The 140030-nt window shown below is 31.2% G+C and overlaps 21 protein-coding genes and 2 long non-coding RNA genes across 31 annotated transcripts in view; 12 read left to right on the forward strand and 11 right to left on the reverse strand.

Annotated features, from left to right (window-relative positions):
• LOC114168957 (respiratory burst oxidase homolog protein A-like) overlaps positions 1 to 5211 on the forward strand; it is an 8945-nt gene extending 3734 nt beyond the window's left edge. Inside the window, exons 4-14 of the mRNA XM_028053960.1 lie at positions 1 to 24; positions 1526 to 1948; positions 2032 to 2418; positions 2521 to 2616; positions 2860 to 2975; positions 3301 to 3468; positions 3576 to 3735; positions 3875 to 4072; positions 4197 to 4325; positions 4466 to 4544; positions 4620 to 5211. The exon at positions 1 to 24 is cut by the window's left edge and continues 90 nt beyond it. Of these exons, the coding sequence (XP_027909761.1) occupies positions 1 to 24; positions 1526 to 1948; positions 2032 to 2418; positions 2521 to 2616; positions 2860 to 2975; positions 3301 to 3468; positions 3576 to 3735; positions 3875 to 4072; positions 4197 to 4325; positions 4466 to 4544; positions 4620 to 4729 (1890 nt within the window). The 3' untranslated portion in view covers positions 4730 to 5211. The remainder of the gene's footprint in view (positions 25 to 1525; positions 1949 to 2031; positions 2419 to 2520; positions 2617 to 2859; positions 2976 to 3300; positions 3469 to 3575; positions 3736 to 3874; positions 4073 to 4196; positions 4326 to 4465; positions 4545 to 4619) is intronic.
• A 1839-nt stretch (positions 5212 to 7050) lies between these two features.
• On the forward strand, positions 7051 to 7885 carry LOC114174669 (late embryogenesis abundant protein At1g64065). Its single transcript, XM_028059495.1, has one exon. It carries the CDS (start codon positions 7201 to 7203, stop codon positions 7762 to 7764), a length of 564 nt encoding a protein of 187 aa, XP_027915296.1. The 5' UTR covers positions 7051 to 7200; the 3' UTR covers positions 7765 to 7885.
• Positions 7886 to 16006: 8121 nt separating this feature from the next.
• Positions 16007 to 16657, forward strand: LOC114174641 (late embryogenesis abundant protein At1g64065-like). Its single transcript, XM_028059468.1, has one exon. It carries the CDS (start codon positions 16007 to 16009, stop codon positions 16655 to 16657), a length of 651 nt encoding a protein of 216 aa, XP_027915269.1.
• Positions 16658 to 20469: 3812 nt separating this feature from the next.
• Positions 20470 to 22423, reverse strand: LOC114167097 (probable membrane-associated kinase regulator 2). The gene is made up of 2 exons (XM_028052049.1): positions 21088 to 22423; positions 20470 to 20987 (listed from the first exon to the last, which is right to left on the reverse strand). Exons 1-2 carry the CDS (start codon positions 22217 to 22219, stop codon positions 20896 to 20898), a joined length of 1224 nt encoding a protein of 407 aa, XP_027907850.1. The 5' UTR covers positions 22220 to 22423; the 3' UTR covers positions 20470 to 20895.
• A 5436-nt stretch (positions 22424 to 27859) lies between these two features.
• LOC114173237 lies at positions 27860 to 28622 on the forward strand. Its single transcript, XR_003602478.1, has 3 exons — positions 27860 to 27935; positions 28022 to 28140; positions 28353 to 28622. It is a non-coding gene; the product is annotated as an uncharacterized LOC114173237 (long non-coding RNA).
• LOC114173236 (calmodulin-interacting protein 111-like) lies at positions 27912 to 33571 on the reverse strand. Its single transcript, XM_028057502.1, has 16 exons — positions 33033 to 33571; positions 32822 to 32943; positions 32632 to 32720; positions 32511 to 32546; positions 32295 to 32388; positions 31830 to 31872; positions 31631 to 31731; positions 30978 to 31048; positions 30159 to 30655; positions 30002 to 30089; positions 29767 to 29898; positions 28913 to 29481; positions 28637 to 28775; positions 28432 to 28500; positions 28200 to 28346; positions 27912 to 28040 (listed from the first exon to the last, which is right to left on the reverse strand). Exons 1-16 carry the CDS (start codon positions 33251 to 33253, stop codon positions 27927 to 27929), a joined length of 2532 nt encoding a protein of 843 aa, XP_027913303.1. The 5' UTR covers positions 33254 to 33571; the 3' UTR covers positions 27912 to 27926.
• A 2247-nt stretch (positions 33572 to 35818) lies between these two features.
• Positions 35819 to 41500, reverse strand: LOC114173815 (calcium-dependent protein kinase 3-like). Its single transcript, XM_028058441.1, has 8 exons — positions 40681 to 41500; positions 40460 to 40603; positions 39969 to 40121; positions 38072 to 38184; positions 37740 to 37907; positions 36729 to 36856; positions 36336 to 36435; positions 35819 to 36240 (listed from the first exon to the last, which is right to left on the reverse strand). Exons 1-8 carry the CDS (start codon positions 41306 to 41308, stop codon positions 36160 to 36162), a joined length of 1515 nt encoding a protein of 504 aa, XP_027914242.1. The 5' UTR covers positions 41309 to 41500; the 3' UTR covers positions 35819 to 36159.
• A 6497-nt stretch (positions 41501 to 47997) lies between these two features.
• LOC114174642 (aluminum-activated malate transporter 9-like) lies at positions 47998 to 50869 on the forward strand. Its single transcript, XM_028059470.1, has 7 exons — positions 47998 to 48032; positions 48227 to 48557; positions 48776 to 48916; positions 49003 to 49272; positions 49624 to 49760; positions 49862 to 50008; positions 50357 to 50869. The coding sequence occupies exons 2-7, from the start codon at positions 48266 to 48268 to the stop codon at positions 50867 to 50869; spliced, it is 1500 nt and encodes a 499-aa protein (XP_027915271.1). The 5' UTR covers positions 47998 to 48032; positions 48227 to 48265.
• A 983-nt stretch (positions 50870 to 51852) lies between these two features.
• LOC114172190 lies at positions 51853 to 55922 on the reverse strand. Of its 3 annotated transcripts, none has more exons than XM_028056810.1 (2): positions 55731 to 55922; positions 51853 to 54069 (listed from the first exon to the last, which is right to left on the reverse strand). In XM_028056810.1, the coding sequence occupies exon 2, from the start codon at positions 54052 to 54054 to the stop codon at positions 52132 to 52134; it is 1923 nt and encodes a 640-aa protein (XP_027912611.1). In that variant the 5' UTR covers positions 54055 to 54069; positions 55731 to 55922; the 3' UTR covers positions 51853 to 52131. The 3 variants fall into 3 exon arrangements, with proteins under 3 accessions (XP_027912611.1, XP_027912607.1, XP_027912604.1); XM_028056806.1 differs by having other exon boundaries at positions 51853 to 54155; XM_028056803.1 differs by having other exon boundaries at positions 51853 to 54424.
• Positions 55923 to 57575: 1653 nt separating this feature from the next.
• Positions 57576 to 62465, reverse strand: LOC114170869 (protein PAM71, chloroplastic-like). The gene is made up of 10 exons (XM_028056314.1): positions 61897 to 62465; positions 61566 to 61619; positions 61428 to 61489; positions 60823 to 60891; positions 60291 to 60342; positions 60094 to 60168; positions 59798 to 59927; positions 59332 to 59402; positions 58738 to 58785; positions 57576 to 57950 (listed from the first exon to the last, which is right to left on the reverse strand). Exons 1-10 carry the CDS (start codon positions 62335 to 62337, stop codon positions 57879 to 57881), a joined length of 1074 nt encoding a protein of 357 aa, XP_027912115.1. The 5' UTR covers positions 62338 to 62465; the 3' UTR covers positions 57576 to 57878.
• A 5729-nt stretch (positions 62466 to 68194) lies between these two features.
• LOC114166917 lies at positions 68195 to 69453 on the reverse strand. Its single transcript, XM_028051806.1, has 2 exons — positions 69203 to 69453; positions 68195 to 68948 (listed from the first exon to the last, which is right to left on the reverse strand). Exons 1-2 carry the CDS (start codon positions 69433 to 69435, stop codon positions 68216 to 68218), a joined length of 966 nt encoding a protein of 321 aa, XP_027907607.1. The 5' UTR covers positions 69436 to 69453; the 3' UTR covers positions 68195 to 68215.
• A 35-nt stretch (positions 69454 to 69488) lies between these two features.
• Positions 69489 to 70646, reverse strand: LOC114174643. Its single transcript, XM_028059471.1, has 4 exons — positions 70515 to 70646; positions 70125 to 70319; positions 69867 to 70079; positions 69489 to 69746 (listed from the first exon to the last, which is right to left on the reverse strand). Exons 1-4 carry the CDS (start codon positions 70644 to 70646, stop codon positions 69489 to 69491), a joined length of 798 nt encoding a protein of 265 aa, XP_027915272.1.
• Positions 70647 to 72748: 2102 nt separating this feature from the next.
• LOC114174720 (cation/H(+) antiporter 18-like) lies at positions 72749 to 76312 on the reverse strand. The gene is made up of 3 exons (XM_028059562.1): positions 76004 to 76312; positions 74368 to 75369; positions 72749 to 74262 (listed from the first exon to the last, which is right to left on the reverse strand). The coding sequence occupies exons 1-3, from the start codon at positions 76190 to 76192 to the stop codon at positions 73048 to 73050; spliced, it is 2406 nt and encodes an 801-aa protein (XP_027915363.1). The 5' UTR covers positions 76193 to 76312; the 3' UTR covers positions 72749 to 73047.
• A 2806-nt stretch (positions 76313 to 79118) lies between these two features.
• On the reverse strand, positions 79119 to 83231 carry LOC114174337 (cation/H(+) antiporter 18-like). Its single transcript, XM_028059174.1, is given in 5 exon segments — positions 79119 to 79815; positions 79818 to 80631; positions 80737 to 81738; positions 82383 to 82620; positions 83213 to 83231. Coding segments are annotated over 4 exon segments (2415 nt in total). The 5' UTR covers positions 82584 to 82620; positions 83213 to 83231; the 3' UTR covers positions 79119 to 79417.
• Positions 83232 to 88838: 5607 nt separating this feature from the next.
• LOC114173785 (uncharacterized protein At5g41620-like) lies at positions 88839 to 92414 on the forward strand. Of its 3 annotated transcripts, XM_028058380.1 has the most exons (4): positions 89409 to 89521; positions 89988 to 90064; positions 90152 to 90283; positions 90617 to 92414. In XM_028058380.1, exons 2-4 carry the CDS (start codon positions 90014 to 90016, stop codon positions 92126 to 92128), a joined length of 1695 nt encoding a protein of 564 aa, XP_027914181.1. In that variant the 5' UTR covers positions 89409 to 89521; positions 89988 to 90013; the 3' UTR covers positions 92129 to 92414. The 3 variants fall into 3 exon arrangements, with proteins under 3 accessions (XP_027914178.1, XP_027914181.1, XP_027914179.1); XM_028058377.1 differs by lacking the exon at positions 89988 to 90064 and having other exon boundaries at positions 88839 to 89521; XM_028058378.1 differs by lacking the exon at positions 89409 to 89521 and having other exon boundaries at positions 89528 to 90064.
• Positions 92415 to 92977: 563 nt separating this feature from the next.
• Positions 92978 to 94254, forward strand: LOC114173036. 2 transcript variants are annotated; one of them, XM_028057231.1, is made up of 4 exons: positions 92978 to 93290; positions 93580 to 93715; positions 93793 to 93893; positions 94007 to 94254. In XM_028057231.1, exons 1-3 carry the CDS (start codon positions 93130 to 93132, stop codon positions 93847 to 93849), a joined length of 354 nt encoding a protein of 117 aa, XP_027913032.1. In that variant the 5' UTR covers positions 92978 to 93129; the 3' UTR covers positions 93850 to 93893; positions 94007 to 94254. The 2 variants fall into 2 exon arrangements, with proteins under 2 accessions (XP_027913032.1, XP_027913033.1); XM_028057232.1 differs by having other exon boundaries at positions 94010 to 94254.
• Positions 94255 to 96722: 2468 nt separating this feature from the next.
• Positions 96723 to 98069, reverse strand: LOC114173166. Its single transcript, XR_003602455.1, has 2 exons — positions 97895 to 98069; positions 96723 to 96984 (listed from the first exon to the last, which is right to left on the reverse strand). It is a non-coding gene; the product is annotated as an uncharacterized LOC114173166 (long non-coding RNA).
• Positions 98070 to 100569: 2500 nt separating this feature from the next.
• On the forward strand, positions 100570 to 105470 carry LOC114172705 (hydroxyproline O-galactosyltransferase HPGT1-like). Of its 3 annotated transcripts, XR_003602235.1 has the most exons (13): positions 100570 to 100902; positions 101025 to 101088; positions 101289 to 101338; positions 101420 to 101613; positions 102166 to 102229; positions 102294 to 102366; positions 102693 to 102816; positions 103155 to 103242; positions 103336 to 103386; positions 104162 to 104233; positions 104448 to 104560; positions 104756 to 104863; positions 104934 to 105467. XR_003602235.1 is itself a non-coding variant. In XM_028057038.1 (12 exons), the coding sequence occupies exons 1-12, from the start codon at positions 100790 to 100792 to the stop codon at positions 104776 to 104778; spliced, it is 1029 nt and encodes a 342-aa protein (XP_027912839.1). In that variant the 5' UTR covers positions 100570 to 100789; the 3' UTR covers positions 104779 to 105464. The 3 variants fall into 3 exon arrangements, 2 of the variants coding, with proteins under 2 accessions (XP_027912839.1, XP_027912847.1); XM_028057038.1 differs by having other exon boundaries at positions 104756 to 105464; XM_028057046.1 differs by lacking the exon at positions 104162 to 104233 and having other exon boundaries at positions 104756 to 105470.
• A 2272-nt stretch (positions 105471 to 107742) lies between these two features.
• On the forward strand, positions 107743 to 109471 carry LOC114174722 (putative glucose-6-phosphate 1-epimerase). The gene is made up of 7 exons (XM_028059564.1): positions 107743 to 107989; positions 108119 to 108175; positions 108271 to 108431; positions 108529 to 108663; positions 108883 to 108985; positions 109079 to 109178; positions 109302 to 109471. The coding sequence occupies exons 1-7, from the start codon at positions 107759 to 107761 to the stop codon at positions 109469 to 109471; spliced, it is 957 nt and encodes a 318-aa protein (XP_027915365.1). The 5' UTR covers positions 107743 to 107758.
• Positions 109472 to 111525: 2054 nt separating this feature from the next.
• On the forward strand, positions 111526 to 114175 carry LOC114171626 (probable inactive receptor kinase At4g23740). The gene is made up of 2 exons (XM_028056532.1): positions 111526 to 112977; positions 113251 to 114175. Exons 1-2 carry the CDS (start codon positions 111855 to 111857, stop codon positions 113889 to 113891), a joined length of 1764 nt encoding a protein of 587 aa, XP_027912333.1. The 5' UTR covers positions 111526 to 111854; the 3' UTR covers positions 113892 to 114175.
• A 7906-nt stretch (positions 114176 to 122081) lies between these two features.
• Positions 122082 to 124102, forward strand: LOC114172965 (ethylene-responsive transcription factor CRF2-like). Its single transcript, XM_028057135.1, has one exon. The coding sequence runs from the start codon at positions 122870 to 122872 to the stop codon at positions 123839 to 123841; it is 972 nt and encodes a 323-aa protein (XP_027912936.1). The 5' UTR covers positions 122082 to 122869; the 3' UTR covers positions 123842 to 124102.
• A 9302-nt stretch (positions 124103 to 133404) lies between these two features.
• On the reverse strand, positions 133405 to 134109 carry LOC114174036 (arabinogalactan protein 41-like). The gene is made up of 2 exons (XM_028058775.1): positions 133861 to 134109; positions 133405 to 133728 (listed from the first exon to the last, which is right to left on the reverse strand). The coding sequence occupies exons 1-2, from the start codon at positions 133988 to 133990 to the stop codon at positions 133640 to 133642; spliced, it is 219 nt and encodes a 72-aa protein (XP_027914576.1). The 5' UTR covers positions 133991 to 134109; the 3' UTR covers positions 133405 to 133639.
• A 3645-nt stretch (positions 134110 to 137754) lies between these two features.
• LOC114173250 (probable serine/threonine-protein kinase HSL1) overlaps positions 137755 to 140030 on the forward strand; it is a 3449-nt gene continuing 1173 nt past the window's right edge. Inside the window, exons 1-2 of one of the 2 annotated variants that reach the window (XM_028057519.1) lie at positions 137755 to 137884; positions 138173 to 140030. The exon at positions 138173 to 140030 is cut by the window's right edge and continues 105 nt beyond it. In XM_028057519.1, coding sequence (XP_027913320.1) covers positions 138188 to 140030 — 1843 coding nt within the window. In that variant the 5' untranslated portion in view covers positions 137755 to 137884; positions 138173 to 138187. The remainder of the gene's footprint in view (positions 137885 to 138172) is intronic. The other variant, XM_028057520.1, reaches the window with a different exon arrangement.

The raw sequence follows: 140030 nt of genomic DNA on the forward strand, positions 1-140030 counted from the left end.
CCTGAAAGACTTGGCTACATTGAGGTTTGAATTCTCTACAAACCATAACATCTGAATTTATCAAGAAAACATGCATATGTCTAATTCCACGATATATTGAGTATGTCAAAGAAGAAAATATGGGTGCGTGGTTGAGATTAACCTTAATTTAGTCCATGGTTAATTTGGTTTCATTGTTAATTTTTAATTTAATTTATTAGTTATATAAAAGTTATTATCTACTCTTTTAAGTATTTTAATGAAAACACTTCAGAATGTGTTCAATGTTGGTAATATTTTATGCCATGTGTTATAGAGAAAACGACAACTCAATTTGTTCCGTTTGTTAATTAGGTTTATTCATTCTTGTTAATCAAGTCAATGCATGACCAGCTCTGCTCCTTTATATAAAGTCCAAAGTTGGGTGAAATTAGTTAGCAAATTACACGCTATAATTAATTATAGGTGTCCTAGAGGACAAGATTACATAAGTAATTGAATTGAAGTAACGATTCAATCACAGTACGTGCATAGTGACGAACGCATTCTAGTTGACTCAATTACTTATTTATATATTGTGGTGACCATATTAATCTGTTTAACCAATATAAAACTTTTAGAATATATGCATTAGTCAGCTGAACTGTTTTTTCATGCGGTTAGAGCATAGGACACATTTTTAACTTATTTAATACGCTTTTCGGCTATTTTTCTATAAGCAGCTACCATTTATTTGTTATAAAATGAAATCGAAGATAGTATATAAAAACTATAAATTTATATTTATTTAGATTAGTCATCCAAAGTTATAGTGATGAAATAGAATATGTAATTTTTTAATAAATTGAATATTTTAAAATGTCATCATATAACTTAACGCTAGCGAGAGTTAAAATGAAAAAAAAGAAGTATATAGTCTAAAACAATTTTATGTGGACATCCAATCAAAAAGTTGGTTGAGTTTTATAATAACCATTTTAAAAGACACAGTAACAATACCTTTTATCAATTAATAATATAAAATTATTTTATTCATAAATCAATTTAATTGCAAAATTTCTTCTTACTCATAGGAAAATCATATTTGATGTCAAAAAGTAGAGCACAAATAAGAATTTAGAATGCAAATGCTTTTAAAACGTAGTTTTTAAGAGTTGTGTTGAGTGATGTTTATATATGTTCTAATGTTCATATATCCTCAGTCATAATCTGTTTTTGACATCAAATGCATTATTTCACAGTCCATTTTTAGGAGTAACTTATTAAAAAGGTAAATTTTTGTTTTTATACAAAAAAAAAATATTGCTACAATAAGATACTGAATATAACGTGGATGCAAAAATTTGTTGCCTGAAAAAGTGATAGAATCTCACTGATTTGGCAAGAGCAGCTATACCTTATACTCGTATGTGCATGTGCTGCTTTTTCGTTCTATGTGTAGGAAATAATGGAATCTTCAATAATGAAGGTCGAAAATTTGGAAAGTGTTTTAGTATAGGACTTCAAACTCTTTTGCGAGATTTTAATGGTGGTTGTGTTGGCGCAGCTATGGCAATTGGAGACGCTTCTGTTACAAAAGGATACGTATCTGAACTACAGCCAAGCACTAAGCTACACCAGTCAAGTTTTGAGTCAGAACCTACAAGGAATAAGGTCAAGAAGCCCGATACGTAGGATGAGCCGCAGGATGGTCTACTATTTGCAAGAAAATTGGAAGAGGCTTTGGGTTCTAGCATTGTGGGTTTCAGTGATGATTGGGCTGTTTACGTGGAAGTTCATCGAGTACAAGCGAAAAAATGCTTATCATGTCATGGGTTACTGTCTCCTCGCGGCCAAAGGTGCTGCTGAAACACTCAAGTTCAACATGGCACTTATACTCTTTCCCGTCTGCAGAAATACCATAACGTGGCTTAGGTCCACCAAGTTGTCTTACATTGCACCTTTCGATGATAACATCAACTTTCATAAGGTACGCCCCACACAGCACCACCAGAAAACAAGTTGAATATATTAAACTTAGTGGATGTAATGTTATGTTATGGATGTTTGCAGACAATTGCTGCAGCAGTAGTGATTGGAGTGATACTTCATGCCGGGAATCACCTTGCTTGTGATTTCCCGAAACTTGTAAATTCGTCTCATAAAACGTATGAGAAGTATTTGGACGGTGTATTTGGTGATCACAAACCCAGTTACGGAGACCTCATTAAGGGGGTTGAGGGCGTGACTGGAATTCTGATGGTGATTTTGATGGCAATAGCATTTACTCTTGCAACAAAATGGTTCAGAAGAAATCTTATTAAGCTTCCTAAACCGTTTAATAGGCTCACCGGTTTCAATGCATTCTGGTATTCACACCATCTATTTGTCATTGTCTATGTCCTGCTCATCATTCATGGTGTAAATCTTTACCTCGAGCGCAAATGGCACCTTCAAACGGTATGCACCTTTTAGTATCAAATTTCAATTGTTTAGAAGCATCATTAAAGCCTTTTTTTCCTAGCCTGCTTAGTTACTAAACGCATTGATTTCTCTTTTCAGACATGGATGTATCTTGCAGTTCCAATCGTCCTTTATGTGGGAGAAAGAACGCTAAGATACTTCCGTTCTGGCTTCTATACAGTCCGTCTTATAAAGGTGAACAGAAGAAAAGAAAATAGTTAGGCGCTTCTAAAAGAATAATCAAATTTGTTATGAGCTTGGCATTTTAGTTTTCTTTCATTGCTTACAATTGCTCTTGGCAAATCGAGCACAGCAATAATAAGCAATGTTAAAAAAACAAAACTTTAGCGACCTGAGCCATCACTGCTTTCAATAAGCCAAACAAAGAGATGCAACTCAAACTTACGGATCTTATTTTTGTGAAAAACATCATTGTAGGTTGCCATTTATACTGGAAATGTTCTGACATTGCAAATGTCGAAGCCGCCTCAATTTCGTTACAAGAGTGGACAATACATGTTTGTACAATGTCCTGCTGTTTCTCCATTTGAGTGGTAGGTTGCTATTTTCTTTTTTCTACATTACTTTGCAGTAGCTGAACTTCTCATGCTTCATGTAAATTCTAACCACAAAAATGGATAACCCCTCTAGGATGTCGAAAAAGAAAAGAATTGAAATGAGATCACCTTTCACATCTTACTGTTTCTATTTCACTTTTTTACGAATCTTTTTCATGTTAAGTTGGTTGATATCTAACAATACAATTACGCATGACAGACATCCTTTTTCTATTACCTCTTGCTGTTTCTATTTTACTTTTTAACGATTCCTTTTCATGTTAAGTTGGTTGATGTTTAACAATACACTTACGTATGATAGGCATCCATTTTCTATTACCTCTGCACCTGGCGATGACTACCTGAGTGTTCACATACGGCAACTGGGAGATTGGACACAGGAGCTCAGAAGGGTATTTTCTGCTGCCTGTGAGCCTCCCGTAGCTGGGAAGAGCGGCCTTCTCAGGGCTGATGAAACCACCAAGAAATGGTACGTGATGGACCTGCCACCTTTGTTTGCCTTGTAGCTTCGCCCTTAGAAAAAAATTCTTTATGCTCAGATTCCTGTCATCTTCTTGGTATCAATAATTGACACAGCTTACCGAAGCTAAGGATAGATGGACCTTACGGTGCGCCAGCACAAGACTACAGAAACTATGATGTACTACTACTTGTCGGTCTCGGGATTGGAGCAACACCTTTTATTAGCATTCTAAAAGATCTTCTCAACAATATTGTCAAAATGGAGGAGCTGGCGGTGAGTTTTAGTGCATTCATTAACAAAATATTTATTGATGCTTCTTCACATAAAACTGTGCAAATAAAAAAAAAATCTGACCAATTTCCGAAGGTTTTTATGTACTATGAAAGTAACGTCATGGTTGCTTACTATCCAGGACTCGGTCTCTGATTCAAGTAGAGGTTCAGACCTTAGCACTGGGAGTACAGATTCGCCGTCTTTCAATAAGATTTCTCCGAAACGGAAGAAGACACTTAAGACTACCAATTCTTATTTCTACTGGGTAACAAGAGAACAAGGTTCTTTCGATTGGTTTAAAGGGGTCATGAACGAAGTTGCTGAACTTGATCAAAGGGTATTAACTACTATAAATATTTATATTTTTAGACTTTCTCTTGAAGAGTTCTAAGTATTCATTTCCTCTGTTTCCAGCTCAGTAAGTTATATGTGTATTTAGCTTATGTTCAATGTGACTTCAGGGTGTTATTGAGATGCACAATTACTTAACTAGCGTATACGAGGAAGGCGATGCCAGATCCGCCCTCATCACTATGGTGCAAGCCCTCAACCATGCAAAAAATGGAGTTGATATTGTTTCTGGGACTAGGGTAAGCCTTTCATTTTTGCCGTTTACTGTAACTTCATAAGTTTTAGTTTAGGAAAATTAAAAGAGTCGTACAGATTTTGTTTTTGAGTCTTGACTAAGTTAATTTTAAACCTTGATTTGCTTCTCTAAATTTACTACCAGGTGAGAACTCATTTTGCTAGGCCTAACTGGAAGAAGGTTTTCTCCAAAATATGTTCCAAGCACTGCAATGGACGAATAGGTCAGGCAATCCTTATAAAGCATAAATTTATAGACATTGTTTTCATCTTGTACTGAGATCCTCAATTCGCAACAGGTGTATTCTATTGTGGCGCACCGGTTTTGGCGAAAGAATTAAGCAAGCTCTGCTTCGAGTTCAACGAAAAAGGTCAAACAAAATTTGAGTTCCATAAGGAGCATTTCTAAGGGGATTTGGACGTATCTTCGAAACTGTAACCAATCAACCCAAGTACATTTAAACACCTTCATTTTAGCAGCTTGTCGTGGCCAGATTGTAAGATTTATTCAATAAGCTAAAAACTTAAGCACAGAATATGATGAGGCATTGTATATACCGGCCAGCAAGATGGTTGGGCATTTCATCATACATGTGGTGGCTGCGCAAAGGAGATATTGCCCGTACAAGACCTCAGCAACACTTAAGTTGTCGCCACATAGAAAAACATACTACAGTTTTGAAAGTGACAAAAGGAATTAGGTAGTTCTCCGGTTAAGGAGCAAGACATAGATCGAACAGGGTGTGTGGATAATTTATTTTTGACAAAATAATAATCGTTTTGTAATATTTTAAAAATTATATTTGAAAACGATTATTTATCAAAAGTTAAATGACAACAAACATATACAGAATTTTCGTTTTCTTGGAGTGAATTCAATTACCTTTCTAGAATATGGAGGTTCAAATGATGTTTCATGCCAGCAGCTTCTGCCTTGGATTTCTTACTCAGAATAAATATTTATATACAGGAAACTGTTAATAGTGTCCTATTCTTTATCCAGTGGCCTTTTTTCTATCTTAGGTAAAATCAGTGAAAATAAAACTATAAATGAGCTTTTTTATATTGAGAGGGCAATCATATTTCCGTAACTAAATTTTTGATAAACTTTTTTTACAATTTAAAAAAAAATGAAAGAATAGGAAATTATTTAAAATATGTCACTTCATATTATAAAAAAAATTATCAAAATTTAATTACTAAAGATTCAAATTTTTTATATAAATGATCAAAATAATGTTCATGCAGTTTTTTTTTTTTACGTTTTTTGCAAACATGAGTTTAATGTGAATTAGACTTTTACATTGACATTAGTCTTCATGAGGTCACTTGTTTATAATTTCGATCTAACTTCTTATACCCGATATATTTTTAATTACCTACATTTATAAATATAACAAAATAGGTAGCATAAAAAACATCATTTACCACGTGTTACTCTAAAAAAAAAAATATATTGTCTCAGTTGGATAGAAATAGATGACAAAATTCTTTACAGAAGTATTTTTTTCAAAAAGTAAAAAATACATTATAACATTCAGAAATAAGTTAGGTACAATAAGAAACACTCACCATTTCCATAATATTTAATTTCTTTTATAACTGCACAACATTTTCAAAGTAAAATTGTTTTTAATAAATAGTTTATTTAATGTAAATAATTATACAGGAGTAATTTATCATTTTCAATTCTTTAATGGAGTTCAATATTGAGGAGTGATAAGATATGTGTCTGATTGAGAGGTTTATGGTTGAATCAGTCAGAGTTTAAGGTAAAATTAAATGCAAACAAATCATATTCTGATGGATTGATTTGACTTGAGTTTTGCAAATTCTCTTGAGTTTTGCAAATTCTCTTGAGTTGATTAATCGATCTAGGTTATTTGATTTGATTTGATGCGTTTCACCATATAATAAAAATAATATTATATTTATTTTTTTACTCGCAAATCAAGAAATTTTACCAAGATGATTTTTTTGTTACTTTTTCGTAAAAAAAAAATTAACCCAAAAAATTATTACTTATTATTTTAATTTTTTAAAACAAACACAACAACAAAATCTGTTATTTTAATTTAATCAATAAAATTTAGTTTTAACTAAATACAGAAGAAACATGTCATATGACTTCGGCCAGGGGTCAAAATAGTAATTCACGGTGCGAATAGTAGGGCCCGTATACATGGGGTGGCGTTACATCTAGGAAAAGTCATACACTTTTGTCCACGAAAAAAAAAACTTCTACCTAACATTGTTATGCTATACTGTTGTACATTAAATAGAAGGCTTCCTGGTAAAAAAACTAAAACAGAAAAAATATATTTGTTTTAAAAACTCATTTTTGTTCCAAAATTATAGTTATACTTCTATTTATATTAAATTTTACAACTAATCTAGACATACATAATTAATACTTTGTAACAGATATAATTAGATTAGTTGTAAAATTTAACTTTTAAGTAATATTAATAGAAGTATAATTATATATATTCTAATTCTTCTTTTTGTCTTGAAGGCTTTCTATTGCCGGCAAGGAACAGTAGGATTGGATAATCCTTACATTGCCATGATCACACATGGCGTTTTCAGATCTCAAATCAAACTCAGCAAGCACTCATTAATTAATAATTGACATTGCCTAATAACTTGTTCAACACAGATCAATCATTCAATACCAATAGAAAGGTAAAACATTTAGAAAATCAGATATTTGAAGCCTTCCAAGATTTTTCCTTAAGAGTTTGCTGTTCCCTGTTACTTCAAAAGCAATAAATTCTCAACACCTTCATTTCCACATAAAACTGAGAAGTAAAACACCAATTCTCTATACCTACCTATTCAGACAAACATTCTTATTCAAGACATCAAACATCGATAACCATGTACGATAAGAAGAAGGAACGAGGAAGAAGTGCTAAATGTTTCGTATGCGTTCTCGCTTCCTTCGTCATCTTATGTGCACTTCTACTGCTTTTGGCGTCTATAATGCGTGTGAGGGAGCCACGTGCCAAAATAAGATCAGCTACGTCCAACAAAATCACTCACAACGCTTCACCATCATCATCACCTTCCTTCAACGCCACCCTCATCATCTTTATGACCATCCAAAACCCTAATTTCGGTGTCTTCACTTACGACAATAGCAGCATGAGTGTGCTCTATGCGGGTGCGAAGATTGGTGATACACCCATCAACGGTGACAAAGTGAGTTTCAGAAAAACCAAACAAATCAATGTTACCGTTGATTTGAGGTCCGCTCAGGTACCCGTCACCGGAAATTTTTCCGGTGACATGAATTCAGGGACGTTGAATCTCACCAGCTACGCCAAATTTAGTGGCACGGTTCGTTTTCTGAAGATTATGAACGTCAAAAAGAGCATCGAAATGGCTTGTGCTATGAAGCTCAACTTCACCTCCCACCTACTTCAGGATATTCAATGCTAATAGTAACTTTTTTTTCCTGGTTTGTGACAGTTTTCATTTTTTTCTTTGCCTTCGTTTTCATTTCGTTGTCTTAATTAAGTGCATTTAATCTCTTGTTTTTAATTATCTTATTTGCAATGTTTTGTTATAGACTTTAATTTTATCATTGTAGTTTCTTTTTTTAGCAATGTAGAATTTTGGTCCTGTAAGTTTCAATTAAATTTCTAAATTTTGACATTATCATCGATTTAGTTATTTTTATTAAACTGTTTAATAAGGTTATTTATATTCATTGACAGAAGACATCAAATAGACATTAATTTTTTAAAGAAAAAAAATTATTCAAAATTTTAATAATATAGAGATCAAATTAAATAAATTATATAAACACAGATATTAGGGAAATAAATCAGCCTTCATCTTTATATATAGTAGTATTGTTTACATAAGCACGGTGTGAGTTTAGTTTAGTAAGTCCTCTACTCTACTGAGTTTGATAATTTTATAAATATATTTAACTTAAATTTTAGGTTAAAATACTCCGTTGGTCATCGTTTTTGTTGCAGAATCTTAATTTGGTCATCGTATTTTTATTAGTCTCAATTAGGTCCTCATTTTTGTAAATTAGTATCAATTAGGTACTTTCCGTTAGTAGAGAACTAACACCGTTAAGTAGGTGCCACGTGTCAACTCCTCGTTTGAATTTTTTATTTTTTTTTAATTTTTTTTAATTTTTAATTTTTTTTAAAATTTTTTAATTTTTTTTTAAAAAAATATTTATGCCACGTGTCACTTCTGTGATGTGCCATGTGTCAATCTAATATGGTGACACGTGTCAAATTAATGTATGAATCTCAATTTGGTCCTCATAGTTGTTAAATTGATTTGATTTGAGTCCCAACTTTTTTAAAAAAATTTCAATTTTGGGCAATCCAAATTTAGACCAAATTTTACTTTTATATAATGTTATGATTATTTTTATTAAATATTTTAATAATATTAATTATATTTAATATTAAAATTTTAAATATATTTATTTTAATTTTTTATAAAATTATTTTAAAATTTTAAATTTGAATTTATAAAATTTTTATTTTTAAGCCAACTCTAAAATATTGTTGATATTGAATATTATACAAATATTTCGAATATAAATTTATTAATTTATATATTTATAATTTTAAAATAAAATTTAAATAAAGTTTAATGTAAAATATAAATTTAAATAAATTAAATGTTGTTAAAAATATGTAATAGAAATATCACTTGTAATAAAAGTATCATCATTACATTTATAAAAAAATTAAATTTGTTCTAAATTTGGAGCATATAAAATTAAAATTATTTTAAAAAAATTTGGGACTGAAATCAAATCAAATTAACAAATATGAGGACCAAATTGAGATTCATACATTAATTTGACACATGTCACCATATTAGATTGACACGTGGCACATTACAGAAGTGACATGTGGCATAAATATTTTTAAAAAAAAAATTAAAAAAAAATTTAAAAAAAATTTAAAAAAAAATAAAAAAAATTCAAAAAAATGAGAAGCTGACACGTGGCACCTACTTAACGGTGTTAGTTCTCTACTAACGAAAATGACCTAATTGATACTAATTTACAAAAATGAGGACCTAATTGAGACCAATAAAAATACGAGGACCAAATTGAGATTTTGCTACAAAAACGAGGACCAACGGAGTATTTTAACCTAAATTTTACAATTAGATTTCACAACAAAATCCGAGTTAAAAACCATATATAAGAAAAGGTTGAAATATTATTAAAGATGCTAAGTAGCACGTACTAAAATAGCTTTACATTGTACAGAGTACGATGGAAAATCATTTACCACCTAAGGAAATAATAATAATAAAAAAATTGCTCATGGTTTGTCGTGAGGTGTATCCTCATTTATATAACATACATAATCTTAACATTGATTGATATAATATATATTAATCATTATTCGTATAAAGTATTTTAACATTTTTTTCCGCAAATCATCACTGTATATTAGAAATAGAGTAATTGTTTAAATTTATTTATTCTCTACAAGGCAAAACCAATTATAATGATATGTTGTGATATCTTAATTTAGTTTTCGTTATTTTTTTTATCTTTCTGAAACATTTTTTTACTCCTAATTTTATATAAACAAATGGTATAAGACTTGCACTGTAATTAATATTTTATTTTTTAAATTATATATATATATATATATATATATATATATATATATATATATATATGTATGGCTATGGAGGTCGATAGTTAGTTAACAGTGGTGCTGTTAAAATTATTTAGATGGTTGTTTTGATGATGTAATAATCATTTAAAAGGAGTGAATGTATTACGATTTCATTACATTAAATTATATATACGATTCAGTTTACTAGGATTTTTTTTAGGATTTCATTTTTATCAGGTGTGAAATAATTTGATATATTGAATGAGACTATTATATGATTTAGTGTAAACAAATATAGTAAGAAATGGAAAGAAATTATCTTAGTGGTGTAACTTTAGAAGAAAATTATCTGAAAAAAAAATATTTGTAAAATATACGTTGAATTTGATTTTTATTATGTACTTTAGTTATTATTAGTAAAATTATTTTAAGAAATTAATTTTGTTGACCTTAAATTTAGATTTTGTTCTAAATTTTCTCAAGCAAATAAAATTGTCTTGTAAAAAAATATATTTTATTTTATTTAAATAATTTGTTGATCGTATTTCATTATTGGTGATGATGTGAATTATTGATAATATTAATACAAATTATTGTTAAGCTTAAAATATATTATATTGTTGTGCTTAAAATACATTAAATTTGTGTGCTTAAAATACATTAAATTGTTGTGGTTAATGTATTAAATTGTTGGTTGTTGTTCATATATAATAACTTGCATTTTTAATATATATTATTGATTGTTAGTGTGTATATTATTGTAGGGATTTTCATGATGAATGATTAGACCATGCAAACTATATTGTATAAGGAGAGGATTACCCAATCTATTTCTTTATTGGTCATGATATTTATTTAGTAAGAAACAATTAGTCTTATTGCATGTGTTCATTGCCATTTAGTTAATAAGCATGTGGATATTAAGGTTTCCCAAACATACTTCTTGATAATATATATATCTATATATATAAATCATAATGGTTAATATGTATTGCGAATGAAATTTTAGGAGGTAATATGTGAAACTTTTATTATTAAAGAGAGTTCATGACTTTTATTTAGTAAGAGCATATATTATGTGCAATTTTGATTTGAGAAGTACTATGTAGAAGATTTCTCAAACCTTTTTTAGTCATATAAAAAGTATAACTGAATTTTAATATCAAAACTTACTTAAAATCTTGATTTCATAAAAAATAAAGAATTAATTAAATAAATCTATTAAATAGTTTATGCTAATTGAAAATTTTATGTAAGATGTTATATATATATATATAGTTATATTCATCGTGATTGATTTTGGACTTATCTTTATTTTAATTGTTAGTAATGATTGTAATGATCCCGTGAATAGATTATGTGGATAGTGTACTGAGGAATGAAGTTTACAATTTAAAAATATTTTTAAAATTTTGAAGAATTTTATATTGCAATACACAGTGGAATTAGTTCATAAAAACTTTATTTTATATATAATTTAAATTTAAATTTGCAAACAATATATTTTAAATTATGTTTCATAAATGATAAGATTTTATTTAGACTTTCAAATTTATTTTGAGGCATATGTGTTTTATAAAAAAAAAACTACATTAAATCTATTACATTTGATAAAGAATATAATAATTAATAAAAAATAATAGTGGTGATATCTAACATTAATTTTATTAGAATAATTAATAAAAATAACAGTTGCAAATATATTATAAAAGGGCATCTTGTTTGATTTGAATCTTTTTGAACTTACTGTATTTTTCTACTTGTTTTTTCTGCTACATCTAATATGTACACTTAGTTGAAGAGTGTGGTTGTGAGTGACGTTAATTAAGTTTCGATATCATCAATAACCATCCTCAATTATATCAAGAATGTATTATTCTTTCTAAAGTTACCTCAAAATATAAATAGTTTTAAATTGGACAAATTTTAAGTTTTGAATTAATAAAGAAAACAAATTGTCTAAACATAGACAAAAGTAATTTATATGAGAATTAACAAGTAAAAATAAATCTTTAAACATAAATAAAAAAACTAAAAAATAAAAAGCAAGGCACTCAAAATTATTTAATACATTTTATGAGTGTGCAAATTATAAACAACTTTGGAGGCAAAAACAAATATTAAATATTGTGTCTATGTCACTCAGGAATTACCTATGAAAATACAGTAGCTGAGAAACAAAATAATATAATATAATATATAAAAGATGTGCACATTCAAAAGAAAATATTTTTCTTTTGAAAAGCAATTTCCCTAATTTTAATTTTCAATTACTATTTTTAAGTAAGGGATAAAAAGGGAAATGCAAATAATTTTTATTTTTTCAAATATATTCATTTAGAAATGAGTCCTGAACAGAATCACTTAAAAAGGGAAAAAAAAGTAAAAAAATACTATTCTAAAATAGAATATTGAAATTAAAGTTCTTAAACAGTCTACTCTAAGCTCACACGTCATAGAAACAATTTATATTATACAATCGAAACTTATGGTGACGAAAATTATATCGATAAATTGTGAAACTAGAATTTACAAATGGACATAATTTATTTTATTCGGTATTCCAACGAATAAGAAATGATGAGTGTGTAAAAAAAAGTAATTAAGAATTTAAATTTAAAAAGGAAAGAAGGCATGAGTGTGAAAAGTCTCTTCTTGGTTCTATATATAACTAGACATGTATTCATCAGAAAATAAAAGGAGTTTATGTTTCAGATTTTTCCACACAGTGGCGATAATAAAAATCTGGAGTCAGGAATTGTGAAAAAAGTGTGAAAGAAGAAAAGAAATGGCAGAAATGAAAGAAAGGTCTTTGCCAAATTCACCATGCAGCAGATGTGCGAGCGGAACAACAACAGAGGAATCCATATCTGTAAGCAACAACATCGCAACAGAGGAACGGATCGCAGAGTTAAAAAGAGAAGAAGACGAAGAAAGAGAAGATAACATATGTTTCGTGTTTGGTGTGTTCGTTCTTGTGGCCATAATCATCATTATCATTGCTTCTTCATTTGTGAGGGCTAGAGCTGGAAAAATGTAACTTCATTTTATGAATTATGCATTTTGTTCAACATTTTCTACAAATCATTCATTATATCAACATCTTTTTTATAATTTACTTCCAGGTTGTAATTTTTTGGATTTTACAGGGGATTTGAAAATGATCCACGTGAATATTAGGATTAAATTTCATTTCTAATTACAACTTATTTGGATTTAATTTGCGACAAAGTTACCTGTGATTTTTTTTTATATTTTTTGTACATGTTTATGTTTTTTGAAGATAAATTAATTTCTTAACAAATTTTTATGTTAAAGAAATTTTTTTCTTTGTTTATTGTTTTTTTTTTAAAATAAGAGATGATTCGTATATTATTCTAAAATTCATTAATAGATCATTGGATACACACGCGCAAAGCGTTAACTGAAATATTAATTTATTGAGAACAAATTTAAATTGCAGACATTAACTTTAATGAATACAATGTATTACAGAAAAAATAAATCAAATTATGAGTAAACGGATTCTAAGATTGTTTTCTTGGATATATGTTTATATTCACTTGCATAAATATGATACAAGATACAATACATTGATAGAATATAACACGTTGTATACGTAGATATATTTATTCTAAAAATATTAAGATATAATATGTGATATATGAATATTGAAAAAAATGTTATAATTCTTAAAAATATAATAAATATATAATTATTATTGTGTAAATCCAAATTAAAATCATATGTATTAAAGTCTTCAACATAAAAAATATAAATTACTGTCATTATTCAAGTATCATTGCAAAAAAAATGACTAATTTTAGTAACTAAAAATATCTTAAAGATCAATTTCTTACTTAGAAACTACTTATTTTGGTAATGAAAACATTGATAACAAATGTTAATGTCCAATTTAAAAATCAATTTATAATATAAATTATTTTAGTTATCAATTTATAGACATATTATAATTTTTTAAATTATTTTAATTGTCAATAATATTTAATTTATAAATTAGTTATTATAATGACTGATTATTTTTATCAATAAAATTTGTTATTATTTAAAAATTATCTTGTAATTTACTATAATTTTATAAATTAAATATATATTTTATTAATAAATATCAATAAAGTATATTAAAGTATCAATTAAACAAGGATAGGTGACGTAATTTAAAATATCATTGCACTATAAGTTTTCATTCTCAATTGTTAAATTTTCAATCGATTCATTTGAAATATAAACAAGTAATACTCCGATGCTAGTAAAGTGATTTACCATTGCTTAGCTTACAAGAATATTTTAGGTCTGTCCAATAAAGGACCATGAATAGATTCAATGAAGAAGCTTGCCATTTTTTAATGGAATATAAAAGTTGAAGAAAAGGAGAGTTTTTAAATCTTAAAAGTTATTTTTCAGCAAACCCCTTGTGAAAGGATTTTTTTTTTTTTTTTTTTTAAGTTTGCAGTATTATCTTTTCTTTATCTCTTATTGATGGTTTTAGTCTTTCTAAACTTTTGGATTTGAAATTAGCTTTTATTTTAAATTTTAATATATTTTTATCTTCAAGCTTTAAAATATATCTTTTAATATGAGGAAGTTAAATTTTTTTACCTAATAAGTGGTATTCTAATTTGAAATTTAAGTTTGAATTTGTCTAATAGTATAAACATCATTTAACAATTAAAAAAACGTTAAAATCGTTATATTAAAAATATTTTATTAATTTAAAAAAAAATTATGCAACAAAATATTAAAGTTTCATTCAAATAAGAATTCTAATTTCATATATTAATTTAAAGACTAAAACCATAGTTAGTCTATAATTTTAAATTGGACAATTTTTAAGTTTTGAATTAGTAAAAAAAAAACCGTGTCAAAATAGATAAACATAATTTGCATCTGAGAGTTATAGTCAAAATAAATCTTTTAAACATAAATAAAAAATAAAAAAATAAAAGGCAAGACATTTTAACCTCCACACTATTTAATACATTTTATGAGTGGGCAAGTTATAAACAACTTTGGAGGCAAAAATAATAAATTGGTAGAAAATGCTAAAATTAGTGGGGTCATAGATAAATATTCACTCTGTGTAAATGACAAGAAAGCAACCCATGTATTTGAAGGAGCAAACATGGATCTTACACTTTCTGTGTCACCATGCATATATAATATAAAAGATAAAGTTGCAAACTAATTAATTTATTAGTTACTTGTGAGAAGAAATTAGAATACCTAAAGCTTTATTATTAATTAAAAACATTAATATTAGTGCATGCATTATAGTAAACAATATGTCACTCGGGAATTGCTTTCACAAATGATCACTATTAATGATGATTGATTCGCTAAAAAATATATGAACGAATTTCTTAAACATTCGACACCTGTCTAAATAAAAACAAACACATTCTAATATTTTATTCTTTGCCCGAGCAATCTTTTGAAAATGTAACTTTCCCAATTTTAATTTTCAATCATTATTTTAAGTTGTGAAAGAAGTGCAAATAATGCGAACGATTTTATTTTTTTCAGATGTATTCATTCAGAAAAGACAGTCCCTAACAGAATCACTTAAAAAAGGAAAATAAAATAATAAAATATTATTCTAAAATAGAGTATTGAAGTTGAAGTTCTTAAACAGTCTACTCGAGACTCAACAATCGAAAAATTATGGTGAGCAAAAATTATAATAATACAACAGAAGTGAATATTGTGAAGAATAATAATTATAACAGAAAAAAAAAGGGAAAAGTAGAGTACAATGATTACAGAATTTATTCGATACTCTATCGAATAATATTACAGTTATTAGACCAAGAAAGACGAGAAAAAGAAAAGGAGTAAATAAATAAAAAATCATGAGTGTGTGAAAAAAGAAATTAAGGATTTAAATTTAAGAATGAAAAAAGGCATTAGTGTGAAAAGTCTCTCCCACTCTCTCCACAACACAAAAGGAGTTTATATTTGAAGTTTCTCTCCACACTGGCGAAAACGAAATCTGGCATAGAAATATAAAGTTTGAGATTGTGAAAGAAGAAAAGAAAATGTCAGAAATGACGGGAAGGTCGTCCTCAAATCCAGGAAGCAGATATGCAAGAAATATCTCAACAGAGGAACTGATTGCAGGGTTCTCGTCGCGGAAAAGAGAAAGAAAAATCAGCAAATGTTTCGTGTACAGTCTGGTAATCTTTGTGATGATGATGTTCATTTGCCTTATTCTTGCACTTTTGATGTCGCACATGGAAGATCCCAAAATTGAATTCAAATCAGCAAGGTTGATGAACAGTACTAATAATTATCATAACGTTTCTTCAACTTCTCCCTTCAATGTCACCATAGTCGCTCGTGTCATCCTCACCAGCCCTAAATTTGTCTCCTTCGATTACCAGAAGAGCACCGTGAGTGTGAGGTATGAGAATTCCGGTGAATGTGTTGGTGTTTCCAAAATCAAAGCTGCCACAGTGGAGGCCATGGAAACCAGAGATATGGACTTGAAGGTTCACATGAGTTTCGGGACGAAGGAATTGGTAAAGCCAGATCTAACTGATTCTACCAACTCACACATGCTCAAACTCAGAAGCTACGCAAAATTGAGTGGTACACTGCACACGTTCAAGCTGCTAAAGAAGAGAAAGACCATTCAAGTGTCTTGCACCATCAACCTCGACTTCACCTCTTTTTCCAACCAAAACTTCCGATGCTAAGGTTATTTTATCATTCTTTCTTTGTATCGCTTTTTCTACACAATTGTTAAATCATTCCAGACTAAATACATTTTTACTTTTTAATTTTTGAATTTTTCTCTATAACTTTATCTTAGTAGTTATTATTACTACAATTATGCTATTTTTTCTCATGCATTCCCTTCAAGATTTTCTACTAACTATTAATTGTATGAACATTTTCTTACACATGGTAAACTTACCTCCAAATTGTAATTTTTTGGATTTCATGGATTAGAAGATTTCATCAAAATTATTCACGTGAAGATTTCACAGGTGTTAAATTTCCCTTCAGATTACAATTCCTAAATATTTGCTAGGAAAATTACCTGTGATTTTTCTTATGATTTTTTTTACATGTTTATGTTTTTGCTGGTTTTTGAAGATAAAATTATTTCCTGATAAATTTTTCTTTGTTTATTTTTTTTATTATCATGAGAGATGATTCATATATTATTCCAAGATTTATAATAAAAAATTATTTATACCAGTACATTATTTTAATCAATAACATATATAGATAATTGGATACACAAGTAGACATTAATTTTTAATGAGTGCAATGAGTTATGGGAAAAAAAAGTTAAATGTTTATGAATAAACGGATTCTAATTGCTTTATTGAGTATATTTTTGTTTCCACCATCAATTATTAAACTTGCAATTAATTCAACCGAAATATAGCAACCAATACCCGCAATACTAAAAGTCATTTACGATTTCTTAGCTCACATGAAGTTTGTAGGGTCTGTCCAAATCATGAAAGAATTCAAGGAGCAAGGTTGTCATTTTTTAATGGAATACAAAAGTTGAAGATAAAGGAGAGTCTTTAAGTTTTAAAAGTTATCTTTCAGCAAACCGCGTATAAAAGGGAATTTCTCATTTTCTTTTAGATTTGCAGTATTATCTTTTCTTAATTTCTTAATTTCTTATTCATGATTTTAGTCTTTCCATTTTTGTTAGCTATATTTAATATATTTAAAATATTTACAACTTAAATTTATATTTTTGTGTACTTTTTTTTTCTTAATTTTGTTCCGATTGAATCTGATACGTGAAATATTCATTGAAAACATAATTACAAACATATATATCTCTCCAGTTTAATGTCTATTTCATTGTAACTAAATTAAAAAAGAGGAACATGTTTTTCCAAAGCTGTGTTGAATAAAATCATACTCATATCTTGATTGAAATAAAGTCTAATATTTGTTACTTTCACTGAAAATTAAAATTAGTCTCTTTTAAAATTTTAGATTAATTTAACCTCTCATATTTAAAAATATGTAAATTAGTTATTTTAATCAATTTTTTTAATTTTATTTGATATATCAGATGTGTTTCTCAGATAATATTGAAATGAAAATGTGTCAAATACGGTAAACAACTCAAAATGCTATCATGAAATACGTTTAAAATGTTAAATTAATTTAACTAAATTTGATTAAGATGAATAAATCCACCCATCTTTAAATTTGAGAAATTAAATTAAACTAAAATTTTAAAAATAAATTAATTATAATTTTTACTAAAAATTAAAAATAAATTAAATGAAACATTTTAAGCATGAAGATGCATGTAACTCGTGTAACAACTTCACGTTGATATAACGAAACAGGGTGTAAGTGTTATAACATACGAATTTCAAGAAGTTCTTTATAAGATTAATAAAAGAGTGAGAATGCAAAGCACAATAGGAAATACGTAGTAAGTAAAGGGAATAGTTGAGGAAGCCCAATAAGTCCAACAGGCCCAGTAGTACCTATTGTATAATAATTGGATACCACATTTCAGCTGTCCAAGGAAGAAATACCATTTTCGTTGTCTTTCAAAAAGATTCGAGAGATAAAACTAGATGGCTGATGTTATATGCAAAAGACAAAAATGAAATGCTATTCATAGTAAGGAAAAAAAAAATCTCGCCACATTTAAATTTATACTCCATTGAGATTTGAAAAACTTTTTTCCATAAGAAAAATATGTTAAAATGTAATTTTCTAAAAGATTTCTTAAAAACTTTTTATGATTAAGATTTTGTAATATATAACTTTGTAAAATTATAAAATATTAAATTATATTATTTGAAATAATTTTACAGATTTTGAGAAATTTAAAAAACCTGAACATTTGTTTTAAAAAAATATAAGTTCTTTATACTCTTGTCTTTATATAGTGAAATACATTTTAAACTACATTTTTTTATTCTGTAAAATAAATGTGATGTTAATTACTGCTGATATTACCGTAAAACATTCCAGATTTTTTATTAATCACCAATTATCATTAAAAAATAAATATTTTATTAAAAATAGAAAAAATGAATAAATAAATGATCATTGTTTTAATCATTAGTGAAATATTTAAAAAAATTTGTGCCAGTAAAAATATAATAAAAATTCATAGCAATGAACACGGTTTGAAAGTTAGCGCTTTTTGCATTATTATTATTATTTTAAAAAGTATGTTAATAAAGAAAATCTTCATCGGAGCAGATTGTTTTGAAATATTAATACAGGCAGTTTCTTTGAAATAAGCTGAAAGTAAGAAAGAAAAAACAAAACTTGCCAAATATAGAAAAAAATAATTATATTAAAATTCTATATATTAAATGTTTACCAGAAACGTGAAGTCGTGGAGTGTAAAAGGAGCTATTACGAATATTATAAACAAAATAAATCATGAGGAGTTTAGTTTATGGAAAAACAGGTTAATTTAATGCAGAAATAATGTATATGATTATTTGGGTATCCATTATTTGATTAAGAATTAATGGACGAATATGACGAATCCCATGATTGATCGAGTGTGTATGGAAGCGGAAAACGTTTTTGGTGACAATAAGGAAACATTTGATGGGAAGATAGAGGAAAATACAAGAGATGTTAAATCAGGAGAAGTTATGGATCCTAGAAACGGGAGACAGAAGCAATTTAACTGTCAAAGCCAAATTATACTTGCAATCCTCTCATTTTCAAACTCTACCAAGTACCCACTCATGGATTATATTATTAACTTGTCCCCTTCTAAAACCAAAATGACGACAAAGTTTAACATCATGACGTATGCAAGCGGTGGGAAAGATTTCAGGAACTGGGTTTTCGAGTGGGTCCAAATCACGGGCCCTAGAAAGCACCATCATGAAGCTAAGTAGGGCCCATTGGGCTCGGATGGTGGAGGGGGATGACGTGGCGGGAGCCCTTGCTAGGGGTATCTTATCTTGGGCTCCAAATGTGACACAAAGAGACAAATTGAATATACGACACCATATCCCGACACACACGAATCGGTGCACCAAATTTAATAAAACACACACAGCTTCACCAATTTCGATACCTGCTGGTTAAGCCTCAGACACGTGATTCATTGCAGAGCCAAAGACCCAAACCAGTTTTATTTATTTATTTTTATGCAAACAAACGCAGCACAGAACGTGCCTCTTTCTCGCATTCACGCCCTTATTATGCTGTGTTAAATTCCATATCCACCCTCCTCACTCTCTTTTCCTCCTTCAAACACTCTTTTCCTATCTTCCCCAAAAGAAAATCGAACTTTCACTGCTCATGTCGCTCTCTTTCCCACTTCTCTGACCGCATTTTCGCTCCTCTCGAGTAACTATGATGCTTCATATTATTAAAAGTTTCAAACTTTATGAAATCAACAGCAATAATTATTAGAGGAACCCGTTCTTTCTACCCGCACCTTGACCACTACACCGGGTTTAGAAATACCCAATTGTGTCCACACTCACGAATCACCTTTTAAAGTATCGATTATTCAGCCATCAGCGAAAACAAAGGAAAACAACGAACGAAGTCAATGGTACCCACAAAGTAAAGCAAAACAATTTGTACAGGAGGAGGAGGAGTAGATTTAGGGTGGTATTTGATGTGGCCTGGCTGAAGCTACATTACATAGATACATAGAGATACGTCCAAGAGAAACATACACGGAAAAGCTCTGTTTCTTCTTTCGCTTTATCGGAAAGAGCTTTACAGTTTACACTACCAAGGAAGAAAAAAGAGAGTCACTAAGCTAATGGGTGACGAGCTTCGTTCATCTGAACAAATCATGCAGCCCCACCACTCTCCTTTTACCTTTTCTTTTCTTTTCTTTTTTCACTTCCTTGTGGTGTAAAATCTAATCTAATCTAAGTAATAACATTCTCCTTTTTACACTGACACCGCCGGTGGTGACACTCCAAAGGAACCAACATTTCTTTTATCATGTCGAAAGCCGCTTCTCACTGCCTTCATTCATGGATATCTCGTGCGATGGATGGCTCACCGAACGCGGAAGCTGAGAAGACTCGCACTCTGTTTCGACAAAGTACAAACAAACATTGCTTATAATTAATTCATTAAATGTCGCAAAAAAAAAAACATACAAAATGAATTACTATTACTGATATATTACCAGCTCTGGAGGCATTGAAGGATCTCTTGCAGTGTAAAATGGCACCCTGAATTCCATCCTGCTGCTGCAACAGCGAATCATCGCGCCGCTTCGAAGACACAAATGGCGGCGGAGCCGCCGCCACAGCCGAAGACGCCGAGCGGCTTTTCCCTAAATGTTTACACACGACGCTAAGCCCTGCAGATAGTTTTTGGGTTTGTGTTGTCTTGAGGTTACTTTCTGCGGCGGCGGTGACAACAGGTTCGGGTTCGGCCGGGGGCGTTGGAAGAGGTGATTTAGCGGCGGAGTTTAAGGTGAGCTTGTCGGCGTAGCGGCGGGAGACTCTGACGTAGAGAGGCTTAACCATTTTGAAATACTTTTGCACGACTTCTTTGGAGAAACGCTTCTCTTCGGACGGTGGTGGTTGTTCGTTGGAATTGGAAGTGTGTTTTTGGGTTTTGTTGTTTCCTTTGGAGGTGAAGAGAGAGACGATGGGGACCTCTTCCACTTTGAATTTGACGGTGAAGTGCTTCTTGTCTTTGTGGGCCTCTGGATTTGCGGAATCGGAAACGTTGTTGTTGTTGGTGGTGGTTGTGGTGTTGGTGTTGGTGTTGGAGTCCTTGTCTTTGTCAGTGGGCTTGGGCTTTTTGAGGCCCAGCATGAAGACGCGGAATTTGGTGGCGGATTTTAGCAGGGAGGCGGTGAACTGAGGCTTGGAGTTAGGTTCGGAGGAGAAGGAGGAAGGGTCCACGTGGAGCAGCTTTCCCTTGAAGAACAGATCCTCCGACGGAGACAGCGAAAGGTTGGGATCACTACGATCGTTGCTCGAAGGCGACAGAGTGAACTTAAACTCTCTCTCGCCGTCTGATTCCTCGATGTTAATATCTTCTTCTTCGTCTTCCTCGTCTTCTCGGGTGTCGTTACCGTTTGGATTTTCGTTAGCGTCTTCATCAGGAACGGTAAACTCTAAGTCGAAGAAGGGGCCATCGTCGTTGTTGTCGTTGTCTTCGTCGCTGTCGGTTGCATTTTCGTTTTCGACGGCGGTGAGGATAGTGGTGGTGGAGGCGGCGCGTGAAGAGGGAGTGTCGGAGGAAGGTGGAAGTCCGAGAGCGCCACCGCCTCTCCAGTATTTGAGCAAGGTGAAAGCTTCCATGGTTGGGAGAGCCAGTATACCCAAGTGGGCACACAGAGAGACAGAGCGAGAAGGGTAGAGAAAAGAAAAAGAGTGTTTTCTTTTTTCTTAATGGAGTTTGCGATATTGGAATAGTGAGGGAGAGAGTTAACAGAGAGAGAAAGAGAGAGAGAGGGTTTGATTTATTTATTAAATATGTGAGATTCCTTTGGTTGGTGTATGATGCAGGATTGTCATGTGAGGAGTCAGATAAAAATAAGAGTAAATTTGTGAAGTAAAAACGGTGTCTGTGAATTTAGAATGTGAGTGGGGCTGCATTTTATAGCATTAAATTCATTATCCATTATTTAATTTTGTAGTGTAGTAGTACAAACTTAGTAAGTATCTTACCTAGCCTATGCTATCATCAAATCAAAATGCTTCTGCAGTAAAGTATCACTATTTACTACTAATTTTAACACTATTTTCAAATTCAATTCAAAGTAACCATTTATATATAATTACAGATTTAATTTCTTATGTGAAGAAGTTTCATTTTATTATTTTCATGAAAAATATTAATGACTTTTTTTTCTCTATTTGATTGATGAATAGGGTGGTGAACGGTGACCCATGAACATGCCTCACAATGAGGGTCCGGATTCGACTCGGATTGTACTGTACGATTCTGCCTTTTCCCTCAAAACATTGTCTTTCTGTGCTTTTCACCACTGCCATTTTTGTTTAACCTTTTCGACAAAAAAAAAATGTCAAATACTTAACTTCTGCCTTCCCAAAAATGAAAAAAACAGAATTTTCTCACATAGCTTATCAATGATAATAAAAAATTAACTAGTCCTGAGATAGCCAACAAAAGTCAATGCAAACGGTTGCATGTGGGAAACCTATTTTTCTTATCCAATTAATTTTAATCAAGCCAAAATTTAAAAAAAAACGTTGGAAACGAATATTACTTAAATATAACACATTCTTACTGTAATATTAATTTATTTAATTTGTTACTATTCACATATTATTATGATTATTAGTCGTAAGTAGTTAATGTCATATAGTAATATTTGAATTTGTAGGCTCCGGTGGGTTGAAGGTCCGTGTGAATATTATTTATGGCGATGGGTGTGAATGTTATTTATGAAAAATAAAAGTGGGTGTAGAATGAAGAAAGTGAATTTTAAAATTGGATTAAAGGTGGGCCTCCCATAATATGAAAAACAGATTCATAACTCACGTGCCTCGCTCACTCAAGGGTGTGGGGAACAAAGCCCAACTCCTAGATTTTTTTTCTATTTTTTTTTAATTATCAATTTATGAGACTAGGAATATAGTATTAAAGTTTATGTTCCTTCTTTATCCTTTTTGTTTTACATGAGCATAGTTTGACATCTAGCCATGTAAAATGTGACGTGGAGTTAGTCTTTTTCTAAAATTTGGTAACATGCTAATAAATATCTGCCATTTAACACGTATAGTATGTTTATTAATCTTATTTATCTAAAATATGTAGTATTCTTATTTTTGTGAACTTAATCTTATTTACTTAAGTGTTTTAAATTTAAAAATAATAGCCATGTATATTTTTAAAACGAGGTTGAGTGGTGTTCTACACCATCGCAACACAATAAAGAACTACTTAATAAAAGTGTTTTTTGTAAAATTCAATTGTACTTATAATACTTTTTTCTTAAAATATTTATTTGTTAGATATGGATTAACATAAGTTTTATGTTTATTTTAGCTTACATTTTAACTATATATAAATAATTTTAATATATTATATAGTTTATTTTATCTGATTTTATTGTATTCATTCGAAATGTTCCGATCAAAATTCTCCATAAAGTAAGAGTAATAAAAATCTGGACTCAATTGAGTGCATGCTTACCCTAAAATGAATGTTCAAAATGATTACTTTAATTATTTACTATAATAAGAATAATAGCCAATTTTCTTAGAAAATAAACCCGGAAAGAAACCATATTATATATAATTAGTTAATGTGTCCGCATTTTTATTATATTTTCTTAAATTATATATATATATATATATATATATTTATATTTATTTATCATGTTTTATGGATCTTGAGTGTTTTTATGCGATAAATGAAACATGTTTTTTTCATTTATGAGGAGTTATTAAAAAGAATTGGGGCGAGAGGGAGATGATAATTAATGGATGCATTTGACATTTGATTCCTAATTCAACGCAAAAAAAGTGGAAAGAAGTTAAAAATGCATAGATGATGGCCCACAACAAGAAAAGGATTGATTGGATGGTTCTGGTTTTTGAACCAAACCCATCTAATCTTTAATTTAAACCACTTAATGCAAATCATCAAATGGGCTCACCCAACCAACTTTCATGTGATTTTAGCTTTCATTCCTGTATTATCTCATGTTTTATTTTAAAATTACGAGTTAAATATGTTTTTCATTATTTAGTTTTCAGTAAAAATTAGAATTAGTTTTTATTTAAAATTTTAATCTAATTTACTCTTTCACCTTAAAAAATGTTAAAATTTAATTATTTTAACTCAATTTATTAAATTTATTTAAGGAAGAAAATACAAAAAATGATTAATAGAAAACACATATAAATGATAGGATAAGTAGAAAAGAAACAAATATACTGAATGATTTAGTTTTAGAATTTTCATTATTACTCTGCTAGACCAATTCGCTACCACCTATAAATTACTTTTAGGGATTGCAAAAAGAAAAAAAATAACAGTACCTGCAAATATTTTTGTGAAATCTACAATGAATATTAAATAATACTTTTAATAAATATACGTGAGTTCTAAATATAAATATTTAATCCTTTTAAACCGAACAAATAGTAAATTAGTTTAAACAGGAATAAGCAAATTCTTTTAATGGAGACGAGGAGTAAACAAATTGTCATTCCTATTTATTACGTACATTATTTTGTTCTTTGTCTCTTGTTTGGCATGGCTATGATATTAATCCGAGAAAGTGGTATAATACCAAAAGTAAGAAAAAGTTGAATGCAAGTTGAGGCTGGCTGGAATAATTAGCAATTATTAATTAGAGTCATTGCATGGGGATCTGTTTCATTATCGGGATTGCATTAATCTTTTTGTATTAGTAAGTTGAATTGTGAGCATAGAAATTATGAATGTTAGGAAGATGTTGACGTTGAAATCGCTATTTAGGGACAAACCAGATTTTAAGAGCGTTTTTGTATTTAGGATCGAAGTCGCATTATAATTTGTTAAAAGTGTCTTTTCTTTCTTTTTTAATTATAGGTAAAAGAAAAATTATTAATTAATAAATTATATAATTTGATAGTATCAATTATATAATATATGAATATTAATTTTATGGATAATACGTAATTTTGAGTTTATGATTAACGGTGGGTTCGATCGTTTAGTGAACTGTTTGTGATGAACTTGAATATTTAATATGTTGAGATGTCATTAGTCTCTCTGGATAAGAATATAAAACTAATATTCATTAGTTGTTCGTTGTAGGAGACAACGTAAAACATATTTGCTAGATATGTTTTAAAATAATCTACCAAAAAAAGAGAACAATATTGTCTCTCATGCACTTGCTGACAGACGAATTCTTCATTGAGTCCGGGTGCTCTACATTTAGAAGATCAAGTACTAATCTTTCATCTACTTTTTCAATTACTAGGTACAATTCCCCATTTTGCTATTGCTATGTTAATTTAGGATTTATTACTCTTTAATAATTTCATTCTTTTTAAAAGTGGGTTAAATTGAACCCGACTCACTTAACTCATCTTAAACCGGTTAAACCGGTTTGAGTTGAGTTGAAAGTAGGTTGACCTTCAACCCACCAACAATAACACTTATTTTTTTTTAAATTTTAATTTTTTTATTATAATTATTTACTATTTCTAATTATATAGGTTCATAATATGATCATAATATGATATTTTTAAATACTAGAATATTACTCAATAATATTTAAATAGTTTGAATGTTTAATTTATTTATTTGTCAAATTATACATGTTGATACTTTAATCTTTAACTAATATCTTTATAGTAATATTTCGAGAAGTAGGTGAACACTTTGATTCTACCATTAAAAAAATAACTCGAATCAATTCAATTTCATTATAATGTAATAAATATATAAAATAAATTGCAAAAAAAATATTCATAACTGAGTCAATATACTAACCCACCAACTCGTGGTAGATCAGACCAGATTATAAAATTTTTTGTCCAACATTTTTAGCTCGATTTGTATGAACTTAATTGACTCACTTCGACACTCCTAATTGTAGATCAGACCAGATTATAAAATCTTTTGTCCAACATTTTTAGCTCGATTTGTATGAATTTGATTGACTCACTTCGACACTCTTAACATGATCTAACAAAAAAAATGAGTAAGTCTTTCTTATAAAATGACATATGAAGATTTGAGATTTTATTAACAGAAACATCTGAGGAGAGGTGAGTGTGTGTACTATTAAAAAATGGGTTAAATATGTTTTTGGTCCCTTAACTTTCATTGAATTTTGGAATTAGTCCATTTCGAAACTTTAGACTAATTTAGTCCTTCATCTTTCGAAATACATGGATTTAGTCCTTTTAATCAAATTTTATTAGGTTTATTTGATGTTTCGTACGCTTTTCAAGATTGTATTCATGTTGTTTATACTGTTTTACACATTGTTATTTTAATGTTAAGTCAAATACTATTATGAAACGTGCTTGAAATGTCAAATAAACTTAATAAAATATGATTAAAAGGACTAAATCCACATATTTCGAGAGATAAAGGACTAAATTGGTCCAAAATTTTGAAATGGACTAATTCCAAAATTCAATGAAAGATAAGGGACCAAAAACATATTTAACCCTTAAAAAATTAATATATAAAGTAACATGACGATAAAATTAGTTGTAGACTTATACGTATAGCTTTTCTTTCTATAACCCAACTCCTATTTCGTAGACTTTCATGCTCAACTCATAAGATAATGATGACGGTAATCACAATCTTTAATTTGGCATCTTTTTTGTCCACTAAGTTTATTTCGTATATAAAGTTTTCGGCCTCATCATACTTTTTTTCTTTTCTTTTCCTCAATCTTCGCTATTGTCTGGAGATGTACGCTAAATACTATTATATATTTATCGTTCAATATCACGAGTCCTCGTACTAATGTTATTCAAATGTCTGATAACAAAATTTCGATCTAAGTTCCCAAACATTTGTTTAAAATCAAAAGGTGAAGAATATCACAGCGAGACTTTGAATAGAAAACAATACAGTGTTCAAATTAATAGCAAATCTCATTGAAATTCACTATCAACGAACTATAATATTGAGTAACTGACCTGTTTTTTTATCTATTATACATAAAAGCAACTTCAACCATCGTTGTGATAATAATGACACTAAACAATGCCTCATTTCTTTCATTGACCCACAACAAAATGTGAGAGCACCATGCTATGGACCTAACATGAGCTTCCCTATCAACTACATCAATATTCACATCACGCGGGAAAATTACTAAAACATGGGCAATACTTTTGCAGTTATAAATGAAGAGACTAGATACTACTGAAAATTATACACAAGTGGAGTGTTATCATTATATATATCCCCTTCATAAAAGTTGTTCTCCCCATACTTGAGTTCATAGAACAAGAGACTTACGAGACCAACTAGAAGAAGGGATGCAACTACGATTTGTTTCTTCCCTCAAAACTTTCACAGGAAGTAAGATAATTGCTCTTTCTTCCTTGAACCTCCTTCCCCGTACATTTCATTCCACTGCTTTAACTCACTCATTCCTGCCCCCTCAGCTGCGTAGCTTGCGGAAACCTGTGTTCCAAGATGATGGTCAAATAAAGCAATCTTATCTTGTCGCTACATTCATTCAAATAAGCAACGAAGCCAGGCATATGTGACAACGAAATTCAAGGTATATGATGTTAAAATAGATTGAATAAGCAAAAGAATCCTATATGGTGAGAGTCTTACCTGACTCCTAGCCTCTTTGAAGTCTTGCATGTTCAAAGGTCTAAGGGAAATTACTCTTTCCTGTTTAACTTCCTCTTTTGCTTCCACACCATCTTGGGTATTTCCCGCATTGTTATTCTGTTCTTCAACACCTTTCTGCCTTTTCTCCTGCAGGAAACAAATGTGAAATCGGCATGATAATCATATAAGGGCAGGATTTTGCGTAGGCCTTTCAAAGATATTGCCTAGTTACCAGCATTTTTATTCTCTCTTGCTGAATTAACTCTCTAACAGGTCTGTAAGCAGCAGTTGTACACAAGTTCTACATTTAACAATTAGTGAGAGTGAAAAATGTGTTAGGCACCTTTGAGCATCAAAAGCTAAAAATAGTAAAAGCATTTTCAGGTTGTAGCACGATAGTCACATATATAGTGAAATAGTTAGAAAATTGCATAAACCTTGAGATCACTTCCGCTGTATCCTTCTGTCATAGTTGCGAGTTCCTTAAAATCAAATTTCTTGTCCACCTTTTCTTTTCGCAAAAGAGTCGTCAAAATTTTTTCCCTGTTCTCCGCGCTTGGCATCCCCACCATTATTCTGTTAACAAAAGATGAGCGTTACAGTAATTACAAATGATAAAGTATTACTGAATTTCAGAGTATTCAGATTGTCACCAACATATATATGCCATCCGTGCCCAGAACAAAAAGCAAGTCAAGAACTAGTAGACATACCTCCTTTCAAATCTCCTAATTATTGCTTCATCCAGGTCAAACGGCCTATTGGTCGCAGCAAGAACAAGGATACGCTCCGATGGATTTGTCATTAGTCCATCCCAAAGTGTCATAAACTCATTCTTTATTTTACGCATGGCTTCATGCTCTCCAACTCTGGTACGTTGCCCCAGCATACTATCAACCTCATCAACAAATATAATAGTTGGGGAGACCTTGGCTGCTAGAGTGAACAAAGCTCTAACATTCTTCTCGTCTTCACCAAACCATTTAGAGGTGACGGTAGACATGGATACATTAATGAAACTTGCTCCAGCTTCGTTTGCAATGGCCTTTGCCAGCATTGTCTTCCCTGTGCCAGGAGGTCCAAAAAGCAATATTCCTTTACAAGGCTTTAGAAGGCCTCCGCGGAAAAGGTCTGGCCTTCGAAGAGGAAGCATAACTAGTTCTTGAAGCGATTCTTTGGTCTCATCTAAGGCACCAACATCAGAGAATTTTACACCAATTTCGCTTGCTGGTATTACCTCAGGCCTTATTCGCTTCTCAAACTCATTGTCGGGGGGAACTTCCTGCATGTGAATATATCAATGGAGGTTTAAAATTGAAGGTGGGTGTCAAATGATAATTTTCCTTTAAAATTATATAATTTACAGAAACAATAAAAACGGAGAGTCAACGCAACAGAATAGAAAGGATTCATAACCTAACTGCAATTACTACCTACTCTAGCGCTCCATTTTAACATTTGGAATTATGTTATAGAGGGAGAGGTTGCTATGCTTGTATGAACTACTTTTTTGTGGACGTGATTTGTAACAACTGTATTTTTTATTAAAATAAAGGAGGAGGCTTACAACTTTTGATGCAGGAAATGCATTTTCACCGTCAGTTTTTCCCACTGAAATTGATGTATCTGCTTCAGCCTTTATTTCAGGAGCAGGTTTTTCTGACGCTGTTTCTGGCTTCACAGCAGCTTCTTCTCTCGGCTTTATGCAAATGACACAGAAAGAGAGAAAAAAATATGTCTATATTAGTACTTGTTAGGCATTATTCACAATTTAATGCACATTCATGCCATGCAGAGCAAACCTCAGTCGTAACTGCCTGGGCTTCTAATTTTAATGTATCTCTTGTACTGAATTTCCCCTCCTGGAATATACCCAATGCATGGGACAAACTGTTTCGCAAACAAGAAGTAAGCATATTAAAATTATATAGTATATGTAATTAAAGTTGCTACTCTGACCTGCTACAAGGAATAACTAGTTTGCCATTTCTGTATTCAGGATCTATGTTACTCATTAAATGATAAGAAATTGCTGAGACGACGATCTCTTCTATATGGTTACTGAAAGCTATTGTATCTGCCACACAGATGGAACCCAGGTCATCACAATAAAGATCATTGGCTGCAAGCACTTCCATAATATGGTTCTTATTATCCTGAGTCTGTATTGTCTTCATGTTCTCTTCAAATTGAGACTTCCAGCTGACATGATAAGATTCATCTTCTGGAGGACTGATTTCTATGTTGTATGGGAAGACGGAAGAAAGTCTTTCATCCACTTCTTTGGAGTCACTTCCAGAATCCAAAACTCGTGAACCAAGAATCAAAATTCGTCCATGTAGTTTATTCAACATTTTCTGGAATAGGTTATATGTCCGTTGTGATCTATACAACAACTTATCAACATCCCGCAAATATAGAACAATGGGATATGTTTTTGATACATACATTAGAACCTGCAGGTGAATTTTTACCTATCAAATCAATGATCGTATAAAGCCTCATTAAATCCATAGATTAACCTTAAAGGTAATATATATATATATATATATATATATATATATGTATGTATATATAAGAGAAAATAAATATTCTATTCTCACAACAATTTCCTACAATATTTTCTTACAACTCATTTTTTTTTATCTCTTCCTCTCCATCACGTCTCTCTTATTTCAGGCTTCGTTTCTTTTCTCTTCTTATCCCTCTTCTAACTGTAGAAAAAAGTAATAGAATACACGGGCTAGAATATAATCTGTCAATAAAAAATAACATTACCTTGTAAAGAGTTTGTACAAGAAGCTTTTCATCAAAAGGCCAGTTGGTTATGTTCTTCTGAGGGGCTGAAGCTAGATTGAGAGATAGAAGGAGTCAGTAGAGAACATGATCAAGTGAAAATGGCAATAGTATGATTAAGTATGACTTAAACTTTCATTGTATTATGGCTAAGTTTAAATAAGCTTCTTAGAAAGTACTTATAGGGAAAATAAATAATGAATATAAAAGGTAAAATGTGTCAAACTTTTTTATAAATTAAAATCATCCCATATACTTTAATATGTTTAGAACCTTACATATTTAAATTTCCCAATTACGAAAAAAATTTACTTTGTTTTTACCTTCTTAATTCGTCCTCCTTTTGTCTACAAACATTTGCTGAAAAGTGTATCCAAACTGGCTCTAGTTTTCACTATAAAGATGGATCTAACTATTGTACTAAGCCAATCCTAAAAATAAATTTTAACACTACATTAGAAAGTATCACTTTGATGTATGACATCGTATCCTTTTTTTTTTTTTGCCTCAAATTCATTCTGCTGCCATTCGTAAATCAGGTTCTCTGTACAAAATTAAACTCCAGCGGAAGGTACCAATTAATCATGTAAACCAATAGTTGTAACTAATGTATTTAAAGGTGTTCTTGAATCAACCTGAATTTGTAGGATTGCTTTGCAAAGCTAGGTTACTGATATTTGCAGAGGCAGACGCATTCCTACGCATCTTAGAAGGATTACAGAATCCTTCAGATTCCCTGCAAAGAAAGGGAGACAATTCAGATATAGGATAAATAAACTAACAGGGAAATATATATATCTTTCCATGGTCAATTGATAAACAAATTCTTCTTACATTGACCGAAGGTCCCCTCCGCTGGGTTGCCTGTGAATTTTCCCTTCAAATAAAAGCTCTTGGTTAGAAATATAGTTTTCCTTAGTTTTTTAAACAAGTGCATCAGATGGAATACTGATGTCTAGAAGTAACTGGTATCTCTTAAACTTGACAACACGTGAAAAAACCTCAACTAAAGCTACTTGTATCCTCTTCTAACTCATCTAAAAAAAGCTTGAAAAGTATCAAAGTTTACTTTTCTCCTCATAAAACGTTAAAAAACTTATTCTTGAAACCAGAAAGGCTGAAAAATAGTGCATCAAAGACTAATCAAACATTTGGCTACTATGTTGTGCGTAACCAAATTGCAACACACTTCTCTACTCTCTCTTCATCTACCAAAAGCAACAAGAAGTTAAATGTGTGTCCAAACACTCCAAAATTAAGTTCTCCACCCTAAATAAAAATATTTCCACCAGTTTATACCTTTAAGTTCTTCCTTTTGTGAAAACATTGAAAATGATTCAAATAGGTCGGATATCCGCTCCAAAGTTGTCTCTGAGGTAGACCTTTTGAAAGTCTAAAATCAGAAACAAAGGAAAATGAATTAAAGCCCAATTGCTTATTCAAAAAGAAAAAACATGGCATCTTCATCTATAATAGTTAGAAGTAAAAGCAATAAAAGATAAACCAAGATCTTACCGATCGTTTGTTGGCATAACCATATTTATTCTGAATCTGCACAGATGAGAAACCAACCAACCATTATGAGCATAATTATCTTGAGCAAGTATTAAACCACAGAAACACTTCTCATTTTAACCTTCAATGAAAAGTCAGTGAGATCTAACAGAAGCAACTTCGCCTCAAAGTAGTGGGCCAAAGCTTTGGCAAGCACTTGTTGATAAAGCTCTGTAATACATTAAGAGAGAAAGTTTTAATTGACTTGATGATGATAGTATAAACATCAAACTTATCAATCCATCATTAAGAAACAACATATTCCAACCAACCTGCTGGCCCCGAAAGCATGATAGTCCGGCTTGCAGGAGCAAGATTCCGTGTATATCTGGAAACCTCGGCATTCTTCAAATGGACATAAGCAGCACTTGTTAACATCACCCTTGTCTGTTCCCTGTCATCAAGTAAAGAAACGGAATGTAAATAAGAATACAAGAACACATACACAATTTCAAGAAGAAGGTTTGTAATGAGAAAGAATACCTAAGATAAAAAGGGAATTGATCAAATGTGACACTGCTTTCTCTGCCATCCACGACCATTCGGAGCATTTCCTGTTCGAGATTCTCCGGAGTAACGCGGTCTGAGGAAGAATTACCATTAACTCCCCATTTGGAAAGGTGTTGTCCAGAGGACAACCCAATCCCCACTCCTACACCCACCCCAACACTCAGCGCCGATAACAGAATGTTTCTATGTTCCATCTTCCTTTCTTCCTTCTACACAATTATCACCCTCAATTATTATTATTATTATCTTCTATTTCTATCGTACAATAGAATCAAGCAACCATGTTAAATGGTTTCATGCTTTTTTATTTTTTTCAATCTGTTTCGAAAAATGTAACTGCAAAACTCTGTACGCGAGTCCCCAACACGGGGAAAAAGTAGGATGAAGAAGAAACAGAAAGAGGGAAAGTTGCTTTTAAGGAAAAGAGTGTGCGTTTGTGAATGCGATGGTTTTTGTGTGGACTGCGAAATGAACGGATCGGGAAAGAGAGATGGAAAGTTTGGCTAATGGCAGATACAAGAGTTCCTGCTATTCATTCTGTTGCGTGTAACTGTTTTATCGCTTTCCCGCACTTTTCTTCCTATTTTCTTTGCCTCTCTTCTCCCTTCTATAATTCAAAATAAAGTTTTCTTTGCCGCTATTCATTCTGTTGCGTGTAACTGTTTTATCGCTTTCCCGCACTTCTCTTTCTATTTTCTTTGCCTTTCTTGTCACTTCTATATTTCGAAATAAAGTGCACTCTATTTCTGTCTTTTTACATTGCTATCGTTCAAATTAGGAATGTTAAATAATCTTTATTATTCTGCAATTTGATTTAAGTAATGAATTTTATTAGAATTTAAATAAATAAAACAAAATTTAAAACATATATAATTGTAATTTTTTAATATTTAATATTAAATAAATAAAAATACGTCCTTTTTGACATAAAATATTTCATAATTTTATATTTTCTTTAATTAATTTATATTAAAAAAATAAAAAATATAGTACCAAAGCATGTATATTGTTATCTCATAAAGATGAGGATAGACATGAGATAAAAATTTAATGTGAAAATATTTTTTTTGAAAAAATAAATGTGATATTAAAACTCGTCCGACCGTTCCACTAGTTTAAATTGATACACGGTTACAAAATGATCTTATTATATGTTGATTTTTATATTAATTTTAATTTAATATTTATCTTACAAATATCTATAACAATATATAAAAGGGATTCTCCTTTTTGTGTCCACTTTTCAAAATACCGATTTTACCCCTTTAAATATAATAATTTATCTATAACAATATATAAAAGGGATTCCTAAGGGATTCCTTTTGTGTCCACTTTTCAAAATACCGATTTTACCTCTTTAAATATAATAATTTATTAAATTTTAAAAAATTGACGCTTACTTTTACAAACTTTTTATAAAATCATATATTTCTATTTCTTCTCTTCTTCTTTATTTATTAATGGTTATTCTTTTATTTATTCTGATATATTTCACTTTATTTTGAATAAATATAATTTTAATATATATATCTATAACTATATATAAAGGGGATTCCCTCTTTTGTGTCCACATTTCATAATTCCAACTTTACCCTTTATAATTTAATTATTTATTAAATTTTTAAAAATTAATGGTTATTTGTATAAGTTTTTATAAAATTATTTACTTATCTCCTTTTTCTTTTTTTCTCTTACTATTCATCAACAGTTATTTTTCTCTTATTTTCTCCGTACATTTTATTTTATTTTTTATAAATATACTTTTATTTTATTTATTAACTTAATAACATTACAACATCATCAATTATTAATATAATTCAAAAAAATGTGTACACACAGGCGCTAGGCGCGATAGCGCCTGTGTTTACACTAGTATATATATAATATATATATATAATATATATATATATATATATAATATATATATAATATATATATATATATATATTAACTTAATAACATTATAATATTATCACCTATTAATATATCATGCATATTTAAAAATTATATACACACAGGTACAATAGCGTTTGTGTTACGCTAATAATAATAATAATAATAATAATAATACAATTACAAATTTTAATATATATATATATATATATATATATATATATATTAACTTAATAACATTATAATATTATCACCTATTAATATAATATCACGCATATTTTAAAATTGTATACACAAAAGCATAGCGCTTGTGTTACGCCAGTAAAGATAAATAGAAGTTAAAAACTGTTAAAAAAGTTAATAAGTAGAACATTTTAAGTTGAGTTTGGACTAGAAATCACGTGAAAATATACTGCTAATGACATCACTTAGCCTTTTCCTTACTGGCACAAAATTAAGTCATTTTTCTTCCTTCTACATCCCATTACCGATATAGATGAAGCACAAAGGAAAGAAAAATTGTAATAAAGTTGAGGGAAAAAACATCCTCCAAAGTGAATAAGTATAAAAGGTGTCAGATTAATAAGAAAATTAACTGTTGATAATCCAGCGTACATAAGCTAGCAATTGCTTATGAAAGTCAGGTTCTGTGCTTTTTCAGATTAATATACTTGAGTCGTGTATCCAACACAAATATTACTTTAAGCTTAAAAGTGTAGTGATTTAGATAGAAGTAAACTAAAGTAGAAAGTTGAAGAGAAATAAATAAAAAACTAAAAAAAATCTATGAATGATTTAATTGATTTAATAAATTAAAAAAAATATATAAAGTGATATATTTATAATATGATTAATAAATCTAAAAGTGAACAGAAATTATAAAATATTCCATAAAAAAAATGTGTCTGATAATAATAACACGATGAAAGAGCATTGGAAACGAAAAAAAAAAAACATTTACTAAAGAACCATGTTACTGCCCCAAGTTAAGAAAGTAGAAACAGAGTAAATTGTCCCATGAGACCCACAGAGAAGATGGTAAAAAGGTATAAATAGATCGTTAAAGCAACAGCTCTGAAAAACAACGGGTGAGTGAAGCAGTTGAATGCGACGTGTAGTCCGTATCAGAAAAACTTATAGACTCTGTAGCCTGACCTGAGCCTCCAGCGTAATCCAGTAAAAACAAGGAGTTTATGATCAAACTTAATTATTTGCGACGTTTGGTTACCAAATCTGGATTGCCTTTCCTCATCATGGCTACAAACTCCTCATAGTTAATTCTTCCATCCTGCAACAAATTAGAGAATGGATGATTCAAATACTGAAAAAAGAGTATACAAACATCTAAAATTTCACCCTAGGATGAAGAACAGAGCTGCGTACATTGTCTGTATCGACTTCGGAAATGATTTCCTTTATTGTTTTATCATCACCCATATTATATTTTTTAAGGGCAGATTCCAACTCTTCCATAGTGATGTACCTAAGAAAACAGAGGCAAGTACATTTTACGTGAAATCAATATATGATTCAACAACAAACTAAGATGCCAAGATTGGCATGGTAAAATTTATGAATGAAAAAGTATACAAGATCAGGATGCTCTTATCTCATGTTTCAAACATGGGAAGGTCATATTCCTCTAACGAGAGACACACATAACCATAGTTGATACCCATTTTGATTATTGCACGACTCACTAATTTTAATTTTAACATGACACTCTGACAACTTAGTAAATAAAATGAGATGATTTTAATAAAAAAAAGAGATTACCCGCTTCTATCCTTGTCAAAATATTCAAAAGCTTTATATAAGTGGTCCTCTCTTTCCATTCTATTCATATGCATGGTAGCTGTTATAAATTCAATGTAATCAATGGTCCCATTTCCGTCTACATCAGCCTGAGAACCAAACAATTCATTTATATCATCATTATAGTGGAAGAAAAGTCATCAATCAAATGAAGAAAATGATATACTTATTATCACAATATTAAGCGACTAAAAAGATCTGATCTTAAAGTACAAGTATTTGCCTGTCGTTGTTACACCAATATAATCATAAAATTTCACTGGACAATGTAACTGCAAAGCATATTCATGCACTAACCGTCCTCTTCATCACAATTCACAAGCCAAATCTAGGTTTGGATACAGATAATCATAAGAGGTGAAATTGCAGAGAATGATTTTATCCACATATCGTGGGTGTCATCATGCGAGCATAAAAGCAGAAAAGACATAATGTTTAGCCTAGCTTTTCTCGGGCTTCCCCTCTCCTTAAAAGGAAAGAATAAAACACACAATCTAAAATGCTCTTAAAAATTAAGTAGCTTAATTTTTATAGAAGGAACAAAAGCAACTTTTAAGGAAAAGCTGGGCGAAGGAGTTTTAGAAAAAGTTGTTCTCTCGTCTCTCCCACTCAACTCGCTTTGTCCTTGGTCATCACCTTTAACTTTGATTGACATGGTTTTAAGCCAGAAAAAAGGCAAGTAGTATCTTATAATTAAAACTATGTGGATGGCTAATGTTGGTTTTGCTTAAATTTGATCTCAAGTATTCATAATGAACAATCAGCATTCTCGTGCTAAAGGTAAAAATGTTCTCTCTCTCATTCTGTCTCATTGTATGGCAATTTTTTTTTCCAAATTTAACTTTCTTTTAAAATTAAAATTAAGAAAAGTTACAAAATGAAGAAATTTACCTGCAAGGAGTAGGTATTAAGTAAACAAACATTTACTCCAGTAAGCTAGGGTACAATCAAACAAAAAAAATAAAATCTTACCGCTTCCATTAACTGCCTTACTTCAGACTCAGAAATCTTAGTACCCAGTTTTGGCAGACCAGTTTTCATCTCTTCAAAAGTGATTATTCCATTGTTATCTGTGTCCATGGATTTAAACATTTCCTTCAAGCCAATGATTTCTTCTTCAGAAAGATTTTCAGCAATAACCTGTAATAAAATACAAAATTTCAAATATAATCTTTGGATCAAATTCCGAAATAATTCTTTCTATTTATTTACTATATTGGCATTTTGATAGATACATACCGTTTTCAGTTCTTGAGGCTTTTGATATAATGGTAACTTTAGATATTCTATTAAAAGTAGTTTACCTTCAGAGCTACTTTCTTGAGCTTGTTCATTGCCCTGAATTGCTTCATTCTGGTTAAAACAGCAATATCTAGAGGTTTATCAGATGCTCCATCTTCTCTCATCCAAGGATGATCTGGAGTATATATACAATATTTTATTATGACTAGTTGACCCAAATAAGCAAATTGCCAAGAAAGTTAAAGCTCAAATGCTCCATAACAGAACAAGAGAAAGCATCAATTTTTCGTGCTGCTTGAGCAAGCCAACTAACCAATCATGAAAATATAAATTTTGAAAAAAAAAAGCGAATGAAGCTGACAATCAAATGTTACAGGTATTGCCAAATAATATTTAAAACCAATGCATGTATTTAGTGAAAAAAAAAAAACTTCTAATATATAGGCAATATTATAACTCACTAAAATTAATACAATATTGTTTCATATTATTTTCAATTCATTCTCATCCAAAGTTTTCAACTTCTAAGATTCAAATTGACTTTGAATATAAATAAATTCTTCTATGTACAAAATAACCAATAACCAATATGAAAAGAATCTTTATTTAAATGTATGATCTTACAGCAAACATTTTTGTTAAAATATCTTTTTATAGATCATATATTTAATCGTGAAATCTAATTTCTGTAATAAATTCTCCTCATGAGATGACAATCTAAAATCCAAAATAGATGCAAAATTATTTTTCTTAATTTTTAAATAGCACTTAAGTAATTAAGTATCTTAAAATTGAATAATCTTAATAATGAAAATAATATAACAAATAGTGTATCATCGATTTACCTATCCCACCCGAACTTGCACAAGTTAAGCCTCAGTAATCAATTTTAACGTAATTATTATTCTTTGAACCATCTCTCTTCTGTTTATTATGATCCCATCTCCATATATATTTTTCATCTGCTCCAAAAAATTACTATTAATAAATTTTCAAATACTTATCATTCTTTGAACAATCTCTCCTCTGTTTACTATGGTCTGACCTCCATATATATTTTTTATCTGCTACAAAAAATTACAATTAATCATTTTACACTATTTTAGGAGTGAATTCATAAAAAGTAAAAAAAAAAAATTCTTATAAAGAATCATTATATGTTCATTTCATAAAATTTAGTAAACAAATTTTGGATAAATTCTATATATAATAATTACTCAAATTGCAGTATCAAGGAAATATGCAAATTCTATCACCTGATTATATATAGTATGAAAAATATTTAATGGAGAGCTTGAGACAACTGTCTCAATTAGTTGGGGACTAAGACTGCATTCATTTATAATATCCATACCCCCCACCCCGGTGAAATATACTCATGAACTGGGTCACCCTCCTTTAATGAGAGACAAGGTGGCAAACACTTTCAAAGCAAGAAGTTAACCACAGAACAAAATCATGTAGGCCATTTTTCTGATCAAATTGAAAATGCAAGGCGAAAAGTTATCCTGTCACAGAATTGCGATGAGAGATAAAAGAACACATCATACATGAGGCAGAGAAGATGATATAAAGTTTGATGACTTGTAGGAACAATGCTTTTGTTCAGGAAACACTTACATACCTCCCGTGATTTCTATAATGAAGAAAAAATGGCAGACAGTAGTATGTTCTAACCTACGATGTCTAAGCTCATATCCATAACAATATCATGTATATATCAAATTAGTAGTGATGGCTAGTGACAGCTTCTTCCAAATTAAGTATTGTATTCTCTACCATTGTTCTCAACCTCTCTGTCACTTAGTTATCCATCTCACATCTCACAGATTAGAACTCTCAAGCTATGGTTAGAGATCTATTTCGTAAACAAATGCTTAGCTGGTCCTCGGAGTCAACAAACACTTTAGACACACAAAATAAGAAACTAATCTATGACTATACGAATGTTGAACTTACTAAGGACTTCAACTGCCGAGAGCCTTTTTTTGGGATCAACTCGCAACATGTTCTTGACCAAATCTTTGGCACTGCTTGAAATGGAAGGCCAAGGATCTGATGCAAAATCAATATGTCCACGAAGAATAGCATTAAAGATACCCTGTTCATTTTCTTGAAACAAAGGACAGGAAGATAGTGTGAGAAAGATAGGAAAAGGCACACACACTGTTGTGTCATAAGGAAGCAGCAAATAAAGGACAAGGAAAGGAAACTTCCATAGCAAAAGCACACATGAGCTATAACCATAGCTCAGAAATCCGAACCGAAAACAAATGAACAACCATCCAACATCCAAAATCTAACGCAGACATAAAATATGAATCATTGTTCATTCAATCATAACGAAACTCAACCTAAAATTGTGAAGCAGGACAATCTGAATTACAAAATGAAAATCCTAATAAAATATGAAATTGGTTACACTTCTTACACAAGAAGAGGAGTTTTACCTGCCCAGAAAGGAGGGACACCAGAGAGCAGAATGAACAATATAACCCCAGCACTCCAAATATCAACTTCTGGTCCATAACTTCTACGAAGCACTTCAGGAGCAACATAATATGCACTCCCAACAAGGTCCTTAAACACATCGCCTGTTCTCAAAAATGGTTCAGAACCCACACCACACGCTACCACCAACTAACAACGTGAATTAACGAACGGAACTAACCGGGCTTGAAGAACACGGAGAGACCGAAGTCCGTGGCCTTAAGCGGCGAGTTTTCCTCCTTGCCGAGGAACAAGAAGTTCTCCGGCTTCAGATCCCTGTGCATCACTCCCATGGTGTGGCAGTCGTGCACCACCGTGGCGATCTGGCGGCAGAGGTCCGCAGCAGCGCGCTCGGAGTAATGGCCCTTCGCGATGATCCGGTCGAAGAGCTCGCCGCCGGCGCAGAGCTCCATGACAAGATTGACAGAATGTCGGTCCTCGTAAGCTCCCTTGAGCTCGACAATGTTGCGGTGGCCGGTGAGGTGGTGCATGATCTGCACCTCGCGACGGACGTCATCCAAGTCGTCGCGGTTGACGAGTTTGCGCGTGGCAATAGATTTGCACGCCAATTGTTCGTTGGTGTGCTTGTGAGTCACTGAGTAGGTGACGCCGAATTGCCCGCGGCCCAGTTCAGGCCCGAATATGTAGGTGGAGCGGACGTCCTCCATGGGCCGGTTCAGGACCCGGCCCACGGAAGGCTTGGAATTCGGAGGTAGAACGCTGATGCCGTTGGAAGGTTGGGGGTGATGATGCTGATGGCCGGAATATGGCTGCGTTTCGGAAGAGGCTTCGCTGTTACAGTTTCCCATTGAACCAGCGTCGTGTGGTTAGTGAGTTTTTGAGGTTTCTGCAACTCCTTCTCTTCTCCGTGGTTACTATGTCAGAACCGGGTCGTGTCTGAAACATGAAACCGTATGGACTTGGATGACGTTGAAATTGAACGTTCTTTTTGGTGCACTTTTATCCTCTGCCCCTGTACCAACTCTTCGTCACTTATCTCAACCGTAGGTTTAAAATCTGATGGTTATTTTAACTAAAAAGTATTGATCAAACAAACTAGTATGAAAGGTCAATATGTTGCTGTAGGGGCTGCTGGGTTGTAGAGAATCTCAACTCTAATGAATTGATGGATAGCGTGTCGTGTAAGATTAGTTAGTAGTTTAACGCATCTAGTTATGTTGAAGATATATTTAGAATAAGATAATTGCACATATTCAAGACAGATGTAATGGGGAATCCCTGTCTTATTTTTTAATAATAATTTTCTGCTTTTATTAAAAGGGTTAATTGCATTTCCTTAATTCGTTTGAGTTAACAACACTATATATCTGATTTTCTTCTTTTATTTTTCAAATTAATTAACAAGACTTTTAATTTTTAATATTAAACAAAATCGACTTTTTCAATGATTTTCATTTGTTTGTAATTTTATTTTATTTAACATATTAACAAATTAAAAAATTATTTTCTTAAAATGTATCTAAATTCACTTACTAAATTATAAACATTCATCTAAATATATGTCAACACGTTTATTTCTGAATCCTAAAGTCAGGCGTTATAATTTTTTATTATTGTAAACATTCTCGTTTACATTTTGAAAATTATTGTATATCTCAAGTTTATTCGTGAAATTTCAAATATCTGATTAAAAGTTAGTGATTTTAAGAATTTAAGTATTAGTAAGTAGAAAAATGGTGCACTGCAAAATGAATGTTAGAAAACAAAAAGCACAGTAAAAAGTAAAACAACTTTAGAGACTGAAATTGTAATCCTATGTAATGGAATACGTTTCAAAACATTACATACAAAATTATTTGTTTTTCTTCTGCTGAAATATTTATTTCTTACCACTAAAATATGAATCAACTAACGTAGATTATCTCTTAATTACATACATGTGATTAATAAATAAAATATCATTTGTTTTTAACCTACAATATAAAACAATTTATTAATTAATTATTATAACTTATTATATATGTATTATTTTCTCTATTAACATTATTTTTAAATACTTTATATTATATTATTGTTATTAATATTAAATCATTATTATTATGATTATTAGTTATCGTATATAACGACTGTAAATTTCGAGCAAAAAATAAGAATAATATGATAATTACATTATTATCTCTTAAAACTTCATTAGAATAGAAAATCTCACTTCCTTCCTTTAAATATTCTCTTTCGTTTATCTACAAATCTTTCTCACTAAGTACATTCATTAGTTACTGGGAATTAGCACACTCAACCTGTTTCCATGAAAGCTAAACCCCTAGCCAAACAAAAAACAAAAACAAAAAGACATTACTCTCATAATCAAACAAAAAAGAACCATTTGCCATCATTCAACAACTAAACTGTGAAAGAAAGTTACTTTCCAATAATCAAACAAAAAAATAAATTAGCATTGATCTTACAGTTACAATTCAACAAATGCATATGCTCATCAACCTATTTCCACGAAAGCCACAAACATTACTTTCCAATAATAAAGAAAAAAAAAAAAAAACTCTTTACCATCATCGACCCAACCTCTCAACAACCACATTATTTTATTTATTAATTTTTATTATTATATAAATAAAAAAGAAGCACTATACTATTCCGTGTTCTTCAGAACAACCACTTTTCCTGTTCACCATTTATTTTTCTTGAAATCCAGAGGTTATATTTAAAAGTGTATGATATAATTTATAATATATAAAATTTATATCATACACTTTATTTTTTTATTTTATAAAATGAAGTTAAATTTAAAGTTCGGTAATTATTATGATGCTAAATATATTTAAATCTAAATTGAGTAATATTTAAGAGAAAAAGAAAACATAATTATCAAACTTAAGGTGTTGAAGATGATGGCAGATCTTTTATACGAATTCATCTAAACCGTGGGTACGCATAAACCTTTTATTTTTTAATAATCACACTATGTTTGAAAGATAATATATTTGTATACATGAACACGTGTGTGTGTGTATATATATATATATATATATATATATATATATATATATATATATATATATATATATATATATATATATATATATATATATATATATATATATGTTAGATATTGTTTCGGGTGTAGGGACCAAGCACCTAATAAGAATCACTTCATTCTCCTCTAAGTCTCCTATCTTCACAGTCCGCGATAACTTCTTCACCAAGAAATCTTGCTCCTCGCTCGATCGGTTGAACAGACGATCAGAGTACCTGTCTAAAAGGCTCTGATGCTTAAATCAGTTGATGGACCGATCGGTGTATATGTATAACTGCAGTAATAAATGCGAATTAAAGATCCTCACCAACTTACCTTTGGGGCCTATTTATAGTTTTCGGTGTGGGCCTATAATTAGGGTTCCTTAATCACGACTCAATGATCCTTTAATCAAAATTACTGACTTAATTAACCCATCTGACTGGTTCAGCTTGGCCGATCGACCGATTACCGCTTAGCCAGGTGGGTTATCTTCTCTGAGTTTAATAACCTTAAGTGAATATTTAATCTATATGGTCGATCGATGATCATAGGTAAGACATTACGCGAATCACCTATGAGGTTGATCGACCGATGGATCTCCATGGGTTGACGCGTGATCAACCTGGGGACAGATCAACCGATGGTCCTTTACGAGGTAACGCATGATTCGTCTGTGGGACCGATCGACCGATGGTCCCTTATGAGGTAGCGTGTGATTCGTCTGTAGGACCGATCGACCTGTGGTCCCTTATGAGATAACGCGGGATTCGTCTGTAGGACCGATCGACCGATGGTCCTTTATGAGGTAACGTGTGATTTATCTGTGGAGCCGTTCGACCGATGGTACTTTGTAGTTCATCTGTGGGGCCGTTCGACCGATGGTACTTTCTAGTTTATCTGTGGGATCGTTCGACCGATGGTGCTGTTTCATAGACAAACCCTCCCAGCCTTGTTCGATGGTCCGATGGGACATACAATATAGATATGTTATTAAAATGGATTTTTAAATGTATACAAAAATAATTAAACATTGAAATATTACATAATGGCATTTAATGAAAAAGGTATGTTAGAATTGTTGTTTGATATTAATTTACGAAATTGAGTTATCCTTTAAGAAATTAATATAATAATTCGAGTTAACCTTCTAGTACTTTTGTAATTTTAGTTTCAAATCTTATAAAATGTTCATAATGATTCGATAGATATATTATATTTATATTTCTTTTATCCTTAATGTCAACAATAATAAAGCATGGGTGTTAAAATAGTGAGTACATTAAAAATGGTAAAATATGTCATAGAATAAGAAATTTGACCGTAGATTTGTATAAATTTTGGTTTCTTTTAGTGCATCTAATCCACTCAAACTATCATTACTGTTAAGACTAATAATTACTACAAAATATTTTATATAATAAGAGATTGTTTTATAGAAGAAAAAAATATAACACCCCCAGAATGCTAACAAGTTTCTAAGCGAGAAATTTACGATATTCTTTCACATTTTTTAATTTTTGATGTTCATCTCGAAATTCACCCAAATAAAATTCATCTCCATCACAATTACATAAAATTATTCTTCTCACTGCTCTAGAAATCTTACAACGAAGATCACTCCCACTAAAAGAACACTTACACTCACTTCTAAAAATTGATAAGATCACTCCCACTCACACTCACCACTGAAAATTGGTAAAGTGCCCAACTTTCCCTTTTTATTCTCTTCATTGTACTAAACATATAGAAGTAAGAATCGATGAATTTTTACATTACCAAACTAAGAAAATTCAGGACTTCCTCACATTTTCCTCGATTTTACAAGTAATCCAAAAAAATTACCCAAAATGGAATTTAAATTATGAGATGAAAACAGTGTGTACGTCATTTCAGAAAGTGCAATATTCTTTCACATTTTTTAACTTTTATGTGTTCTATTACTTTAAATCATTCAAAAGTGGTGGTCCGTGTGAGATAGAGTATTCTCGAACCAACAAAATAATGTTACGAACCAATAAACGTAACCTATCTTTTCATTCAATTCAACAGATAAATCCTGTTTTTTTTTTTTTTTAAATAAAATAAAATACCTAAAGTTTAGAATGAATCCCTCTGCTCTATATACATATATATTTTTTGAATTCCTAAAAGTACAAATGTATTCCATAATACCTAGTATGATTAGAATATATACCCTAGACCCAAAAGATATCTCAGAGTAAGGGACTTATGTTATATCCTATCTACCATTCAAAGACTTTTTTCCGTAGGTAGAAAAGATATCCCAAAAAATTATTTCTCCAAATGAGATTAGTTTTTACTTATCCATAACAATTAATGGATACTTATGTCATAACAATTAATATTAAGTTTGAGATAACCACGTAATAACATTCTACCTCTCAAAGTCTATACATCATTCAGTGATGATAAATGGATACTTCCTACACCTATCTTTCTATCGGTATATAATTAAAATAAAATAACTAATGACAGTAATTTCCATTTTTTATTACATTTATATGTATTATACTAACTTATTATCTATAACAATATATAAAATACCAATTGAAATACCAATTTTAAAATATCAATTTTACTCTTTAAAATATAATTATTTATTAAATTTTTGAAAATTGACCGTTATTTTTACAAATTTTTTTATAAAATCATCTATCTCTACTCTTTTTCTTTATTTCTAATTATCAATAGTTATTCTCTTATCTTTTCTTATATATTTCACTTTATTTTTAATAAATATAATTTTATTAATATTATATTATCATCACCTAGTAATATAATATCACGCATATTTAAAAAATGCGTACACACAGACACGACAATGCCTGTGTTTACGCTAGTCTCATATAATTAAAATAAAAAATCTTGTGTATCTCCATCAAATAAAATTTAAGTTAAATAGATTTTCTTAACATATTATTATGACATATATTTTTTTCAATTTTATTATACTGTTTCAAATATTTTCAATTTGATCTCATTTATTAAAAATGAGTTGATACAATCTCAAATTCAAAGTGATAACCATATTATGATATTATAATATATATATATATATATATATATATATATATATATATATAAATTTAAAGTGATAATTATATTATAATAATTATCATTTATAATTTATATCTCATGTCATTATTATAGCATTATTAAAAAATTATATTAATTTATTTTAAAAGAAAAAAAATAATCAAACTTATTTAACCTAAAACATGTATATAAAGTAAGTGAAGTGGAATGCGTTATATATTTCATTCTATTTTCAATAAATATAATTTTATTTTCTATAATAATTTAATAACGTTACATTATCTTCACCTGTTAATATAATATTATATGATTAACATGAGCGCATGTTAAAGTAAGTGAAGTGTATTGCGTGGTATCGAGATGTTCGAGAAGTGACTTAGGTTAGTGATCTGATGCGACCTGAAGAGCAGTCAGTTACTGAATAACAGTGTGGAAAGCAAAGTGACATTGTCCACACACTCATCAACACATTCCGAATCTAAATCTCATCTCTCACCTCTTCAATTTTTCTCTTCCGTTTTTCTCTCAGAATATCACACATATGCTTTCTTATCCATCCATTGCTCAAGTAAAATTGGTAATATATGCTGTGTGCATGAATATAGCAGGGACACGATCTATATTATTTTTGTAAGAATAATGGAATAATATCTTACCATAAAGGAGAAAGAAATTGAGCCATTGTTCATGTCGGAGATGAGGTAATGGTGTAAATGAAAGCAAAATGTAGTTTAAAAAAATGGTGCGTGCTTATGTTAACAACTTGGAATCTCCATTCCCTTGGGACAGAACAAATTTTAGACATATTCTCGTTGAGATGTGTTACATCAATAATTCACTCTTCAATATATTCTTTCTCGGTGTCTCTCTTCTTTAATATGATTCTACCCATCTCAATTTAAACAGAAAAGAATATTTATTTATTAATTAATTAATTTTTACGAATGGTTGATAATTAAAAAACAAAAAAAAAAATCAAATTGAGTTTTTGTTTAATTTTCTATTAACTTCTCAAAACGTCGACTCTTATACCATTATCATTGTTTCGGAAACGTTAACTTGTTCATACAAAAGCACCAAAATTCCTTTAACAAATATTTAGACACTTGATATAATGCAATGTGATCCGCTGAAAATGTGTGTGGTCATTAGTGATCTGTGTAAGCGATGGAAGTAGAAAGTTTTTTAGGATAGCCAGACAGAGACATGCAGTAATATAAATTTTCTCACTTTTTCTGTCTCTTTCAGTTTGAGCTAATCTTTGAAAAAACTTGCATGAAATTTCGATTCTAATTCTTCATCCATGCATGCATGGAGTATTGTTCAGGCTATAAGCATATTCTATATATAGATATTGTTTTCAGTTCCAATGCTTCTCTATAATTACCATGGCATCGAATCTTCTATTCGATATCTATATATATATATCATGTTCATCTATTCTGCAAAAATCATTCTTTTCTTGCCTCGCTCCATCATACGTATGTCACCACTTCATCCTTGTTACTTTGTTTTAGTCATTTTTATCAACATTATACATGATGCATCAACACTTTTCTGTTTCAAACATCTCAATAACACTTTTTATTTTTCTGTTGTTAAAATGAAACTTAAGATCGTAAGAGAAAGTTGTCAAAATTTAATAATAAAAAATTTTTTTTCTTTTCTGTTATAGGGTGTTCACCGGTCAATTCCATTGTACTGGTTGTGACGAATGGACAAACAAATGGAGTGCATTGAGATCAACATTCCAACAAGTACACATGCTAAACCTGAGCTGCATGAGACGGACACAAAATTTGGAGCCAAAGAAATTTGGGTTCAGATTCAGAGTGTGTGGGAATTTTGCAAGGAAGACACCGGCAGAGAAATATTTGCACTCAAAGTTGGGATAACCGTTCTCCTTGTGTCTTTGTTCGTATTATTTGAAGCCCCATATCAAGTCTTCGGCTCCAATATCATATGGGCTATTCTCACTGCTATCATTGTCTTTGAGGACACCGTTGGTACGTTCTACTTCATATACATCATTTTTCTCTCTTCAACTTTATGATCGTTAAGAAGAAAACTTTAAGTTTAAGTCAATCTTATAAAATCGACTTGTAAAAAGTGAACTTTAAATCTAATTCAATCTCGACTTGTAAAATATGATTCTAGCGATGGTTGCTGAAGTTGAATAATTCATTGTATGACTGAATTTTGATGCTGGTTGTGAATTTGAAAGGAGCAACGTTTAATCGAGGATTTAACCGAGCAGTAGGAACATTGGTGGCTGTAATCTTGGCCGTGGTGGTTGCTGAGACAGCACTGTCGTGTGGCCATGTCGCTGAGCCTATTATCCTTGGCCTGAGCATGTTCATGATCGGTAATTGCAATGACATGTTGTGTAAATTTTGACATAACTAAGAGGAATATGAAGGGTGAGTTTTAATGATATGATTGATTATGCAGCGGTGATAACATCATACATGAAAATGTGGGGAGCACTTGTGCAGTATGAGTACGGGTTTAGGGTGACACTGATGACGTATTGCTTGATCGTAGTTTCTGACTATAGAATTGGTAACCCAGTTAGGACTATGATCGATCGCCTCTACTCAATCGCCATTGGAGGAATGATATCAGTGTTAGTCAATGTCTCTATTTTCCCTATATGGGCTGGGGACCAACTGCATAAAGAGTTGGTCAAAAACTTCCATTTGGTGGCAGATTCTTTTGAGGGTAAGTTTCAATAAACTGGACAATCAAATCATTTAATTCTGCTTCAAACGTGGTTTAATTTCAATATACATACACTAGTTTTTGGACTGTGCAACACAAGACTAATTTATTAGAGTGTTAGTGAAAATACAATACTTATTTATCATTCATATTATATATTTCAATATATATATATATATATATATATATATATATATATATATATATATATAAAATGAAAGTTTAGAAACTCATAGTCTTAAGATTTTATATGAGTTGGATCTATATTTTATTGGTATTGTATATCCATAGTGATAGATTATCGAAATATCCATTACTAACCTTATGATGTCTTTTTCTTTCTTCGATCAGAATGCACCAAGAAATATTTGGAAGATGCATCGGAGAAATCAAAATTCACCATGTCAAGCATAGATGCATTTCATGAAGAAGGCGCTTATATGAGATGCCAAAGCACCTTGGATTCAGGATCAAGGTTTCAGACTCTGGTATAGTGTTCATTGAGATTGCACCAGTTTTTCAAGTTTCAGTTTTCATCACTATCGGTTTGAAAATAGTTTTCTTTTTTGTGTATCTTCTTGACTGAAAGGCTCAATCAGCAAAATGGGAGCCACCGCATGGTAAATTCATGCACATTTCATATCCATGGTTACAATATGTGAAAGTTGGGGCAGTTCTGCGACACTGTGCCTACGAAGTTATGGCACTCCATAGCATTGCACACGCTAAAATTCAGGTTTGTTCTTGTCAGGTGGTGATTTTATACAAGATTCAAATCTTAAAATTTAATTACTAGTTTTAAGATTTTCATTATTTCGTATTAATCTATTTGAATACTTTTATTTTAAATTTAATATATTTTTAAAATAAGTATTAAGAAAGTAGAAGAAAAAATAATATGAATTAAAATATAAAAGTATTAATTCAAAAGTTAAAAAGGGAATATTCAAGTCATTTAATGTTTTTATTTAAAGAGTGGATTTTGGTTTGAATAAATAATATGGTGTATAAAAAAATTCACTGAAATCAGTTTTAAATAAAAAGGAAGTATAAAGTTGAATGCAGTGAAAGTGTTGGTTGTCAGGTACCCTACAAATTGAGGGTTGGGCTTGAATCAGAAGTTGAAGAAGCATCAAAGGAAGCTGCAGAAGTAGTAAGAATTTTGGGAAGAGACATCAGCCACATGCAGTGGAGTGTGAAAGATTCCCACGTTAAAAGGCTTCATAACAGTATCAAGAGATTGCAGAGTTGTATGTGCTTCCAATATTCTTATATGCTGGCATCAACCTTTGATAACCCTTCAAAGTCCTTTGCAAACATTTCACACATGTTCTACCATTTACCATATCAGAGGGAGATGATGGAAGAAGAAGTTGAATGTTACCATCACATGACAGGGAAGCAATTGAGAAGGTTATATTCTTGGCCACCAAGAGAAGCAGATGCTTTTGAAGACATCAAGTTAGAAGAAAGTACAGCAATGTTGTCATTCACTAACTTTGCTTCCTCTCTCATGGAGTTTGTGGCAAGAGTTGAACATTTGGTAGAGGCTGTTCATGAGTTATCCAAGATGGCCAAATTCAAGTCTGCTTTGTAAAGTTAGGTTAAGGTTAGTAAGATTAAGTAATAATCAATATAGGAAGCCTGTTACATTACAATCATGCAATATACAACCTACTGATTTTGAAACACAAAAGACAATCTTATAACCCTATTGTAAAAATATCCATTTCATCATCTGTATTGATTTTAAACTTAATTAAGTTTTAAGCTGCTTATAAATCTAAATGTTTTTAATTAAAATTTATTAATTTCTTATTTATTAAGCATTAAAAAAATTTATATTTTTTATATTTACTCTAGTCTTTGCAATTTTTTGTTCGTTATAAATTTTTATTTTAATTCATCTGAATACTACTTTGTTTTAGTTTATAGTAATAATAAAAAAAATGTTATGATGATGATGATTTGACGGTTATAATCATAACATTATTTACTAATTTGACATTTTTATGACATTTATCGATATGATATTTAATGACTTCAGTATTTGAGTTATATTAACACTGACATCATCACTATTAGTCATATCATCCGCCAATGAAGAGTAAAAAATCTCTTTAACCTTGTAAACTTTTAAAACAACGCATTAACTAACCTTTCATAACTATTTATTTGATCGAATGTTTACGCTCTTATTCTCAATAACCATTGGATAAATCAAATGGTTAATATTAAACATTTTCCCCAAAAATATTATTAACCAAAACAACAACAAAAATCAACGATAACAAAAGACTCTTATTTCACAGAAACTAAAGTGTTATTTAAGTCAAATGAGGAGTAGAGTATTAATTACTGATCCAATAAGTCACATTATTGATTTTAATTCTTTTCCAAAATTACAACTTCAACAAAGCGTTTAAAAACAAAGACTAAAAAATAATTTAAGAATAAAACTACGCACAACTAATTACATGAAAATACAGAATATGAACAACACGTCTATTAAAAGTATGAAAACAGTTCAAATTAGCATATAGGAGCAAACACTTCCTTGTGATGCATGAGCTAAAAAAGAAGTGCTATAACAACATGTTCTATCTCATTCATTAAAGAGGCTTTCTTACAAATATTATACAAAGTCACACTCACAGACTTTACTCGTAACAACCTGCTCTCACAGACTGATAGATAATATGTACAAAAGGAGAAATGGGAAAAGAAAGAAAAACACCAACACCTTCCATACGTATTCTTTCCGTTGTGACGACTGACAACGACTCTAATCAAACTTAGAAGTAAACACGAAGATAAATTTCTAAAGTGAGTGGAAGACAACAAAAGCAATAACTAGCATCAAATTTTACTCTGGGACACCATGGAAACTTTATTTATCTCTGAGGGATCACTCAATAGACCTTTCCCAAGGCTAGAATTCCCCTTCAGCATTGCCATCAGACTTCCACCATGCACCCTGCCTTCGGGAACAGCTACCAAAATTGGTGTATGATCTTCTTCCCCCGCTGGGAGATGAGTACTGGCAACTTCATTTAGTTTAGCATCAGAACAGGCTATCACATCATCTTTCTGTGGGTTACCCATTTTGATCATATCCACATCCATATCTTGGTTAATGACTATCTGCTTCAGTTCGCCCAATTTATCATGAGTATCCTGAATAACTGGTCCTGAGGATACGCCTCCATGAACTCTCTTATCCAGCACTAGCCCACCATGAAGTGCGGACGGACCTGTCTTCCCTGTTGCCAATGAATAAGAAGGGTCACCGTGTTGATTGCTATATTTTGACCCAGGATGTCCCCAAGAGCATCTCTTCCTTCCTCCACGTGTCTCACAAAAGTTGGTGGCACCTTGTGCACCCTTTCCACACCCTTCAAGCTTGCATCTCTTGCCCCCCTCATGACGTACACAAAGATCAACTCGTCCTCTAGCTCTTTTCAAGCAATCAGGTACAGCACACCTCATTCCACCTCCATGTGCCACACAAAAGTTGGCACCTCCATTCACATTTTTGGTACAAATTCCACCACCCTGGTATGCACAGCATTTTCCTCCACCATGGCCTTTGCAAAGTGGAGGGGTCCCCCTAGCATCTTTGGTGCACGCTGGTGCTGTACAGCGTTTTCCCACACCATGCGCTCTGCAGAACATAGTGTTTCCCTGTTCCCCTTTAGTGCAACCAGAAGCTTGACATCGATGCCCTCCACCATGTGAGATGCACAGACCAGCTAAGCCTTCTGCATTCTTAGTACATTTTTCTGTTTGATGTCTCTTGCCACGTCCATGCCGAATACACAAACAAGATTTCCCTCGGACGGCTTGGATACATCCCTCATGATGACTGCATCGCTGGCTACCACCATGAGCAATACAGAAATCTGTATGTCCTACTGTGCTGTTAGTGCAACCAAGATATTCACATCGCCTGCCTCCTCCACAAGACTTGCAGTGCAACGTCCAGCCTTCAGCTCCTTTATTGCTGCCGGCTTTGTTAAGCCTCCTGCCACCACCATGAGATATACAAAGTCCAGAAGCACCTTGGTATCCCTTTCCATATCCCTCAACTTGACATGTCATAGGATTACTGTTGCAGTGTAGCGGTTGTTTTAGCTGTGTTAGTCTAGAAGTACAGGTGACAGAACTTTTCAGTTTGTTAGGTGAGAGATCCATAACCTTCTTTTCAGCCCGGTTTAACATTACACTAGCACCTGGATTAAGTGAAACAAGCCCAGGTTTCAGTCTACATGAAGTTGATCCCTCATCTACATTTGGTGTCGTGCTGTGTACTAATGGGATCTCCAGGTTCAATTGAAGAGGTGGAGACTGAGAAGGACTTAGACAAACACTGGTAATATCCGATTTGGAGGGCTGTGTTGAAAGGCTCAACTCCAAATCAATTTTTGGCTGCAACTCAAATATCTTCAAATTTGAACTAACAAGTTTTTTCGGGCTCTCTACCTTTTCACAGTCAAGATTAAGGGTAAAGTCAAGTTCAATATCCATAGGCATAGATGATTCCTCATCAATCTCTTCGACTGAAGAGATAGCAGTGCAAGAAGTAGCTGAACTCTCCTTGCTGTCAGAGGAACTTGTTGAAAGTCCAAGTCCAAGAGACAAAGAAGAGCAAGTGCTTTGACCAATACATCCATCAATTAAACCCCACTTTCTTTTCATTCCCTTTGAAATTGAAGAACTAGGGGAGTCAAATTGTAAGATATCATTTGTACTACAGTCAGCTTCCGTTACGTCAACTTGCATCGAGCTACCCAAATTCTTGAAAGCATTTGCAGACGGGTTAGCTGTGAAACTCAAGTTCTGCGACCTCACATCCATGAGACAATGACAGTATAGTTCTATACCTATCAATAAATTTCAATAGAACGTTTTCCTGATTTCCCCATTAAGAAAATTGGATATCTATAAAAGTTAGGTTAGATGCACCTACAAGACGTACTATTGGATATCTACAAGAGTAAAACGCATCCCCCACTTACAAATCCTGAAGTATCACATCGATCCATCTAATAGAATAGAAGATTAAAGTGATGCTGAGATTATCAGTTGTTGTAGGTCACCTTAATTCAGAAAGATATGAATCCTTCCAAAACCCGGCTTGGAGGTCAATCATCTTGTTCATGACATACCACGTGGTTAGCACTGGAACTTCTTCCAGAATAAAAATGATTACAGTAACACTGGCGTATTTGAGCATCACTTTTTTTTTTTAATAAAGAATAAAATAAAGAGCAACTTTTTGGTGTTTATGTCAACTACATTCATAACAACTAATAGTAATAAGCACACATTTCCATTAGTATCAAAAATCAAAAAGAACACAAATATTAAAAAAATCTGCTTGACCCAATAAGTAATAATTTAAAATTAATATTTTTTATCAATAAACAACACTCCGCAGTAAATAATAAAATTTATTGAAAAAGCTATCCAAGTCTCAATAAAAGAAAATAAGAAAACCTTGACGAAAACATGACTTAAATTATTTGTGCATGTTTCCCACGCTAATTTTGAGTATTAGAGTCGCACATAGTTATTTTAGAGAAACAGAAATTAACTTCTCAGGGAAAACATCATAATTAATTATTCTTTGAAAAGTTGAAATGTAACTTCGCCCCCTAACAAGCAAAAACATGACCAGCACATCTTTTAACTTTGATAGTGTCCCCCTAGCAAACCAATTCAACAGAACATGGACTCTTACATTCTCACTTCACACCTCTCTTAACTATAGAAAGCCCCGTCTATTGGAATCTGCCACAAGGGAAAAGCTTCAGAAAATCTCTTTAAAACGGGTTGATCGGTTAATGCTACAATGGCAGTTTTCTAAAATATTTCACAGGGTCTTGACCACATCTACCATGACATAATCATTACTGAGTCCATATTAACAAACTTACTTGACTAATGCACTGGAAAAATATATTGGCTAAATTATTCCCCCTTTTTGTGCGCTTCTGGACGACCAAATTAAATCAGGTTGTTAAAACAGATGGCAGCCAACCAAACCGAGAAAAGAGCCAAGGACAAAAGACTCTGGCTTCAATGGTATCACAACTTGACATATAAGATGGACACCATAAATCCACTAACCAAAATAGAAAGTCCTCAGGCATACCATATGATGAATAAAACAAACAAAATAAACAGAAAAAAAAAAAAAGATAAAACACGGAAACAGAGAATTTGAATTAGCTACTTTGGGCAGAGCCGAGGCAGATAAAACAGTAAATCACAGTTAACGGCTCCAAGTTCGTTTACACAATTCCAGCAAATCAAATCAGTTAAATAAAATTGAGATGGAAACGACACATAAATGATTGGCTTGAAAAGCATCACAGCATAAGCATAGTGTATTAGTGTCGCAGATGAACATGATCATAGAGAAATTAAATAGGAAGTAAAATTCAATTTAATACCTCGCGATAGTTAATAGCAATTCTTGGAGTCGATTTGATATAGTTATGTTGTTCCCGCAGAGCTTGGGGAACGATTCTAGGGTTTTGACCTTCGAAAGATTGGGATTACGATTTTCTAATAAAAAAACGGAAAGGAGGAGGGCGAAACAAGACATTGATGAACTAAAAAAATCAAGCATTTGGCTTAGGCAGAACGAGAAGGTTAAGATATAATTTTATAATCGTAAACTCTAAGTTTTAAATAAGGATTGAATTATAGAAATAAAACATTATATTTTAAATTTTGAAAAGTTAAGATGTAAACAAAAATATTAAGGTGTTAATTTTGTAACAATTTTATATTAGAGCTAACAAGAAGAAGGTGTACGCATGTTATAAGAAAATAAAATTAATAATAATTGTTTTAATTTTTTAATTATAAAATATAATTAAAAATAAAAAAGAAATATGAAGTGTTAATAATATAAGAAAAAAATAAAAAAAATAGTATTATTTATATTTAAAATAATTTATTTATTTGTTAATAATATAAGAACATTAAAAATAAGTAGCGTACAAGCGTCTGTGTATACACATTTTTTAGATATGAATGATAATATTTTAGTAGGTGATAATAAAATTAAGTTAATATATAAGATAAATTTATATTTATTAAAAATGAAGCGAAATGTTAAAAATAAAGTGAAATGAATAGAAAAGTTAATTGTTGATGAATAAAAAAAAAATAAGATAAACAATTTTATAAAAAAATAGGTAAAAATAACCATTAATTTTAAAAAATAATAAATAATTATAATATTGCTGGAGGTAGAATTAGTATTATAAGATGTGGATACAAAAGAGGGAATCCTCTTTATTATTGTTATAGATATAAGACAATAGGATTTATATAAAGTAAAAAAAAAAAATCGTAATATTTATACTAGGAATGACTTAATTTAAAAGAAATTAGTATAGTTTTTCCAAACACAAATAGTTTGTCTTAGTTACTTTTAAAGACGTATTTTAGTTGCTATAAACAATAAACAGTGACGGTTAAAGAGAATAAATAAATAATCTTTTAATTCATATGTAAATTTTTGTTGATGGAAACAAATAAATGGATTAAGTGACTTAGACCCGGTTTTTTCATGTGTCATAAAGTGGTAAAATATATTTATAAATAGTCTCGATTTTGTTTAATTTACAGTAAAGGTAATCCAAATTCAAGTAAAGTTATCCAATTCTTCCAGACCCATTAAATAATTTCTTTAATTTTGGATCATAGAAATAGTAATTAAACTAACAATTTCAATTCTAAAATTTTGGCAAGTGTTGCCACTGTAGTAACTAATTTGACAGTTAACTTCCTTATATAATCAGTGTATTTAGAATCAGCTTAAATATCTTAAGACTAAATGTCGAAAATATAAATTTCATTATTTCTATTAATCTAAAGATTAACTCAGATACGTGATCTTTAATTTTTTTTTATGTTAATGGGACAAATGCGTTGTCCCAACCCGTATTTGGTTGTCCTCCCTACAATAAAACCCTCAATAATATGGTAAGTCTTCAATGAAGTGTCATAATGAAGTATCTTTGCAATAATACACAGCTTCAGATAAAATATAACGACGTATATTTGTAACTTATTATCAAAATATTCCATCAATTAAACTCAGTTTATGTAACAAAAAAACTAATTTCATTTTTTTCAAAATTTAATGCTTAAAAATACCTGTATTTTATATTTTAATTTATAGTTTTGGTTACAAATAATAACAAATCTTTCTTTGATTAAATTTCAATTTATTTGTGTGCATCAACAAACACTGATATAATAAAGCGATCAATTATCAATAATTAAATAATAATATTTCACATAATTTATGTAATTAATTTTTTTCTTTAAAATAAAATTACAAATTCTTAATGACTAGCATGGCATAATTTATAAGCATCGCATTGAAAGGCAATGAGCTATTCCTACAAACAGGTTTTAGTATTATACATTCTTTTCAGCAAAAAAAAAAAAAATACATATTTTTCCCTTCTCGAGGCCCTAGTAATAAAACTTAATGGAGTAAAGAATCATACAACTCTAGAGATCTTTCATTACGTTACTGATCACTTTGCACTGAGATTATATCGCATTTCTTTTAACCCCTATTGCACAATTTCATATAAGGTTACTGCAGCAAAGACGAGAAAGAGAACACCTCCGATGTAGGAAATAACCTTCAAAATCATTGAAAATATTGTTTTTAGTTTACAGAAGCATAAAGGTATGAGAAGCACACCACCCACACTTTTTCTAGCACTCATTGTATTTACTATAATTTATTGAAAACTATACAAACAGAAGAAAGATTCATGCAATCAGGAATACGATTCACTCACCAAAATATGTGATTTTCAATAGTATTGATGCTAATAATAGTTAACATGTTCAAAAGTGCATATTGGAAATTGTGTTGTAGTATTTTCAAATGGAAATATTCCGAAACAGAAACACAAGTTTAGGTCCGGGCTTCAATTGAGGTGCACTACCACAATGCGTGGTTAGAAAACAAAAGCATTTTTCTTATACTTAAACAAGATGCTCATTGCTCTTTATTACCAAACCAGGAGGGGAAGACTACAGTTTGCCATATGTTATCCAGGTGAAAGAACATGTTCGTTCCCAATAAGGTTCGAGGATCGTCTAACATGTTGCTACTATTCACAGCAATCATATATTTTTATGATGGAGTGGGGGAATTCCAGGGCAGAAAATTATCAACACAGGATCTCCACGAACCAGATTCTATAACTAGTAATTTAAGTAAATCATTTTAAAGATCATTACTCATTTGGTTGGTTAATTATCTACTTCAGATGATAGCATGTGTAGAACCATTGAGTTTAGAACCAACTAAATCTGGTTCCAAGTAAATCTGGTTCTCTTGCTTAACAGGGAGAACCATGAGTTTAGAACCAACTAAATGCAGAATATCAGGAATGCAAGCTATACACAAGAAGTTACCTTCTCTGATAAATACGTTCCAAGTAAAGAGCCCCCGAGTACAGCTAGCTGCATATAAAAGAAAAATTTGAGGATATAAGAGCCTAAAGTTATTTACAATCATGTGAAACAAAAGAAAAAAACAGTCTGAAGCAATATAAATTACATGAATTAGACTCTTCCAAAATATAAGGTCTTCTCCAGATAGCATAGCCTTATTTCCGGTGCTTTCTTTACGAGCTGTTATTGTTTATTAATTTTGAGCTTGTTGTGAATATTAAATATAGATTATGAAGGAAACAAAAGTATAGCTTACTAGTGTCTTAGCTGTCTTTAAACTATGGAGTAAGATGCTTTAAAATAAATTGTCAAAAAGAGCCATCTCAAAAGTGTCTGTTTTAATTATGCTTGCATTTCCTGGCTGTCAATACATTTCCTTTTTCTTTGTTGCACTTCAGTTGGAGATTTGGGTGAATCCAGTTTTCACGCACCATTGCAGAAGCTTAAACTAAATATTTTATGTTTATGTTAAACAATGCACATTTACTGTTACAGTGAAAAAGGAAATCCCCATATTTAGCAGTTGCTTCGATTTATAACTGAAGAAGGGGTTACCAAAGTTGCAACACCATGACCCGCCAGTGCTCCAGCAATGACTCCAAAGGGAGAAGAGGCTGCTGCAAGGGCTGAAAAGTAGGGAGAAAAACAATTCAGGTTGTCTGAAGTTGAGTTCAGTGCATGACGAGATGCAAGATAACAAGTACGGGTATTTGAAACAAATGAAAATTCAACAAGAAAATTATATTAACTGAAATTGGCTGATCCAAAATAATTGACATCCAACTTCTTGCGGTCAAAGCATATAAGTTAGCTTCAAGAATTGTCAATATCAATATTTATTTATTTGTACATCAGTTTGTTTAATAGGGATTTCAGATCAAGATTTTTGTCTCCTATACTTCCAGACCAAGGAATAGCAAAATCATAAAAAGTTTGATATTAATAACGACAAAAACGTTAGTTCTAGGTATAGGTGTTCCATGTATACTTTCAAACCAATAATTCTAACGTTAGAACTCACCAATTGTGGAGAAAAATGACTTATCACCCCATTCGGCGACAAAAACTAAGAGAAAAGTACTGGCAGCTGTGCTAGCAGCAGATAGTATTCCAGCACCATTTCCAGAAAATTCAGAAACTGCTAGCTCTGCCTGGCTAACAAAAGCAAACATTAAATTGCTGGAACACAATAAAATATTGTGAACCTCGACCACTGTGAACAAGTTCAAAGTTCAAACTGAAGAACTAAAAACTGAGATAATTCATGCATCGAACCCATTGTGCTGCAATAGAAGATAAATAGATACCAAATATTACCTCCTTCTGCTCTTCATCTGATTTTTGGCCATTACTAGATGAGGCATCCAGCAGGGTAGAGACCCCAAAGTACACCTGAAGTCAATTCAGTATTACTTAAGAGAGGGTTAATTTAAAAACAGAAAAGTTTAAACATTCTGCCCTGGCTAACACTGTTACTCTGTTAGCACATAACTAAACAGGAAGGTGATATTTACCAAAAGGCAAACAGCAGCAATATCATCAATAGGTAAATCCGTTTCTCCAAACCTGCAAAAGCAACCCGTGAGGTGAAGTTTTTGAAAAGTAGTTCATAGTCAAATCATGCCTTCACGTTACATGGTTTAAGACACAAGCCCAAAAGGAAGGCACAGAAGACAAGTATAGACATTTATGTAAAACAAGGAACTTTCAACAAATTAAAGAGATGTATGCATGACAAAGTAATAATTATTTGGCAAATTATTAAAAGTATTCTAAAGAAAATAGACATTATATTATGATAAAAACCAATTCATGATTGGCAAAAGGTTCCTACAAGATGAAAAACAACAATGTGAAGTATTTTCAGACCGTAACATGTACAATGTTCATCATCAACAACATAAAACTTCGCATGCAACTATAATTTATTATTTGTAGAATGTGAAGAATGATTAGAGCTATTTTCACTATTCCAGTATGACCAAGTCATATAACTCATTTTATAGTTACAGTTCATAAATATTTCTAGGAAATAAAGAAAATAACCTGAATGGCAAGATTTCATCAACATAATGAAAAGTTCTCCCAAGGACAACAGATATCAGAGTCATTGCCCTGTCAATAGCAAATAAATACTAAATATTAATAATTTGAAGACACGTGCATGCATCATCTAGAATATTTGGCATTTATAAGTGTCACTCTGTACTTTTTTATTCGATTATTTGACTTCTAGACAGAAACATAAGCTTGAAGAATTCTGTACAAATACACCACTCTGCCTTCCCATTTCAGAAGGTATTTGAAAAACCTTTTAAAGTCATCTAATATTGTTCACAAGCCAACTCCCTCCAGGATTTTGATTGTTCTATGATGTGAAAATATTTTCATCATAGTTGTTTACGTGAACGTGTAAGCATGGTGAGTAAAACAGTTTAATTAGAATGTATTGGCGGTGAAAATCTAACCACAAATTAACCGTATGAAAAGTTCATTGACTTGTATAAAAATTACGTAACAAGTCATATTGATATTTTATTAGTTGATAAAATTATTATTATGTATAAAAATTATACTATCCAAAAAAACGCCAACAATGAAGACAAAAATAAACAAGGAAATCTAAATCACCATGAAACGATAAAACATACGCAAGTGCGCTAAACGTCCCAATAAAAACAACACCAGCTGTATTCCTAGCTGCAAGCAGGGCCTGCATACAAATTACAACATCAAATTCCCAAATCACCCGGGTCGGGTCGTATCATTGACGATTTCTGTGCACTTACTGCAATGAAGAAGGTCTTATCTCCAAGTTCAGAGAAAAATATCAGCAGAAACGCCTGTGAAAAGGCATAAAAGAATAAAAAGTACATTAGTCTTTGAGCAACATAATCCAAGTAAACTTAATCATTTTACTTAATGGTGAAAAACAAAAATAACAGAGTACAGCGTAAATCTGTAACTGGTAGCAAAAAAGCAAGTAACAATTAATGTCGAATAAGAGAAACGAAAAACTGCATGTTCCACTGTCAACAGCAACGATTTGCATTACTTCAAATTATGCTCGTTTTCTGTAAAACATTGGAATTAGAAAAGTGGCAGGGAGATTTTCCTAACTGAAGCAAAACCTGTGCTTATGTCATCAAAATCCCCAAATGCAGGAGATAAACTGAAAGCATTGAAAAAGTCGGAGGCAGCATGAGCGGGATAAGAGTGTTTAAGTGTGAAGAAGCCGAAGAGCATCATAAACTTGAGAAGCCTAACGGAGAAATTAGAATGAGCAATTGGAGCCAAGGGGAATTTCCAATTGGAGATGCGAGCGAGTGATTCAGGTGAATTCTTGGAATTCTTGGAATTCTTGCAAGAATGAGAGAGTCCCTGCGTTGGGAATTTGGTTCCATTTGGGTGAATTGGGGAAGAGGTGGCGAAGGGCGAGGATCGCAACCTCTTAGAGCTGCGAAGAGTGGAAGGAGGAAGAAGGAGAAGAAAAGAAGATGAGGTGAAGGAAGAGAGTGAATGCGAGCGTAGGAAGGGGTGTGTGTGAGAGAGAGAGTGCATTTCGAATTTCTGTGGCGGTTCGCTCAGCTTCTGGCTTCGATAACGATAAGCCCCGCGCCACCATTCACCAACCAACTGCCCCTGCTTATGATTTTTTTTTTTCCAACTTGATTCTCTTCTAAAGTAACCGTCAGTGCCCTCACCGATTTCTACACACTTTATTGGGCTCCATCGGAACCCAACTTGATTCTTATTTATACAGTTGTTTGGATGCGCCCACGTATTTTCTTACTACACCCCCTTTTTTTAAATGCCAATTTTGCCCTTTGTTATATTGAAATTCAACCTCCAAAACTGAGGGCAGTGGGGCAAGCAAGTACTGGATAAACCATCTGTAAGGCCCATTAAAAATCTTTTAGCTTTTCTGCCCTAAAGTTAGTGGGCTGCCCTTGTAAGTGGGCCTAAGGCTGGCCCAACATATATAGTCTTTAGGTCTGCCCTAAACCTAGTATTCTTTACCATTTCAGAAAAAGCTGTTGTCCTTGTCTTAGAGCCGCAGCCGCCTTTCACTTCTGCTAGGGTTCCGACGTTCTTCATATTCACGCTTGGCTTGGCCCTTGTTCTGCTCACATAAGTACCTTTAACCCTTACCGCCTCTGTTTCGTATAGCTTTCACAATAATAGTGGAGACTCTTTTATAATCTCGTTTCATCCACTGTTCCAGTTGCGAATCGGGCTCTAGGAGCTGCTGTGGTCCTTGTTTGTGCCCAAAAACCCAACTGTTAGCCTTTTTCCAGGTACGGGAAGTTAGGGTTCTAGTTTCGAGTCTTTTTGGAACTGTTATGCGTTATTTGTTGATTGTATGGCTGGATCTGTCGATTGGATGTGTGAAAGTACTTTGCATGTATTGTTTGGTCGGAAAACATGGCTGTGGCAGTGGGGGACAGTGGCGAGACCTGCTAATCTCGCCCAAGCGAGTCAATCTCGCCTAGGCGAGATGAAACAGGGAGCTAGCCTAGGGCCTCTGCACGAAAAGTCGCCCAGGCGACTCGCTCAACTTTTGAGCGAGCAGGCAACTCGCCCAGGCGAGAGGGATCTCGCTCCGCGTTGCTCATGCTCCTGCTTTTATGCTTTCGCCTAGGCGAGGGGGAGGCTCGCCTGAGCGAACACGTCTCGCCTGAGCGAGACCCTCCAGCCTAAGCAAGGTGCTGGGCGAGACAGTGTAATGTGGGAGGTTTTTCTTGGTTTTGTATGGATAATGTTGGCTTGGTTTTGAGTATCTGTGTTAAAGGCTTGGTATGTGTGAGTATGATAGAGAAATGCAAGTTGTGAATTATGTATAAAGGGTTGACATGAGTTTTGCATGAGATTGTATTGAAAGGGTTGGTATGAAAGAGGCATGATAACGATACGAATTGGAAGTCCTTGGTACATGAATGGTTCATGATGAGATGAAATGTGTTGAGCCTGGAACATGAAAGGCGTAGACTTAAAGGTCGGTACAATTAACATATACATGCGTAGTGAATATCATTTTGGTTGTGCGGTTGTGTCCTGTATGTGTCAGTGCATAAGTCCTTGGGGTCTCTAGGTGAGACTTTCGGGGTTGCGCTTCAGTGGTCGGGACGTAATCCCATGGCCCCTGTTAGTGGGTGTCCATGGTGGTGCCCCATCTGTATAACTAAGTAAGGATTCAAGGTAAGGACTGTATCCTGACACTCTAAGGGGCCAGTTAGTCTCACTTAGAGCGGACTGACTCCTGTGGTGAGAGTAGCAGGAGGCCTGAAATTCATTAAGGGCTAACCTTGTGGTGGGAGAGATTTTGATTCATCGTAACACTTGTATTACATAGCTCAGGGATCGAGCAGCTCAGGGTCGAGCAGAGATATCCACCACAAGTGCAAGCATCCGTTGAATCCGACTAAGTTATACGTATCCGGATGAGTTGAGTCGAGTCGTAGTGTATTGAATGAAGAGTCATAACATGTTTGGTTGCTATGTGGATATGAGATGATGAAAATATATTTGATTGCATGATGAATATGTTGTTGGCTCCAGCTTACCCGTTTCGTTGCATGGTTGTGTTGTATGTGGCTGTTTTTCCTTGCGATGATCATCAACTTGGTTGATGGGAGCATATGGGCGAGGTTCTCATGGTCAACAAGCGAATGGTGATTCCGCTGTTCAGCCATCTGGGTTGGAGTTTTCTTTGTGTTTTATTTAGGGCTATGGCCCATGTATCTCTTCCTGTATTTCTACGCTACACTCTATGTCGTATTCGTATTCAGCTTTCCTTTGGCATCGTGGTGTGCCCGAGTTTTGTCGGGGTTGTGTTAAAGCCTCCGGGACTACGCTACTGTACTTATATTGTGTGACGTTTTCCTTTAATTTCGCTTAATAATTAAATAGGACGTTACACCATCTCATACGGATTTTTCAATTAAAAATTTATCCTCGTACTTGTGTCTTATCAAGTGTGAAATTTTGGTCTCATTCAAGTTCTTATTCAGATATATTCCCATTGAGGTAATTTATTGTTTCGCCTATTAATTAAATAATAATTTGTTGACAAAAAGAAAAAATTGCATTGAAGAAATATATGATATTATTAAGAATTATGCGGATATATTTTTTTCCTGTATCAAATATCAATAAATAATAATAATAATAATAATAATAATAATAATAATAATAATAATAATAATAATAATAATGATAATAATAATAATAAAATGTTAAATAACAATTGAATAAAGATTAAATAATTATATAAAATAGTCAAAATAATCAGATTTATGTCTTAAAAATTACTTAATTATTAAGAACAAATGAATGAGGAGATTTCTTATCAAAATTGAAACATATTCAAAACACTACTTCATTTGTTATCTCTATTAAAAAAATTCTTTTAATGTAATGTTCTCCATCTAAGTCATCACTTTCTTTTTTTACTCTGAATATTGGGTTCGAAAAAAAAAGTGTATTTAGAGGTAAATATTTTGTAGAAATTGAAGTTAACTACTAAGCAAGTTTTTTTTTTTGCTTTTGTGTTTTGTTTTCAAATGATTCGAGCAAGATACGAGCAACATTTATTCTTTTAATCATATTTAAATTATGCAATTTAGATTTTTTAAAATTAATTAATTTGTACTAGTAATTTACATCTAACGCACGTATTGAAAATTAATTATAACATTCTATATTGCATAATTCATATTTATATACAATCTCTTCAAATAATTCAATCAAGAGTGTGAGCAACACTTATTCTTTTTAATCATGTTTAAATTATACAATTTAGATATTTTTTAAATTGAGTAATTTATAATAGTAATTTAAATATACTTCAACATTCTTCAATCTAAAAGTAAAAATATGTATTTTGGATTTGGAAATACTCTTTTTATTGTATAATGTGAAGTAATTTGAAAAATATTTTAGAGTTTCAAAACATCTTTTATTTGAAAAAGAAATAATCATGAAAATTAAATTTTAACGAAATTAAACCCTATATATAGATAATTTTAATTGAATCCGTGTGTTGTTTCTTGATGTATTTATTTTGATTATGAAAGTAAATGAATGATAAGTATTTTAAATGGATATGTAACTTATGAATCATTTCATGTGAATAATATTATTTGGTATAAGACCATGAGCGATCTCCACTTGTGTCAACACTCCGAAATCCACAGCAAACGCCAGATCCACCGAAATCTGCACAAACAGGGAACACACTCCAAATTAGAGTAACAACTATTCTTCCAAAAATGGATTATAAAACTTACCTTCGACTACGAAACACAGGCACCAAGTTCAAACAGAGCGCTTCCAGTTGAACACCAGATTGAAAACTCTACACTATTCCCCACATACGCGCTTTTTATTGTTATTGGTGTGATTCATGTAATCACTCATTCAAATTTATAATCAGTTGTTTGTCCTTTTTTTACATAAACCTATTCTTCAGGGATTCTTAGTTGATTTGTTTCTTCCGTAGAAATAGCCATGATATATTCATGGTTCATTATTATACTCTTTTTCAGTTTCTGCATTGGTCACACATAAAGGCCTGTAACCGTTTCTGAAATTGGTATCAACACTACCACACGAATCTCATACCAGCAAACGAGAGAGAAGAAGTTGAGTGAAATATTTAACTCTATTGATCAATTTTATAAACGGGATATCGAATTTTAAAATTAAAAATTATGGTATATTTATTAAATTAATTTGAAATTATAAAAGTATAATTAAATTTAATATAAATTTTATTTTATAAAATTCAATAATAATATTTTAATTGATTTTATAATAAAAATGTATTTAAGTCATTTATATATATTTTTAATAAAATGTATTATATATAACTATTTTAAATAATATATTAAGATTTAGATAATTAAAATTAAGAAATCAAATTTAATTTTGAATGAAATATTGAGTAAAAAGTGTAGAAAAATATAATAGTTGTTTCTCTAATAATAAAAATGATTGACGATATAGAAATTGTTGAGTAGACTTAATAAAGATACAAACATTAGACGATACAAAAAATGTGAAGAGTAAACGATATAAAGTTACAAATGATAGATTGTGCATATAAATGTAATGTTTAATTAGTCAGGTAATACTCACTCTCTTCATATGTGTCAGTTTGGTACTCACTTTTAAAAATGTGTCAATCAGTTTGTTCGCTTGAGAAACTCAAAATAAAATCGACTTCTGGGTTCTTACCTGTAAAAAAACGCATAAAAAAGTTAGATCTGACAAAATATAAGAAGAAAATGAGATGCTTGCTTGAGAAAGGTGGTAACACTTGCAAAAAAAAAGATACAACATCATCAGATCTGTTTAAAAAAAATGATAGGCATAAATGGTCTTTTGGTCCTAGTTTAGGACCACTTTTTTCACTTTGGTCCTACCTTTGAAAATGTTTTCAGTTTGGTCCTACTTTTCGTAATTTGTTTTCAATAAACTCCTTTTCGTTAACTCCGTCAAAATCGTTAACGGAACAGTGCCAGCGTGGTTTTTGCATTGTGACGTGGATACTGTTCAGTGAGTTGGACGTTTGCACTGTCATTGCCCAGATTTTAAATTGAATTTTAGGGTTTATGTGTTCATTGTAGTTTAGGGTTCCATTTCAGCTGAAAACCAATGTCTCGTGGGGCATCTTCGTCTTCTTGCAACAGCTGGGTTCATCGAAGTTGCAATTCCTGCCATGGTGGTTCTAGGGTTTCAGGGTCACCCCCAATTTGCGATTGCGGAGACATTGCAGTGGTGTGCACAGCTAGAACTACAAAGAATTTGGGTAAACAATTTTGGGGCTGTGCGAACTTTAAGGTTTGTTTTCCACTGTTCGAGTTTGGGTGTTTCTATCACTTTCAGTCTTTCACTTTCATCTTCATGGTTTTTTTTTGTTGCAGAGATGTGGTGAAGATGTGTTGGGATGCAACTTTTTCAAGTGGTGTTACGAAGAGGGTGCTGATGAGCGAGATGCCATTATCGCTAGGCAAAGGCAGAAGATTGCTTATATTGAAAATGCATTGACTGTTTGGAGAAAACGGATGCAACTGTCATTAGCTGTGATAGGTGTTCTTATTGTAATGATTGTAGTTAGTTTTATGGGTTGTAATTGTCGTTGACTATGTTGAATAATTACTTCAATGAATGAATGATATTCCTTTATCTCTAATTACATATTCTGAGCTGTTGAAAATAGTTTAATTTCAATGAACTGAGGAACGAACAATTCTGAAAAGTTGATAAAATTCTGAAAAGTGCAAATCATAATGCATTACTAATTAAGGCTTTTAAACATTCCATCAAAATATCAGTGATCAAAATCCAGAAATTGTTAAAGTACATCATCATTTCCAATTATCACATTGACAATACATAACAAAATATTCCCTCTCCCAAAATACATTCATTAATCTCATGATGGACGTGGTGGCCTTCTTATTTGCATTTTTGGCCTCATCTTTCTAATTCCATAAGATGGTTGGCTTGGCTGTTGTACTGCAGTGTTGGGTGGTGGTCCTGGTGCTGGTGGGGTTGGTGCTGCAATTGGTGGGGTTGATGCTGCAGGTGGAGTGGGTGTTGCAGGTGGTTGACTTGGTGGTGGTTCACTTTGTGTGGGTTGAGTTGGTTGTGGTTCACTTTGTGTAGGTTGAGTTGGTTGTGTTGCTGCAGCTTCAGTGGGACGTTCTGCACAGCCATGGACAGGAAGTGCTGGACAATTGTTCCTTTTGTGCCCAAGTGCACGACAAACTGAACATCTCTTTCTATAACCACCTGGCCTCATTTGAGTGTTATCTTTTGTAAGTTCCCAAGCTTCCAGCCTTCTCTTCTTCTTTGGTCTCCCTGGCAGCCTTCTTTTAAGTGGTGGTAGAACATCAGGGAAGGCAGTTGTTTCCCAGAAAAGTTGGCCATTGGCAGGAAGAACTATGGAGTTGTATATCTCTTCATATGTTGTACGTCTGAACCAATGTGGAATGTAATCTTTTGCCTTCAAGTTGAGGAAGTTCAGTGCAGCAATTGCATGGCAGCATGGGATCCCACTAATGAGCCATTTCCTGCAGCTGCATTCCTGGCTTTCTATGTTGACAGTGAACTTGTCTCCAATTAATGAGACATGCATAACTTCAAACAGCTTCTGACCTGACCAACTGCAGGATGATCAAAGTGAAAAATTTTAAACCTAAACTAGGACCATATTGAAAAGAACTTAACCTTAAACTAGGACCAAAGTGAAAAATTTTAAACCTAAACTAGGACCATATTGAAAAGAACTTAACCTTAAACTAGGACCAAATTGAAAATTTTTAAAACTAAACTAGGACCATATTGAAAAGAACTTAACCTTAAACTAGGACCAAATTGACAAATTTTAAACCTAAAGTAGGACCAGATTCGAAAGTACCTTGGTATCCAATACTTAGTTTGTTCAGATTCTTTGGACAATCTGGCGCGTATTTTAGGGCATATATCTCCCTCGTACTTCTGCACCTTGGATCTATTCTTGGACCACCTTTTCATAATATACAAACGGATGTCTTCCAGCATTGAGATGATTGGCTTGGACCTTGCATCCACAATTACGCTGTTGAAGGCTTCACTCATGTTGTTTACCAACGTGTCACATGTGGCTTGCATGGTAAACCTAGACCTGGACCAATATCTGCCAATACAAATTTGTTAATCCATTGTTAATGTGGAGAATCAGTGATATTGCTAACTAACCTTGGTGGTATTGCTATTAGATATTTGAATGCTTCCTCGTTCACTTCTTTAATGTTATGCATTTCTCTTTCCCATGCTCTTGGGTGCGTGCAGGTTGCAGCCTTCCACATCAAGCTTTTTAGTTGCTTGCTTCCAAACTTCTTTCTGAAATTTCTGTACAAATGGTGCATACAAAACCTTTGCTCAGCGCCAGGCAGTAGGTCTTGTATGGCAGGAAGCAAACCCTGTGTATATACTAGTCAGTTAGTTTTCATATTACAGAAATAGAAGAACAATGAACACAAAAAAATATGGAAACATATAACCTTTTGCTGGTCAGACATAAATGTGCAGAACCTACATACATCATCACCTCCCAGGTCCTCAATCAGCAACTCCAGAAACCAGGTCCATGTGTCTTTGTTCTCAACTTCAACTACTGCATAGGCTATAGGAAGCATTTGGTCATTTGCGTCACGACCTACAGCAATGAGTAGCTCACCCCCATATTGTCCTTTCAAAAAACAACCATCAAGGCCTATGATGGGTCGACAGCTGACAAAGCTGTCCTTGCATGCCTTTAGACATGTGTAAATTCACATGAAAATCTTCTCATCATTAACATTTTCCACTTTAACTTTAACTGTAGATCCGGGATTTGATCTGATTATCTCATGAGCATAATCATAAATCCTTCTATACTGATCTTTAAAAGATCCTTCAACCACCTTCGCTGCTAGTTGCTTTGCCCTATGAGCCATTGAAACTGACACCTTTGTATTCCATTTCCTTGCAGCTTTATTACGTATATCAACCAGCTTCAAATTAGGATTCTCTATTAATGTGTTGTCTAAGGTTTTACTCAACCATTTTGAATTCATCAAATTTATACTAAATTCTCTGCTGCACTTATGACGGTTTTGAACTTTCCTAAGCTTCCATGTTTGACAGGAAATCAGAAATCCACAATAAATGGACCATTCGCACTTTCCTTGCGCCCCTAAACATCTCACCCGCACTCTTTCCTTGTCATTTTTTTCAAACTTCAAGTTCCTACCAGCATGAACAGCATACGTTCGTACCCAATCAACAAATTGTTCCTTGTCCACAAAGGTTGTCCCCACCTCCCATTTGTAATCAGCCATGGACTTAGGCTTCTTAAATGTTCCGTTAACGATTTTGACGGAGTTAACGAAAAGGAGTTGATTGAAAACAAATTACGAAAAGTAGGACCAAACTGAAAACATTTTCAAAGGTAGGACCAAAGTGAAAAAAGTGGTCCTAAACTAGGACCAAAAGACTATTTAAGCCAAAATGATATATTCAGATATTCTCATTTGAAAAAGCGAAAAAGAGGAAGATGAAGAGGTGTTGTTTGCGCGTGAGAAAAGTAGGGAAAAGAGGAAGCTTGAGAAGAAGCTGAAGATGTGGTGTTCGCCATGGTGTTGTGTGTGAGTGATCCAGAAACAGAGGAAGAAGTTGATGAGGTTTAAGAAAGAGAGAGAAGAAGCTCTGAAGAGGTTTGAGAAAGAGAAGAAGACAATGAAAAGGTTTGAGGAAGACAGAGAAGAAGCCAAAGAGGTTTGAGAAAGAGAGAGAAGTTTGAAAGAGATGATATTCTGTGTGGGATACGGAGAGTGAGAACAAAATGTGTGAGATTGTTTTGTTTTTGATTTATTTATTCTGAGAAGATGATGACACGTAGTCATTTTTTCCTATTGTAGAAAGAAAAATTTGAATGCAAATGATTTAGAAAGATTAAAATATTAAAAAAGTTACCCTTTATTAGTTCAATTGTTAGTTCACAATTGTATATAGTATTAGATTTCATATAAGGAATGTAGAATCACACAACTCTATAGGTCTTTTATGACTTTATTGATCACTGAGATTATATGACATCATTTCTTTTAACTCTATTGCCCCAACAAGAAAAAGAACAATACCTGTGATGTAGGAGATAACCTTCGATATTTTTATTAAATATTTTTAATTAAAAATTAGAATTAGTTTAAAATTAAAATTAAAATAAATAACATTATAATTAAAGATTTAAGAAGTTAAAAATCAAATAAAATATTATAATATTGTAAGATAATTTTATGTAATTTTTATAAAAATTAAGTATTTTGTACTAGTTATTTTACATCTATCACACCTCGTATTGAAAATTATTATAACATTCTATACATAATTCATATTTATATATAGAATATCCACAGATGAATCGATCAAGAAGAGTGACAGCAACACTTATTCTTTATTATTCTGTTTAAATTATACAATTTAGATATCTCTTTAAATTGAGTAATTTGTAACAGCTGAGCACTTATACAATATTAAAAATTAATTATAACATTCCAGATTGGATAATTTATATTTAACACAATTGAATTTTAAATACATAATAAAAAGGAAACATTTCACTAATTTTTAGATTAGATAATCTAAATATTAAATATACTTCAACATTGATCAATTAAAAAAAATATGTATTTTAGATTTGCAAATACTTTTTTATAGTATAATTTGAAGTAATTTGAAAAATATTTTCCAGTTTCAAACAATCTTTTATTTAAAAAAATAAATAATTATCAAAATTTAAACTTCATATATAAATATATATATATATATATATATATTTATATATAAGTAAAAATATTTTTTTATATATAAAGATGATTCTATATGTTGCGTACACATTTCATAATTTTAAATTTATCTTTTATAATATTATTTATTAACCATTTAAAAGTAATCCTAGATTGATATTTTCTTAATAAATATTGTTATGAGTTTTTTTTTCTTATTTTTATTTCTTAATCATATTTATAATTTTTATGCTAATATTCAAGTATTTATTACTATTATATTCATTTTTTTAGCTTAAAAAATGCACACCTGTGTATTTATGTTAGTATAAATAATTGTAATTGAATCAGAGTGTTGTTCTTGATGTATTTATTTTGATTATGAAACTAAATGAATGATAACTATTTTAAATTGATTTGTAATTTATGAATGATTTCATGTCAATATAATATTGACACAGTAAATCTTAGTTCAGTGTTAAATTTTAAGTTAAAGAGTTTTATATTTAAGTTAATACATGCATGAAAGTTAATATATATATATATATATATATATATATATATATATATATATATATATATATATATATTCTATTGTTAGATTTGTTGTATGCGTTCCGTAATGATTTTGAGAAGTTGAAAAAGATTGAAAGGAGTGATTAAAAATAGCAGAGTAAAGCAAAAGTCTGGAAAAGTAAAAACTAAACAGGGCAACTAGATAGAGAATTGGAACTGAAGCCAGAATCCTAATTTTCCACCAGAAGTCTCTACACAACTCAGTCCAACCGTAAAATTATTAATTCTAAATCAATTCCAGTCCTAAGGAAATTAAATTCCGAACTCTTTTTTATTTGTTTGGTGGTCAAATTTTGAACTATAAACTATATACTGTTAGACAAAGCTGCATGGAGTTCAGAAAAGTTCAAACGTGCGAGCCATAACAGTAAGACAAGCGTTATACAGAACCTGAATCCTGATCGGGTAAATGTTCCTCCAATTCCGGCGTAAAATTTATTGGTGCACCATCGTTGTTATACTGTTGTAATACCAAAACAGATGCTGTTGTGGGGTAATCTTGTGATGCCAACAAACCACCCACAGGTCCTAGTTCAGGGCATTCACTGCTTTTCAGAGCACATGCAACTTCACTCACTGGCCTTGAACCCACAAGAAATAGACTGGAGCCATTAACCTCACGGATAATAGCAACTGTTTCTGCCGCATTTTTAACTATTCTCTCTTCATAGTTGATGGAGTCATCATTGGCTGTTTTCACCTTAAATTCATCGAGGAATTCTTCATCCTGTGAGATTAATTTGGTACTGGAGGAGGAGTCACCCACATCAACTCTTAAAATCTCTCCTTCTTTAGGTGGTTCAACTACAAAGCGAATAACCAACAATCTGATGCCAGGATGCTCAGCCATACGACCTCCGTATGCAAGGGCTTCACGATCATCACCACCACCAAAGAAAAGCACCGTAACACGGTAAGAAACATTACTTGCAGAGACATGGGAGGTACCACCGAGCCCGCGATCAACAAAAATTCCAACCGAGCACGGTGCATGCTCAAGTACCCTTTTGTTAACCCATCGAAAATCATTTCTAGTGATGTTTAGTGAACCATCCAAACTCTGATGCTTATGAAATGGAAGAATAATGACTGCGGCTTCCTTCCTCTCAGCAGTTGCACAAATGTCTTCATGTATGCTATTCATAGATGAGATGGCGGTCATTGGCCGGATGGACACTTGACTCAGTTGCCTGTAAGCCTCAAACGCTACAATAACATGGTTAGAATGTGAATGAGAAGCTTTGTTCCAGAATGGCAACCCATTTCTTCTTGCTTTATGTACCATTAATATAGATGAGGACCTCTCAGAGAATTCTTTAAGGTGCATTGCATACACACAAAGATCATCACGCTTCTGGATTCCTCTTGAAGCCTCAATCAAATTTATCATCGATGGAATATTTCTTGCACCATGGAAGCAGGCGAGAATCCTCAGTTGGCTATTTGCATTTTTCCTCCCAATTGTTCTATGTTTGTAGTCCGCTATTCCTCCCTTCCTTGCAGGCTTATACACGGCCATCACAAGAGGAGTGGTGACAAAGGTAGTGAAAACGGCCATGAGAACCATGATGGCGAAGGTCTGATCATTCAAAACCTGGAAATGCATATTTTTAATATTTAACGGTAATAGATAGGATAGGAAAGTGCACCTTATTAAACTGATTATATGGAACAATGAGAGTAAGAAAATTGAAATTACCTTTCTATCTTTGCCAATGTTGAGGACTATTAATTCAACTAGGCCTTTACAATTCATTAAGAACCCCAACACCAGAGCCTCGTTAAGAGGTACTTTACAGAGAAGGGAAACAACAAAAGTCCCGAGAATCTTTCCAAAAGAAGCTGTAAATATAACAAAAGCCAGAAGACCCCATGATTGCAGACCCTTTATGGTGGCTACGTTAGTCTTCAATCCACTTGACACAAAATAGAGAGGGAGAAATAGACCAGACACAAGATCCTCTACTTTCTCCACAAGAGCACTGGCAAACGGTCCATCATTTGGAAGCAAAATTCCAACAACAAAAGCACCAAACATGGCATGGATTCCAATAGCATCTGTGACAAACCCAGCAGCCAGAACAGCAGCTAATGTACCACATATGTATATCTCTTCAACTGGTTCACCTTCATGGCATCTTTGGCTCACCCATTTGAAAATTGGAGGAACAATGATTATTGCACAGATGACAAAACCACATCCCGCTAAGAAGACCCACAGTGACACAAGTGGAGATCGCTCATGGCCTGACAAGGCAACAGCCAGAGCAAGCAGAATCCAGGCAGCTATATCATTAATTGCTGCAGCTGACATAGCTGTTCTGCCAACATTTGTGGTTAGAAGTTTTAACTCAGCCAAAATACGGGCTAATACAGGGAATGCAGTAATGGACAGAGCAACACCCATAAATACAAGGAATGCGGCATTATCTGAACCTTTGGCAATAGATTGTTTCAAAACAAATGATGAACCAATTCCTATAGCAAAGGGTAGGTTTATTCCTGCCATAGCAATAGCAATGACTCGCTTTCCAGATTGACGAACAGATTTGAGATCCAACTCCAGGCCTGCTAAGAATAGAAAGAATATAAGGCCAATGTTTGCTAGAGTGTCTAATACTGTAAGACTCCTGGGTGGGAAAACTGCTTTCATATAGCTTTCATTCCGTCCAAGAGCTGATGGACCAAGAAGTATTCCTCCCTGTCAACAGCAGTCATACACATTAAAACCGTTATACATATTTTGGCACCAGTAACATCTATCCTGACTAAAACATTGTTTAAAATCATATTGCATTCTATGATAGATTTCACGTTGAATGTGAGACTTATTTAGAGAAGCGCAACACAGTGAAGTCTATAGACTATGAAATTTTATAAATATGGAACATCAGGTCTGGAAAGTAAGTCTACATGACAATTGACGCATAACCTAGTAGCAATCCAACTTGGTTAAGAAGTAACTGATGCCTGGTTCAATCCCTACAAGTCATATTGCTCACTCTTGGCCCCAGTTGCTAGGATCGCCATGTGATCACTAAAAGGAAGAAAGGAAAAACGAGAGGACCGCATCTTTCTAATAAGTAATATTTAATTTTCTTATTGAAAAAAAGTTAAATTAGGGGGAAGGCACACCACTTATAAAGTCAGGAAAGACAACAAACCGTAGCAAGGATTGACAGTAAAATTTATATACACCTACCAACAGAGAATAAATGAGTTGAACCAAATAAAATTTACATACACCCCGTTAGTTATTAATCGTAGTACGAACTACAAAATATAAACTCAGATAATTAAGATCGATTAACACTAAAGAAAATAAATGAACTTACAATAATCTCTGCAATAACTCTGGGTTGCCTTAAAGGTTTTAGAAGATATGCCAGTCCCCTTGAGACCACAAGAACAAGACATATCTGCAAAATAGCTAGGGGAAGCGCAAAATCAAGAGGGTCGTCTCCCTGAAACACCCCGTTTGATGTGACTTTCATCGGCGCTTTTCTATACACTATTCCCCACATACGCGCTTTTTATTGTTATTGGTGTGATTCATGTAATCACTCATTCAAATTTATAATCAGTTGTTTGTCCTTTTTTTACATAAACCTATTCTTCAGGGATTCTTAGTTGATTTGTTTCTTCCGTAGAAATAGCCATGATATATTCATGGTTCATTATTATACTCTTTTTCAGTTTCTGCATTGGTCACACATAAAGGCCTGTAACCGTTTCTGAAATTGGTATCAACACTACCACACGAATCTCATACCAGCAAACGAGAGAGAAGAAGTTGAGTGAAATATTTAACTCTATTGATCAATTTTATAAACGGGATATCGAATTTTAAAATTAAAAATTATGGTATATTTATTAAATTAATTTGAAATTATAAAAGTATAATTAAATTTAATATAAATTTTATTTTATAAAATTCAATAATAATATTTTAATTGATTTTATAATAAAAATGTATTTAAGTCATTTATATATATTTTTAATAAAATGTATTATATATAACTATTTTAAATAATATATTAAGATTTAGATAATTAAAATTAAGAAATCAAATTTAATTTTGAATGAAATATTGAGTAAAAAGTGTAGAAAAATATAATAGTTGTTTCTCTAATAATAAAAATGATTGACGATATAGAAATTGTTGAGTAGACTTAATAAAGATACAAACATTAGACGATACAAAAAATGTGAAGAGTAAACGATATAAAGTTACAAATGATAGATTGTGCATATAAATGTAATGTTTAATTAGTCAGGTAATACTCACTCTCTTCATATGTGTCAGTTTGGTACTCACTTTTAAAAATGTGTCAATCAGTTTGTTCGCTTGAGAAACTCAAAATAAAATCGACTTCTGGGTTCTTACCTGTAAAAAAACGCATAAAAAAGTTAGATCTGACAAAATATAAGAAGAAAATGAGATGCTTGCTTGAGAAAGGTGATAACACTTGCGAAAAAAAAGATACAACATCATCAGATCTGTTTAAAAAAATGATATATTCAGATATTCTCATTTGAAAAAGCGGAAAAGAGGAAGATGAAGAGGTGTTGTTTGCGCGTGAGAAAAATAGAGAAAAGAGGAAGCTTGAGAAGAAGCTGAAGATGTGGTGTTCGTCATGGTGTTGTGTGTGAGTGATCCAGAAACAGAGGAAGAAGCTGATGAGGTTTAAGAAAGAGAGAGAAGAAGCTCTGAAGAGGTTTGAGAAAGAGAAGAAGACAATGAAAAGGTTTGAGGAAGACAGAGAAGAAGCCAAAGAGGTTTGAGAAAGAGAGAGAAGTTTGAAAGAGATGATATTCTGTGTGGGATACGGAGAGTGAGAACACAATGTGTGAGATTGTTTTGTTTTTGATTTATTCATTATGAGAAGATGATGACACGTAGTCATTTTTTCCTATTGTAGAAAGAAAAATTTGAATGCAAATGATTTAGAAAGATTAAAATATTAAAAAAGTTACCCTTTGTTAGTTCAATTGTTAGTTCACAATTGTATATAGTATTAGATTTCATATAAGGAATGTAGAATCACACAACTCTATAGGTCTTTTATGACTTTATTGATCACTGAGATTATATAACATCATTTCTTTTAACTCTATTGCCCCAACAAGAAAAAGAACAATACCTATGATGTAGGAGATAACCTTCGATATTTTTATTAAATATTTTTAATTAAAAATTAGAATTAGTTTAAAATTAAAATTAAAATAAATAACATTATAATTAAAGATTTAAGAAGTTAAAAATCAAATAAAATATTATAATATTGTAAGATAATTTTATGTAATTTGTATAAAAATTAAGTATTTTGTACTAGTTATTTTACATCTATCACACCTCGTATTGAAAATTATTATAACATTCTATACATAATTCATATTTATATATAGAATATCCACAGATGAATCGATCAAGAAGAGTGACAGCAACACTTATTCTTTATTATTCTGTTTAAATTATACAATTTAGATATCTCTTTAAATTGAGTAATTTGTAACAGCTGAGCACTTATACAATATTAAAAATTAATTATAACATTCCAGATTGGATAATTTATATTTAACATAATTGAATTTTAAATACATAATAAAAAGGAAACATTTCACTAATTTTTAGATTAGATAATCTAAAAATTAAATATACTTCAACATTGATCAATTAAAAAAAATATGTATTTTAGATTTGCAAATACTTTTTTATAGTATAACTTGAAGTAATTTGAAAAATATTTTCCAGTTTCAAACAATCTTTTATTTGAAAAAATAAATAATTATAAAATTTAAACTCCATATACAAATATATATATATATATATTTATATATAAGTAAAAATATTTTTTTATATATAAAGATGATTCTATATGTTGCGTACACATTTCATAATTTTAAATTTATCTTTTATAATATTATTTATTAACCATTTAAAAGTAATCCTAGATTGATATTTTCTTAATAAATATTGTTATGAGTTTTTTTTTCTTATTTTTATTTCTTAATCATATTTATAATTTTTATGCTAATATTCAAGTATTTATTACTATTATATTCATTTTTTTAGCTTAAAAAATGCACACCTGTGTATTTATGTTAGTATAAATAATTGTAATTGAATCAGAGTGTTGTTCTTGATGTATTTATTTTGATTATGAAACTAAATGAATGATAACTATTTTAAATTGATTTGTAATTTATGAATGATTTCATGTCAATATAATATTGACACAGTAAATCTTAGTTCAGTGTTAAATTTTAAGTTAAAGAGTTTTATATTTAAGTTAATACATGCATGAAAGTTAATATATATATATATATATATATATATATATATATATATATATATATATATATATATATATATATATATATTCTATTGTTAGATTTGTTGTATGCGTTCCGTAATGATTTTGAGAAGTTGAAAAAGATTGAAAGGAGTGATTAAAAATAGCAGAGTAAAGCAAAAGTCTGGAAAAGTAAAAACTAAACAGGGCAACTAGATAGAGAATTGGAACTGAAGCCAGAATCCTAATTTTCCACCAGAAGTCTCTACACAACTCAGTCCAACCGTAAAATTATTAATTCTAAATCAATTCCAGTCCTAAGGAAATTAAATTCCGAACTCTTTTTTATTTGTTTGGTGGTCAAATTTTGAACTATAAACTATATACTGTTAGACAAAGCTGCATGGAGTTCAGAAAAGTTCAAACGTGCGAGCCATAACAGTAAGACAAGCGTTATACAGAACCTGAATCCTGATCGGGTAAATGTTCCTCCAATTCCGGCGTAAAATTTATTGGTGCACCATCGTTGTTATACTGTTGTAATACCAAAACAGATGCTGTTGTGGGGTAATCTTGTGATGCCAACAAACCACCCACAGGTCCTAGTTCAGGGCATTCACTGCTTTTCAGAGCACATGCAACTTCACTCACTGGCCTTGAACCCACAAGAAATAGACTGGAGCCATTAACCTCACGGATAATAGCAACTGTTTCTGCCGCATTTTTAACTATTCTCTCTTCATAGTTGATGGAGTCATCATTGGCTGTTTTCACCTTAAATTCATCGAGGAATTCTTCATCCTGTGAGATTAATTTGGTACTGGAGGAGGAGTCACCCACATCAACTCTTAAATCTCTCCTTCTTTAGGTGGTTCAACTACAAAGCGAATAACCAACAATCTGATGCCAGGATGCTCAGCCATACGACCTCCGTATGCAAGGGCTTCACGATCATCACCACCACCAAAGAAAAGCACCGTAACACGGTAAGAAACATTACTTGCAGAGACATGGGAGGTACCACCGAGCCCGCGATCAACAAAAATTCCAACCGAGCACGGTGCATGCTCAAGTACCCTTTTGTTAACCCATCGAAAATCATTTCTAGTGATGTTTAGTGAACCATCCAAACTCTGATGCTTATGAAATGGAAGAATAATGACTGCGGCTTCCTTCCTCTCAGCAGTTGCACAAATGTCTTCATGTATGCTATTCATAGATGAGATGGCGGTCATTGGCCGGATGGACACTTGACTCAGTTGCCTGTAAGCCTCAAACGCTACAATAACATGGTTAGAATGTGAATGAGAAGCTTTGTTCCAGAATGGCAACCCATTTCTTCTTGCTTTATGTACCATTAATATAGATGAGGACCTCTCAGAGAATTCTTTAAGGTGCATTGCATACACACAAAGATCATCACGCTTCTGGATTCCTCTTGAAGCCTCAATCAAATTTATCATCGATGGAATATTTCTTGCACCATGGAAGCAGGCGAGAATCCTCAGTTGGCTATTTGCATTTTTCCTCCCAATTGTTCTATGTTTGTAGTCCGCTATTCCTCCCTTCCTTGCAGGCTTATACACGGCCATCACAAGAGGAGTGGTGACAAAGGTAGTGAAAACGGCCATGAGAACCATGATGGCGAAGGTCTGATCATTCAAAACCTGGAAATGCATATTTTTAATATTTAACGGTAATAGATAGGATAGGAAAGTGCACCTTATTAAACTGATTATATGGAACAATGAGAGTAAGAAAATTGAAATTACCTTTCTATCTTTGCCAATGTTGAGGACTATTAATTCAACTAGGCCTTTGCAATTCATTAAGAACCCCAACACCAGAGCCTCGTTAAGAGGTACTTTACAGAGAAGGGAAACAACAAAAGTCCCGAGAATCTTTCCAAAAGAAGCTGTAAATATAACAAAAGCCAGAAGACCCCATGATTGCAGACCCTTTATGGTGGCTACGTTAGTCTTCAATCCACTTGACACAAAATAGAGAGGGAGAAATAGACCAGACACAAGATCCTCTACTTTCTCCACAAGAGCACTGGCAAACGGTCCATCATTTGGAAGCAAAATTCCAACAACAAAAGCACCAAACATGGCATGGATTCCAATAGCATCTGTGACAAACCCAGCAGCCAGAACAGCAGCTAATGTACCACATATGTATATCTCTTCAACTGGTTCACCTTCATGGCATCTTTGGCTCACCCATTTGAAAATTGGAGGAACAATGATTATTGCACAGATGACAAAACCACATCCCGCTAAGAAGACCCACAGTGACACAAGTGGAGATCGCTCATGGCCTGACAAGGCAACAGCCAGAGCAAGCAGAATCCAGGCAGCTATATCATTAATTGCTGCAGCTGACATAGCTGTTCTGCCAACATTTGTGGTTAGAAGTTTTAACTCAGCCAAAATACGCGCTAATACAGGAAATGCAGTAATGGACAGAGCAACACCCATAAATACAAGGAATGCGGCATTATCTGAACCTTTGGCAATAGATTGTTTTAGAACAAATGATGAACCAATTCCTATAGCAAAGGGTAGGCTTATTCCTGCCATAGCAATAGCAAGGACTCGCTTTCCAGATTGACGAACAGATTTGAGATCCAACTCCAGGCCTGCTAAGAATAGAAAGAATATAAGGCCAATGTTTGCTAGAGTGTCTAATACTGTAAGACTCCTGGGTGGGAAAACTGCCTGCATATAGTTTTTATTCCGTCCAAGAGCTGATGGACCAAGAAGTATTCCTCCCTGTCAATAGCAGTCATACACATTAAAACCATTATACATATTTTGGCACCAGTAACATCTATCCTGACTAAAACATTGTTTAAAATCATATTGCATTCAAATGATAGATTTCACGTTAAATGTGAGACTTATTTAGAGTAGCGCAACACAGTGAAGTCTATAGACTATGAAATTTTATAAATATGGAACATGAAAAGCTCTGGTCACATGACAATTGCCGCATAACCTAGTAGCAATCCAACTTGGTTAAGAAGTAACTGATGCCAGGTTCAATCCCTACGATTCATATTGCTCACTCTTAGCCCCAGTTGCTAGGATCGCCATGTAAGCACTAAAAGGAAGAAAAGAAAAACGAGAGGACCGCATCTTTCTAATAAGTAATATTTAATTTTCTTATTGAAAAAAGTTAAATTAGGGGGAAGGCACACCACTTATAAAGTAAGGAAAAACAACAAACCGTAGCAAGGATTGACAGTAAAATTTACATACACCTACCAAGACAGAATAAATGAGTTGAACCAAATCAGAGAACAATAACCAACCATATGCATCAATCCCCGTTAGTTATTAATTGTAGTACGAACTACAAAATATAAACTAAGATAATTAGATCGATTAACACTAAAGAAAATAAATGAACTTACAATAATCTCTGCAATAACTCTGGGTTGCCTTAAAGGTTTTAGGAGATATGCCAGTCCCCTTGAGACCACAAGAACAAGACATATCTGCAAAATAGCTAGGGGAAGCGCAAAATCAAGAGGGTCGTCTCCCTGAAACACGCCATTTGATGTGGCTTTCATAGGCGCCGGGCAAGCATGTCCAGATGTAGCATTGGAAGCCATTTCAACAATCCGAAACCCACAGCCAAGACAGATCCACCTAAATTTGCAGAAACAGGGATCTTAATCCTATATAATGTAACTCTTTTCTATAGACATTAAAATAGTTTTAAAAAACCAATATGAGAACAAGATGTGCTAATATTAAGAAAGAATGTTAGAAAACAGCAAGAAAAAACCGATCCAGCATAATATCGAAGAAGCTACAACGTAAATCTCGCAATGCAAGATATTCGGTACAAAAAACAATAAAATCAAGTAACAAAAACCACGAGTAATAAATAATCGGGAGCACACCCCAAATCAGGGTAACAACTATTTTTTTCAAAGACGGCACCTCTCCCACAGTCAAAAAAAAGTCATTCTGCCAGCAACTCAAACAAACGAATTGCAATATGCCTCACTCTGTTCTCAAGATTTTGTCAAGAGTCTTATGACCCCAAACCTTTGAATTAATAATATATAATAAAAACTTACGTAAACAGTAAACAATAAACAATAATAAGCACATTTCGGAGTGGTTGAATTGAACAGAAACCAGTTAAAAAGAAGACACATCATTAACAGTAATTTTCACTTGCATGTTCCAGCGCATAATTGGGTAGAATATTTGAAAGCAAAAAGATTATTACCTAAGAAACAGAGGAAGCAAAGAAAAGAGAATCACTGAGAAATCACCTGTTCAACGTGAATGGTTGGTGAAGGAAGAATAAGAATGGGATTCACTTATTGGTTCCTAATGCTCCTTGGATTTGATTCCTGGGAAGAAAGAAGATACTTACAGAAAGGGAACGGAAAAAATGTGGGTCCAGAATCCAAAAATGGACTATAGCACTTACCTGCGACTAGGAAACAGTGGGCACCGCCTTCAAAACCAGATTGAAAACTCCTTCATATTCACCATAGAAGAACTTAAAGGGCTTTTTATTTTTGGACGCTCTTTTTATTTTTTTGCATGATAACTTTGACCTTCCTATTCCAATATTTATTTAATATTGATTCATAGGCCCATCTTTATCTTTGACTTTTTGCACTGAGTCACGTATCGCGTATGACTTTTATTTATGGAGATTAGTGCAAATTTGAGTATTTATCTTTTTAAAAGAATATCTTTCCATATTTATTAAAATGAAAATATTACTAAAATTATAACAAAATATGATTTTATTATATTAATTAAACTATCAAATAATAAAATGAACGCGTATGATTTTATTATGGAGGAGATCAGTGCAAATTTGAGTATTTATCTTTTTTAAAGATATCTTTGCATATTTATTAAAATGAAGATATTACTAAAATTATAACAAATTATATTTTATATTAATTAAACTATCAAATAATAAAACGAATTATGTTAATAAAAGTAAAACTACAAACTAATTGTATACGTTAAAAGTAGTTAAAAAAATGGTTAGGAAGAAGAATCTTTTCTTTATAGATAAAATATTGAGACTTTACTAATTTCTGATATATTGTTTTTTTAATGATTATATCTATTACAGTAGTTAACAGATTAAAAATCTTGAAATATTGGTTAAATTGATTTTTAATGATAGGTTGAAATTAAAGCATTGTATATGTATATAATCTTCAGAATCTTAATGTAGACACTATTAATTTAAACACATTTAGTCCCACTCATCTTATATAATATAAAAGAAGAAAGAATGAACAATAAGATTGTTTTTAAAGGTGAGTATTTAAAAATTAAATGGTGGATCTTGAACTGCGGAAAGTCCTGTTGTCCACTCCACAGTGACATCTTTAATTAGTCTAGTCTAATTTAAAAATAATAATTTAATTAATTAATATGCTGATAGTGACTTTTCATGTTACTGTTAGATCAGGAACCCCACCACTCTCTGTGAAGCAGAATAAATAATTATTTATTTATTTTGTTTATTAAAAGCTTATATGCATTAAATAAAGGTAGAAGCAATTAAAAACTTGTTATGGCAAAGATGAGGATAAATAAACTTTAAACTTTTAATATATTTGATTTGAAAATTTTAAGAATTGATAGATATAGTTATCTTAATTTAATTTTTATTAAATATAATTTGTTAATATTTAAATTAATTATATTATTTGATATATTTTGGTTTTAATATCAGTTGAGCAACTTGTTTATACGTGTTAACAAAATTTAATAGATTTAGTAAGATTCAGTTAAAAAAATTATACCATTTACTTTTTAAATTTAAGAACTAAATTATTTAAAAGATTTCAAATATTGTTCTTCAACATAAATTGAAACTTTAACACTAAAATATTTAAAATCAACAAAAACCTATTATTTTTAAAGAGATATTTAACACATTATCTATAAAAAAAAAGTTTAAGTAGTTTATTAAGAACAATAATAAAATGTATATGACCTATTACTGATATAATTTAAATATGATAAGATTATTAATTTATACAATAATTACTTTAAATTCATGATAAATAAATATGTTTAATATATATGTTTTGCCATGACTGAATCTTATTACAGTAAATATTTTTATTTTACTAACTAGTGTCCTTAGCAATTAATACGCATTAAAATTTACAAAAATTAATAATTAATTGTAATCTGCCTTATCATAATTAATGTAATTTTATTTTGTTTAAGATGCATGCTAACATATGTTGTAAGGGTGTTGCCTAAGAAATAATTAGTACGCATTAAATTTATCATTTTTACATTGAAATGGAATAATTAATTATATTAATTAAAATAATATAAATACACATAACTAATTTTATAGAAACAAATATATCTTTTAAAATTTATAAGCAATCAAAATAAGTATTTTGAAAATTAAATTTCAAGTTGATACTTTAATTATTTTTTTTTAAATCTTTTAGATGTTTAATACTATTTTTTATTATTATTTTTATTAATTTAAAATTTTTACATTTAATTATATTTTAATTTTTATAAATACAAATGTATCCTTTAAAATCTGTAAACAATCAAAATAAATATTTTGAAAAGTCAATTAAATATCAAATTGATACTTTAATTAATATTTTTTTTAAATCTTTAAGATTTTTAATATTATTTTTTGTTTTTTTTTGTTAATATAAATTTTTCATATTTAATTATATTTTAATTTTAATAACATTGAAATATAATTATTTTATTATTTTATTATTTTTTAAATTTTAATTTTTAATTTTTATTGGTAAACATTAAGTAAAACATTTCTTCAATGTTCATCAATAAAAGTTAAAAGAAATTAAATAATAAAATAACTGTATTTTAATGTTATTAAAAATTAAAATATAATTAAACATAAAAGAGTTTAAATTAATAAAAAAATATCAAAAAATAGTATTAAACATCTAATAAATTTTCAAAAAATAAAAATAAAAGTTAAAGTATCAATTTGAGCTTAAATTGAGTTTTCAAAATTCTTATTTTTATTGCCGAGAGATTTTAAAAGATATTTTTGTATTTATCATATGTATTTATATTATTTTAATTAATAAAATTAATTATTTCAGTTTTCAATCTAAAATTGATAAAATTAATTCATATTTATTATTCTTTAACCAGTGTTTTAAGGGTGGATAAGCATTCTTCAATTTTTTTTGTGTGTATAAATTATATTTTGAGTTTAGAATGAGTTATATAAATTTTAATATGCATTTTCTTAGTTATTGTTAAAATAAAAAAAATGTTAAAGATAAAAAGGATAAAATTACGATAATAAATATGAAAATAAAAAAAAAATATATTTTATATGAATAGAAGATAACCTTTTTAGCAAATTACAGGATAATGTGTGAAATATATGCGAAAGAAAGGAAAAAAAAATTCATAACTTATATATATCATGATATATTTTAGATAATATATTTACTATGCTATCGCATGTGTATTGTTATTTTTTTATAATAATAAAAAAACAATACAATTATTGTTAAATTAAATATATTGTTTAGATGATTACAATGAATCGAAAAATGATAAAAAATAAACAGTTTTGTTTGGTCTTTGTTTTTAAGCGATTTGAAAAATGAATAAGTATATATTACACGTATTTTAAATATTCTAAATCCAAACATAATAATAAATTTTGCATATCATTACAATTTTTTACAAGCTTCTTTAAAATTAATGTACATGAATTTATGATAACTTTTTATTAGTTATATTACAAAATTAACTAAATGTAATAAATTAAGTTACTTACCAGATCGTCTTTAAGGAGAAAAGAACGGAAACTATTGAAGAATAATTTGTTTTTAGGTAGTTAGAAAATAAGATAAGAAAAATATTATATCATGGAAAATTGGGTAACTTTGAAAGTAGTTGTGATTATAGTTAGATTATAGTTAGAGGAGGGATTGTGAATTATACGATGTTAGAAAAAAATAAATAAGAAGAGATGAATATGTGAATTAGAAAGAAGATTCATAGAGTAACTTTTTTCACGTTTACTTTTAACACCGTTCGCATAAAAAGAAAAAGCTTTTCTGCTGATCATATATTGGAGAAGGCGTAAAATTTTTTTTTTCAGCATTTGTTAATTAACTAATTTCTACCAAAAATTTAAATTAATCACCATTAGTTACAAATTTATCAAAATTATTAGTTTCTGTTTACAAAATATAAAATTTCAATTTCAATTAAAATATAAACACATCTCTAGAAAGAGCGAAGAATTATACATCTTTTTAATTAGTTACTATAATTAAGTTAAAAAATATTACAATTTGATTTTAGTTACGGATAAGCTAAAAAAATTTCGGTAGTTAATATATAACTTTTTCAGTATTATAGATCGAGGAAGTATAATCAAATTTTACGGTTATTATATTATGTATTAAATATAAGTTAAAAAAGTTGACAGGAGTAAAATAACTGATATAAAAATAAAAAAATTATTATTTTTAAAAAAGTAAAATATAATATTTTTCATTTATTATATGAATTTCTTTACTATTTACACATCAGTTAATATTTTTGGATATCAATCTTAATTGCTAATGCTAAAACAAATTGTTTCTTCAGTACTTACTAAAAAAATAAAAATTATATACAAATAATTTCATACGAATCATAATCCATATACAAATTAAATTTTACATACATATCATATTACATACGGATTACGTATCATAATCCATATATAAATTAAATTTTACATACGTAATTTTATATACAGATCATATTATATATGCTTTTTTTTTCGTATGTAATCACATTACATATAATTTTTTTTCGTATGTAATCACGAACTAGTAATTATTTATCTTTTCATATGTAAATTCGTATGTAATGAGATGTGTATGTAAAATTTTATATAAAACTTAATTTATATATAGATTATGATACGTTGAAATGAAGTTTCAGTAGAAAATCGTAAAAACATTAAAACATGTTAAAAAAATTGATTCATTTATCTATTAAAATTTTCCATTACATAATAGAACATCTCAACATAACTATTATTACTTAAACTAATAAGATAAAACAACACATTTTCTATCCATGTCCAAAGTCACAACTTAACTTATTTTAAGAAAATGGTGAATAAATTTTAATATTTTCCCAACATATATATCTTACAAAGTTTAACAAAACACTTATTGACTATATTCTTGTTATTTATCTTATCTTTAATTAATTTATATTTATTTATTGTAATGCAGGAATACAGAAATTAAGGAGAGAGTTTACTCTCTCTTGTCTAATATTAAATAAAAATAGTATTTTACTAACGTTTTCTCTTACTTCTCTTTCACAAAGTGTTATCAGTTGGGTTTTTCTTTTCTTTTTTTATTTTCTTTAATTAACGTAGTTTGAGAGAATCATAAATCTCTATTTTCAAACTTACATACATTAAATTTTTCATCTCTTATCGAATTCGCACTTTCAACTATCTTCAACTTCATATTGGAGAATGAGAAGGGGACAAATTTAGGAACGAATGTATAAAAAGTTAAAGAAAGCTGAGAGTGCAAACTCGTTGAGAAGTAAAAAGTTTAATCTCTATAAACTTGAATTGAATAATAGAAACTTTTGACTCTCCCAAAATCTACGATCACCAAACGAAATTATAAAATAAAAAAATTACACGAATTAGAGAAAATACCATTTTCGAATATTAAAATGAAAATGATAGATTCCCTTGCTTAAAAAAAATCTGTACGATCACTCATCTCTAGCAAGAAAAAAAAAAAACTACTCCTGCTCATATCTGCGGTTAATTAAAACTGTTGAATTCGCAGGTGCGGTAGCTAATATACGAGATCTTTGATTCATTGACATCGATAATTTTTTGCGTAACACTTAATTGTGGTGATAAGGAAGAAAAATACAATAGAAAAAAATTTTGCTTTCACATTTTGAAACACCTTTTTCTTCTTTGGAAACATGGAAGTAGAGACTCCAACGAATTAAGAAGAAACGTTAAAGTTGGAAGGCAGACATAGCAGTAGAGAAGAAGCAGGGAGTGTAGTGTATTATTAAGGAGGCAACAAAAAGGGAAAGAAAACAATAAATGGGAGATAAAAAGGTTGGGGTGGATGAGAGAGAAGAAAGAAGGCATAAATAAAGGAAGAGAGAGATGAAAAGCGAGGAAGAAGAAGCGGAAAAGGAGGAAAAATTAGGAGAAAAGTTGAGGCGAGGGGTTTTGGTAGGGAAAAGCAGGGGCCCCTCTACTCCATTCCCCTCTTGGCTCTCCCTCACTCACACTAACAAACACATTCGGGACCATTCTCTTTCTTCTAGGAAGCTCGCCGCAGCGCTCTGGGAATTCAACCACTCTTTCCCACTCTTTCAAATGCATCGTTCTGCTGCTAATCACGCTCCGCCTCCTGCCGCCGCCGCCGCCGCTCCCGATCCCAGACATCGCCGCCACCATTACATCCTCCACAAGGACAAGGCTCTCCACATCTCCAACTTCCTGGCCGATGCATCTCCCAGTTCCCCTGATCAGGTGCCCTCTGTTTTTTTTTTTCTTTCTGCTTCGTATCTTTGTCGTTCCTTCATTTGTTTGGGATTTTGTCTTTCGAGGGTTTATGTTATGTATACTTAGCTACCAGGTTAGGCTGTAATACTAGTTTTCTTTTGTTGTTTTTAATTTCCCATAAGTTGACTTGACTTATTATTATTATTGTTATTCCTGAAATATTCTTTCAGCATCTGCAATTTGTTCTTTATTAAAATGTTTCCTTACTGTCTGGTTTTTGAAGGGCATAGCGAATCTAGTTTGGGTTGATTTTGATACCCGTGATTAATTTTCCCGTTTTATGCTTGTCCTTCCTTTTGACGGCCATTTTCCTTTCGAAATTTCTCTTCCTTCGTTGTTTATGTATCTGTATTTGGCTGAATGATCTCTTTCATGTGGCCTTAGTTCACTACCTGTTTTCAATTTCTTTTATTTTGTGGATGGTCATGTTTAGATCTTAGCGTCCATGAGCATCGAGACATGTTTAGTGTGAAGTCATGCACTGTCTTTAACCTCGTGCCTGTATTGGAGGTAGAAATTCTCGTAGACATTGTTAACGATTCCATAGATACAAATCTAGATGTCGTTTAAAATTATAATTTTCTGTTCTTTTATCAGCCAGCTAGCGCCAGCAGTTTGAGGAGGCATATTGCTGCATCCTTGATGCAGCAGCATCAGCATCGAGCAATTGAGAGAAATAATCATGCACTGCAACCTTTATCTCCTGCAAGTTATGGTAGTTCCATGGAGGTAAGCATCAACCTTGACCCCAACCATAATATGTATCTATATAGTTTGCTGCCAAAATAATCAGTTAGAATAATATCCATAATAAAGGAATCGTAATAATAGTGAAGATTGCTTAAAGAATGAAACAATTTCAGAGTTTGAGTCACTGTTTTTGTAGATTTATTTTTTAATTACCTTCTTGTTCCAGAGTGTATTGTAAAATATTTTCTGCGAATACTAGGTTCATCCTTTATTGTCTGTTTGATGCAAAGCGTAGTCAATACTGATCCCTACACTAGTGAAAGGTTGTTTATTGTTGGATGAATATACAATATTTTATTGAATGCTTTGCAGATGACACCCTATAATCCTGGAGCCACTCCTTCTAGTTCCTTGGAATTTAAGGGAAGGATTGGTGAGCCACATTATAGTCTGAAAACATCTACAGAGCTTCTAAAAGTGCTAAACAGAATATGGAGCTTGGAAGAACAACATGCTTCTAACATTTCATTGATAAAAGCATTAAAATCAGAGCTAGATCATTCGCGTATCAGGATCAAAGAGTTGCTTCGAGACCGACAAGCAGATCGACATGAGGTTGATGATCTGATGAAACAAATTGCAGAGGATAAATTGGTTCGGAAGAGTAAGGAGCAGGATCGACTCCACGCTGCCGTGCAATCCGTGAGGGATGAACTTGAGGATGAGAGGAAATTAAGGAAACGGTCAGAGAGTATACACCGGAAATTAGCTCGAGATCTCTCTGAAGTGAAGTCCTCTCTTACTAACGCTCTAAAAGAATTCGATCAAGAGAGAACAAGAAGAAAACTATTGGAGGAGCTCTGTGATGAATTTGCTAGGGGAATAAATGAATATGAACGAGAGGTGCATAGTCTGAATCACAAGTCTGATAAGGACTGGATTCAAAGGGCTGATCACGATCGTTTGATTCTTCACATATCTGAATCATGGCTGGATGAACGTATGCAGATGCAGCTGGAAGCAGCTCAGAATGGGTTTATGGATAAGTCCATAGTCGATAAACTAAGCCTTGAAATAGAGACTTTTCTTAGAGCTAAACAAAATAGTCGAAGTACAGAAAATATAGTGGTAAGGAATCGCCGTAATTCCTTGGAATCTGTACCACTGAACGATGCTGTCAGTGCACCGCAGGTGGGGGGTGATGACGATGATTCCGTGGGAAGTGATTCAAATTGTTTTGAGTTGAACAAGCCAAGTAACAAGGGATCTAAGGTACATGAAGAAGAGGCTGTCGACAAACATTTTGAGGATACATTGAAAACCAACCACACGAAGAAAAAACCAATACCACGAGAAGGGTTAAAACATCGTAGCCCATCTAGCTTGCAAGTGAAGTTTGAAGAACAGATGGCGTGGGCCATGTCATCTGATTCACATAAGAAGTCCCATTCAATTGATGCAGATAAGGGGAAGACCACAGATACCAAGGCAGTTGAAGGAACTTTATCTGAAAAATGCGAACACTTTGAGATCAACGAAGATGATGATTCTGAAAGAAAGATGAACCCCACTGAATTGCACAGCTCCAGTAAAAATCACATTATCGATAATCTGATAAGAGGTCAACTTATGGCATCAGAAGGTGGCAATATGCACGCTGAGAATAATTATGGCGAGGCTTCCTGCAGCAATGCTGGATGGAGGAATCAGGCAAGCCCTGTGAAGCAGTGGATGGCAAAACTTGGATCCCAAGACCTTGACGTATCGGAGGCTTCCAAAGTGCCTTCAGGATCAAAGGAGAACAATACTTTGAAGGCGAAGCTTCTTGAAGCTAGGTCCAAGGGGCAGCGATCGCGTTTAAAAGCCTTGAAAGGGTCCTTTTAGAGGTGCTTTAGCATAAACATTTAACATGTTGGAGAATTCAGGCTAAGGTAATAAGTCGGTGAAGAATTTGCATGCTGGTCATTGCACTTCCCTCGTCTTTTCCTTTCACGTGCAATTTTTTGCGTTGTTCATAATTTTCACTTTGTATCTGTAACATAATTTTCCTTTGGGGGTTTATTTTCTATATACTACTGTAGATGTTGTCATGTCATGTAGCGAAAAAAAGAATCCGGTCGATTTTGAGAAGTGAAAAACAAATATACAATTTTGGATAGTTTTTTGTATTCTTCTCATTGTTATGACACGACTGGACCCGAATTTGATCTTGTGACGCGTTAGTAAGTTTAAACCACACATGGCAAAAAAATTTGTACTTATCAGTACCAACCATGAATAGGGGATTCATAAAATATGGTTAATCCATGACTATATATGCATTGACCTGGGTATCATCGATGTTAATTATTTTATTAGTAAAAATACTCCCTCTTATAGTGTTTAAATATAAAGTAGTTATAGAGGGGAAAATAATTAATGTATCATTTAATTATAATTGGGATTTATAAAAAGGGAGAAAGGATTTTTTGAAAAGGATCTTGTAAGTAAGGACAGAAAACACGTGAAGATTGTCGAAATTCTTTTTATTTAACGAAGTGATTTCATAGAAGTAGTAGTTGGGTTCATTATAAGCAACTGTACTACTTTTTTCTCTTAAGTGTGCACCTGGTTTAAGTTCAATTTTTTTATACACCAAAGTATTTAAACTTACGAGATATGCGATGAAAATATATTTTAAAATAATTTTTCACATTAATTGACAAAGAATAACGTAAAATAGAAGCTATTTATGTAATTAGATCGCAAATATCAAGAGGTTCCGTTCCGGTGATATCCGTCAAGAAAAAGAAATAAATGGGCCAAATTCAGCAGGCCCGAACCTTGAAATCCAATTGAGCGCACGTGTGTCTACGAAGAAGAGCGAAACGCAGACGGCGTCCCTGATGGCAGCGTCGTTCAGGTGGATATTACAATTACACAAGGATGTTCCAAAAGCCGCACGCTTCTACTCCGAAGGCTTGGACTTCACCATCAACGTGTGCTCTCTCCGTTGGGCCGAACTTCAATCTGGTTCTCTCAAGCTTGCCCTCATGCATTCTTCCCAGTACTTTCTCTTCTCTTCTCTTCTCATGCCCACCATGTGTTCGATGATTGTTCATTGCTAATTGCCGTAATTAATGACGACCACAATGTGCATGGTTCTTTAATTAACTCTAATATGCCCGAGAAACCTACTAATAATAACGTGATTAGTTTCTTGATTTGTTATTATTATTTTTTTCTTAATTTTCGAAGGTTTTTCTGGTGGTCCAAATTATTATGTTTTCAAAGAAATGTTTGGTTTTGAATATTGGATGGAGTGGTGACCTGCTGATTCATTTTCAATTTCACAGTGATCAAGCCACCGCGCAGAAAGCGTACTCCTCCCTTTTGTCTTTTACGGTGACTGACATGAACAGTACAGTAACTAAATTAATGGCGTTAGGAGCTGAACTTGATGGGCCCATCAAATATGAGATCCATGGAAAGGTATTGTGATTCACTCATAGCTTTCATACAACTGAAGAGGACTTGACCAAAGTCTGATGTGATTTACCTGTGATCAGGTTGCAGCTATGCGGTGTATTGATGGACATGTCTTAGGCCTGTATGAACCTGTCTAAGATGCATAGCAGATTCAGTATCAACAATACCCTCTGTTGTCATGGTAACAGTTTTTAGCCCGTTGTGATCTTGGAAAAGATAGGGTAAATATGTGATACCTTTCGTTTTATGGATTCCCTGCAATAATTGATAATGTTATCTTGTCGAGCCCTATAGCAGCAGCAGGATATGGCGTGTGAAGAAGCAACAGACCTGAGAATAAGGTAAAATGATTAGAAGATTGAAAAGAAGGTATTCAAATGCCTCCAAATTATCTGTCTTTAAGATGGGGTTATTTTGGCACCATCCATATCTGCTATATTTGACAGGAAATCACCTCTAGATTTCTTTTTTCTCTTTAAGGAAGACAGCTTCTCTTTCCTCCCTGTTGAATTTTGGTTTAATTATAATATCTTGTCTTCTACCACTCTCCCAGGATTTATTTTTTTGGTGAAACATTTAAACTTTAAAACTTTCAATTATACCACTAATTGTTGCCTTCGACCATGCAATCATTCAATCATCCATGGAATATTTTTTTGCCCAAGCCCCCTTGGATTAATGTGTTTTTCTATTTCTCGTGTGCTAATACATTGTATGGCGTCAGATACAAATTCCCTTCTTTTATATATATAAAGATATTGATGTAAAGGACTATGTAATGTAACCATCAAAAGTGATTGATGTGTGTCTAAATTATTAATATCAACTACATGCATGTTTACATTACATCATGGATTGCATCATTTGTCAGGTGTGAAAAATGAATGTTGATCCTTAAACCTGTATGTGTTCGCTTGATGTTGAAGATAAGAAGAACCCTTGTACACCCAAATACTTGCTTTATTCCCTCCTAATATTCTGCATGCCCCCTGAAGATGACATTATATCTTCTGTTGCGTTAGGAGTGGAGTTTCTTTAACAGTGAAATCGGATTTTCAAATGTAATATTTGCACTAATAGTTCCTTTTATTGTATACTTTAAAAATGTTTTTTTATTTTTAAGAAATCACTGCTTAAATTCTTTCACTGCTTTAATTTTTAATTCATATTAACTTCTAATTAATTAATTTGTAACTATTGAATACGAAGGAACATATATCAAAAATATTTTTATTTTTTAGTGTTCAAAAGAATAGAGAAAAAATGGAGAAAAAAAGAAGTTGTTCACTAACATTTGTGTTCTCATCGTTATTGGAAAAATTTATATTTTCTTCTCATCGTCTCTCTCCACTAAGGAGTCCATTGATTTGTGGGGTTGAGGTTTGATCATGCACTCGTTATAACATGTGTGATCCCACATTGTTTTCTTATTTCTTCCTCCTTATAAGTAAAAACCTGACCAAACATTTCTAAATCCGAACTACACAAAATGCTGTTTTTCCTTCAAACAGTTGACAAACTAAATGTTCCACAGCAAGTGCTGTTTTTCTTTCAAACAATAAACAAACCAGATGTTGCAAACCGAACATATGCCTTGGTGGAAGCATCTTGAACATTGATTTGAGAGATAACCAATTAATGCCATTAACTAATTTTAGAAATTAAATACCAAATCGTGAGACCATACGCATGTTCTCCACTAGTAAAGAAAAGAAGGTGGTGATAATGTTACTTATTGTCAAATCAACTCAGATAAAATTAAACTCCTTGCAGGAGCATTACACAAAACATGCAGTTCACAACCTCAGTTCTTAGATCTTTGAGCTGCCTTATGTATCAACCAATTAATAATATTTTGACTCACTTTTAATCTATTATTTTAATTACCCTTCAATTATCATATCACATCATTACAAAAAATCAAAATAGATAATTAAAAAATGATTAAAATGATAAATTAAAAGTGAGTCAAAATATTATTATTCTTTTTAATATTATTTGCATATTATAGTAATTAAAAAATGATTAAAATGATAAATTAAAAGTGAATCAAAATATTATTATTCTTTTTAATATTGTTTGCATATTATAGCACATAGATTCGCAAGTGGATTATGATGACTTATTTATGGATTAAATCATGTTTTTTTTCTTAACTTTTAGTAAAAATTGAAATTAGATTCTCTTCGAATTTTTGGATTAATTTAGTTTTTTTATCTTTAGAAATATGTGAATTTAGACATTTTAATCAAATTTTGTAAAATTTATTTGATGTTTCAAATGTGTTTCTCAATCAACATTAAAATGAAAATATGTCAAACGATGTAAACATATCAAATACTATTATAAAACATGAATATATATATATATATATATATATATATATATATATATTTAACGCTTTATTTATTTCCATATCTTGAGATGATGATGGAGAAGACTTTTATGATGATAACAAACAAATCCACTTCACTAACTCTTTATACTTTTCCATATGGGTTGGAAACATCTAGGCCCATGAGAATAAAGGGAAATCAAACTTTACCTAAATTAAGTATATTTCGAAACGTAATGCAAAATTCCATTGTCAAATCTCAAACACCACTCTCTATATTAAACTGGCCATGCTTCACTAGGTGATCAGCACTACGAAATTCGGGTATTTGATTTCTTTTTTAATTAGTCTGACATGATAACTAATTGCCAATTAATGACAAACAACTTTAGTTAAATCTTGTGTTTGCTAAAGATAGAGCAGTTATCAGTATCATCATATGATGGATAAAGTGATGTTAGATTCTGCATAATTGAAAATGGCCACTGTTACCTTTTTCCAGATTAAGACATGTTATCATATGATTTATATATAATTTTTGTATGTCATATATATTTTTGTGTAAACATTTTAATTTTTCTAATCCTTTTTATTTGTGTATTAAACAGTATTTTTTTATCAGAAATATAAAACATTTTATTTCATAAATAAAATAAATAATCGATTACTAAGGAATTACACAAGGAATTTAATACATTGAAAGTAATAATGAAACAATAGCAATAACTTATAAAATGACTACTGACTTACATTTATACATTTATAATACATAAATCAAAAATTACAATTAGAAAATAATTAACAAAGAAAAAAAAAAGTAATTTGCGTCCTTCAATCTCCCCCACCAAGCAAATGAAGTGCCATTAAATCTTTCATTGACAATATTCTTTCACATCAGTTTATTTTGTCGGAGTCATGCTTTGCATTACAGCTTCATCTGCATTCCACTCTTCAAGTAAAGATTGAAAACTTTCATACACACCATAACCATAATCAAACTCAATTCAGCAAATCCAAATCAATATTCACAACAACTTCTTAAATAGGGTGACATCCTGAAAGTTTGTTTTGTTATTCTATCAGTTAAAATTAAAATTAGAAAGATGCAACGTTACTCTTCAGAAAAAAGATAACATAGTATATTTCCATTAGTTGAGAATCTAAGTTTCAACTCTAACTTAACACCGATCATTATTATTATTATCTTGCCTCTTTGTAATAACATAATTTTGCTAAAAAATTGTTTCAACCAGCTGAATTAGATCCTTAACCTGATATCAATTATTTAAAAATATTTATAACAACGACTACATCAAAGATTGTAGTTACTCACCCTGTGAAATTGAATTGAATCCAAAGAGAAAGAAGTATGTGATAACTTTAACTTAATATCTATTGTTAGAAGTCGACTTTAAAATCTAACTCAACCCCACAAAACTGGCTTGTAACATGAAGTTCGATAAGATAGACTCTAACCAGGCTCTGATACCATGTTAGAAGTGGACTTTAAGTCTAATTCAACCCTACAAAACTGACTTACAAGGTGAGGTTTGTTCTGACTATATACTATAAATTGTTTTATCTTTAGTCGATGTGAGACTTCCAACCTCTATTAGAAGAAAAAAAAAATCATAGAAAATTGAAGGACGAATGAAAAAGAAAAAGAAAAAAAGGGAGCTCCCTTCAGTCCAAATACATGAAGCATAAGATTCAATTTGTCTCCCGCATCATTCATTCATCTACTGTGTGAGTGTTTCGTTCACTTTATCAGTATTTGGATGAATGAGTCGGCAGCTAATTGAATCTTATTACCACGTGTTAGTGGACCGAAGAAAGCTCTCTCTTACCGACTTCTATTCATTGCTCAATCACCATGCAAATCTTGTTCCAAACCTTCAAACACTCGAAGACCAAACAATGACATGAGTGAGATGAGAACCTTAATCTTAGTACTGTCGAGAAAAATGTTCACAAAGAGACTGAGGGAACAAGCCCTTTTTATAAGCTCGCATCAAGAGAAAGCACTACTGTTATTTAAAGTGCTTTTGCATTATCACTTGCCTTTGTAATTTTTCATAAATTCTTTCAGTTTAATATGTGCAAAGATTTATATGCTTTTATTTAATTCAAAATTACGTATTTTTAGAGTTAATAATTTTATTGCGTGTGTTAATCTAAAAGATATGAATGAGATCATGAGAGATTCGAATAGGATTACCCTGTGAAAGACAATGGTTACACAACACCAATTATACCCTTTCTATGTCTGCCATGTAGCCATATGAAAACTAAAATGTAACTGGGAATATTCAATTCCTATCAGAATATATTTTAGAATAATTTTTTTTTAATGTAATCCTATTAGAAATATTTTCATTTATTAAATAAATAAAAACAATGACATCCAATGAGCACAATCCATGTCACGTGTGTTTTAAACAATAAAATAATGACACGTGTATTTTTTACATACTCAAAATACTTTCTTTTACTTAATATTTACCATATAAAACATGATATCGTTTAAAATATAAATTCAAATATTGTACATTAAAGACAATAATCTCAAAAGTAAATACAAAATCTGAAAAAAGTGGCTAACTCATGGAAATTCTTAAATAAATATAGCTAATTAATAAACAACTTTAGTTAATTAATTTCTCAATAACAAGACAGGTATATATAGAACATTTATAGTAATTAATTTGAATTAGATTAGTTTTTAATATGAAATCATAAAGCTAAAATTGATTTTATTCAATGAAACATATAACGTTTTTTTTTTTTGGTTTTTTATTGATTTTATTTTGGATTTTTCAGTTTGGTTATTTGTATTTGGGTTAAGTATGTTTTTAATCCCTGAACTTTGATCCAAAATTGGAATTCGTCTGGCCGAAACTTTGATAAATTTTGGTCCCTAAACTTTAAAAATGAATGAATATAGTCCTTTTAACATAATTTTGTTAATTTTTTTTTAGGTTTCGAACGCATTTCTCAATAAATATTGAGCTGAGGATGTGTCAAACGACAGAAACAACTCCAATATTAACATGAAACACATTCGACATATTGAAAAAAGTCAAAGTAATTGGGTTAAAATGACTATATTCATTCATTTTTAAAACTTAAAGACTAAAATTGATCAAAGTTTCGACTAGGGACGAATTCCAATTTTGGATTAAAGTTCAGGGACTAAAAACATACTTAATCCTTTGTATTTGATTAAATTGATCAATTGATGGACACTACTGGCCATTTATTTTGTTGGTTAAATTGGGAAAAAAATTGGCATCACACTTGATAAAAAATAAACAAATTTTCTTTATAACATAAATACAACCCTCTCAAACATTGTTTTTATTTCAAGCAATTGTAAGTTTATAATATGACATATCAACATTTGAGAAACTAAAATATTTATTTATTTCATTTGGATTACCAAATATATATTTATCTTAAATTTAGAAATAAAAAAATTAATTCTACAATTGTTCTATAAGATTTTCAATTCTTTGTTTTTTTTTAAGTATAAACCGAGTCAATATAAATTTTCTTTTTTCCCTTCTTTTTCTTAGCTTCATAATTAAGCTACAATACATCAAGGTTAAGCAAATTCAATTTTTCTATTCAAACACTTGAAACCTAATTAAAATTTTATTTTATTTATTTTCGATGGCAAAAAAGGCTAGAGTTATGATATATCTATGGTTATACGGTAAATTTTAGACCCACTAAATTAGTTTTGGTTTTTTTTTTCAAATTTTTGAAGGAAATTATATTTCAATACACATAATTGAAATCAAACCAAATATACTATAGAAAAAAAAATATGAGAGGATAAAAAATGCAAAAAGAAAATATAAATTAAAGTTATTTAATAGGTTAAACTAAAGAAAGTAACTTGATCAAAATTAATCAATAAATTACCGGTTTGATGAAAATCCATTAATAACATCGGAAGAAATAACAATGAAATAAATATAGTCTCCTTAAATAAAGTCAAGAATTAAATTTGTATAAATTTAAACAAAAAGTAACTAAGTAGGGAAATATTATTATCGTTTAAAAAAGTATATTTAAATATGATATTGGTTCTTTTAAGTTTTAGTGAAATTTAGAATTTGTCCATTTTTAAAATTTTTGACCAATTTAGTCTTTTATCTTTAAAAATGTATGAATTTAGTTATTTTAACCAAATTTAGTTAAGTTTATTTAACATTTAAAGTATATTTCATGATAGTATTTAAATTGTTTATACCGTTTGACACATTTTCGCTTTAATATTAACTCAAATATTATCATAAAATACATTTAAAATATCAAATAAACTTAATAAAATTTGGTAAAAATGATTAAATTTACATATTTTTAAAAGTAAAAATTTTAATTTATATAAAATTTCAAAGAATAATTTCAAAATTTATTGAGATTTGAGATAAAAAAAAACATATTTAATTCAAAAAAAATAAGTGAGGTTACCCACCCTTGGTACATTACAGTGTATTTCCCCTTGCATTTGGCATTGAATCCAACAGCATCTTGATACCTTCTGGGTGACCTGAAACCAAAAGAACAGTTTCATTGCATAAACCCTGAAATTAAAAGCGGTTATAACGTCGTTTTCACATTTCAAACTCGAAAAATCAAGTCCCAACCAAACGGTTACATTCGTCTCTTAAACACTGATTTATATTCTCTCTCCCTGGATCTGACATTTGGATGATAATTTCGACGAACAAGAAATGCGTAGCCGGGGATCGCAGAACCGGCTTTCTGGTAATTCTTTTGGATCACGTGTTTCTGCGCTCATGCTAGCCATGATTTCTACCATGGCTACCATTTACGTTGCCGCCAGGTTAGTTACTTAGTAAGTTTTTATAATTATTATTTTAAGTTTTCTTCTCCTTATTCATCATCTGTCTTTTCAACTTCTACTGTGAATTGCGTTTCGAGTTTTTGATGTATTGTGATACGCAGGCTATTTCAGGAGGCGGAAAGTAGGGCTTATTTAGTCGAAGAGCTTGAAAAAAGAACTGGTCAGGTATGGTGTTAGTTTTCTTCGTTGAAATTTGCAAATGCCTGTCGTACATTTTACACTGGAATGTTCTTTTATGATTAAGTGTGTGCTGTACCATACCATGCCTTTTTCTGTGTGTGGATGCGATTGGTGGTGTTTCTCTTTTTAATTTTTAGTTGTCGTCTTAGGATATCAATGAGGCAGTATAGTTCATCCGATTTCAGGGTCAATCTGCCGTTTCTCTTGATGATACACTGAAAGTTATAGCCTGCAGGTAATTTTCGTATTTTGATTATTGAATTTAAATTTGGCTACTAATAATCTCTACCTAAGACTGTTGTTCGCTTATTTTTAGGGAACAAAGTAAGAAGTTGTCTGTCCTTGAGACGGAACTAGCTGCGGCTAGACAGGAAGGTTTTGTTCCAAAGCGCTTGCTAGGAAATAATGAAAAACATCCTACAAAGAAAGTACTTTTAGTAGTTGGAGTGATGACAACCTTTGGCCGGAGGAAAAACCGAGATGCAATCCGTAAGGCTTGGATGCCAGCAGGTACCTTTGTCGTTGTTTTGATTTCCTTTTACATGATTCTGCATATTGGCATTATCAGCTTTATTCGATGGAACACTTTCTATGTGCCAAATAAATTTATTGTAGACTTCAATTTTGTAGTTTGGTTTCCGCCTTCTATGATCATGAGCTACTGCTGAATATCAGGCGTGCTGTTATTGTTTTTGGTCTTTCTTCTGTTTTATCATTTCCAATATTGTTACTGAATGCATTGAGTCATATGACCTTCAACTGGGCAACATAAATAACATATGAAGCCAGAACTCAAAAGTTTGACAGCAGGTGCTGATCACTTTTCAGTTTCAAGCAATATACTATCATCTGACAACCTATTTTTACCACTTCATGGGTTTTATAATTTATTTTGGTTCATAAATGTCAGCATGTTTGGATCCGTGTTCAGGCAGTCACATTAATAATTTGGTTTTTTGAAATTCTCTGCTATAAATATGGCTCTGTTTTTAATCTTTCAAATTATATTAATGTAGTCTTTAAAAGCCTTGCCAAAGCTCATTGATACCCTATTTTCTGCAGGTATAGCTAGGAGAGAACTGGTTGATAAGAAAGGAATCATTGTGCGATTTGTAATAGGAAGAAGGTACATTTTTGGAGGTTCAAATTCAATTTTTGCAAATGATTGACTTTTAACATTTTTGATGCAGTGCAAACGGTGGAGACAGTTTGGACAAAGAAATTGAAGCAGAAATCAGTCACACCAATGATTTCGTCATTCTTGTATGTTACCTTTTATGATGATAATTTCATTCGAGCCATATTTGATGAAAAATACAGATATTATAATTTTCCCGGGGTGACTGAATGCGCACATTTGGCACATGCATTTTAGATATACTTTGTATTGTAAAGGGCTTGGTATAAAACTATGGCTTCAAACTTCTTTTAAATTCAAAATTTTGAAGTATAGTTAATAAAGTCTTTGGGCCAACTTCTGTTCTTACCCCTTGTTTTGTGGACTATTGAGGCATCACGTGATATACATATAATTTAATACACGTGACAAGTAAATATGATAATGTCATGTAGCTTTGTTTACTTCACAGGGTAATCAAGTGGAGGCCCCTGAAGAAAAAGCAAAAAAGATAAAATCATTCTTCATTCATGCAGTAGGCAAATGGGATGCTGAATTTTATGCTAAGGTCAATGATGATGTCTATGTTAATCTCGGTATGTGGTCCTTAATTCTGTCTGGCAATGAAAAATATAATACATCATGCATCTCATGCACACACATAAAAGGCTGTTTTTAATAATTGGAATATATCAAATATAATATTGCTATAGCTCCATTGCAGAACTTACCATTCATGAAAATCAAACAACAGAAAATATTGGTACCGATAATTTGATGATGAACGGAAACCCCACCGGTGTAGTTATATAAATTTCTTGAATTCCTAGATAGTTGTGAAGATTTAGAAGTGATAAAGCCAATTGGATTTAGTATTTTTAGCTGTTGTAGGTCCTTTGCTGTGTGACTGTGTGTGAAATTATTTCTTCTACAGATTCCCTTGGAGTAGTGCTAGCTTCTCATTTGGACAAGCCCCGTGTGTATATTGGTTGCATGAAATCAGGCAAAGTTTTCTCTGAGCGGTGAGTATAATGCTTCATTAGGAAGTAAGAACAATTTATTATGGTATTAGAATTTTTTCCCTTTTCTCATTCTGTCCGAATCATGTTTTATAGGACACATAAATGGCATGAGCCAGACTGGTGGAAATTTGGTGATGGAAAATCGTGAGTAATACTAATACATACTTAACTGTTAGTTTTATTTATTTCCTTTTCTTACGAGATATTGATTTTGATACAAAGCTAAAAGTTCTTTGTAGAATATTACGGTTTTGGGAAGACATTGCCAATTGTTCTTAGTTCCTGTTCTATATGATGCTATCACTTTTTTTTTCAGAAAAATTTAACCTACCTACTGATACCTTATCAAAAGATGTTTACCGGTGATAAGGATTCCTTAATGAGCTTATGCAACAGTGGAAATGTAATCAATAATGATAAATAAACTGGTTTCCAACATCATGTCTCAGTTGAATGATGGAATTTTCTTTTCCTCAAGATGATAATTTTTACATATTTAAATATGAGTGAAATAACCTAATGAATTAGCATAGTGATTGGACACTCTGCGTTCACATGATATGTCAAGAAAACCATGTTAGATTTTCACCATCGGTTAAAACTAGTTGGACGAGTAACAATTACTGTGTTGCAAAAAGATTAGAGTTTGGTCTAATGAGTTAGAAGAAACTCATGATAAGACAAAAGAGAGAAGAAAAATAGTTATAATGATTAAAGAAAACCATAACAACTTAGTATTATAACACTCCTCAACTTTTATAAGAAAAAATGTTTGTAAATAGTTTCTTAAAAGACTTATCAAAGCTTACCTGTTAGATATACTGTCCAAATAATGTATTAGATCCCTGAATTGTTTTTCTCCCATCCTTTTATTGGACTTTTTTTGTTGACATTCAAATCCATGCTTGTTTTGATTCAGATACTTTAGACATGCTTCAGGTGAGGTCTATGTCATTTCAAAATCATTGGCTCAGTTTATTTCAATAAACAGGTATAGTTTTCATTTGTGTGTGTTTGTAATAATTATCTAACTGCGTCTTTGAATTAGATTCAATTCTTTCATGATTGATTCAAATTTTCACGGTGAAAGCCAAATCCGCAAATAGTTTGTTCCAGATTTTCAATTTTTGGATATGATTTTAGTCAGGTCAGTATCCAAACATGAAGTAAAAATGTTGTATCAATTTGGAATGTTTACTTTGCAGTTTTATGCTCCGTACATATGTACACGATGATGTAAGCATTGGATCTTGGTTTATTGGGCTTGATGTACAGCACATTGATGAAACAAAACTTTGCTGCTCCTCCTGGTCCCCTGGTAAATTTCTTGTTACCATATCTATCTTATATATAGACATCGTATAGTATTAATAATGAGTGATACTACACAAATTGGCCCAGTTGTTCCAGGCGTTATCAAAAGTAACGGGCTTTTAAGGTGGACGGGGATAAGTGTTACAAACAGCGTATGATGGATTTAGTTATTGTTTATTGTTTTCTTCCCATCTTTCAGGGGCAATTTGTGTGGCAGTATGACGACTTTCCAATGACAAATAGAGTGACAGAAGGATCTATAGCAAACAGAAACCTGTTCCATCCTCTATCATCATTTTTGTCTCAGGTGATTCCATTATGATAAATTCAACCAGCTGTTGATTCTTCCATTTGAATGCAGGCTTGTTTGTTTGTAGTATGGCTGTGACATGAGGTACCAGCATGCTCCTCAGAATGGTCCAAGGTATTGAGAAATTGGTCATGTTTGTGTGATTTTGAGAAATTGTTCTTTCTCCATTTAATGGTGTAATATAAATAGCTCTTGCCCATCTTTGTTAAACTTAACACACCATATGGGAAAAATGTAAGAAAGTATAGCAACTAAAATGTAAGATTTTTTTTTTTTTTTAACTAGACTTGAGATATACATGTTGAATCCACGCTTGATTTTAGGGTTGGTCGTAAGTAGATTAGACTTAACACATCATGCATTCATACCTCTTGCCTAGTTCAGTTATTTTTTCTTTGAATTATATGTTATATTATTTAAGACATTGCCATGTTCTTTTTCGGTTTTAAGTATAATTGAGGTATGATGTAAATTATTGTTGAACTTATTCCTTTTATAGCTTATTATTTACATGCAGTACTCTTTTTATACATGCATGTAGTGTGTATACTCACTACAAACAATAAGAGAATAGTCTAGTCAACCACCGAATTATTTTGCATTGTTTCAAGCTGAAACATTTTGTGGATATTTTGTGGGTTAAGTTCAGGCCAAGAATGTGTGAATTTTATTTTTTTTTTGTTTGAAAATATAACTTACAAAACTAGAAGTGGGTTGGATGGAAAGCTATTTATGCTTAGATTTGGACTTGGATGTGAGTGGAGATAGATTAACTTTATATACACTTATTCAAAGTAAAAAATGTTACACTCTCACTCCATGAATATTGATTATACAAGAAAATTATTACTTTTGTAATTAAATATAGACGAGAAAGTACATCCTTTAGGGCGTACAATAAAGTATTTGCCTTATGTTTTGATACCTTCAGGATATCAATGTGTGATTTAACTAATCCCATGTCTTTAATTGTTGGACACCTGTACGTTATTGTAATTATTTTGTATAATACTAAGTTAATTTAAGTAATTTATGTGACAAATTTATTATTATTTAAAAGTGGTTTATTTTTCATTCGAAACTTTGAAGTTTTTATTTATTTAAACTCATTCTCAAGTTAACAATACTGGATAAGATTTGTTGAATCAAATTTCTTAACAAAATATATTGATTTTAACAATAACCAATAAATATAATTAAATTATAGGATTAATGTTATAAAAATATATTTAATTGAAGTTTGTAGAAAAAAACTAAACTATGTTTATGTTAAAAAATAATGTTTCAAAATATTTAAATATTTATCATTTGTGAATTCAATTTAAATAATTAGTTTTATTTATAAGTCAAATGATCCACTTATTAAATAATAATTTATTATTTTGAATAAGGATCTTTAATTCGGTTTTTAGATAAACATATTCAAACTAACATAAGAATTACGGGTTCCGAGATGAGAAAAAAAAAACAAACCAAAGTGACTATTGTAATTTGGTTTAGATTAATTATGTCATTTTATTGAAAAGTTTTAATATTCATTTGACTAATAATAAATATTTTGTTTTTTCAATAATTTGTTTGTATGTATTAGCAAATTTCTTTCTTTCATTTTTATTTTCAAATTATAAAACACAAATGAGTATTTATGTTTTTACAACGCCAAAGTGAAGCATAAGTGTAGTTTTATTATATTTATACATTATGGTATAAATACTAATAGTAACAAATTATGTGTACATATGTGTAATTCTACATATACTTCAAAATGAAAACATTAAAATTAATCATTTTTATTCTATTTTAATATTTTAGTATTTGTTTTTCTTTAGGAACGCAACATCCACCTCTTACCAGGCATGTGTTAAATAAATTGTGTAAACATCAACCAAATCAAATATATTACGCTTTTCCCTTGTAAGTAATAAACAATGTACAATATTTAAACAACTGAAACGATTCTAAAATGTTAAACTTGAAATTAAAATAAACTTCTTTGAAACATAAATGCGATTTTAAACTTATATTGACTTTTGAGTATTTTTTTAATTGGTTTGTTTCTAAACACAATGTTTATAATTCAGTAAAATAATGTACCATAAAAGTATTTTTAAAAAATTATGATTTACAAGTTAATAGATTTTAAATTAAAGTAAAAATATTATGAAATCTTAGAAAAATATATTTTAAAACAGCATTCCTTCATAAAATACTAAAATTAAAATTAATTTATTTTACTTTATTATAATAAAAATATTTTTCTTAGAAAAATAATAAAATAATTATCGATTATATTAGAAATAAATTTTAAAACAACATAATTATGCTTTATATACCTAAATATAAAGAAATTTTTTATAACAAAGTATATTGGTAATAGATATTTGGTATAATTGATTATATAGTCTATTACATATAAAATGTTGGTGACTGTGAAGGATATTTAACATGTAAATTGTTTTTATTTTTTACTTCTTAATCTATCTCTGGTTGTTACTTATTTCATTTCAAACATACAAGATTAATTGTATTTAAAAAGTTATATTAATCTTTTATTTAAATATTCTAATAGTGTAACTAAAATTAGAAATCAACTACTATTAAAATATTTAACAAAATATTATCAAATGAAATAAAAATTATTAAAAATTATTATTATTTCAGAAAAAAAATAATGATTTTTAATTATGAGAAACAGTTTCTAATTTATTGGATCTCGGATCGAAATAAAAACCTCCCAATCCAAAATATTTTTTTTAGTTGGTTAGTTAGTTGAGGTTTTGGGTTTTAGGTTCCCAGAAAATACTATAAGTGTCATTGCAAAACCATGATTCTTCGCTCTTTTTCATCTCATTCCTTCTTGGGTCACACATAAATAGTGTTTCGAAATTGGAGATGAATGCTTCAGCTCCTACTTCTGGAGCAGGTAAAAGACCACCACCATATCCACACAAAGCTGATAAGAATCCTCTTCAATCTTCAGTTGAACTCGTCAAAGACAAGAATGGAATATCCCAACTCATTCTCCGAAATAATGATGCTTCTGCAACTGTTAGTTTATTAGGAGCTCAAGTGATTTCTTGGAAAACAAAACGAACTGGAGAGTTACTCTTCTTAAGCAAGAAAGTACTTATCTCATCTCTGTCTTAGTCAATGTATTTCATATTTTAATTTTAATGTTAGTTCAGATTCTGTATATGAATCTTGAATTCATTTTTGAATTCTTCTATTTATTAATTTTCTTTTTATTTTAAGGCCATCTTTAATCCTCCCACAGCTGTGAGAGGAGGAATTCCAATCTGTTTTCCAGAGGTATGAATGATTTATTTTAAATTTTAGTTGTATTTCACAATGTTGCATTTACTCGTGGATAACAAAAAAAAAAAATTGGTGTGATTTTTGTGTAGTTCAAAAACAATGAAACACGGGAGGATCATGGATTTGTCAGAAACAGGATCTGGGTTATCGAAGAAAATCCTCCACACCTTTCAGGTGATTTCAGTGCAAAAGTGTACGTTGATTTGTTCTTAAAACCATCTAAAGAAGATGCAAAAATATGGCCACATAGGTACCCAAATGTATATTTAACATTTTCTCACAGAATATATCTATATATTTCTTTATAGTTTGAAGTACTGAATATCACTTTGCATTATCCTATTCAGCTTCGAGTTTCGCCTAAGGATTTCTTTGACAGCACTGGGCATCCTGAGTTTGACATCACGCATCAGAAATGTAGATTGCAAGAATTTCAGTTTCCGCATCGTCTATCATACATATTTGTCAGTGTCAGATATTTGGTGGGTATAATTTGTAAATATCCCAAACCTTCTAAAAACTTTTTAAAACAGATATAAAATGAAATAAATTGTATAGTTAATTTGGACTTTTTCATATTACTCATTTAAATTTCTTACTATTAATTGTGATTCTAATTTATGATTTAATTTTACGAAAACTTTACTATGACTAAACATCACTCACTCACTCACCCGTGCTAGTTAGTTAATTGTTGACAGTGAGGTGAGGATAGAAGGGTTGGAAACGCAATACTATCTCGATAACCTATTGCAGAAACAACGATTTACAGAACAAGGAGCTTCTTTGACATTTGAATCAGAAGTGAGACAATTATTATCATATTTTTTTAGTCAGAGTTATTCTGCTCACCAAAGATTTAATTTGTTTGTTAATGTTACTGGCTCCATCTTATAGGTTGACAGGGTTTATACCGATTCTAACAATGTGTTAGCTGTTCGGGATCATTACAAGAAGAGAACAGTTATAATAAGAAAGGATGGACTTCCTGATACGGGTGAGTTTCCTTTTAAAACCTAAGAAATAACTAATATTGATTAAAACCTCAAAAATAACTAATATTGATGGATTTTCCTTTTACATATGCTAACAAATCATATGACATTTTGTTATTGAACAGTTGTTTGGAATCCTTGGGACAAAAAGTCGAAGTTCATAGCAGATTTAGGAGATAAAGAGTATCAGGAAATGCTCTGTGTTGATGGTGCAGCACTTGAAAACCCAATCACCCTGAAGCCGGGTGAAGAATGGAAAGGCGACTTAGAACTCTCAATTCTTCTAATATCTTGATCATTTAAATTTAAAAATATTAAATACTATTAGAACTTTATTAATACTGATTCACTTGGAAATATTAAAATGTAAATTTAAAAATAGTAAATACTATTAGAACTTTCTTAATACTGGTTCACTTTGAAGTATTAAAAGTACGAATCTATTCATAAAAATTGTCTTGAGTTAGTTTAATTATTTCACAATCTTTACTTTAAAAATTAATCAAATTAAATGCTAACCTGTAACTATATATATATATATATATATATATATATATATATATATATAAAATACATATAAAATACATAGTGAGAATATACAAATTATTATAAATATGAATTAGAAAACCAATAAATAAGAGGAGAGAAGGTAATTAATTTATGTTATAAGAGATGTTAGTATATAGATATGCTCAAATTCAGTTTATCGCAATTAATCTTTTGACACATTACTATATGACTTCGATCATCTAATCAAGATAGTCTTCCATGTTTTTATTTATTTAAACTCAGTCTTACAAGTTAACGATTTTAATAATAACCAACAAATATAATTAAATTATAGGATTAATGTTATAAAAAAATATTTAATTGAAGTTTGTAAAAAATAACTAAACGATGATTATATTAAAAATTAAATAATGTTGCAAAATATTTAAATATTTATCTTTTGTAATTTTGATTTAAATAATTTGTTTTATTTATAAGTCAAATGATCTGTTTATAAAATAATAATATAATTTATTATTTTGCATAAGTATCCTTAATTTAGATAAAACATATACAAATTAAAGTAAAATATTTAACAAAATATTATTTAAATGAAATAAAAATAATTAAAGATTGTCGTTATTTAAAAATAATAATGATTTTTAATCCAGAAGATTAGAAACAAATCAGAAAATTTCTAATTCATTGGATATAGGATTGGAATAAAAACTTCCCTCTCACAAAACATGATTTTTTTTTTTCAGTTGATTAGTTAGTTAGGTTTTGGGTTGTAGGTTGTCAGAAAATACTATAAAGTGTCATCACAACCCCATGATTCTTCACCCTTCCCCATCACATCAACTCTCTTTCTTGCTCAAACATAATAGAAGTGGCTTAACATGTGACATTTGTTTTTTTAGTTTTTATTTTGTTCTTGAAATCTTTATGCTTGCATTTGCATAGGTGAGTGAAGAAGATGTGAGAGGAGCGTTATTCCTCCACCAGCTTTATTTTTTGGAGGTCGGTTTTTATTTCTGGTATCAATCGGTGAAAATCTTATATCGATTAGAGATAAGTTTAATTCATAATATATTAATATGGTATTAGAATAAGGTTAGACCTCATCTTATAAATTTTTTTAAACATTTTGTTCTATTCGATATCGGATCGCTAATGACAATTTTCACTTTCCAAACTAATTTTATAAAATTGAATTAAGTTTAAAACTCACTTCTAAAAGATTAAAAAAAAACATCTCTACTTCCATTTTTATTTAGACACAAGAAAAAGAAGAGCGAGTTTTTGTTCGAGTCAAAAATATGATAATCTAATTATTATTATTATCAGAACTTAGAGGTTAACTATTAGAACTTGTACTTGAAATACATTTCATTCTTGGATCACCAATGGTAGAAAGTCTGACGTAAATACCGATACACTTCATTCAAAAAGTTTATAAAGATATCTTTCAAGTGTGATTTAGAAGACCATATATAAATAAAAAATAGTTGAGAGAAGGAAATTTATTTTTTTTATAGACATATCATTCAATAGATAGGCTGAAATTCAGTTACAGCAACTTAGATGTGCAACATAACAGTTAAAAAACATTCATCTCTACACAGTTTTGTTTTGCATCTTTTCACAGAAAACGCTGCAAAAATGGCAACGTGATTTCCATTACTTTCACTGTGAGTTCTGCATTGGATGCTGCACCTTTTACCAATCACGAATCATAACTGGTACGTTTTTTTATTTCCTTTCTCTCATTTTCGGTTCACCCCTTTTGGAAATGCCAATGCCTCTAAAGGATGACTTTTGAGTAACAATAAGACAAAACGAAAAGTAAACATAATTCTGCCTCCTACTCCCCTTCCATTCTAATAAATATTACCATCTTCGGTACAAAATAATAATAGTAACCCTTTCCATCATTCACAAAAAAAAAAAGAAAAAAAATTACAGCTGAACAAATTACCGACCACCTCATTTGACTTTAACGAAAACAACCTTGGCAGTATCTGCAGGCACATTTTTCAGTGCAAGTTTCTCAGTGTCCGCTTCTGATTTCATTCTTTTCCCTCTCTTTTTTTCTACGACATTGTTGTTGGTGTCTTTGTCTGCCAGAAGCACCGCAGTGGTGGTTCATCTGAGAGTGAGAATTTCACGACCTGGTACTCTGCCGGAAAATGCAAAGCATTTTCTGTTTGGTGTCTCTGCTTTCTCTGTTTTCCCTCTGTCTCTCCCGACCCAATGCAGAACTCACAGAGGACAAGCAAGCACTGCTTCATTTGGTGGAAAAGTTGGCTCCTTCACGACCCCTCAATTGGAACGCAACCTCTTCTCCTTGTACCTCTTGGACCGGTGTAACCTGCAACTCCGACCACTCACGAGTTATAGCCATTCATTTACCAGGCTTCGGCTTTCACGGAACCATTCCTCCCAATACGTTAAGCCGTGTCACGTTCTTGCAGACACTCAGTCTCAGATCTAACTCCATAACTGGTCCTCTTCCCTCTGATTTCTCCAACCTCTCCAACCTTTCCTTTCTCTACCTTCAGTTCAACAATTTCTCTGGTCCCTTACCTGACTTTTCTACCTGGAGGAACCTCTCTGTTCTCGACCTCTCCAATAACTGTTTCACCGGCACCGTTCCTCTCTCCCTCTCCCGTTTGACTCACCTAACTTCCATCAACCTCGCCAACAACTCGCTTTCTGGCCAAATCCCTCTCTCTCTCCACAGGTTTCCCGACTCTGCTTTCGTAGGAAACAACAATGTCTCTCTCCAGACAGTTTCACATTCCAAATCTGCGAAACACCGTGAAACGGCGCTGTTTTGGGTTGTTGTTGCCGCTGCTTCTGTTGCTCTTGCAATGTTCCTTGTTTTTATCTTCGTGTGCTGGTCCAGAAAGAAGAAAGGGGATTCCTTTGCTCGGAAGTTGCTGAAGGGAGATATGTCTCCGGAAAAAGTAGTGTCCAGGGACCTTGATGCGAATAATAAAATCTTTTTCTTTGAGGGGTGTAGCTATGCGTTTGATTTGGAGGATTTGTTGAGGGCTTCTGCTGAGGTACTGGGGAAGGGGACGTTTGGTGCTGCATATAAGGCTGCGTTGGAGGATGCTACCACTGTCGTTGTGAAGAGGTTGAAGGAAGTGGCTGCTGGAAAGAAAGACTTTGAGCAACACATGGAGATTGTGGGGAATCTGAAACACGAGAATGTGGTTCAGTTAAAGGGGTATTACTATTCCAAAGATGAGAAACTCATGGTCTATGATTACTACACTCAAGGGAGTCTCTCTACTTTGTTGCATGGTATGTACCTTAATTTTGTTTTCCTACATTTTCATGTCATGTCCATGCTCACTTGTTTAGAATCTTTCGCTTTCTGGGTACCTGGATGTGGTTGTTGTATCTTAGATTTTGTCTCTGTATAAGCTTGAACTCAGCTATATACATTGCAAAATTGAATGGATAGCACAAGATTTGAGTTTGAAATATAGCTTCTGATTGTACCTGTGTTCTAAAACCAAACAGATCTTTGTGAGTTTACTATGACTGAGAAATAATGGTTTCTGAGTTTTTCAGGCAAAAGAGGAGAGGATAGGGTGCCTTTAGATTGGGAGAGCAGAATGAAAATTGCTTTGGGTGCTGCACGAGGCCTAACTCGGATCCACTGCGAGAATGGGGGGAAGCTTGTGCATGGCAACATCAGATCCTCAAATATCTTTGTGAACACTAAACAATATGGTTGCATATCTGATCTTGGCCTAGCAACCATCATGAGTTCAGTTGCCATACCCATCTCACGCGCCGCTGGTTACAGGGCACCAGAAATCACAGACACTAGAAAAGCAACGCAACCTGGTGATGTTTACAGTTTCGGTGTGGTGTTGCTGGAGATTCTGACTGGGAAATCCCCTGTGTACACCACTGGTGGCGACGAGATTGTGCACTTGGTGAGATGGGTTCATTCGGTTGTGAGAGAGGAGTGGACCGCGGAAGTGTTTGACTTGGAGCTTATCAGATATCCCAACATAGAGGAAGAGATGGTGGAAATGTTACAGATAGCCATGTCTTGCGTGGGGAGGGTTCCGGAACAGAGGCCTAGGATGTCGGAAGTTGTAAAAATGATAGAAAATGTGAGGCAGATTGATGTAGCGGTGAATCAGCAACCATCCTCTGAGAACCAAGCCAAATGTGCAACACAAACCCCTTTAACCACTTAGAATCGATTCCCTCTGCGTGATATTTCACATCTTTTACCCCTTTTCTATCTCTACACGAAAAAACAAATCAATGATCTGCCTCTGGTCGATTTGAGTGTATCTGATAATGTTTTGTTCCAAATTCTGAATTCTGTCGGGCAAAAGCCAAACTAATTTAACTGATTTCTTTGTGATCGTATTTTTAATGTTTGGGGAGAAGAAGAACCAGATGATTGTACAATCCGGTGTTTGTTTCCTTGTTCTTGTGTTTTTGCTTTATGTATGGAAACTGCTCTTGTTTCTTTGATTCACAGTGTCATCTTCGTCAATAATCGTAACTGTGATTTTCCATTTTGAGATTATATCACTTGATGAACCTTTTTAGTTTGTAGAGATTTCAGAAGTGCCCATTGCGAGTGCAAGAAGGTAATTTTTTCTTTAAAGTGGTTTTTTAGGGGTGTTTTGTCCACGAAGTGACTAGTTTCAAAATAAAACAGACGAAGTTTTTGTTTATTAGACTAGTTTATTCATATTAGAAAAAAAAAAGTAATGGACCGTACACTTCTCATTTGGGCCTGACTCCAAGTCCAGTATTTGCGCTGTCTCTCAAAGCCCGAATAAGAAAAGTTTCATTTTTTTAAATTTTGTACCTTACCACAAAACAGAGGTCACGGAAAGAAAACCTCCAAATACAAAAGTTCCAAATGACCCATTTAATTTTCTTTTAGGTAATATATATATATATATATATATATATATATAATAGACAAAATTATCTAACTGTACACTTATTTGAAATCTTATTCAAAAGTTTTTTTCTCATTTAAGAGACAAAGAAGTATTTTTTTTAAATTACCCAATTGTATTTATTGAGAGAGTGCCCATATTTATTTAAATGTAGGAGTTTCTTAACATGATATTAAATATGATTGAATTCGTTAAAATTTGTGTATACATAAGTCTATCAAACACAATTTTTTTTATAAATAATCATTTAAGGTTTAGTCTTTGAAAAAAATCCAGAAAAAAATTCTATAATGTATAAAGACATACAAATTAATCTGCAAAACTTTACAGCTTAATTTCAATTTAAAATGTACTCCGTAATATCAAATTAGTTCTTAAATACTGTAACTTGACGATAGAATAGTACAAAAACAAAAACAAAAAATTTAACACGTCATTATTACAACACTTTATACATATACTTTTGTTATTTCAATAACTAAATTCACACATAAACACAACCTCAGCAATCCCCAAAAAAGCAAGAAAGTAATGGAATTACATACTTAACTAATCGAAATACTTTATATATTACTACTAGCATTTCAAAATTAACAATATAAAAAAGATTAATATGATGAGCATAGAAGTTATATTTATCTATGAATATATATTCGTTACTGTAAATACTTGGCTTAGGTCCATCAAATCCAAAATCATCTCAAAATAAAGAAATATAACTTCTGAAAATGAAGTTTAGACTGTGTTTCGATGTGGGAGGCGAACATTTATTTGAACAATTTTTAAATTTTTTATGTCTCTTATTATTTATTTAGTGTATCTATTTATTATTTATTTAGTGTATCTATTTGTTAATCGATTGAATGTACTTGTTAAAGGTTTTACGATGTTAAAATCAGTCAACACAAGACTAATCGGTTAAAACAATAAATATTGTAACTAATATGAGATAAAAATTCTAACAACTATATCATGCATTTGACCTTTATTTATAGCTTTCTCATGACTCGTGATTAGAGTCAGTCTAATCATGGCTCAATCACCATTTAATACTGATTACTGACCTATTTATGTGAATTAAGTCACTAATTGACTTTGAGTTGACCTGTTCGACTAGTTGCACAGACCAACACATCATTTGTATAAATAATCAGGAAGGAATCATGTGAACGGTCCAACTAACAATAATTGGGGGAGGGGTTTACATGACGCGCATTATGTCGCCCGATATGATGCATTACATAATTTATATAGAGTACCAAGATGAAATTCCTTTTGATGGTCCAACTTACGGTCATTGCATTGGAAAACGCTATCTACGAATAAACGCACTTATTTAGAAGATTTCGCTTAGAAAAAGTGTTACCGAATAATTTTTATTGAGTTGACCGACTAGTCCATACAATACATATTTCATTGATTTTAATTTCATTCATATATTCAATTATTATTATTTTTGTTATCATATTATATAAATTGCTAACAGAATCGACGAGTCTATTAAATTTTATACATGTACTTTATAGTAAACACACAGCTGCTCCATATTCTATAGACTAATAGAAGTCATACTCTCTTTTTCCGCTCTAAACATTGGAATAAATTGATGAGTTGAAGGTATTGTATGATGGCACGGAAATATTTGTTCAAGTTGTTACAAACTATAGGATATCTGTTTCGCACATTTTTCATATATTGGCCTGCCACTTTTCATTTGACCAAAAAAATGTGTCTCAATTTGTTTAGTCTATAGTTACATTAAAGTTTTAAATACATAAACTTCTGTTAATCTTTAATACTTTGTTTAAAAAAGTAATGCCCAGAATTGGAAACAATGAGCATAGAGTGTGGACTTATATTAAAATCTGATTTGGCAATTAGAAATTGAAGATGAGTTTGAATCGATAGTATCGAAATGAATGTGGTGGCAATGCATTGCAGCTCCAAGTAAGTGTGTTTGGTAGAAATGTACTATGTGATAGGAGTAGCAGAAGGTGTACATGGTCCCGCACCGCACCGCATCGCAAACATTTATTAAGTTGGCTCGCTAACGGACACCTTATGGCGCCCCCACTCATCACGTGCTCCTCTTCTTTCTTACATTTACTACACCAAACTTAACCTATTCATTTCTCTCAAATTTTATTCATAAAAAAATATATAAATTAATATTTTTTTTAATTTTTAATTATGGAATAAGTTAATTAATGACATAAAATTAATTAAGATGAAGAGAATAATAATTAAACAACAAAATTTAAAATTGTATGTAAACTCGAGTTTGGAAACAGTAGAAACAAACAGTAAAATTATTGCGGGGAAGTGAAGACAAAGATAGAAGCGGTGAGAAGGATTCGCCACATGTTTCTCAAATAGCTATGTAATAACTTAGACTTCTCTGGCATGCATTTCTCGGGATTTCAATGATGAACCTACTTTCGATTATTATTATTATTTTTTTGCAAATTTATGTTATGTTTATTTAATGCTGATGAAAAAATAAACACTTCATATTTGATTGGTCCTTAAAGTATATAATTTTAATTTATTTAAGCTTAGTTCAAGATGTGTCAGACATTTATTTATATTATATTCTTTTACTTTATAGTAAATGTAACACGCTCAGTAGTAGGTCCATTAGTTTCTTTTTTTTTCTTTTTTTTTTCATTGTTATTGATTTCCCAAAACGCACCCCACTTTGCATGTGTTTTTCCTTTTCATGTTTCTCATTGTGATTTTACTTTTCATGTTCTTCCCAATGAGATCATATCCCTTTGAAATAGAGCATCTTTCACATTGATATGTTAATTTCACTTTTATTATAATATATTTGATCTTCAAGATTTTCTTAAATTGTTTAAATATTTTGAAGTTGTATTTTGGTTGATTGAATATTTAAAAACTAGTATGTAGTTAGTATTCCTCAAACTTTAATTTTGTGGTGTCTCTATATTGAGTTAATTTGCCTATTATTTTTTATTTTTAATAACATTTCATATTGGATGAAGTGGTTGAAAGTGAATTTGTATAAATAATATTTATGATGTATTTAAATATATTTTTTACAATTTTTTTAATTTCAGTGACTCATTCTACTTTTGTTTTATCATGGTAGAGTCTTCTACCGTAATTGTAAATTACATATTAGAAAAATATCTGATCAAATTGTATACATTGGTGGAAATACATGTGTAGTTCATTTTTTTAATAATAATAAATGATAAAAAATATATAATTATAAAATTGTATACATAGGTGGAAATACATGTGTACATGTAGTTCATTTTTTTTAACAATAATAAAAGATAAAAAATTATAATTATAAATATAAATATAAACATTTTATATAATAAAAGATCATTCTTTTTAGATAATTTTTTATTATAAATATATTTGTAGTTTAAAAAATGGTTAAATTTAAAAAATATGAAATAGAAAACGTAGATAAATTTTATATATATATATATATATATATATATATATATATATATATATATATATATATATATATATATATATATATATATATACTTTGACTGATGAATACGTTTGTCTGTAAATCCTGCACTGAATACAACATTATAATAGTAGTATGTTTTACAATATGCGTGGTATATATGATCTTCTTCTTCTTTTTTTCTGTGCTATATCTGTATAATTTGTTTACTTTTAAGTGATATTAAATGTTACCATAAGTTTATAATTTCTTATTTGATTCAAACAGTTATTTGGGTGTTAGAAACTGAATCGAAGAAGAAAATTTTGAAGTTATTTTTATTTTTAATATAAATGAAACATTTTCTCATTAATTTTGTATCTTCTTATAATTATAATATTTAGGTCTAAGTTTAAAATTTCATTTTCTTTACTTTTAAATCCACTGTTTACTTTTCTTGTTTCTTTTATCATTTTAATTTCTGTGTGATATTTAATCTAGAAAACATTTTATTTTTTTTTATTTGAAAGTAATTAACCCTTTGACTTCACGCGTTGTTTAAGGTACGAAATTAAGAAGTGAATTTTTTAAATCATAGTACTATAACCGCATATAGAATTTAAACAAGGGTAAAATAATTTAATTTTTTTTGTTTGAATATGCAACATAAATAGCCTGAAAAGGTTTTCAAACTTTTTTTTTCTCTAGAAGATAAAGTAGTTCTGACAAATTTAACATGTTAGTTTATTTCACTTCAAATAATTCAACTTAGAACTTAATTGATGAATTTATATTTATATTTAAATTTAAGAAATAAGTAATTGAAAAAAATGGAAGGAGCTGATAAAAAAAAAAGATTGCAGAATGGGAGAATTTGAGTGAATGAATGTTATGATGGTGTAATGATAATAGGTAAAAACAAAGCACATATCGGTGACAGTGCCACTGAGTTTCCATATGAGTGTGGTTAATCTCCAAAATGACAACAAGTACCGGAGCTTCTCTGCATTTTGTGGCTCAATGCATGCATCAAACTATCAACGCTTCTAGAACTATGAGCCAACGGTAATAATAACTACTCATTTTCCAACCAACATAATAATCACCTTTTTATCTTCCAACTATTTTCTAGTAATAATAATTACTCATAAGTTTTTGAAAATATATTATGAAATAAATATAGCAAGATAATTAATTACTGTTTTTGCAAAAAAAAAAAGAAAAAAGAAAACTTCTTTTATTTGTTTCACAGTTGCAGGGACATGAGACCAGTGCCGTCTTCCTTAAAATATCTTGCACTCTTGCTGTGTGTTGGTTAATGTTACGTTTTTCGATAAATTTTATCTCAAAAGTTATCGTACAGCTTTTCATGGCGTGGAAGTAGCTATGAAATCAGAAAGTCATCAATTAATATACTTCTTTTTCAGTCAAAGTTTTATATTACTTAATATTTCTTTAATCTCATTCAAATATTCGCAACTTTAAGAATACATTTTTTATTGTTTTGGTAATACTCTCACTTTTTTGTAGTGCAGAATATTGTTTAAATATCCTCTGCACTTGACAAATAATTTAATAACAATTAAGAAAAGTTGGATTTATCTTTCTTTTATTTTTCTTAAGTTTGAAACGAGTAATACTGCCTCCATTGATGTTAAAGTTATTTTAGAGTGTGATAATTAAGGGATATGTTTCTTTTTTTTTACTGTGTAAAACTTTCTAGTTATTAGGTTGTATTTTTTTTTTATATTTTTTGTTTTAGTTAAAATCACTGTTCTGGATATAGTGAAGCTAAAAACATGTGTTTCACATTCTTATTCTAGTGATTTAGACAGTTCAGACAACTAAAAATGGCAGCATTCTGGCATTGCATCTCGAAATGGATTTCTTTTCGTGAAAAGTTCTCTTCGAAACTCTCACATAAGTCACAAAAGAAAATCTTATGAGTTGTATCAAATATTAATATTAACTTCTTTTTAATTAATTCTTGATGTTAATTTAAAAATATCATCTAATCAAGATACTCTCTTTTTCATAGATCTCTTATTCTTTTATGTTAAATTTAAAAAAAAAACACACATATATATATATATATATATATATATATATATATATATATATATATATTATGTATAATATTATGTATACTTTTATTTGATTTTTATATTTTGTAAAAAATAATTGAATTCATATTTAGAACCCTACAAAATTAAGCATAAATGTTGGTATATACGTAAAATGGTTAATATGTAAAGATGAATCTAAATTTTAGTTCAACAAGAAACAGAATGTTAGCAAGCTCGTATTGTACCGCTTACCTATGGTTCTTAAATGTTCATATAATTACCGATATATTAACTCTAAACTATTTTAACTGTATTAATTATGTTAATTTTTCTTAATATATTATAAATTAATTATGAAAAAGTTTTAAATTTATTTTATAGTCTACTCTAAATAATTTGAACCCATCAATGTTATATTTAATGACCTTTGATCTTGTCTATAGTTTATTATTTCAGCTTGAAATTATTTGATTATTTGTATTCTATATTCACAATACAATGTGCAATACATAAGAAAATATATATTAAATATTTGATTAGCAAAAATTCATGATGCAGATGGATTGCTGACTAATTCCTGACTAATTGGGAACTTTACAAATACAAATTAAATTCTTTTAACCTTGAAGTTATTCACACCGAACTAAAAGACGTTTATAAAAAAACTAAAAATTAAAAGTTCATATTTGTATAAAGTAGGTTATAAAGTGTTAGGCATATTAAAATCTAAATAATCACCTCTAACAACTAGTAAATGACCTAGGTCTTGTTCGATAACTTTTTTAATTAAAATTATTGGAGTAGGTTCTGAGCGTTTTTTCAAACTTTTTCATGATAAATTCAATCGTGATAATAATATAAGTTTAGAATGAATGTATAACGTTATTCAAACTTTTTTTTTATGATAAATAAATGGTAAATAATATAAGTTTGGAACCAAAATAACCTATTCAAACTTTTAGATGAAACAACAGAATTTTTTTTATTAAAAAAAGTTGAATGCTTTGATGGATAAAATATATTAATAGTTTAAAGTAAAAAGACCGGTCTTTCAACCAGACTACGTTTTATATAAGAAAAATATAAAGAAAAAAATCAATGGTAAAAAAGAAATGATATATAATATGCATAAGATTTAAAAGTATTTGCTACGCTAGTTTGTGTATAACTTTTAATTTTTTAAAATAAGTGTATTACTCAAAAAATTTATTTCCCTAAACATTGGTATATATATATATATATATATTTTTTTTCAAGACAAAATACTAGTTAGCACTGTTGGAACACTATACAAGATATTTAGAGTATCTTTTGTACTATGATATTTTATAATATAGTCGAAGTTTTTAATAATTGAATCCTATTAAAATAGCATGATAAGTCGCTGCTTCTTATTTTATTTCCGTCAAAGGGGAGACTGGTAAGGTTTCAAAGTGTCTCATCTCACGTGATTGGACTGGCTTTTGTCCTTCTCCACGTGTCTTTTTTTAAATTGCCTAATAGGAACAGTAGCATCTCAAACGGTTGCAGGTACACAGAACCAGCGATTTTTTAATGCTAATTATTTCTTCAATTAAGGTTAGCAAAAATATCACTATTACTTAAAAAATATACCATAATAACTTATTTTCCAATGGAGATGTGAAATATTACATCTGTATAATGAGATTGCCGTCTCATTGCACCAAAGACAAAAACTACTGAAATAATAATAATAATAATAATTTTGTTAGTATTAACAACACGCGTGTTGAGAAATGAGAAATAATAAATGTGTAACGTTAACATTTTGTTGGTAAGGAAAGAAAGTTGATAAATGTTTTTAAAAAAGGTAGAGACATTAGGTGGTTTGTGTTTAAATGGAAATATTATATATATTTGAGTGAATTAGAGTGAATAGGTGTTGGAACCTATAAAATAGGGTTGGGTAGAGAAAGAAGAGTACTTAGAGACAGTTATCCTTGTATGGTGGTGGCAAGAGTGTTTGTTTGTTTGTTTACCTTTGCCAAAATCTCTGAGCCTCTTCTTCTCATTTCATTTCCTATCACCACTTTTTTTTTGGGTATCATCATTTCATCTCTGTGTAGTACACAACTTGCTGTGATTTTGCTGCAGGAATCAGGGTTCCGTTATTTTACTATTTCAAAACCATACAACACAAAGTACGCAACCACAGGAACTTGCTCTCGGCAGAGCAGTGCAGTGCATAGGTCGCAATTTCGGCAACGCAACACAGCGTTGCCAGCACCATCCCTTTATCTTTTCCGGAGAAGACATTGTTTAAGATTTAAAATGTAGCTTTATTTTTAATGTTTATGTTTTTTGTTTAGCCCCACAGAGTTCACAGGCTGAGGTCTGCTTCATATGCCTCCACTTTTTTCGTACCTTCTGTCCCCTTCCCTCAACTCCTTCACCCAACTTGTTCTGCACCACCCTCTTTCTTAATTTCACGCTCTGCTCTCTTTTTAACTTAACCCTTTTCTTCTTCAAATTACCACACTCCCCCCCTTCAATTACTCTCTCAACCATATCTATTCAATTCATAAATTCACCCTACATTTCTCACTCTTCTAAAAACGTGTCTTCTCTCCCTTCTACCTTTATTTATTCTCTTCTCCTCCCCCGTGTCCCAAAGGAATATCTCTCTCATCATCCCTTTTTCCCTTTCACTTTTCTCCACTTCTTCACTTCACACCTTCCTCCCTCCACCCTTGTTTTCCAACGTCAATGCTTTGTTACTCTTCCCTACCATGACTACGCCACCACCCACCAAGTACACTCACCACACCAAACTACTCACCCAAACACACCCACCAAAAAACCCATGTCCCAGACTAGTCAGAATAACCGTCACTGACACTGACGCCACCGACTCCTCCAGCGATGAAGAGCAAACCTTCCACTCTTCCAAACGCCAACGCCACAGGAGATTCATCAACGAGATTTCCATCGAGCCCTGTACCACCGAGAACAACAACGGCGACACCAACGGCGGCAACGGCGTCTTTTCTAAGAAGAGAGTTCGAAGAAGGAGTGTGGTGGGCAAAGGCAGGACTGCAGAGACTCCGCGCGTGTCCACCGGAAAGAAATTCCGCGGTGTGAGACAAAGGCCATGGGGAAAATGGGCTGCGGAGATACGAGACCCGTCGCGACGCGTAAGGTTATGGTTGGGTACCTACGACACTGCCGAGGAAGCCGCCTTAGTGTATGACAACGCGGCCATTAAGCTGCGTGGACCCGACGCGCTCACCAATTTCATAATGCCACCTGCTACGTGGCACAACAAAGACCAGACGCCGGTGTCCAACGCTTCTTCCTCTGCTGAGGACACCGTAACTCAGAACAAAAACCTGTTTTCTCCCACCTCCGTACTTCACTCTTGTTCTTTGTCTGAGGAAGCTGAATCCGTGGCCGGCAAAGACGATGAATCCTCATCCGTGTCAGAGAGTTCCAAGGCCAAAGCTGAGTCACCGTTTCCGGTTCCGATTCCCAATGAACTAAAATTTGACTTCCCAGACTTTTTGGCGGCGCCGGACGTGTACGGCGAGTTGGGTGGCGCTGCGGCGGCCGAGAGTGTTTTGTTCCCGGATGATGAGTGGTCTGGTTTGTTTCTCACTGCTTGTGAGGATTTCGGTTTGAAAAGTTGGCATACGGACAGAAATCATGACTTTTTCCAAGATATCGATGATTTATTTGTCTCCGATCCTCTTCTTGCTCTTTGAAATCATGAGTTCCTTATATAACACACAGATTCCCGTCCTTGTCTTGCCCCTCAAATCGGCAAATTTTGTACCGGCGGGTAATCATAGCAATGTAATCACTAATAGTTTTTTTTGTCACTTTTTTTCCTGTTATTCTCCTTGTCGCCCTTTCTAAAATTGTAACAGTGATGTAGTGACTGTGTTCCATCCTTCAAAGGTTGGAGCTTTTCAGTTTATAATACTAATTAATGAATTTAAATTGTTAGTTCTTTTATTTTTAAAGGGATTTTATTTTACTGTGAGAATTATTAAAATAACATGATATAAATCATTCGTTTCTCATTTATATTTTTCGTTTTATCTTTATTCACTTAACGTGTGGACAAAAGTAATTTAGAAATCATATTATAATTTAATTAAAATGTGTTTTTTTTTTCTGTGACAGCTTTAAACTATGTTTCAAAAGAAACGGACAAAATGAGTATTATTTTTTGGTTATTATTTTAGCATTTTGTTTGATGCTGTTTGATGGGTTTGTATTATGGGACTAATCCCCACGTGAGCCCCGACCACAAGATGCACAAATAATTTAATTTTAATTTTCCTTGGTACAAATAACATAACATCGGGCATCTCTATAAGTACCAAAAGTTTTTCCACTAAAAGAATTTTTTATAAATATTATTTTAATTTAAACTTTACAGACACTTCAAATTCAAGAAAATACTCTTTTACATAATTTTTTAAAATATCACATTTAAAATAATGTTCTTTATACGATGTATGTATAGATAAGGTTTACACAAAATATTAGATACCGTAACATCGGACATCTCTATATAAGTACCAAAAGTATCTCCACTGAAAGAATTTTTTTAAAATATAATTTTCAATAAAATATTATTTTAATTTAAACTTTTTAGACACTTCAAATTCAAGAAAATACTCTTTTATATAATTTTCTAAAATTTCACATTTAAAATAATGTTCTTTATACGATGTATATATAGATAAAGTTTACACAAAATATTAGATAAGTTAATGTATCGATCTCAAATAACACTTAAGTGATGATAATTCCATTATCGGTCTTATAATAAAATTTAATGTTATAATTATTGTTAATCAATATCTATAAGAGGTATTGTCAATATTTATAATTCCTAAGTATCATCAACATTTATTTGAGATATAATCCGTTTTAAAGTATATGTTTCGTCACTATCTTGTTTTTAAAAGATGTTTTTAATAATAAAAATTAAAAAAATATTTAAACTGTTTTAAACCTTAATTTTTAAATAAAGTCAAACTATTGGATACGGTAAAAATAGTTAATAACAAGGAAAATAAAAGTATATTAGTCTTATCCTAAAATATTTTTCAAGAGTATTAATCTTATTTATAAATATAACTTGTTGAAAAGTATTAAATAAGATTAAAAAATATTTACTTTACGCATTACTATATAGTGAAACCTATAATTAGTGACATTAAAAATACTAAACAAATTCGAAAAATACTAATCTTCTTGAAAATAACTATAAAAAGATCGAAACGTCTCAACACAATCTTATACATATTTATGTAATTAATAAAATAAAAATAGTTAATTAAAATTAATCGTTATGACTAAACAACTAATAAACCAAATGAAATGTGTTCTTTCCCGATGCCCATTTAGATAAAAATCCAATAGAAATAACATAAACAAATAACAATCCAATATTTTTATAATATAATACTATTATTTATCTTATGATACGATTTTTTTAATTGATATCCACATACAATAACTTAAACACGTCAAAGTATTTTTGAAGATACTTCAAATTTCAAATAAGACATCCAAGATTAGATTTACAAGTGACCGTAAATTGATTAAATTGATTAGTAAAAATTATAGATACTTCCATATTTTAAACAAGGCATTTAAGATTGAGAAGTGATCGCAAACAGAAGAGTAAAAATTATCTCAATATTAAAAAAATATATGTTGCACTTATTAAAATTTTCTTTAATAATTTTTTAAAATGTTCTAAAAGGAAGTGAACATTTCCTAGATTAAAACTAGAGTCTAAGGGTTGATGTAATATATAAGGATTGAAGTTTTACGATCACACAAATTTAATAATACGTTCACGAAAAAAATTAAATTGGACAATTATGTTTGTTGAATAAATAACTTAATTAACTAATATATTTGTTATTTAATATAAACAAGGTAATTATATATATATATATATATATATATATATATATATATTTAATTTAAATCATTCCATCTTATTGTTGTGGTGCTCGCTTGGACTCTAACTTTCATTCTTTCCGATTGCAATTCGAATTAAGGTTGATTTTTTCATCACTTTTGTCTAAAGGTTGTATTTTTTTTTTCACTGAATTTTGTTTGTATTCAAATGTCGATTGTTCAGGTTTGAGAAGTTAGTTACAAAATTATAGTTGCGAAAAATTTGGATTGAAAAACTTTAAACTGGTCACAAATTCTAAGGTATATATATTTTTTGTAGTATTTTTTTATCAAGTTTTTCATACTTTATAGCTTTACTTGAGATCTCTCAAAGTACTTAGAAAATTTTGACAATTTCTATAGTACATTCTTGAATTGTATATTATTTTTTTATAGTTTCAGTGGAGGAAAATATTGACGCAGGATTAAAAAAAAATCACAAATTGATGTTTGTTACATTTGTAACATATGATTATTGATGTCTCTTCAAAGATAATAAGCGTGAATTTATCGTCTCCCACTATGACATCGGGCTTTCAAGAGGTGTCAAAAGTCTAAAATAATATACGTTATAAGTTTTTTTTTTTTTTGTGTTAAATGTATAAAGAAACATAAAACAACAATGTTTTAATATTACATAGAGTTTTAATATATTCTCTTTGGTATGTTTTAAGCATGAAAAACATGCCTGCTACTTTTATATTTAGATGTAACCATGTTATCATATAATAGAAAATATTTGATTTTATGATCATTCAGAATTATTGTATCAAAACTAATATAGAAATAAATAAAAAGTTATAAGTAAATTTCGATAGGAATTGAAGATATAAAAATATTAAAAGCAGAAGGGGTGATATTTACGTGAAAGCTTATTAAAATTGTTATATTCTTCAGCGGATGTACGTTCAGTCCACTTCTGTATATTACTTGAGAATTTATAAGGAAAATGTTGTCCTGTTTAAGGAATTTGATGTTCAATATTTTTAATTTTAATATTTTTGGTTTAAAAAATGGTGTGTATTTGGTTTAATGGGACTAAGTTGACTCGGTAAGGTTTTGTGTAAAGATTCTTATTATCGTTATGATATCGGATGACATGATACCCTCAAGAATTAACAATAATAAAATTCAAATAATTCTAATAATATCTTAAGTAGTGAACAATAATTTTATATTAATATTATAAAATCAACTTTTATAAGATAAGGTTTAGAATAAATCCATTTTATCTCTTACGTTATATCTAACACAAATAATTTTATATTAATATTATAAAATCAACTTTTTTCCCTTCTCCTACCACCCACTCAAAGCTTTTATCGAACCAAAGTCCTTGCATCGTGTTATCACATACCTTGTGAATGTCGATCCACCACCTTGAGACAGATCTTAACGTGATGGGATCATTCAAGTTCCTCCATAATCCATACTTAGACTCCAGGACCTGTTTCCAAAGACCGTTATCCTCCGTTCCTAACCTCCATTTCCATTTTGCTAAGAGTGCAACATTAAATTTTCGAATGTCTCTTAAGCCCAGGCCCCCTTCCTCCTTTGACTTGCAGATATTTTCCCATTTAATCCACGCTATTTTTCTATCATCCGAACCCCATCCCCAGAGAAAGTTCCTTTGAATTTTTAAGAGTTTATTGATCACACATGTAGGCAATTTATAGAAAGATAGGTAGTATAGTGGCAATGCAGATAAAACTGATTTGATTAAGCATACCCTGCCAGCCATACTAATGAGTTTGCCCTTCCAATTAGATAATCGAGTTTTAACCTTCTCGATCATAGGTTGCCAAAATTGTTTGAGTCTTGGATTCCCCCCGATTAACATTCCAAGGTACATAAACGGGATTTTCATATGTTTGCAATTTAGTGTTTTCGAAAATATTTTTAACATAGATGCGTCCATGCCCGTCCCTCCTACTTTAGTTTTGGAAAAATTAACCCTTAGCCTAGACGCCAACTCGAAGGTCCTTAATACAGCTTTTAATGTCCTTGCATTTTGAGCTTTTGTTTCACACAAGAATAGTGTATCATCTGCAAACTGTAATAGCCCCACATTAGTTCCATTAGAACCCACTTTTATCCCGCTGTATAATTCTTTCTTAACAGCTTGTCTTACTAGCCCTGTTAAACCCTCTGCTACAATAAGGAATAAGAATGGAGCCATAGGGTCTCCTTGCCTAAGACCTCTCTTAGGAACAAACTCCTTAGTAGGGCTCCCATTTATCAGAACTGACACTGATGAGGAAGTCAGACACTCTCTAATCCAACCAACCCACCTATCACAAAAACCTAGTCTGTTCAACATACAGTATAGAAAATCCCAATTAACAGAGTCATACACTTTTTCATAGTCGACCTTCACTATTGCCAACCCCTTTTTTTTATGCCTACATTCCTCCACTACCTCATTGGCTACCAATATGCTATCCATAAGTCCTCTACCTTTAATAAATGCATATTGAGAGCTGTCTATAACCTTAGGCAACACGTTCTTAATCCTGTTTGCTAGGATCTTAGAGATTATCTTGTACACACAATCCACTAGTGAGATTGGTCTATAATCATCCAGCCCAAGAGGGGTTTGTTTTTTTGGTATTAATGCTATGAAAGACGCATTGCAACCTTTTGGAATTTTCCCTTCTCTCCAGAACCATCTCATCGCTTGATTGAAATCATCCTTCAATGTATCCCAGTTGTACTTTAGAAACATAAAGTTAAAACCATCTGGCCCAGGACTTTTAGTCTCTCCACATTGATTTATCGTCTCCTCTATTTTCCTATCTCCTATCTCCTTCGTTAGTGCCTTGTTATCTTCCTGAGATATGGTTTGAAACTCAATGTTTTGGAGGTTAATGCAAAACAATTTAGGTGTTGAAAATCTTTCCTCGAAGTCTTGCCTTACCTCCTCTCTTACCTTCGCTGGGTCCTCACACCATGTCCCATTCAGTTCTCTTATAAAATATGAAAATGATCTATGTCAACTGCGCTTGAACTTACTGACTTAAATTTTGAACAAAAATTAAAACAATCACGCAATATATTATTGTATATAGGAGTTAAATAGATCATATAACAAATTTAAAATAACAACATGTAAATCAATCGGTAAAAGATTGTTCACAAAGCTGTTAAAAATGTAAATATAAGTAGAAAACCACGAATAAAATAGGAAGTTATAAAAAAAATTGTGAAGGATGATATATGAATACTGTTATAAATTCATTGTGAGAAAACTGTGAATTGAGGGTGTGTTTAGTTTAGCGTTGGAGAATTAATTTCAGCTTAATCAAGTTTCCAATGCAGGAGGAAGAATTAATTGTTTCTCATTTATGGTGAATTTTTTATCTTTTAATATTTTGAAAACTAAACATGTACTAATTTTGCGTTAGAACATCAATTCTAACCAATTCTATATCAATTTGACGTCGAACCAAACATGCCCCGGATCGGTACCGGTTTGTGACTTAGTAGAATGCGTATCTTCCTTTAACATGTGCAACGTTTTGTTTGTAGAGAAAGCAATTAAGAGAAAAGGGGAAGACTTTTGGCCCCCCTCAAAAGCCAAAACGCAAGTTCGTTTTGTGTTTCAGCCAAACTTGAGGTTGTTCCGAAATTCCAAATAAAAGCAAAAGAAAAAACCAGATTTGTGATTGAAGGCAACATGAAAATGCGTTTTGGCCTTTGGATTTGAACTCGATATCTGACAGAAGCAGAGAGGAGCAAGTGGCACAACACTTGTATACTTTTCATGGCACTAAAGCAGATATTCGTAGCCATTGCATTTGGACCACCATATTACTTCCTCGCCATTTTCATGCTTTTACCCTTCTTATACACACCCAAAAGTTTTTTTTTTTTTATTACAGATTAAACCTTAAAACATTTATCTAATTATTTATTGTTTTACGTTGGTAGTTACATAAATGTCTCTGGTTGAAATATTTGGCATTTATGAAGAAACGCGTCTCCTCTCAGTGTTATTCCACTAAACTACATACATATTTCCACAGTTTGCTTTTATCTTTTATCAGTAACTTTAATGTTTCGCGTTGAACAGCATTTATGAGAAACGCATTCGGCATTATTGCTTTTCCATAAACCGTATTATATGATGCATTAAATTTTATGCAGTATCAGTAGCAGAAACTCATTATAGTTTGAAATAAGATTCGATTCTTATACAGGTTAATATTAATAATAATAACATATGAAAAGGATTGCATGTGTTATATATGTTGCGGTTGTTAACAGGAAAACCCAGAAGTTAAAGGTTTCAAAGTGACAAACATGTTCTTCGTAGTGTTGAAGGAACGTCTCTTTCTCGGTGGTGTTCCAGAGACATGTTTATTTATTAGTATAAGGTATGATGAATGGACATAGGAGGAGGTTTGAGAAAGAACATCATGTGCAAAGTTATGATATTATTTAATGAGAGCATGGAAATGATTTATAAGCATAGATTGTGGTGTGATAAAGGCCTGTAACATGGCCTGCAAGATTTGTCTTATATACAACTGGGATTTTTGAATCTCACCAAGCCCACTTGCTGCTTATTCTACCCTACTCACACTCTCAATCAGATTTGGACCCCCACCCTGCATATCCTCTATATATTTTCTTTGTTTTCCATTTTTATCATTATTATTATCACTATCTTCATAATATATCCACAAATTATGACTACAACAATGATGAATTATTAATTTGGTATTGAGTATTATCATTTTTGGCATCCAAAAAATTTTTAGTATCTTAGACTTCAATCTCTTTTCTTTTCTATAAATACAATTATTTTTTTAATTATCAAACTACTATTAAAATTGAGTTATATATCATCCGATAAAAAAAATATTGGTTTAATTATTCTTTTGATATTTGATTTTGTTTAGTCTTTTAATTATTTTTAGTCTCAATTTGATATTTCTGTCAAATTTTATGAAGAATCAGAAACTAAAATTACATTAATTATAAAAAAAACAAATCATTCTTATTAATAATTTTTAATTTTAATTAAAAATCACTAATCTATTCTAGAACATTTAACAAAAATGATAAAATTACTCAATTTTTTGAAATAAAAATAAATTAAAGTATGAACTCAACATTTTTTTATGAAGACAAAAATAAAGAAGTTATATCAAAATAATTTTTCTTTTGTATTTGAGAAAGGCAGAAAAGATAAGGTGGAAGAGGCGAGAGAGGTTAAGGGATAAGTTCCTGTATGGAAAGAAACAGAAGAACCATAAAATGCCAAAAGCGCTTCCCCGTGATGACTCAGCATTCAGAATCAGAAAAATACAGCGTATCTTCCATGTTATTCTGCGGCCCCTACACTCTCAATCGCAGCCCTACACGTAATCAATCCAACGGCTTTGACCTCGTTTTGTGCAAGTGTACGTGCATCAGGGGATCATTTGGTCCCAACGTCCCATGGTCCCCGCATCACACGTCTCGTCAACCTCAATAACTGTTATTTCCTCCACCACGTGATTCTCAGCTTAACCTAAGTACTACTTAACTTATTAATATTTCTCTATTCAATACTTACTTAAACTGTAAATTAAAATTATAAATGGATTCCAAATTTCCTTCAGATATATTAAAATTAATAACATATTTTAATTCTTTTTACCTAATCTATTGAGTATCTTCAAATGAACTCTTAACTATAACATTTATAAGATAAAACAATTATATAATTCTTTTCTATTTTTGTTTTATTGTGTCCTTTTGTATCCAAAATACGACACCATATTTTGTATATAGTTTATGACACGCTTTTTTTTTTAGGCGTTTTCTTTTTTAAAAACAGATAAGAGTTTAAAGCTTAGATAGAAATATATTTTCCACACCATAAGTTGTTATTGTTAATATTTTTCCTCTAAGTAGTATTATTTTTACGCACATTTTTTTATAACTCGTCTTTTTGGATGTGTTTTTCATCACACTACTCATAATGCATGACTCTTAATTCTCATTTGTTCATCTCCTAATTTTAAAACCTCGTTCTTTTGAGCATGTTCTGTTATTGATGAAAACATGTTTTATTTAAATAAAGTATTATACCAACTAATGTACTAGTAAAAACTTTTAATTATTTTCATTTTCAAAATCTTAGTCGAGTAAAGTTTTTATTAGTCACGTCTTCGTATTATTCACATAAGGAAATACTAAGATGTTTCTACAAAGCCATACCAACTTCTGGGCCACCCAGTTTTGGGTTTTTATCATTATTTTTCTTTTATTTGGGCCCATTCAATTTTTGACGCGTCATTTCGACTACAACGCCGCAAACGATGGACCTTTGAGCTCTAATTAGAGGACCAGAGACTGGGCTTTTTTATATAACAGGCCCAACTGTATTTTTGATTAATTTAAATTTTGTATTTTGTTATAGTAAATTAATTTATTTTATCAACTGATTAAAAAATCATTTTAAGCGTATTTCAAATAATTAGCTCATGAGAATTGTCTAAATCTTTGTAAACTTTACTTACATAAATCAAACTCAATACCCTTTAGGTCTTCGCATGAGTATACATGCAACGGAGAAAATTGAAATACAGAAAACCAATAAACTACTTTGATATAGATGCAACCGAGAAAATTGAAAAGAAAAAAAGAAGTGTTTTAAATCAATAAAAAGAGTTTTCTTTTGTATATGGATAAATTGATATTATTACATTTTAATCCCTTGTTTTGTTTTTGTCTTCTCCAAAAGTGACAAACCACTTTGATATTCGTGAAATCAACATCGTTTTAAAATGTTGATGACATTGATTATTGACACGATGGAGTCAAAACGAGTCTTTCACTAGATACTGAATATTTTGCCTCTAAACTTTCTTCGAAACATTGTAGAAAATTTTTGGTTCTGTATAACATTCTATTAGAAGTTTTAGTTCACTAACATTGACTCATGACGTAATAGTCACATAATCAGTTCAGTAACTTGTAACGTGTTTAAATATTATACTAGACACTCAAATATTTGTTTTCATTTTAAACTGCACTTTTAATCCTTTTTCAACTTACATGATTCGATAACAATTTGGATTTTAAAAGATATGAACTTTGTGTTATGGAACAGGTCAAAGCACTCCAAGTATTCCCTATTAATTTTATTTTTTTGCTGATAAAGAAAATCCTAAATTTGGATTTACTAATTTCAATTATATGTCAATTAGGTTCGACGAACTTCTAGAAATATTTATGTTTATACTTTTTCTGGCAATTACAATGGTTAAAAAGAAGAATTAGCATAAACTCTTCGAGATTGATTGTGTTACTAGTTGATAAATTTGAACAAAAGGCCCGAAGCAAGTAAATCAAATATGACCTAATATCTCTGAACAATGGCATCACTAAATAAACAGAATATAACACTGAGTAGCAGCAACAAGAAGCTGGTAAGCAAACACAAACAGAAAACCCAAAAAAGAAGGTTGAATCGGTGTAGGGGAATTTTTCCCTGTCCATTAATCAAATCCTAATGTCAATGCTAATAACTGTATTATCGATAATAAATATAACACATTCCTTCATTTGAATTGAAACATTCAGAGGATGGAAGAGGAGTGGATGAGATAAGTAAGCGCCAAAGCCAACATCATCAACACATACGCAATCCCTTGATCTATCGACGTCCCTGAACAATGTACGTCAGAACACACAAACAAATGATTGCGAGTAGAGGAAGCACGTTTTCAGATCCAGTGAAAAAAAAAAAGCATTGCTTGTTGAATTTAGGAATCAGATCTGAAAAAAATAAAGTAGTTACCGTCGCTGGTGGGAGGAGGTGCCGGAGGCAGGGATTGAGCATTGGCGGAGAGAGGAATGTAAAGAGTGAAGATGAGAGAGAGAAACAGAGTAAATAACCCGAAACCCAAGGAAAACCTAAAAGAGGCCATGTTTACGGTTTTGGCGCAGACTCAGACTGTTTCTCTCTCTCAAAGTTTGCAAAGTGCAGTGATGAGATGAGAGGAGAAAGAGAAGGAAGAAACTGCAGAGAGATTTTAACAGGCTAAGGCCGTTGCGATGCGAAGGAGAGGCAGATATAAAAACGAATAGAGGGAACCGGTGAAGCCGGTATGCAGTGCAGTGGTGGGACCCAGGCGCATGTTATGAGCTTGGTGAGGCCATGTGATTGCCCTTTTCGGTTTGGATTCCAACCAGCCACAACGCTGACACTCTGTGACCTTTTGGCGCCATATGCTTTTTCTAACTTTCCTTTTCAAATTATATTTTTAGAATCTTATGTGTGTTTTGAGTTTCTCGATCATTTTATTAATGTAATAAATTAAAAATTATATCTAATTAAAGAAAAAGTAAAAATGTTAAATTATTTTTAATTGAAGTAATTTAAAATTATAAAATTATATTTAGATGAGTTAATTTTTTTAAAAAAATATTAAATAAATAAATAGGAAAAAAATAATTATTTAAATAAAAATATAATACATTTACATATTGAAATTTATTTTGAAATATAGTTTAAAGATTTGGAATATTGAAGTGATTAATTAAACGACAAATGAATAAATAAAAATAAAAACGAGTTAAGGATAAAATATTTTTTATCATTAATCATTTTTAAATCTGTGAGAATAGATGAGAAAATCATATAATATTTTTTTTCATCACTATTAAATATTAGAAAGAAAATACACTTCTCACTCTCAAATCATGTTTTTTTTATTTTCTAAGTAAATCTTTACAATGGCTTAAGTGTTATTAATTTGTTATATGAATAGACTATCACTTTATTTTATAATTTAATGATTTTTATTGACTGTTATTTACCATAATTATTTTATCTTTGTGTTACGAAATACTAACGTCAGATAACTTAATATTTCTTTTGACTATTTTAGCATATAATTAATATTTAATTTAAATACAGAGAAAACTAACACATCTATAATTTTGGAAGACCGAGTAATATAGAGTGTCATGTTTAGAAAACACTCCCGGTTTAATGCCAAATAGCCCTAAACAAAAGTTGGGTGTGAGAAATACAATATGAAGATGTAAAAATATTATATAAAAATTTATAGAGATGAAAATAGTAAAAAGTATAAAGAAATATTGAGAATTATTTGTTAGGCCATCGAACTATTAAATAAAAAATAAAAGAAAAAATAACTAAATTTATCAAATAGTACGTAGACTCATATATTAGTTGGATAAAAGAAATTCTGTGATTTTTCCATTCCTTGGTTAATGAAACATTTGTTCTAAAAAAACTAAAATTTATATCATGATGGTCTACCTTATAATTTCGTCCATGGTGTTTTTGATCATTATTCAGCATATATACAATAATTATGATGACGCGAAAATTTAAAGCATTAAACGCTTTGCAAGTAAATACTTTATGGAAGAGTGTATTGTGGTATTTAATTTAACCTTCTATGTATGATTCTTTGGAGAAAAAGGTATGATATATTAAAGATCAATGTAAAACTGTGTATTATTTCAGAAACAAAAGAAAATGATTTACCTTTTAATATGTATGAATAACTTTAGACTTTTTTATTTTTTGAGGAAATCGAGCAATATTACGTAATAGTTAGTTTTTTTTTTCTGTGAAATTTTATAATTTCTATTTTTTAGTTGAATAGTTAGTATCTTTTAGACACAATGCATACTATAAATGTGATTTTTTCATACAACTAAAAAATTAATTAATAGGATATATATACTAGTGAAAATATATACTGTGTGTTTACTTTTTTTAGATATAAAAAATAAAATAAAAATATATTAATAATTATTATAAAAATAAATATAAATAATTTTTATTTATTTTATAGTAGTTTTATAATAAAAAATTAGTTAAGTTTAAAAAAACAGCCAAATTAAAAAAAATGGTTAAAATTTAAAATAATTAAATTAATAAAATAAATATGAACATCAGAAAGGAACCATTTACATATAGGTATAGATGATTTATTGTAACTCAAATTCTTAATAAAATATTCTTTCAATATTATATATGTTTGAAATAAATGATAATTAATTTATATTCTGATACATGAAAATTTGGTAAAAAAATAAAAAAATAAATAAAAACGAAATATTAAAAGAGATAAACAGTTAATAAAATAAAATATACATATAACATAAAAAAATAAAGTCATTTGATATTGTTGACAAAAGAGATTATATTTAAAAGAAAAGAAAAACTAAGCTAAGAATATAACGAGTATTATATGTAGGCTTAATTATATTAATTATGTTTTGAGTATTTCATAAATTTAAGAATTTTTAATTGATTTTTTATTAAATTTTTGTGATATATATAGTCTTCAAAATATTAAAATTAAAGAATTTTTATTGTTATTGTTAATTATATGACATGGCAAATACTTTATATTATATTATATTATATTTAAATGTAGAAAAAAAACTTTAATGATAAAGATTTTCATATTATATTTAATGAAAATTATTTTTAAAATAAATTAAAATTATAAATTAAAAAATATAAAATTAAATAATAATAAAATTGTGAAATTATTAAATATTAAATATAAATACAATTTTATAATTTTAATTTCAAAATTTTTTAATTATCTAATTTATTAATTTATATTTTTATATTTCATAATTTCGTAGTATCATAATTTTTTAATTTAATAAAATGTTTTAATTATATAATTTTACATTTTTATAAATTTATAATGGTTTAATTATAGAATATCAAAATATTAATTGTAAAATTAGATGATTAAAAAATTAGAATATTTAAAACTAGAGTTATAAAATTATATTTTTTATTTTATATTCAATAATTTTTTTATTTTATTATTATCTAATTTTATATATATTTTTATCTTTTAATTGTATAATTTTAATTTGTTTTAAAAATAATTTTCATGTTAAATATATTAGTTCTTGATTGAGATCGTTATTGTTAGAGACTTTTGTAATAAAATATTATATGATAATATTTAAGTAGAATGATAGTATAATTTATAATATAATTAACAGTCAACTTTAATAATATATAATTTAATAAAAAAAATTTAAGATTTTGAAAAGTTAATGAACCACAAGATTAGCCAAGACTCAATTAAAAACTTTTAAATTTATCAGTAATTTAATTATATAGTCTATATAAAATTAGATTATATAACACCATTTACGAAAACAAATCCTAAACATATTTACTTTACGTAACCATGCTTAAGAATACATTTGTTTAAGATGAATATTATAGTTTAGTTTATGTAGAGATGATGGGTTTTGAGAATATTATTATGAAATTATTTGATCGATCTATTTTTGTTTAAACATTATTGTTTAGATGAAATTTTATAACAGTGTGTTAATCCATGTAAATTAAAAAATATTTATATATATATATATATATAAAATTTTGAAAGTCATAACTATGTATAAATTAATTTTTAATTTTTAATATTAATTTTAAAAAAATAATTTAGATATAATTTAAAAAATTAGTTAATGATTATGGATGTCTCCCGCCAACATTCTTATGTTACCTTAAAAACACTCTTACTGTAATCTCTCAGCGCACCAGCATTCATTATAGTAACATACCCTGTTTCCAACCTGTCTTACACTTTCCGTTAGTTATTTTATTTTATTTATTTTTTCTGTTTCCTCTTACAAAATTACTTAACAAATCAAAACCACCATCATCCTCATGCCACCCTGCAAACAAATTCCTAACCGCTTGCCTCCAAATACAAAACCCTCTATGTCCTTCTTCTTGCTTTTGTCCTTCTTCTTGCTTTTGCACCTTGCCAAGAGTAAGGTTTTGTCATCCTTTTCTGGTATATTATGTTATTTCCTTATCTCTTTCTTTTTCTTTCTCTCCTTTATTTTGTTCACATATAAATTACACTTTTTATCAGATTCTTTATATTGTAATTAGGCTTTGACTGAAACCGTCATCAAACAAACCATTTTTTGAAAAAATCTATTGTTATATTGGTTCCCTGTATGATGTTGTTGTAATTTTGAATTAGGCTACACGCTGCACACTGCATGGATTCATTCATTCTTTGCATGTTTATTTACGTTCTTTCCAAAATCAATCGTTGGATTACGTTGTTTTGTAGATTTTCATTGCCGGAATGGAACAATTCCGGCATATCGGAGAGGTGGTTGGGAGTCTGAAAGCGCTTATGGTTCTGCGCGATGAAATCCAAATCAACCAACGACAATGCGGTTTGATTCTGGACATATTCAGTTTGGCGATGGACACGATCGCGGAGGAGATGAGGCAGAACCTGAAGCTGGAAGAGAGGAATAGCAAATGGAAGGCTCTGGAATCTCCTCTGACAGAGTTGTGCAGGGTTTTCAAAGAGGGAGAGCATTACATAAAGCAATGTTTGGATTCCAAAGATTGGTTGGCAAAAGCCATCACCCTCTCTCACCACCGCGACTGCGTGGAGTTCCACATCCACAACCTTCTCTGTTATTTCCCGGCGGTGATCGAGGCGATCGAGATTGCGGGAGAGATTACTGGTTTGGATTCGGAGGAGAAGGCAAAGAAGAAGGTGATACTGGGTCGAAAGTATGACGTGGAATGGAAGGACCCGGAGCTGTTCCAATGGAAGTTCGGGAAGCAGTATCTGGTCCCGCGCGGGATTTGCAAGAAGTTGGAAAACGCGTGGAGAGAGGACAGGTGGAGGCTCATCGAGGCCATCAAGGACAAGATTGCGAAAGAGGGTGATTCAACTGCGTTCAGTAAGAGCGATCATGGCCTCGCTGATATGCTCCTCAAAAAGCTTCTCAATGGGTCGGAAATCAGCCCAATTGCGGTGCTTGTCGGGTCTCAAGATTTCCTGGTGCGACGGAGGTTGGGCCGTCGGAGGGACTTCAACGAAATCCAATGGTTGGGACAGAGTTTCGCGATGAGGAACTTTCAAGGGGAGAGAGAAACGTACCAGGCTGAGGTTTTCTCTCTGCTCTCGCTTTCACACCCAAACATATTGCAACACCTTTGCGGGTTTTACGACGAGGAGAAGAAAGAGTTCTCTTTTGTGATGGAGTTGATGAACAAGGATTTGTGGACTCACATGAAAGAGAATTGCGGTCCCAGGAGACAGATTCTGTTCTCTGTCCCTGTTGTGGTGGATCTCATGCTTCAGATGGCCAGAGGCATGGAGTACCTGCATTCCCAAAACATTTGCCATGGAAACCTTAACCCTCGTAATATTCACCTCAAGAAAAGGAACTCCCAAGAGGATTATTTTCAGGCAAAGGTTGCAGGATTTGCCTTGTCTTCTGTCAACAATGATAATGTTGACGATACTGCGATTCAGGACTTTAACCCTTTAACCTGGTATGCTCCTGAAGTTCTGTCCCGGATGGAACAAACGCATAATGGTCCTGCTTCTTCTTCTTCGAAGAAAGTCGATGTTTACAGCTTTGGGATGATATGCTTCCAGTTGCTGACAGGGAAAGTGCCTTTTGAAGATAACCACCTTCAAGGAGACAAAATGAAACAAAACATCACGGTCGGTGAAAGGCCTTTGTTTCCTTACCATTCCCCGAAATACCTTGTGAATTTGATCAAGAAGTGCTGGCAAACTGACCCTGCTCAGCGTCCCAGCTTCTCCTCCATCTGTAGGATTCTGCGGTACACCAAAAAGTTCCTTGCCATGAACTCAGAGTCCCATCTCATCAACCCTGAGTTCAACGTTCTTGAGGTTCCGCCTGTGGATTGCTTCGAGATAGAGACAACGTTCCTAAAGAGCTCTTCAACCGAGAGGTCATCTTGTGTGTCCTCTGTGTTCCAGATACCCTATGAAATGTTTGCTTATAAGGTTCTGGAGAAAGGGAAAATGAATCCTAACAACAGTACTACCAAAGATGAGTGTTGCGAGCACCACCGAAAGGATTGGTGTAGGAGTGAAAGTGATGACCCAAGTACAGAGTGTGATGAAGATAAAACCTTCACAGTGAAAGATC

The sequence above is a fragment of the Vigna unguiculata genome, chromosome 2 (assembly GCF_004118075.2).
Source record: "Vigna unguiculata cultivar IT97K-499-35 chromosome 2, ASM411807v1, whole genome shotgun sequence".
Lineage (NCBI taxonomy): Eukaryota > Viridiplantae > Streptophyta > Magnoliopsida > Fabales > Fabaceae > Vigna > Vigna unguiculata.

Bases quoted from the DNA above. Each gene is read 5' to 3' on its own strand.
- LOC114174669 (XM_028059495.1), top strand. From the start codon at position 7,201: ATGTACGATAAGAAGAAGGAACGAGGAAGAAGTGCTAAATGTTTCGTA.
- LOC114173236 (XM_028057502.1), bottom strand. From the start codon at position 33,253: ATGGAACATAGAAACATTCTGTTATCGGCGCTGAGTGTTGGGGTGGGT. The intron at 31,732-31,829 runs GTAAGAAGAATT...CTTTCTTTGCAG, and splicing joins GGAGGGGACCTTCGGTCAAT to GGAATCTGAAGGATTCTGTA. The intron at 28,501-28,636 runs GTTTATGCAATT...TGTTAAATGTAG, and splicing joins ACAGCGGAAGTGATCTCAAG to AACTTGTGTACAACTGCTGC.
- LOC114172965 (XM_028057135.1), top strand. From the start codon at position 122,870: ATGACTACGCCACCACCCACCAAGTACACTCACCACACCAAACTACTC.
- LOC114174720 (XM_028059562.1), bottom strand. From the start codon at position 76,192: ATGTGGGGAATAGTGTATAGAAAAGCGCCGATGAAAGTCACATCAAAC. The intron at 75,370-76,003 runs GTAAGTTCATTT...TGCTGTTGACAG, and splicing joins GAGTTATTGCAGAGATTATT to GGAGGAATACTTCTTGGTCC. The intron at 74,263-74,367 runs GTAATTTCAATT...ATGCATTTCCAG, and splicing joins ACATTGGCAAAGATAGAAAG to GTTTTGAATGATCAGACCTT.
- LOC114171626 (XM_028056532.1), top strand. From the start codon at position 111,855: ATGCAAAGCATTTTCTGTTTGGTGTCTCTGCTTTCTCTGTTTTCCCTC. The intron at 112,978-113,250 runs GTATGTACCTTA...TGAGTTTTTCAG, and splicing joins TCTCTCTACTTTGTTGCATG to GCAAAAGAGGAGAGGATAGG.
- LOC114167097 (XM_028052049.1), bottom strand. From the start codon at position 22,219: ATGGAAGCTTTCACCTTGCTCAAATACTGGAGAGGCGGTGGCGCTCTC. The intron at 20,988-21,087 runs GTAATATATCAG...TTGTCGAAACAG, and splicing joins CTTCAATGCCTCCAGAGCTG to AGTGCGAGTCTTCTCAGCTT.
- LOC114172705 (XM_028057038.1), top strand. From the start codon at position 100,790: ATGCGTAGCCGGGGATCGCAGAACCGGCTTTCTGGTAATTCTTTTGGA. The intron at 101,339-101,419 runs GTAATTTTCGTA...GCTTATTTTTAG, and splicing joins CTGAAAGTTATAGCCTGCAG to GGAACAAAGTAAGAAGTTGT. The intron at 102,230-102,293 runs GTACATTTTTGG...TTTTTGATGCAG, and splicing joins CGATTTGTAATAGGAAGAAG to TGCAAACGGTGGAGACAGTT.
- LOC114166917 (XM_028051806.1), bottom strand. From the start codon at position 69,435: ATGCAAGCCACATGTGACACGTTGGTAAACAACATGAGTGAAGCCTTC. The intron at 68,949-69,202 runs GTACTTTCGAAT...ATCATCCTGCAG, and splicing joins ACTAAGTATTGGATACCAAG to TTGGTCAGGTCAGAAGCTGT.
- LOC114172190 (XM_028056806.1), bottom strand. From the start codon at position 54,129: ATGGATGTGAGGTCGCAGAACTTGAGTTTCACAGCTAACCCGTCTGCA.
- LOC114174642 (XM_028059470.1), top strand. From the start codon at position 48,266: ATGGACAAACAAATGGAGTGCATTGAGATCAACATTCCAACAAGTACA. The intron at 48,917-49,002 runs GTAATTGCAATG...TTGATTATGCAG, and splicing joins CCTGAGCATGTTCATGATCG to CGGTGATAACATCATACATG. The intron at 49,273-49,623 runs GTAAGTTTCAAT...TTCTTCGATCAG, and splicing joins GGTGGCAGATTCTTTTGAGG to AATGCACCAAGAAATATTTG.
- LOC114173036 (XM_028057231.1), top strand. From the start codon at position 93,130: ATGGCAGCGTCGTTCAGGTGGATATTACAATTACACAAGGATGTTCCA. The intron at 93,291-93,579 runs GTACTTTCTCTT...TCAATTTCACAG, and splicing joins GCCCTCATGCATTCTTCCCA to TGATCAAGCCACCGCGCAGA. The intron at 93,716-93,792 runs GTATTGTGATTC...ACCTGTGATCAG, and splicing joins AATATGAGATCCATGGAAAG to GTTGCAGCTATGCGGTGTAT.
- LOC114174036 (XM_028058775.1), bottom strand. From the start codon at position 133,990: ATGGCCTCTTTTAGGTTTTCCTTGGGTTTCGGGTTATTTACTCTGTTT. The intron at 133,729-133,860 runs GTAACTACTTTA...TACATTGTTCAG, and splicing joins ACCTCCTCCCACCAGCGACG to GGACGTCGATAGATCAAGGG.
- LOC114173815 (XM_028058441.1), bottom strand. From the start codon at position 41,308: ATGGGAAACTGTAACAGCGAAGCCTCTTCCGAAACGCAGCCATATTCC. The intron at 37,908-38,071 runs GTAAACTACTTT...ATTTTATTACAG, and splicing joins TCAAGAAAGTAGCTCTGAAG to GTTATTGCTGAAAATCTTTC. The intron at 36,436-36,728 runs GTAATCTCTTTT...CTGTTTTCTTAG, and splicing joins TTTGACAAGGATAGAAGCGG to GTACATCACTATGGAAGAGT.
- LOC114174641 (XM_028059468.1), top strand. From the start codon at position 16,007: ATGACGGGAAGGTCGTCCTCAAATCCAGGAAGCAGATATGCAAGAAAT.
- LOC114174722 (XM_028059564.1), top strand. From the start codon at position 107,759: ATGAATGCTTCAGCTCCTACTTCTGGAGCAGGTAAAAGACCACCACCA. The intron at 108,664-108,882 runs GTGGGTATAATT...AATTGTTGACAG, and splicing joins TTGTCAGTGTCAGATATTTG to TGAGGTGAGGATAGAAGGGT. The intron at 109,179-109,301 runs GTGAGTTTCCTT...GTTATTGAACAG, and splicing joins GGATGGACTTCCTGATACGG to TTGTTTGGAATCCTTGGGAC.
- LOC114170869 (XM_028056314.1), bottom strand. From the start codon at position 62,337: ATGCACTCTCTCTCTCACACACACCCCTTCCTACGCTCGCATTCACTC. The intron at 61,620-61,896 runs GTTAGGAAAATC...GCCTTTTCACAG, and splicing joins TAAGCACAGGTTTTGCTTCA to GCGTTTCTGCTGATATTTTT. The intron at 60,169-60,290 runs GTAAATATCACC...AATTGACTTCAG, and splicing joins TTGCTGCTGTTTGCCTTTTG to GTGTACTTTGGGGTCTCTAC.
- LOC114174643 (XM_028059471.1), bottom strand. From the start codon at position 70,646: ATGGCTGATTACAAATGGGAGGTGGGGACAACCTTTGTGGACAAGGAA. The intron at 70,320-70,514 runs GTGAGATGTTTA...CCTAATTTGAAG, and splicing joins ATGACAAGGAAAGAGTGCGG to CTGGTTGATATACGTAATAA. The intron at 70,080-70,124 runs GTTAATGATGAG...ACATGTCTAAAG, and splicing joins TTAAAGTTAAAGTGGAAAAT to GCATGCAAGGACAGCTTTGT.
- LOC114173785 (XM_028058377.1), top strand. From the start codon at position 89,150: ATGAAAAGCGAGGAAGAAGAAGCGGAAAAGGAGGAAAAATTAGGAGAA. The intron at 89,522-90,151 runs GTGCCCTCTGTT...TTCTTTTATCAG, and splicing joins CTCCCAGTTCCCCTGATCAG to CCAGCTAGCGCCAGCAGTTT. The intron at 90,284-90,616 runs GTAAGCATCAAC...AATGCTTTGCAG, and splicing joins GTTATGGTAGTTCCATGGAG to ATGACACCCTATAATCCTGG.